The 144,179-nt window shown below is 39.8% G+C and overlaps 3 protein-coding genes across 5 annotated transcripts; 1 reads left to right on the plus strand and 2 right to left on the minus strand.

Annotated features, from left to right (window-relative positions):
• The first annotated feature begins 8,321 nt into the window (after positions 1-8,321).
• On the plus strand, positions 8,322-56,115 carry LOC124134421 (proton-coupled amino acid transporter 4-like). Its single transcript, XM_048381012.1, has 10 exons — positions 8,322-8,447; positions 33,706-33,974; positions 41,686-41,776; positions 43,619-43,707; positions 45,041-45,133; positions 46,317-46,401; positions 47,346-47,621; positions 50,036-50,214; positions 51,899-52,071; positions 54,250-56,115. Exons 2-10 carry the CDS (start codon positions 33,736-33,738, stop codon positions 54,486-54,488), a joined length of 1,464 nt encoding a protein of 487 aa, XP_048236969.1. The 5' UTR covers positions 8,322-8,447; positions 33,706-33,735; the 3' UTR covers positions 54,489-56,115.
• On the minus strand, positions 24,846-26,103 carry LOC125372082 (pescadillo homolog). Its single transcript, XM_048381035.1, has 4 exons — positions 26,037-26,103; positions 25,803-25,910; positions 25,430-25,576; positions 24,846-24,946 (listed from the first exon to the last, which is right to left on the minus strand). Exons 1-4 carry the CDS (start codon positions 26,101-26,103, stop codon positions 24,846-24,848), a joined length of 423 nt encoding a protein of 140 aa, XP_048236992.1.
• Positions 56,116-72,200: 16,085 nt separating the features above from the next.
• Positions 72,201-92,436, minus strand: LOC124134422. Of its 3 annotated transcripts, none has more exons than XM_048381103.1 (6): positions 92,320-92,436; positions 86,077-86,205; positions 84,341-84,992; positions 76,132-76,313; positions 75,162-75,382; positions 72,201-72,438 (listed from the first exon to the last, which is right to left on the minus strand). In XM_048381103.1, the coding sequence occupies exons 2-6, from the start codon at positions 86,161-86,163 to the stop codon at positions 72,276-72,278; spliced, it is 1,305 nt and encodes a 434-aa protein (XP_048237060.1). In that variant the 5' UTR covers positions 86,164-86,205; positions 92,320-92,436; the 3' UTR covers positions 72,201-72,275. The 3 variants fall into 3 exon arrangements, with proteins under 3 accessions (XP_048237060.1, XP_048237061.1, XP_048237059.1); XM_048381104.1 differs by having other exon boundaries at positions 92,276-92,436; XM_048381102.1 differs by having other exon boundaries at positions 92,116-92,436.
• Between the last annotated feature and the right edge of the window lie 51,743 nt (positions 92,437-144,179).

Below are 144,179 nucleotides of genomic sequence, written 5' to 3' on the forward strand. Positions count from 1 at the left end.
TCCATACATGTACTACAATATTGAAAAACAACCTTTACTTGTTTGAAAAATACACTAAAATACTGGTGTCACATGAACTTTTGTTGTTGAGTATAGTTGGAAAATGGTCACTTCCACAGAGGTCATTGTGGACCGACCATTCGAACTCATTCAGTAAAGCCGATTCTGAAATCGATAAATTTATAGAAGAGTAAGTACCTGTACCTGGATGTAAATATGTGTTCAAACCATCATTATATATGCATAAATCGTTATTAGAAATACAATCTTCTATGGTTTTTCCTTTGCTGTTTGCATGTGTACTGCCCCAAAGAGGATTGTGCCCTTTCAAATCGCCCATAACGACACAGGGCTTGGGGAGCTTGTCATATAAATCCTGAAGGTCAGCCTGTCGAGGAGAAGACGATGGATGAATATACACAGAACACAAAGTGAGAACAACGTGCATTGTAACTCGGACAGCAACAGCTTGGAGTGGGCTTTTAAGATGGACAGGGCTATGAAGAACACCCTGTCTCACCAAGACAGAAGAGCCTCCAGTTGCCTTCGCACCGGGAGGGGAAAAGAAATGATAGGAATCGTATTGTCTGATGTCAATTTGATCAGTATTTTTTAAGTAAGTTTCTTGTATGCATAATGCCGATGGTTTATAATCCTGAAGTAATAATTGTAAATCATTAAAAAAATTCTGTAGCCCTCTGCAATTCCATTGGACAATACTTATAGAATAGCTCACGGTGGCTCAACTGGTGATCTTGAACGGGAAGGGAGTCCACTCCCATGGACTGGCACAGAGGGAGTGACTTCCATCTCTAGAAGTTCGAATGGATTGTGAACCTCCACAGGGGTGGACAGAGAAGGCACCTCCAAATGTTGGAGGGCCCTTGCCCTTTTGAGTTTCTTTTTTTCTTTTTTGGTAAGTTGGGCATCGCCCTGAAGAAGACTTGATTCTGATGTATTGTCAGAAGTTGGAGATGATGGTATTGCATCTGTTTGTGAGGCTGAACTTGATAGTGTAGCAACTTTTTTTTAAACGGGTGTGGTGTCCTCACTAACGATTTGATCATCTTTCACCCAGGAGATTGATGTTTGACACCCTGTGGAAACAGTAGCAGCTTTGGTAACAGGCAGAGAAGACACTGCAGCTGAATATGATTTGGCAGATGGAGTTTGAGATTGAACTAATTTCTTTGCACCAAGGTAGGAGATATTGTTGGTGCATTTTATCTTTAGAATTTTGGTCTCAAACTGAAATACAGGGCAAGATTTAGATGAGGCCATGTGATCTCCATGACAGTTGAAACACAGAAGAGACTCAGTCGAGCACTGAGAACTCGCATGATTTTCACAGCAGCGGCAACACACCACCGATTTGCTATGGTAGGATTTGGCCCCAACTTTTGACATTTATAACATCGGAGAGGGTTTGGTGTATATACCTCCACTCCGATATTGAAATATCCTGCTTTAATTGACTTTGGGATGGTAGGTGTTGAAAATGTAAAAAGATAAGTTTAAGTGTAATAGTTCAATCATCTCTTTTCCTGGTGAAGCACTTTACACCAGTGTCACCTTGTTGCTGTAGTTCAGAAATTATCTCATCTTCAGTCATGTCAGAGAGACAGTGAGCAGGTCTCTTATAATACCTCGACTTGAATTGAGTGACCTGTGCACAGACACAACAACCTTAACATTGACAAACTGCTCTAAAACAAGCAGGTTGACTGATTGCTGCCTCCGCGCACATTCTACAAGTAGTGATCCGTTACGAAGACACGTAACATTTTTCACTTCCCCAAAAGCACTTTTGATGCCCATGGAGATACCGAAAGGATTTAGTTTCAATGGATTTCCATCATTTTAAGCAATAACAATAAATCTCGGCCAAGAGTCCGAAACTTCAGAAGTGTATCTTTCGGAGAAGGTTCTTCATCAGATGAAGCACAATCTACATGTCTGCGTTTGTTTGCTTTACTGGAACCAGGAGGGTTATTGTGAGACATGGTGGACGTAAAATAAATTCAGCATCCCTGGTCCCCACCCGCCATCGAGTGTCAACAAGGACGGTGCCACAGTGGAAGCCAGGCTGCAACACCAGGGCTACAGGGGTGTCATACTCCAGAAATAAAGACATGAATAGCTGCCGTTAATAAAAGGAGGAATGTCAGGCTGGTTCCGCCCATGGCATTATCCTATAAAAACACAGAATTCAGCGGTCCGTATCACCAGATTGGCCCTTGAACAACCGCCTTCTGGCATAGGACTCTAGGCAAAATTTTATTTGACATTATGAAGGTCATCATGTAGTCTGATCAAAACCTGTGTGATAGGATATGTCTAAATTATCATGACAAGTATTCCATGCACAGGGCATGGCGTGACCAGCCGATTCTACCACCCGTCTCGGTCTGGGTGAAGTAAGGGTCGAAGTGGTGTGTTGGGCAAAAGGAACACTGTTCCTGGTTCCAGTGCCTCAACCACCAGAATCCCGTCCTCCACCGACGCAGGGGGGCAACCCAGGGCAAACGGGTTGCCCAATTCGGTCGCCTTTAACGACCAGCAATGGGGTGCTGTGGACATATTCTGCCCCGGGTCCACATGGGAGAAGAGCTATTAGCGTAACCCAGCAATCACCACGTAGAGGTTGCTCTTCACGAGTGCCATTTCACCCGTGAAGATCCGGGGTAGAATAGGACTTCAGCAACCCATGCTTGCCGTAAAAGGGGACTGTGCTTGTCGTAAGAGGCGACTGACAGGATCGGGTGGTCAGGCTCGCTGACTTGCTAGACCATCATATGTTTCCGACCCCTTCCCCCACTCTTTTCTGTGACAGTTTTTCATGGCCCCTCAAATACATGTTACATTTTTCCAAGCCCCCTCCCCTCCCCTCCCTATAACCTATAATAAGTGTCATAAATAATGTTCAAATTTATAATGTTTCTATTTACAAGAAATGGAACAGTGTCATTTGTTCATGCACCACACCCACCTCCCTATGGTTGTGATAAATAATAGGCGACTTCTCTGTTTCCCTGTGTCATATCTTCATCCACCACCCACCCAACTCCCAACCTACCCCATCCTGTAAAGAACGACTAGTCCCTGAAGTGTATGGTGGCCGAGAGGGGACATCGCTTTATCGCTTTCTCACTTTCTTGCTAATTTAAAGATTTACAGTACATACTGTTCAAAAGAAGTTCAAGAACACCCGATTCTTTCATATGACTATGGTTAGTCATGCAAGAAAGTGATAAAGCAATAGTTCGCATAATGCTGTACATTAAAACGTATTTTTGCTGATATTCATTGATCCATTCCTATAACTCTCACTGCTGTTTTGCCTCTTATAATTAGATTTTTTCAACATCTTGTAGTAGATAAGTATGTTACATATACATACATAATGCTATCTCGTTTAGTTTATATACACGCATGTGTTTCTTTTCTTGTAGTGTTGTAAATAAGCAAGATTCACAGACTTCAGCAGAATAGTCGATATTCATATTTTCATTATGTTCATTATACCACCCCATTCTTCCTCCAATCTTAAAACTGAAACATTAAAAGATACATTGAACTAAAACAAATAATGATTTACATATGGATCATATATTGACAAATAAGTGTCAGTATTATCAGCCACTGTTTGTATTGTTTCAAATGCCCAAAGAATTATTTTGTCGGATTGTTATAAAATCACCTACGACTGTACAATTATGTTTTAAGTAAATAGTGAGAACAGTTCAATATTCCCTCCCAACTGAAACAGATAACACATGCGGTCCCTATTGTAGTCAAAAGAGGATGTGGCTTTACCGCGAGAAAGCGAGAAAACGATGTCCCCACTCGGCCACCATAGAAGTGTCAATGAATAGGTGAGGTGAGGGGAAATGGGGTTTAACGTCGCGTCCAAGATTATTGCACTTATATAGCGACGTGCATGTACGTGTGTGTGTGTGTGGCTGCTTGTACTAGACCGGACTGATGCCGATTTATAGTGCTAGCTCACTGAGATACCATGCCGCAGTTTAACATGAATACCCCACTCAGACACAGTATACTGACTCCGAGCCGACCAGGCCTTGTTTTAGCCCCTTAATGCCGAGCGCCAGACAGGGTAACAACAAGTACCATCTTTTAACGTCTTTTGGTATGACGCGGCCGGGGATCCAACTCCGGACCTTCCGCTCTCCGGGCGGACGCTCTACCACTAGACCACGGAGGCGGTCGTCAATGAATAGACGTCCGTGCTGCGTTAGAAATACATCAAGGTTATTGATGGAGATGTTGTGTAGCCAGTAGGTGACGTGCTCTCCAGTCACGCTCAGGTATGTGGTTGCTGCCAGTGTTTTGGTATGTTTGAGGATGTTGACTATTGCAGGAGCCAAACTTGAATCACAATCAGTATTTTACGGACACTTCAAAATGGAGAAAGTTTAAGAAGCACTCACTTGAGACGTTTAAGGTCGCTTCGAATTACAATGTAAACATTGATGAGTGCGTGGTACCTAAGATCGGTTCGGGGGCGGCAGCGTTATGGTATGGGGTGGGATTACAGCAAGACAGAGTACCCGTTTGATAGTGGTAGAGGGAAATCTCAATGGACAGCGCTACCGCGACGAGACCATCGGCCCTGTTGTTCTACCGTTTTTGCGTCGTCATGGCCCAGGCATTACCTTTCGACATGACAACGCCCAGCCTCATATTACTCGACTTGTTCAGGATTCTCTTCAACAAAACAACGTGAATGTCATCCCCTGGTCGGCTCGCTCCCCTGATCGCTCGCGTATCGAACACATGTGGGATGAGATGGAACGGCGCCTTCGACATCAACCACGTGTTCCACAGACACTCCAGGAACTTCGAAACATGCTCCAGCAGATATGGACAGATATCCCACAGGACTTTGCTCGACGCCTGGTCCATTCCATGAGACAAAGATGCATCGCAAACAGAGGAGGACACACACGCTATTGATTTGTAAATTGACATTTTGGCATGTCATGGTGGTTTTTTGTGTGTATGAAATTACGCATTTTCTGAAGTCAGTATGGCAAATTAAACCATTTGAACACTTACAGGAGACTTTTTTCTGTTGCAAACCGAAATTGTTTCAGATTTGGTAAAAAACATAACTTTGCATTAAATCTTATTCAATGTCACAGGAACTTTGGTTGTTCAGTATATTTGAACAGAAGAAAATGAATACACATATACATACACACATACACATACACATACATACACACACACACACACACACACACACACACACACACACACACATATATATATATATATATATATATATATATATATATATATACTCTTCAAATAAAGAAACGCTCAGGTAGATTTTTAGTAAATGTATTGTACCTAATACAGTCGAAATATTTAATTTGATATCATAGATAGAAATATGAAATTTTGGAGGTCGATAGTCACATGTTGTTGTATTGAAAACTGTTCATTTTCATGTCACATAAGGCCACATGGTGGCGCTGAACTCAGTATCTCGTGTGACCGCCCCGGGCAGCAATCACGGCTCTGCATCTCCTCGGCACTGACTGGTTAAGTGTACGAATTCTGTCCTGCGGAATTCTGCGGAATTCTACTTGTAACGCGTTGGCCAGTTGTGGGAGTGTCTGTGGCGTGTTCTGACGTTGACGTAAACGTCGATCGAATTCATTCCAGAGGTGTTCGATCTGGAGAAATGTGGAGATCTCGACGGCCATGGCAAGACGTTGATGTTGGCATTATGAAGGTAGTCTACCGTGACACGAGCTGTGTGCGGTGGGGTGTTGTCCTGTTGAAACAGCTCCCTCAGGCGGTCAATGATTGGAAGAAGGTGAGATTGAAGAATGTGATTCATGTAGCGATTTAGGTCAAGTTTCCTTGAACCACAGCCAAGTCAGATCTCGTGGTGTAGGATATGCCGTTGAACGACGAAAGATAAAAGAATTTTGACAAGCACGAATATCTGGACTCTGCCCTTTTGTATATTTAATACCTATACACCTGATTAAATACATACATATACACACAAACACAAATACATACATACATACACATATAATTAAATAAGTGGAGTAAGATTGAACACAGTTTTAATAGGCTAGCGCTTTCAACTCGTACCACATGATGATGATGAGACTTGTACTGTGTTCAATCTTACTCCACTTATTTAATTATAACTATATACGCACATTGCACGTATGTACACACTGACATACACACATATTTACACACATACCAACATATACATACCCGTATACATAATGCTTACAGACAGAGGCGGAGCAGAGATACCCATGTATTCATATACATTCTGATAAATACTTACTAAAATCTATTAGTCGACAGGTTATTGTGACTTTCAGCCAGATATATAATACATCGCCGTAGAGAATATTGTGTATTGTACATGTAGTTCCAGCCTTTATAATGTCAGTGAACATGATATTTCTGGGAATAGTGTAATTGGGACATTCAAAAAAGAAGAGTATGTTGTTTTCACACGGGCTTCCTCAAGAGCAGGACAAAGTATCAGATAAATTTACTTTGAAGAGATCTGCATTTAGGGGGTAGCTCATTCCATAGTTTGATTGAAGAAGGTATAAATGATTGTTGGTATGTAGCTGTTCGTGCATGCGGCAAATTCATATTGTTCTTATTTTGAAACTCATATCTACTAATAGTTGATACTTTGGGTGGTAACGTGTCATGTAAATACGATGGACATAGGTTATTAACAATATTGTAAATTGTTTTGTTTGTTTGTTTGTTTGTTTAACGCCGCACTCAGCAATATTCCAGCTATATGACGGCGGTCTGTAAAATAATCGAGTCTGGACCAGACAATCCAGTGATTGACATCATGTGCATCGATCCACGCAATTGGGATCGATGACATGTATCAACCAAGTCAGCGAGCCTGACCACCCGATCCCGTTAGTCGCCTTTTACGACAAGCATAGTCGCCTTTTACGGCAAGTATGGGTTGCTGAAGACCTATTCTACCCAGGAATCTTCACGGGTCTATTGTAAATTGTACAACGTTTTTTCTTTGCATGTAATCTTTTAGCTTGGAGTGGAATTTTTCACACATTTCATTAACGTCTGTAGAGTCTTTAAAAAACTCATTCCAATTTTTATTCTTAATTTGTATATTCATTTTAGCAAAGTTAGCTTGTTTGCAGAGACATACTTTTCTTTTATATGACATTTTTGTATTAGACATTTATAGACACGAAAACTCACCTGTGGTCAGATATATCGGAGCTAAAATCGAGTACACCGGATAAGAAACAATTTCAATCATTACTTACTAAAATAGGGTCAATAAATTTAGCCGAATGTTTTGTTATTCGCGTTGCTTCGTCTATAATACTGCGTAAGTTCATGTGTGTTATTATGTCAGGTGAGTGGTGGATATTCGTATTGAAAAGATCTTCTTTGAGGACATCAACAAGAACGATATTACGGGATATATCAAGTGCAGTTCTATCATGTGCTCAAGAACAGTCCAATATGCGGTAGGGGCGTTGGGTGCGCGATAGGTGACACAAAGCAGAAAACTGTGCTGTGGTGAATAAACCTGAAACCCCATTGATTCAGAAGAAATAACTTCCAAGTCTGTTCTATGCTTGACACTAAGTGAACTAGAAAAATATACAATTATACCACCTCCGAAACAATCCCTGTCCCCCCTGTGAGGTTCGTGGAAGGGATGAAGGAGCCGGTCGGCTGACTGAATGTTGGCGTCCAGGTGAGATTCAGCGAAGCATAACACATCGAAATCGCAGATATCCTCGTAGACTATAGTCAGTTTATGAGACTTGTTGAGAAATGAGTTTTGTGATTATATGTGAATCTACGAGTCTAACGTGAAAGAAACGTGTAATCACAATGGTGTTAGTATTTTTTTTTTTCCAGGACAGGTTGTTTGTGTAAGAGTAAGCCAGATATCTCCTTACTGACAACTCGTGTGTGTTGGACAGTGAATTTGTACGTGTGTGTCTCCTTGTGTGTGACCAGATGAAAGGTATAATATGTTATGTCCTTTCTAACGAGTTCAAGGTGTTCATTTTAGAGAGAAATAATATTTTCCTGATACCGTGAGATTCCCAATGATTCAAATATATATTTCTTATAATCATATTACAAATATTTACGTTTTAAAACAATCAAAATAAATATTGTTAATCAAGTCATTGAGCGAAGCCAGCGACATTTGCACGATTCGAACTTGCACGCCACATGTATCAACTTGAAACTGCTATCATCTAAATATGAGAGTGAGTTCCCCTTGTTGAGTAAGACGCACGTCACATGACTCGTAAATGGCAACTTTCAGAAGGCCTCCTCCGACGACACTTGCAGGGGATACTTTCCGATAGAAGATATATGAAAAGAGTTGGACATATCAGGCTTTGTCCTAATTGAAGGTAAAGAGAGAGCCCACAATCCATTATTTACCTGATTTGTTTTATGGTTTCGTTGGAATTAGCATCTCACTGTAATCATTCAACCCAAGTTTTTGTGTCACCTGGTGGGGTTTGTTTGTACTGTCAGACAATGTCCCCTTAACTATAACTTTCTAGTAACTGTCCCACTCGGTATGAATTGTTTTTGAGAACTTATATCAAGATCGATTATTGATTTAAGGATCAATGATCGATTAATTATCTAACCTTACCTTTCACACATATTGAAAATAACTCCATACAAAATAGCCCACCTCTAAGACAGAAGTGTCAAAACCCAAACATTGGGGCCCAGTTTCGTCTGATCGTTGTAGCTTTTGTCCTTTGCCAAAATGAGACATTACTGCAATGTTTATAGGAAAGGATATTCATCCCCACTTTAAGTGACTGATATACATGATAAATTTGATTTCACAAAGTGGTAATTTCCAACTTGAATTATCATGATTAGCCTATATTAGCGGGGACTGCCAGTTTTCCACATATTCCAGGTGAGTGTCTGCCTTTAATTATATGATCCTTTAACTACAGTAAACTACGGTTATAATGAACACGCTTATAACGAACTGACGGATATAACAAACTTACTTTTTTGGTCCCGACTATTTGCTGTAGGTATGATGTATATCATGTATATATGCTTATAACGAACTAAAATTAGTTGTCCCTTTGAGTTCGTTATAACCATAGTTTACTGTATCTCTAGTGGCTAGCGAGCACTTATTGCGGAGGACCAAGTGGCGCCAACTCCCCGTTACAGCGTGCACATGATCGCATCTTGTTTTACTTTTGCACGTTTTTTTTTAAGAGAGAAATATTTATCCAAAAATGATGAACCAAACTGACTCTTGTGAGGAAATATTACAATATGCACCATATAATCATCTTGCTCAAATACAACTTTAGAAAAGACGCGTGGGCGTTGTCACGCGACTAATTCACACATGAACAAACATCCAACAACTCGATGATGCACATTCAGTTCTGTCTTCCCCAAAATATGATTCTCAAAAACCTGATTGAGCTACTTTTCCAGGAATGCATTACCCTGTATATTTCGTGAAATCTGTAGTACATAGTGTTAAGGATAAGCACTCATACTTTACTGTAGTTTGCAGACAACAAATTGATAAAAGCAATTCTTATTAATTGTAATGAATATAAAAATGGAGTGCGACACCAGAGAAAATGTAATTTGTATACCTGAAACGGGGCGCATGATCACATGGCACATGCTGTTTAGATGATGTTTAGACGGTTACAGGCCGGCAAAGCCACATTTCGAAAATAGATAGCCCAAATTGATGTGGCTCTCGCGGCAATGGTTATGGTTGCGTGATTGTATAATGTGGCTCTCGCGGCTATGCTGTCAAAACATGCTTTGTGATTCTAACAGGTTACCGTATATAACAAAACAAGTCTAGTTTTCTCATTTTTTATTCAACAAGGATAACATATTCATCAAAACTTTACATGGATGAATGTGAATAGCATATGAATATCATAATGGATTTAATGTCATTACTGCAGATGAAGGAGGTCGCCCAAGTGGTCAGCATATTCCATCTCACTCAGGTGTTGGTTCAGGAGCTGGATCTTGAGGGACGCAATACGTCCATCGATTGCCTTGTACTTCTTTCTTCGTGAAGGTTCTGACCACTGGTGAGAGAGTCTCAGGACTGCAACCTCTGTGAGTGACTGCTCTCGCTGAAATAGCTTCACTACCTCCTAGATGTTCGGGTGGCACTTCTTGGCAAGTTTCTTTATCTTGTTGTGCCACCCTTCCAGGTGATTGTTGGTACGGTGGCCTTGGTTTTCGAAATGGTTCCAAATCTCTGGCATGAAGGCGCCTCCTTGAACCCAACTGGTTGTCACGTAGTCCATGAAGGCAGTCACTTTAGGGCCAGCAGGAGAGTCAGCAATGGCATCAAGCCACACATCATCCACTTTGTCACGAGGTAGTAGAGGGAGGGCAGCAGCTCTTCTCACCAGCTTCTTCACCTCCTCATCTTCCTCATAGTCCATCACCAGACCTTCTTTCTGCACCCTCCTCCAGATACATTGGGTGAAGTGAAAAAAACACCCTCTAACTAATGTCCCAGGAAATACATCAGTCACGGCATTGTGAGCTGCACGTTCAAAGTCCAGCTAATGTGGGACACTCATTTAAAGGTATCTCTAAAGAACACCACGCTTAGTAATTTAAAAGTGGGACACTCATTTAAAGGTATCTCTAAAGAACACCACGCTTAGTAACTTAAATGTGGGACACTCATATAAGGTATCGGTAATCGGATTAAGTAATTACCCGCTAGAATAGGTGAAATGAACTCAGCTGAAAATGTTGCTCTACCGGCAATAGCCATTTCTGAAATGTGGCTCTCCCGGCTAGACACCGTTTAGACATGCTGTTTAGATGATGGTCAATGTGGAACTTCTATTTTCCACTGTCTTCATTCCCTATCACCGCGTTAGGACAGAAATCTATTGAAACTTATTTTTACCACGGACAGAAATGCATGTATATGGTCATAGTTTAACAAAAATCAAAGTTATTGATACAGTCAACTTTATACACAGAATATTTCTGAAATAACATGAAAAAATGACAATAACTTGTAGATGACCAGTATCACAACACTTACCCATCTACCACACATTACATGCTTGGTTGTTTGGCTTTAAAATGAAACTAACCATTGATAAAATTAATTATTTGGAACAACACTAGTTAGTAGTAAATATAGTATGAGTGTGTCAGAAGATATCCTCTGACATGACCCCATGGCTAGGTCAATGTATGAAGTATTAGATGTGACACAGTGATAACACTAGATACACAGCAACAGTGTCTCTGTTGGATACAAGTCACTCTGATAACAGCGTGTAGACCAGGATGAAAATGATCCCAGACTTTGAAATGTAGACATCATTCCTTCAAGGATGACCAGATTTTCGAGCCCCGGTTCACCTGATCATGTTGATCAGTGTTTCAAACATAAACATGTGATAAAGGAATTGCCCTGCTGCCAACAGGACCCACAGACCTTAGATGCTTCAGTCCCTGACTGGGCGGTCGGGTAGCCTCATGGTTAACTAACTGGAATACTGTGAAGGGGCTTGGTACAATGTGTGAAGCCCATTTCTGGTGTCCCCCGCCGTGATATTGCTGGAATATTGCTAAAAGCGGCGTAAAACCATACTCACTCACTCACTCAGTCCCCGACTAATCACTTTGAGCCCTCATTTAAGAAACTGCAGCTTAATGTGACAAATAAATCAACACAAATATTTACTACAGGTCTAAAGGACCTATACAAATTTGCAACTACAGGCCGGAGTGAAGATCTACCTGCCTCAGACCATCAGGCAGGCACTTATTTCAAACACTGATGTATATAGATTTAGACTTTTTTAATAGAAGCCATGGTAACATATTGGAAAATTAATCAGGGATGGTGGGAGGGACCCCAGGGAAATGTTAAAATTGAAGTTTTCTCCCACAAGTGATGTAAAGTTGTGGATGCTCAGAGGCCGTTATGGATATAGAGTTCCCCAACTGAAGCAAATCTGCTATTGCTGAAATATTATGAAGCATTTATTTTTCAAATGATTAAGTACGAAAATTAATTTTCAGTGGTTCCGTAAAATATTGTTAATATTATTTTTTGAAAGTCCATATGGAATAATCGATTAACACATGGATCATCAAATCTTTGAAAGGCATTTAGAAGTGGTACACATACGGAAGAGAATTTATGGATGTCAACTTCTTTATTATGAGGAACACAATGTTTCTGAGTACATACTTATTCCTTCATCAGGTGACACTTTTGTTACTCAAAATAAAGAAGTTGACATCGATAAATTCATTCCTTACATTGATTGATACTATGAGCAGACATTTTGCATATTATATCATCGGTTATAAATTTGTGATATATAAAAGAAATGTGACACTACTATATTGAACATACAGCTCGTTGACTCCTGGTTCTATCTACTACATGAAACACATGATAGGTTGACACTGAGCACTATTGATGTTTGACGTTTTCTGGTTTTACGGTTTTCTACAAATATGTCCTCCAAAGGATGTTAACGCAACGTTGAATCCAACAATTCCACCTCACCTCACCTCGGTGGGAGGGGGGGGAGGTGGGTGGCCCAGTCGTCTAAGGCGTCGCGATTCACTGTGCACAGTTGCGTCCCTTGGGCAAGCCAGAAAGCTATGATTGTGGGTTCGAATCCCGATTATGTTTCTAGGTTTGTCAGGACCATACCTGTGCTCGTGGCTTTCACCAAAGTGGTAAACGTCAGAGACCTGCATCACTTTGGACTTTCCTCCCACATTAAGCTGACACGCCGTGATATAACTGGAATACTGTTAAGAGGCTTGGTACAATGTGTGAAGCCCATTTCTGGTGTCCCCGCAGTGATATTGCTCGAATATTACTAAAAACTGCGTAAAACCATACTCACTCACTGGAATAAAGTGGCATTCATAAAACTCACCTCACCTTCTCCAAAGTCTTTATGAACAAAATTCTACAAGTGTCTGGTCAGAAGTACTCAACTGATTTAGTATATTTACCACTAATGAATTCCACATGAATTGATTGAATTTTCAACAAAATTTAACATGTTTAAAGCATTGTCATCACAACATCAGAAGCAGTTTGCAAAAACATACAAAATGCATATTTTTATGGATTTTATTAGAATTGTTACACCTTGTTAAGAGTACTATAGATGTCATATTCATTTATGATGTGCATTAGTTACTATTAGCATGATGAGCTAAAAATTATTCAATCAATATTATGTATCTTTATCATGATGGCAAAATTAATTCCTCCACTATCTTCTATTTATTATGGGTGGGGTAGCCTAGTGGTTAAAGAATTCGCTCGTCAAGCTGAAGACCCAGGTTTTGATTCACCACATGTGTGAAGTCCATTTCTAGTGTCTTCCGCCGTGATATTGCTGGAATATTGCTAAAAGCGGTGTAAAACAATACTCACTCGCTCACACTTTATCAACATGATCAAAGCATAGTAAATGTTGAAAAGTGTAGATGTAGAATGTTACCACTATTACAAAGAAAGACCCGTGAAGATCCGAGGTAGAATAGGTCTTCAGCAACCCATGCTTGCCGTAAAAGGCCCTTATGCTTTTCATACAAGGCGACTAATGGGATCAGGTGGTCAGGCTCGCTGACTTGTTTGATGCATGTCATCGTTTCCCAATTGCGTGGACCGATGCTCATGTCAATCACTGGATTGTCTGGTCCAGACTCAATTATTTACAGACTGCCGTCATATAGCTGGAATATTGCTGAGTGCAGTGTTAAACAACAAACAAACAGAACAAAGAAATCAACATTAGTGATGATAATGTACAGAAAAAGACCCAAGAAACTAACCTACACTGTTCCTACATGTCTCAGCTGTCATTTTAGTATTTTTTGTAATGAGAGACTGAGCACATAAACAGTTTTTATTTACGTTTGTACTGTTTTCACAAGACTATATCCTTGAAATGATGTAATCACTGTGGACTACTTCCACATCCCTTGGGAAACCCCTGGGAAATCTTTAGCGCGAAAAAATACAGAAACATTGTTTCTGATCATTTAGACACATGAACACGTTTTTGCATTCACAGGAGAAAGTCAGTGTTTAACTAATAACTGCATGTCCGTTATTCAATACCCTCTGCAACCCATCCCAGTGAACAAATTGAAGCACACACAACCTATCCCTGCATGGACTACCGATGATGGCAGGATTCTACAGCTGTCTAATTTAATCCAGTTTCTATTCAACATCTCTTCATGGTCGGCCAATTAATCAGTGATGACTGGCACTTATCATGATAATCACCACTTTGGAAATCTCTCCCATCATCATGATCATATTGATTGTGTCAGCCATTTTGATGTCCTGTACATTAACACATGTTTAGGTAATTCTAATGTATTGGCAGTCACTGACCTACTGAGATGGTTGTTCATTCCTCATCTGATGATGATATCAGTTGTAAATATGGTAAATGTCTATTTGTTTTACCTCTTAGTGTCTCTGAGAAGAAACTGTTTGTTGTAACATTTTGGAATACAAAAGTTGTTACCATGGTTACTATAGAGCAGTTTGAGAATACATTCACTTGTGTCATCTTTTGTTTTGAGGAACTGTTTTTCTGCGGTACAGTTAGTACAAGTTAAAAGAATCAACATTCACTTTGAGTTCATTGGAGTATGAACTGTGATTGACTGAGGGATGGACATTGTATTTAATGGAGGTTCCTGTTCCAATGAACTTGCACAAAGTGAAAGTCATTTCTTAAAGAACATCGGTTTTTTGACAAGCATGGGTTGCTGAAAACCAATTCTAACCTGGATCTTTACAGGTCTCAGTTGTGAAAACTTTGTCAACAGGATGATAATGTGCATGATTTTTGAAAAACGCAATATTATATACCGGTCCTCTCCAAATGTATTATGATACATATTCATTAGCATGATGGGTGTTTCAAAGGTTTTACCAATATACCTCTGATGATGATGATGATGGTGGGTCAGTTCACTTTTGATCCCGTTAGTCGCCCCTTACAACAAGCGTAGTCGCCCCTTACAACAAGCATAGTTGCCTCTTACAACAAGCGTAGTCGCCCCTTATGACAAGCATTATGATTAAGTCGCCCCTTACAACAAGCATAGTGGCCCCTTACAACAAGCATAGCTGCCTCTTACAACAAGCGTAGTCGCCCCTTACGACAAGCATTATGATTAAGTCGCCCCTTACAACAAGCATAGTCGCCCCTTACAACAAGCATAGTCGCTCCTTACAACAAGTATAGGTGCCTCCTACACTAAGTATAGTCTCCCCTCACAACAAGCATAGTTGCCTCTTACAATGAGCATACGTCTAAGGCTGTGCAGAGTTGCGTCCCTTTCGGAAAGGAAACCTATGATTGTGGGTTGGAATCCAGATTTGCCCTGATTATGTTTCTAGGTTTGTCAGCACCATACCCGTGCTCGTTGGTTTTACGGAAGTGCTAAACGTCTGAGACCTGCATCACTTCGGGCTTTCCTCCCACATTAAGCTGACACGCCGTGATATAACTGGAATAATGTTAAAAGCGGTGGTAAACCCAACTCACTCACTCACTCACTACAACAAGCATGGTCGCCTCTTGCAACAAGCATGGTCGCCTCTTACAACAAGCATGGTCGCCTCTTACAACAAGCATGGTCGCAAGACCTGTTCTAACCCAGGTCTTCACGGGTCAGTACACTTATAGCCTTTATACCTGTCAACACATCGCCAGCTGTTTCCGATTACAGGTAAACAGAGGGTAGATGCATCATTAGCAATTCAGCAGGTTGAGATATTTATCAGAATGGTGGAATGTTATCTTTGGCATTACCATAATCTGTATTAAAACATTTTCATTTACCCCAGTGTAATCATGCTGATAACTTTCAGGTCGGCATGTTAGGCACACCTGTAGACACGACACAATAATAAACATTGAAAGTTATCATACATATGGTTGCATGCATTATGTAACCATGGTTACAGATAAAAATGGAGGTTGCAGAGTACACAGTTTATATTTACTGTTGATGTGGCCGAGGTGCTTCTGAGTCTTCACGAAAACAATTCAGTGTTTGAAATTATGCATGAAGGTCGCATGACCCTTTGACGTTGTAACGGTTATAAGCCTGATGGTAGAATCAAGGAAGAGACATAGGTGCTTCTACACAGACGCTTTCCTTGGTTAAACGTGGTTGCCATGGACTAGGTGATGTATGGACTGTATCTAGAAAACTATATTTGTCAACCAATTCACTGTGGAATTGTCAGAGTGCTGTCACACAAAGATTATTTATGATATTAAAGTGATATACAGTCAGGTTCGGGTAATCCGACATGGTTGGTTGCTTATGATTGTCGGATTAACGAGTATGTCGGATAAACAAAATTAAGTAGTATCAACTTTTGTCATCGAAAATCGGACAACTACATGATAGATCACGATACAAACACATAATTAAAAAAAGAAAAATGAAAAATGAAATATTCATATTGTTATGTTACATTAATTGCGAAAAATGTTTTCTAATCATGCAACCTCTAAAGCTTAACAAGGGGCGGTCGGGTAGCCTAGTGGTTAAAGCGTTCGCTCGTCACGCCGAAGACCCGGGTTCGATTCCCGACATGGGTACAATGTGTGAAGCCCATTTCTGGTGTCCCCCGCCGTGATATTGCTGGAATATTGCTAAAAGCGCCGTAAAACCATACTCACTCACTCACTCTAAAGCTTAACACAAAACAACTATTACGGACTGTATGACTGATTCAAAATACTTTAAAAAAGCATGGTCTGGAATGGAAGTCGCCAGTTTGAAACTGGTACCACAAAGCTCAAGAAAGCTGCTTTCTTAGTGGCTTATGTCTGTATCTACAATAGTTATTGTATTAGCAGCCTTTTGGTTTTAAAGACCTATAGAATTTGCAGAAATAAAAAAAACAGTTGGCATGGTGACAGCTGTTTGGTGAAGTAACGTGATAGCTGCCATGCACTTCACATCCTGACCAACACAATCCTATCTATGCAGGGGCATGGATGGATAACTTTGTCTTGTTTTTATCACGGCTATTGTGGAGGAGGAAGAGGCTTTTGCAGAGATGGCTGTCGGTCACTGGTCATAGACCGATAACATTTCAACTATTTGAGTAGTCAGACTTTTCACCTATAGAAGTGCTTTTTGTAGCAGGGTAATTTGTTACCTTTATTTTAATATTGTTATTTACATCATTATTCATACATCATCATAATCATCATCATCATCTATATGTTCATTGTTTGTCTTGTCTACAGTTGCATGTCAGTAAGTAACTCTTAAAAGTACTTAACGCCCTTATTTTCATTCTCTGGGGGAATCTCGCCAGATCTCCCCCTTCAACCTTCTGCCCATCTTAAGACATTTTTTCCTTCCCTAAGCCTATTTATTTCTTGCTGAGCACGTTCATATTAAATTTGAGCAAAATAAGTCTCTGTAGCCTACTCTGCGGCCCGGGACGTGCCTTCTGTTTACGGGGAAGTATGTAGCAGGATGTGGAGTCATGTGACATCCTTACCTTGTCAGCTTGCTGATGGTTTTAACCCTTTTTGGTCATGTGGACAAGGCATCCGACCTCTGATCAGAAGGTCCCCGGTTCGAATCCCATAACGGGACTCGGAAATTTTATGGCCGCTACATAAGCAAGGCGCCACGTTTCATAATTTCATAATTTCATAATTAACAAGTTAACAGTAAGGGTTAGTCCTACTTACAGTATCAACTTAATAAAACAATGCACAGCCATCAAAAATCATAATTGAAATTCTGAGCAGCACATGTCTTTGCATCATACTTTCAGTATCAAAGGGAAATACTGTCAGAGCTATAGTTACTTAGTCACTTTTCTTATCGCGACGTTCATTGGCCAGATTGTATATATATTCATCCAATCATGAATTGTATTGCATTGATTTGTCCTATTACTTTTCACACCAATGCGTCAGTAAGTTATGTGACCCAGGCACCAGATCGCCTTGGTTGGTTGGTTGGTTGGTTGGTTGGTTTGTTGTTTAACGCCGCACTCAGCAATATTCCAACTACCGTATTCGACATAATAAGCGCCCAGGGCGCTCTCAAAATTAGAAATAGGGGACTCTTATTGGAATACAATTTTGGTGAAAAAAAAAGAGTTAAAAGATCGTAAATTTCGTGGTTTATGCTGACAGCCTGAAATGATACCAAAAAAAAGTCTTTTAGACACGACAGATATTTTTTTCAAGAATTTAATTGCCCATGATATGGGATACATATAACACACGAGTGCGTATTATACACTGATAATTAAGTCTTGTGTACATTGATCACTTGGAAGAGGTGCTAATTGGGGTGGTTCACTGGCCAATATATTAGCAAAAATCGCCGTGGGCGCTTATTAGAGCGGGGCGCTTATTACGTCGAATACAGTATATGATGGCGGTCTGTAAATAATCGAGTCTGGACCAGACAATCCAGTGATTGACATCATGGGCATAAATCCACGCAATTGGAATCGATGACATGCTTCAACCAAGTCAGAGAGCCTGACCACCCGATCCCGTTAGTCGCCTTTTACGACAAGCATAGTCACCTTTTACGGCAAGCATGGGTTGCTGAAGACCTATTCTACCCCGGAATCTTCACGGGTCAGATCGGCCTTAGTTATAACTTGGATGAATTTATGAGACTGGGGTGCCACCTGGTGTTGTTTGGTGCAACTTGGTTTTCATGTCAACATGCACCTGGTGCAAGTTAAATCAAGTTCCTTAAATTGGGCCCTGTTCAGTCATTAGATAAATGTCATTGTTGCGCAGTGGAAGGCAATGATCACCTGTCCACCTTCTGTCCTTCTGACTCCACTTGAAATTATACAATTAATGGGGAACTAAATATGATTCTCTTACTATGACATCTTTGGGGAACTAAATGTGATTCTCTTACTATGACATCTTTGGGGAACTAAAAGTGATTCTTTTACTATGACATCTTTGGGGAACTTAACATGATTCTCTTATAGAATAAATGAAAATATAGAAGCTATGGTAGGTGCATAACCACGAATGTAGGAATGAATAACTAACTATAGGAGCAAGTACACACTTTATATTTATAAGGACCACGAATATTGGTCCAACTAGTATCGATAGAGACCACGAATATTGGTCTAAGACCACGAAAAGTTCAGTGTGTCTTGCTCCAATGCACGGAATGCCTACACTGATGATTGCAATGCATCACATGTCAGAATCCATTTTCAGCATATGAAACAATTACCTTGATCTTATTTCTGCGAAGCATGTGACGTTTGTACGAATTGTTTATGTCACTTCAACCGAAACAATGTATTTTATATTTGGTGTTTTTTTAATTATCTCTCCTCAATAATCATTTTGACAGAAGGCTCTTTTATTTTTTTTGAGAGACATTTATACACGTATAGCTGTTGTTCACTTGTATTTTCATTTCCTTATTTACTTATTATCTTAAGTCTCCAAGTTTCAACAGTGTTCTGGTGTTGGGAGATGATGAGCTTCCTGATAACCATAATTAAACCATGGCTATGAACATCAATATTCTTCTTCCCTGAAACCTGAAACAGCTTGGGACACCGACTTGTGTACGGTACCAATTGGTTAGTCTCTGTTTATGTTTCATTAACAACATTCCATCAGTTGCAAAGATGACATAAGATAAAATAACAAACAATTTCGATATTTTCAGTATTATTTGCATATGATTTTTGCATGGTGTCCTTTTGTGAAGGACCTCTCAGATGTTGGGCAGTCACATGCGTAACAGGGAATACATGTAGGTTGATATTGTGGGATATACCTGGATCATGGCAGAGCAGGGAATAACGGTAAGAGATGGATTGGTCAGAACTTTAGGTTAAATCCTCTTGTCCATCTATTACATATTCCAGGAGATTTGTGACGAGCTGGATGATTTCATATTCTGGAAGGATATTGACTGATAGTTGTGAAATTCTTTTTCAAGATCGGTAATTTTGTTGATATGATAGAGCAACGGCCTATCAAAATGGGATAAAATCATGAAAATGTATCTTGAATGTCCAAATGCCATCTTAAGGAAATATGAGGGTCCTGTAAAGTAATGAAATGATACAGCATACTGTACTGGAAGATTTAACAATTACTCTAATTACAGGAACTTTGTTTCTTGTCAAGAATTTGGTACAATGCAAATTATTGTGTGTCTCTCTGGACGCAATATATATTGTTTTCCATTCTATACAAATTACAATTTTGCGTACGGGATGCACTTTTCTACGCTATGTAAAACCCTGCCAATCTGTGTGTCACCAGGTTTATTTTCAATGTATGATATTTCTGCCCTGGCATCATGGATAGTTCCTGACATTGTTTGTAACCACAATATTTTCCTTGACTATGTTATATTTGGTCTTAATAATAAGATTTGGAACTGATTTTTAACCAAGGAAAACCATTTTTCAGCTGTCTTTATAGCTGGTTGATAGAGTCTCATGGTTCCTGAGGTGAAAATGATTCATCTCTGCTGGTTATTCAACCCAGTGATACAATATATGAGTCATTTTCAAAAGATGTCACATTTGAGATTCCAAAATTACTAAATCCAATGGTTGATATAATATATGTATTTTTTTTTTGAAATGGAGTAACACATATCTGAAGCTGTCAATAACATCAATTATAGCTAAATTGGATAGAATTATCATTAAAACGCCCGCATGTTATCAGAAATCGGCGGGCCACTGTAACTTGATACTGCCCTCCTATTGCTTGACAACGGGCCATTATCACACGAGTTGTTAGGTGATGTCATAGGGTAGGGATAGTGACATCACGTTTAATAGTGATGTCATCTGGTTTGTTCTATGACGTTTCCATATTTGTAAAAGTGGGTCAGCATGGTCAGTGACATTGTGTTGATTGTAGTAAATGTTTCGAAACCGATATTGTTCTTTCTTTTTATTTCATAACAAATTCCATCCATTTCAGCTATAATAACGGTAACGCTATTTTCAGGGCATTATCATTTGCAGAAGCCCTCGGTCATTTCAACTGCCCTCCTTCTTCGGGCAGTTAATGGAAGACCTCAGACTTCTGCACATAATAATGCCCTGACAAATAGCGTTACCCTTATCATGCTTATAATAACCAGTTACCATGGCAACTGAAAATTTTCAACTGCAAGTAAGAATCTAAAACTACAACCTGGAATGCAACACTTTAAACATCAACATCAAGCCATCGAAGAAGAAAGTTGAAAGATTATAGCTGCCTTCCCCAAGACATTATACCCCTTCATAGTGGCTTTTAACTGTAGACCAAATGTTATTGTCAGCCTCACAATGAGATGATCCTGGAGTCTTCTGTGGCTCTGGGATGATTGCCAGCACACTGGCATGGTCATATCAGTTTTTGTCCTTTATTGTTTTTGGCCAGAAAAAGTCATTCCTTCCTTTCTTCCCAACCAGATGCATGCATTTGACATAAACTTCAGATTCATCAACATCTTCAACAACCTTCAGCCTTCACCTTCTCTCCATCACAAGCCTCCTCATCTTCAGCCTTCACCATCTCTCCATCACTAGACTCATCTTCAGCTTTCACCTTCTCTTAATCACTAGCCTCCTCATCTTCAGCCTTCATCATCTCTCCATCACTAGCCTCCTCATCTTCAGTCTTCACCATCTCTCCATCACTAGCATCCTCATCTTCAGCCTTCACCTTCTCTTAATCACTAGCCTCCTCATCTTCAGCCTTCACCTTCTCTCCATCACTAGCCTCATCTTCAGCCTTCACCATCTCTCCATCACTAGCATCCTCATCTTCAGCCTTCACCTTCTCTTAATCACTAGCCTCCTCATCTTCAGCCTTGACCATCTCCCCATCACTAGCCTCCTCATCTTCAGCCTTGACCATCTCCCCATCACTAGCCTCCTCATCTTCAGCCTTGACCATCTCCCCATCACTCGCCTCCTCATCTTCAGCCTTGACCATCTCCCCATCACTAGCCTCCTCATCTTCAGCCTTCACCATCTCCCCATCACTAGCCTCCTCATCTTCAGCCTTCACCATCACCCCATCACTAGCCTCCTCATCTTCAGCCTTGACCATCTCCCCATCACTAGCCTCCTCATCTTCAGCCTTGACCATCTCCCCATCACTAGCCTCCTCATCTTCAGCCTTCACCATCTCCCCATCACTAGCCTCCTCATCTTCAGCCTTCACCATCTCTTAATCAATAGACTCATCTTCAGCCTTCATCACTAGCCTCATCTTCAGCCTTCACCATCTCTCCATCGCTAGCCTCCTCATCTTCAGCCTTGACCATCTCTCCATCACTAGCCTCCTCATCTTCAGCCTCCTCATCTTCAGCCTTGACCATCTCCCCATCACTAGCCTCCTCATCTTCAGCCTTCACCATCTCTCCATCGCTAGCCTCATCTTCAGCCTTCACCATCACCCCATCACTAGCTTCCTCATCTTCATTCTTCATCATCTCTCCATCACTAGCCTCCTCATCTTCAGCCTTCACCTTCTCTTAATCACTAGCCTCCTCATCTTCAGCCTTCACCATCTCTCCATCACTAGCATCCTCATCTTCAGCCTTCACCTTCTCTTAATCACTAGCCTCCTCATCTTCAGCCTTCACCATCTCCCTATCACTAGCCTCCTCATCTTCAGCCTTGACCATCTCCCCATCACTAGCCTCCTCATCTTCAGCCTTGACCATCTCCCCATCACTAGCCTCTTCATCTTCAGCCTTCACCATCTCCCTATCACTAGCCTCCTCATCTTCAGCCTTCACCATCTCTTAATCAATAGACTCATCTTCAGCCTTCATCACTAGCCTCATCTTCAGCCTTCACCATCTCTCCATTGCTAGCCTCCTCATCTTCAGCCTTGACCATCTCCCCATCACTAGCCTCCTCATCTTCAGCCTTCACCATCTCTCCATCGCTAGCCTCATCTTCAGCCTTGACCATCACCCCATCACTAGCCTCCTCATCTTCAGCCTTAACCATCTCTCCATCACTAGCCTCCTCATTTTCAGCCTTGACCATCTCCCCATCACTAGCCTCTTCATCTTCAGCCTTCACCATCTCCCCATCACTAGCCTCCTCATCTTCAGCCTTGACCATCTCCCCATCACTAGCCTCTTCATCTTCAGCCTTCACCATCTCCCTATCACTAGCCTCCTCATCTTCAGCCTTCACCATCTCTTAATCAATAGACTCATCTTCAGCCTTCATCACTAGCCTCATCTTCAGCCTTCACCATCTCTCCATTGCTAGCCTCCTCATCTTCAGCCTTGACCATCTCCCCATCACTAGCCTCCTCATCTTCAGCCTTCACCATCTCCCCATCACTAGCCTCCTCATCTTCAGCCTTCACCATCTCCCCATCACTAGCCTCCTCATCTTCAGCCTTAACCATCTCTCCATCACTAGCCTCCTCATTTTCAGCCTTGACCATCTCCCCATCACTAGCCTCTTCATCTTCAGCCTTCACCATCTCCCCATCACTAGCCTCCTCATCTTCAGCCTTGACCATCTCCCCATCACTAGCCTCTTCATCTTCAGCCTTCACCATCTCCCTATCACTAGCCTCCTCATCTTCAGCCTTCACCATCTCTTAATCAATAGACTCATCTTCAGCCTTCATCACTAGCCTCATCTTCAGCCTTCACCATCTCTCCATTGCTAGCCTCCTCATCTTCAGCCTTGACCATCTCCCCATCACTAGCCTCCTCATCTTCAGCCTTCACCATCTCTCCATCGCTAGCCTCATCTTCAGCCTTCACCATCACCCCATCACTAGCCTCCTCATCTTCAGCCTTGACCATCTCCCCATTACTAGCCTCCTCATCTTCAGCCTTCTCCTTCTCTTAATCACTAGCCTCCTCATCTTCAGCCTTCACCATCTCCCCATCACTAGCCTCCTCATCTTCAGCCTTAACCATCTCTCCATCACTAGCCTCCTCATTTTCAGCCTTCACCATCTCCCCATCACTAGCCTCTTCATCTTCAGCCTTCACCATCTCCCCATCACTAGCCTCCTCATCTTCAGCCTTGACCATCTCCCCATCACTAGCCTCTTCATCTTCAGCCTTCACCATCTCCCTATCACTAGCCTCCTCATCTTCAGCCTTCACCATCTCTTAATCAATAGACTCATCTTCAGCCTTCATCACTAGCCTCATCTTCAGCCTTCACCATCTCTCCATTGCTAGCCTCCTCATCTTCAGCCTTGACAATCTCCCCATCACTAGCCTCCTCATCTTCAGCCTTCACCATCTCTCCATCGCTAGCCTCATCTTCAGCCTTCACCATCTCCCCATCGCTAGCCTCATCTTCAGCCTTCACCATCTCCCCATCACTAGCCTCCTCATCTTCAGCCTTAACCATCTCTCCATCACTAGCCTCCTCATTTTCAGCCTTGACCATCTCCCCATCACTAGCCTCTTCATCTTCAGCCTTCACCATCTCCCCATCACTAGCCTCCTCATCTTCAGCCTTAACCATCTCTCCATCACTAGCCTCCTCATTTTCAGCCTTGACCATCTCCCCATCACTAGCCTCTTCATCTTCAGCCTTCACCATCTCCCCATCACTAGCCTCCTCATCTTCAGCCTTGACCATCTCCCCATCACTAGCCTCTTCATCTTCAGCCTTCACCAACTCCCTATCACTAGCCTCCTCATCTTCAGCCTTCACCATCTCTTAATCAATAGACTCATCTTCAGCCTTCATCACTAGCCTCATCTTCAGCCTTCATCATCTCTCCATTGCTAGCCTCCTCATCTTCAGCCTTGACAATCTCCCCATCACTAGCCTCCTCATCTTCAGCCTTCACCATCTCTCCATCGCTAGCCTCATCTTCAGCCTTCACCATCTCCCCATCGCTAGCCTCATCTTCAGCCTTCACCATCTCCCCATCACTAGCCTCCTCATCTTCAGCCTTAACCATCTCTCCATCACTAGCCTCCTCATTTTCAGCCTTGACCATCTCCCCATCACTAGCCTCTTCATCTTCAGCCTTCACCATCTCCCCATCACTAGCCTCCTCATCTTCAGCCTTGACCATCTCCCCATCACTAGCCTCTTCATCTTCAGCCTTCACCATCTCCCTATCACTAGCCTCCTCATCTTCAGCCTTCACCATCTCTTAATCAATAGACTCATCTTCAGCCTTCACCATCTCTCCATTGCTAGCCTCCTCATCTTCAGCCTTGACAATCTCCCCATCACTAGCCTCCTCATCTTCAGCCTTCACCATCTCTCCATCGCTAGCCTCATCTTCAGCCTTCACCATCACCCCATCACTAGCCTCCTCATCTTCAGCCTTGACCATCTCCCCTTTACTAGCCTCCTCATCTTCAGCCTTGACCATCTCCCCATCACTAGCCTCTTCATCTTCAGCCTTGACCATCTCCCCATCACTAGCCTCCTCATCTTCAGCCTTCACCATCTCTTTATCAATAGACTCATCTTCAGCCTTCATCACTAGCCTCATCTTCAGCCTTCACCATCTCTCCATCGCTAGCCTCCTCATCTTCAGCCTTGACCATCTCCCCATCACTAGCCTCCTCATCTTCAGCCTTCACCATCTCTCCATCGCTAGCCTCCTCATCTTCAGCCTTCACCATCACCCAATCACTGGCCTCCTCATCTTCAGCCTTCACCATCACCCCATCACTAGCCTCCTCATCTTCAGCCTTGACCATCTCCCCATTACTAGCCTCCTCATCTTCAGCCTTCACCATCTCCCCATCACTAGCCACCTCATCTTCAGCCTTCTCCTTCTCTTAATCACTAGCCTCCTCATCTTTAGCCTTCACCATCACCCCATCACTAGCCTCCTCATCTTCAGCCTTCACCATCTCTCCATCACTAGCCTCCTCATCTTCAGCCTTCACCATCTCTCCATCACTAGCGTCCTCATCTTCAGCCTTGACCATCTCCCCATCACTAGCCTCCTCATCTTCAGCCTTCAACATCTCCCCATCACTAGCCTCCTCATCTTCAGCCTTCACCATCTCTCCATCACTAGCGTCCTCATCTTCAGCCTTGACCATCTCCCCATCACTAGCCTCATCTTCAGCCTTGTATGCCTATCATGTATGCTTTGAATGTAGTCTTGGTGATCGACATCATCAAGGCTATGACTAACAGTGATAAGACTGAAATAACAGTGATAAAACTGTGAAATAACTGTGCAATGACTGAAATAACTGTGCAATGACTGAAATAACTGTGCAATGACTGAAATAACTGTGCAATGACTGAAATAACTGTGCAATGACTCTGATTGGCTGTGAAATGGCTTTATCATCCAAAACTGGATCCCACAGGAGATATGGCTTGGGTGAGGTCAAGCGATATCTACATTGTAGATATCGCTGCTATGAAATTGCCTCACAATGCCTTGCAGACGTCACAATCAAATGACATCACTAATGGCTCTGCTACTGACACTGCTTATTACAATATTACTGTCTACAAACTGAAAAAGTTGGTAGAATGATGTTGGATGATGTCTCACCCTCGTGTCTATTGATATTAAATATATCAACACTCGCTGACAGGATAACCAATAATGTATTACATGCTCAGGTGTGATTCATGTTAACTGTTGATGATCGTCCATGATTCAATTGCAGTTCGCCTGAGTTCTGCAAATTATCCAGCCTAATTGGTTGCACACTGAGTTATGACCAGTTATAAGCTAGGTTCTATGGATGAGATGACTGTCCAGCTGTCAGCATCCATGCTTGGCTCTGCTGCTTCAAGAGGGGTTTAACATGGTTGGGTGGTTAGGCTTGGTGACAGTTGATGGAATGCCATCACTCCGGCCAAGGATGATGCTCATGACATCAGCCACTGGTTTGACGGGCCAAGACTCTGTTGCTGGCATATTGCTGACTGGACGTGAAACAAGAACTCACTCACTCCAGTGATATGAGTAGAAACTGAAGCCAATCAAGTCTCATCCACGAAGTGGAAGGGGGATATAGGAATGGGTGCCGTCCGTCCGTCCTTCCATCCGACCGTACTTCCGTCCGTCCGTCCGTCACATTTCGTTTCCGGAGCAGATCTTGAAAACCGTACCATATTTCTTCACCAAACTTGGCACATAGATAGATCTAGTGGTGAACTGGTGCCTTTTGATAGTTTGGGATTTTAAAAAAAGTTATTTTGTTAGTTTCCATGGCACCGACTTTGATTTAGACTGAAAATTGCGTAGTCCTCGTTTCCGGAACAGATCTTGAAAACCGTACCATATTTTTTCACCAAACTTGGCACATAGATAGATCTAGTGGTGAACTGGTGCCTTTTGATAGTTTGGGATTTTAAAAAAAGTTATTTTTCGAGTTTCCATGGCAACGACTTTGATTTAGACTGAAAATGGCGGTAGTCCTCGTTTCCGGAGCAGACCTTGAAAACCAAACCATATTTCTTCACCATACTTGGCACATAGATAGGTCTAGTGGTGATCTGGTGCCTTTGGATAGTTTGGGATTTTAAAAAAAGTTATTTTTTTAGTTTCCATGGCACCGACTTTGATTTAGACTGAAAATGGCAGTAGTCCTCGTTTCTAGAGCAGATCTTGAAAACCGTACCATATTTCTTTAGTCATACTTGGCACATAGATAGGTCTAGTGGTGAACTTGTGCCTTTTGATAGTTTGGCATTTTTAAAAACAATATTTTTTTAGTTTCCATGGCACAGACTTTGATTTAGACTGAAAATGGCAGTAGTCCTCGTTTCCAGAGCAGATCTTGAAAACCGTACCATTTTTCTACACCATATTTTGCACATTGATAGGTCTAGTGGTGAACTGGTGCCTTTGGATAGTTTTGGATTTTTTTTAAAAGTTATTTTTCGAGTTTCCATGGCAACGACTTTGATTTAGACTGAAAATGGAGGTAGTCCTCGTTTACGGAACAGATCTTGAAAAACGTACTATATTTCTTTACAAAAAGGCCCAGCGAACATAGTTCACAGAAGCTAATGCATTGCACACACCCGACATGTCATATTGGCGGGGGATGTGAGTATTTCATGCTTGTTTAATCTAAGATTGGGTTATAAATCCAGGTGTGGTGAGTGTATTACATGTTATGTAATATGCACATGGCATTACAGCAAGAGAAGAATTGTCAGTTGAGTTGCAAAAAGCATTGATCAAAGGATTAACCGATAATATGTTTATTGAGTAATTACTGAAATCTTGCACAGGTTTACTAATATAGACAGAATACACCCATATCTGGGTGTTCAAAGGATTAGCCGATGATGCATTGATTGATTTCTCAATGTTTACTAACTCAGTGGATTTCATGAATATAGTTGTCATGTGTACCATCTTAGCTGACCAATGAGACTTGACACCAATGTGAAACACCCGAAACAATTTTACGTGATCAGTTGAGAGATGAACACGGGTTATAATATCCGGAAATGCTATGTATATTTCAAAATATTGGACAAAGACATGTGACATCGAACCAGTTTCTTTGTACAGCTTCAGATATATATTGGATATTATTCATTTATGTGGATTTTGACGGAAACTTTCCGCAACCAAGGAAATTGCTTGATATAAGCATATAACTTTTGTCGGTTGTAATTACGACATTTCATTTTGTTTTCATTCACTTGCTGTAGCAAGAATGTGGGAGGCCTCAATGGTGACTGATCAAATTGTTCCATACATAACACATATCAGGCAAAAGCAATCAGTTGTTCCATAGTGCCAAGCTTATGGTTCTTATTATTTCATGGTAAAGCTGCAACTAAAATATCTCGATATTGACATGATTGAAACATATTATTTCTGATAAAATAATAGTTTCAGATACAATTCATCGGATCTTTGCGCAAAGATTCTTTGAAGTTACATTATTGGGTATTTTTTTAACCGAAGCACCGGTAGATTGGTAAAAAATGTACGTACAGCTGATTGCTATTTCTGGCCTAGTTTACGAGAAAATATAACAGTAATCTGTATTTCTGCGTGTAAACCAATGCCTAGCAGAGCATATAATGCATAAATCATCTTGTCTAGTGGTTATTTATCTCAAATTTCACATATTATTGACCGAGTTTGTTATCACCTGTTCATTTACCTGAATTCTGTGAAGATCTACTGTGTAGTTTGCTATTGTGTATACTGTATTCGACGTAATAAGCGCCCAGGGCGCTCTCAAAATTAGAAATAGGGGGCTCTTATTAGAATATTATTTTGATGGAAAAAACAGAGTTGAAAGATAAATTTCGTGGTTTATGCTGACGGCCTGAACTGTTTATATACGACAGATATATTTTTCCAGAATTTAATTGCCCATAATTAAGGGTGCATATAACACACGAGTGCGTAATATACACGAATAAATAAGTCTTGTGTACTTTGATCAATCGGAAAGGGTGCTAATTGGGATTGTTCACTTGCCAATATATAAGCAAATATCGCCGTGGGGCTTATTAGAGCGGGGCGCTTATTACGTCGAATACGGTAATATGAGGTTGACCGATCAGCTTCCCCCCTTTCAAGTCGGGTGTGCATTAACCAACAACAAAAAGGTTCAGTTTGGCTTCAGCTCTCTATTGTATATCCTTTGTTATGATAATACGGCTTCTCATGCTTGATCCTCTGATAGATGTCATTTTGTGCAGCGCGGCGAGAATTGTGCCTCACACGTCAAACCAGTCCATAATAATTTTTGAATCTGCGAAGAAAAAGCCGATCCATATTTCAATACTTTCAAAGTTGGAGTGTTGTTTCCCTTTAAATATTAGAAATATGTTTGAAATGGAATACACTCTCTTTAACATTGTGAACTTATTTTATTGTATTGGTATCACTCAGCTTTCTCAAACTAACGTGAAGTATTTCGCCATAATTGATGTTTAGCCCAGTCAGTAGAGACGTTGGAAATTAGAAACACTCAATTCCCACTATCAGCGAATCATTTCCGATCTCTCCTGCAGCTGGCCATTATATCATGTATATATAACCACCCAATTGTTGGTTATCCAATAGTCCACACAGGAGATAACCACCATATGTTGGATTCAATTGATTCTACTGTGACAGAATGTCATTTATAGCATTTTGAATCTGATGCTCTGAATACATGTACAAGGCAGTTCCCTAGGTTTGCTACTATGGAACCAGTTCAGCAGGGCCTCGCAGATATCCTTGAATCAGACCTCGGGATAATCATGTGTATTTCACAACCTTTTTAAGGAAAAGTGATTCTTTGGTCTGACAAACTTGCAGATACATTGGATTTATTGGAACCTCTATCAAATCAAACTGTTTCACTGTCACCTATTTGCAAAGGATCGTCGTCTCAAGTAACGAGTCTATGCACTGTAGTATTGTCACTAGGAAACTCATGCAAAATGTAAGTTTTTAGTTGTGATTTTTTGCTGGTAGTTGGTAAGTACTGCTTTTAATATCTGTTGAAATATTAACATGACTTATGCCCCTTTTATTTCGTCAAGAGGGGGCAAATAGAGTATGACAGTATTTGGTTAACTGAAATACCTCCTAAGATGCCACAGAGGGGTCTAACTAGAGTATAAGTTTGAGAGATACCCATGTAGAGTTGTGTCTGACCTGTTTATTACCTGCAAACTCACCTTGCTCGCTGGCATATTTACAGGTAATTCCAGAGTTATGTTTTGGCTGGACAAACAAGTCCACGCATAATTCTTTCAAAATTGGGTAATGAACTGGACATCCGGTTCGTTATCAACATGGATTTCAACGTGTAGATTTTCGTCGACTGCAGTATTTGCATGTGAACCTCCAACTGGGTGTCGACAGATATTTTGCAAATCTTTCCATGTTTTTACTCAAGATGCTCAAGTGATTTGATGCACTTCGCTGGGTAAGACTCGTTTTAAGACATTCTTAAACCACATTATTCCGGACTAGTGCAAGCAGCCACACACACACATGCATGCACGTCGGTATATAAAAGCAAGAATGGGGAACGCGATGTTAAAATCTATTTAACCTCACCTCTACTAACTAAAACCCTGCAAATATGCAAATCATTTCATCGCATCTGTAAATTTGTCTGAGGTTCTGATTGCCATTTAGATCTACTTGAATATAGGAAACAATTAGCTCTCACAGCCCAGTATTGCCTCTCTACACACACATAGCATACTTATTATTATGAGAGAGGGGCGGTGGGTGGTAGCCTAGTGGTTAAAGCGTTTGCTCTCAACCCAAGACCCGGTTTTGATTCCCCACATGGGTACAATGCGTGAAACCCATTTCTGGTATCCCCCCACCATGATATTGCTGGAATATAGCTAAAAGTGTTGTAAAACCATTCTCACACACTCTTATTATGAGAACTAAACCTTTGTAGGATATATAACTCATTGTGTGTAAGCCTACGTGTACAGATCCATGTTTACAATGAACAAAGATGTGATGAAAACCATCAGTTGTTCATGCATGAATTTCCTCCTCATCATGCTCATGCTCATTGTGTTTTACATGCCATTTTAGTGGAATGAAAAGGGAAACTATTTATATTTTCCTTAATGTACATCATATGCCAATAATTGCCATAAAAGATGGAAACATTTCTGCATTTATCTATATATTTCAATATGGTGGCATTTTCATTAAACGTTGCTGGCTTGCTCGATAATATTATTATGATTATATCAGTATTGAATTCACGATAGGAGCAGTAATGCACGACCGCCATATAATGTACCATATTCTCCGTATTCACTGTGCTACAGGCTCGCTGACTTAGTTGATGCATATCATCATATATCAAATGTGTGGATCAATGCTCATGATGTCAATCACTGGATTGTCTGGTCCAGATTCGATTATTTACAGACCGCCCTCATATAGCTGGAATATTGCTGTGTGCGGCGTTAAACAACAATCAAACAAACTGAAACCCTGTGCTCCAATAAATACCCCAACTAATCTGGACCAATGTGTAAGTAATATTTACAAGAGCCCCCAACTAAGACTGGAAATTGACATGGCAGTCCTTATTGTTACAGTGCAGATGATGTACATGACAGCAGTTAAGATAATATCACCTGGTAACTGCTATCAAAACATTTAGTTAGATTGTCATTTTGAACTTTATTTGTTCACTATTGCTCAATCACTGACAGCATGTTTAACTTGTGAATGGCTGTAACCTGCGCCCTTTTGTAAATTTACTGAGCGCCTTGGGCTCTTATTACGGTGAATGTGGTATCTGTGAAACATTTGCCTTTAAGGAAAGTAATACATTTTCTTATTGATTCAATAGTTTAGTTATTTAGATAATCACAGCCTATGTGTCCCTGGCGCTATTCAGGTCCACTAATCACGGTGATATCAGCCACCTTTACCTGATTTAACCACCATGTTGACGCCTGAACTTGTTAGCAGAGGTAGAAGAGGTTAGCCATATTTACATCAGTTGTCATTTCTCTGTTATCATGGTTATTGTAGGGATATTTTGTTGTAGTATATAGTTAATATGAACCTTTATTTAATTTTTACACTTGAACCGTGGACTTAAATGCCAGGAAAATACATTCTGCGCCCTAGATGTTATGATCTCCTCCAAACTTCCAACACGGATGAAGCTGAAGGGTTTGTCGTACTTGTTCCTTCTGAGAGAGATATCATGTTTTGTTCGAGTCATTTGACTTTTTTGTTAGTCATGTTAGTAATTTTGTAACAAATATGAACAAATCCAATTTCATCCAAATTTTAACTATTTACATGTTAACGTTTTTGGCTCAAGATCAACAAGGCCTATAGGAAGCTGAAGTGATAGACTGGCATTCAACTACGCCATGTACAATGCTACAGACGATGTGGAGAAATATGCTTCTACTCTTTCTTCTCCTACTCGTCTGCAGCCAATGTACTCAATTTTGAAATTGATTTTTGTCCCCATAATCATCGTTAAAGTTACATTCATATTTTAATTATCTTTTAAAAAAAAATTAAAAATCCAAATAACAATTTCCTTTTAGGACTCATGTTTGGTAAGATATTGGTTAACTCACCTTTTCGTCAATTGCAAACCTGATCCACCATTCCTCCCATTATTTATACATGTACATACACAGGGTGCTAGAGCTCTATCAGCTCCCTGGTCCCAACACCTAATAGCTGTTGCTATGTTTCCTAGTCCACTTGGATTTTACCAGACAAAAACAGGTGAAATACAGTAGGAGTGTAACAATGTAGCCAACTATCAATTTTTTGCTATTGTTTGCCCTAGAGTAGTACGATACAATAGGAATGTAAAACCACTGGTGATATTGTTGAGAGTATGCATAACAATCAGTAGTTATGTGGTTACTGGAGCATGTTGATGAAATATTGCTCTTTGAAAAAGACAATGAAACAGAACAAGAAATGAATACTTTATTCAGTCAGTTACATTGATCATGTTAATAAAGATAATATCAAGCCTTTAACATGTTTAGGTTATGTTCAATAGTGTCTTAATGGTGAAAATAGCCCAAATAATCACCCTAAAATAGTAGCATGAAGAATTTGAGTCATTTCCACTTTTGCATGTTTTGTGCTTTGTTTTCAGAGTGAGGCGAGAGAGTTGTCCACCATTAAAATGGAGACAGGCGCGCCAGCGTGTCGGGAGACCACGCCCCTGCTGCTGGATGCTAAGAAGGAGAATGTGAAGCTGTCTGGCAATGCTTCTGCTGTTCCACCGCCCCCCATCATTGGCAGGACCCCGTCAAATGACCCAGCTCTACCTGTCATTCAAGTCGAAGTCGAGAGCCATTCCTACCAAGTGCAGTCTCAAATTCCAGTTGAGGACAGTCGAGCAATGATGGAAAACGCCACAAGGTAAGATCCGTTTCTGGCAGTGTTGAAAACAGTCAAGTGATGATGGAAAACGCCACAAGGTAAGATCCGTTTCCGCCAGTGTTGCAAACAACATCCTAAACCAATTGAGTGTCATAATATTGATAATAAAATACAGTTTATTTCAAGGTTGAAAGTAGTAATTGAGAAACCCACTGGTGCCTGATATTGTTTATTAAACTTGGTAGGCATTAGCACAGTCCACCATGTACCATGATGTACATGAGAGAGAGATGGTCAGTGATCATCATGGATGTCCTGTGGTCTGCATTAAGAGTATTGAAAGTATTTCTAAGATCGTTATTGTTTAATCCAACTTAATGAACACGAGGCATGATCATTCCATTGGTCCAGGTGCATCAGTTGTCCTGGTCAAGCTGCATAATTGACTGAGAGTTTGTTTGTGTTGGTCTCCAAGATTTCGGGGCAGGTGCCTGGATCCCTGTCATGAGGAGGGACTGGAAACGCATCAGTGTCAGTTTCCATAGGATACTTCTAGTTCTAGTAAGACCGCCTCCGTGGTTTAGTAGAGCCTCTGCCCGGGGAGCGGGATGTCTGGAGGTCGATCCCGGCCGTGTCATACCAAAAGATGTAGACTAACATTTAGTCTCTGAAATCTTATATTACACAATATCCTTCTTGACTCTATAAAAATGAAAAAGATTCCCTATGCTGATTTCAGATGTGGAATAGAGCTAGCTTGAGCTGGCTAGACTTGCTTTTGTATGCATTTCTAGATTATTATTTTTTCATAAAATAAATTTATTCCACGGTCATGGTGCAGGACTACAAAAGATGTTAAGAGATAGTTTATTCAAATAAACTTCATGCATATTTTTATGCCAGCAACTCAAACGTAATTGGATAATGGTTATATATTTTGCATATTTTACATGACCTATCTGGAGCTCTGTTGACAGTTTATGGCACTAGTAGTAACCTAGAGGGATAACTGTCCTGTTGTCTAGTTGTTTTACCTGACGCCCCTGTCTAAAATGAGTTGTGGACATGTTGGATAGGGTCAGTATTGTCAACCCTGGCTTCAATGTATTTATTTTGAGGTTTACTGGTAACTTGCTTGAAAACATCCTACATTTGAACAATATTTGTAACGTGTTTCCATTTTCGAAGAAAGAGGCATGTTATATGTTAGATATAATTAGCACCATTAGAGATTGTAACCAACTCACTGGATGAATGAGGCCCATAATGGGAAACATCTATCAAGTGAGATAAGTGAATTATGTGACCTAGACTGTTGGACCTGTATGTGCATCATTGACTGATTCACCAGTTTCCGTTTTGTAGACTGTTATGCTGCTTTCAAGTCAAAGGTTAAGAGCCAGATAGCTGACACCGATCTGTCCTGAGCTTAAGTGTAATGATGTAATCACAGACTTCCCTCATAAGTATAACACATAAAGGTCAGCAGAACCCCATGCTTGTCTCTCCGTGGAGATTCTGTGTCAGAATAGGTCTCCAGCATCACATGCTTGTCTCCCCGTGGAGATTCTGTGTCAGAATAGGTCCCCAGCACCCAATGCTTGTCTCCCCGTGGGGATTCTGTGTCAGAATAGGTCTCCAGCATCCCATGCTTGTCTCCCTGTAGGGATTCTGTGTCAGAATAGGTCTCCAGCATCCAATGCTTGTCTCCCTGTGGAGATTCTGTGTCAGAATAGGTCTCCAGCATCCCATGCTTGTCTCCCTGTGGGGATTCTGTGTCAGAATAGGTCTCCAGCACCCAATGCTTGTCTCCCTGTGGGGATTCTGTGTCAGAATAGGTCTCCAGCATCCCATGCTTGTCTCCCTGTGGAGATTCTGTGTCAGAATAGGTCTCCAGCACCCAGTGCTTGTCTCCCCGTGGGGATTCTGTGTCAGAATAGGTCTCCAGCATCACATGCTTGTCTCCCCGTGGAGATTCTGTGTCAGAATAGGTCTCCAGCATCCCATGCTTGTCTCCCCGTGGGGATTCTGTGTCAGAATAGGTCTCCAGCATCCCATGCTTGTCTCCCTGTGGAGATTCTGTGTCAGAATAGGTCTCCAGCATCCCATGTTTGTCTCCCTGTAGAGATTCTGTGTCAGAATAGGTCTCCAGCATCCCATGCTTGTCTCCCTGTGGGGATTCTGTGTCAGAATAGGTCTCCAGCACCCAATGCTTGTCTCCCTGCAGAGAATCTGTGTCAGAATAGGTCTCCAGCATCCCATGCTTGTCTCCCTGTGGGGATTCTGTGTCAGAATAGGTCTCCAGCATCACATGCTTGTCTCCCTGTGGGGATTCTGTGTCAGAATAGGTTTCCAGCATCCCATGCTTGTCTCCCTGTAAAGATTCTGTGTCAGAATAGGTCTCCAGCATCCCATGCTTGTCTCCCCGTGGAGATTCTGTGTCAGAATAGGTCTCCAGCATCCCATGCTTGTCTCCCTGTGGAGATTCTGTGTCAGAATAGGTCTCCAGCATCCCATGCTTGTCTCCCCGTGGGGATTCTGTGTCAGAATAGGTCTCCAGCATACCATGCTTGTCTCTCCGTGGAGATTCTGTGTCAGAATAGGTCTCCAGCATCCCATGCTTGTCTCCCCGTGGGGATTCTGTGTCAGAATAGGTCTCCAGCATCCCATGCTTGTCTCCCCGTGGAGATTTTGTGTCAGAATAGGTCTCCAGCATCCCATGCTTGTCTCCCCGTGGAGATTCTGTGTCAGAATAGGTCTCCAGCATCCCATGCTTGTCTCCCCGTGGAGATTCTGTGTCAGAATAGGTCTCCAGCACCCAATGCTTGTCTCCCTGTGGAGATTACCCAGCGGCCCATGTTTCCAATGGTAGAAACTAACATTTTTAGTCCACTAGTCCTTATAATGATATCATATAGCCGTTCAAAATGGCAAATGTCTTCTAGACCTTATGATGCCTTATCTATTGGGCAGTTCGGCAAGGACTACAGGAGTAGTGGCACTTTCTAATGCTGGCTTGTTGTAAGAGCTGAGTATTGGGTGTAACTGTAGCATCTTTTCTAAATCTCTGCTGGAGCCAGTACAAAGAATAACACAATGATGTATCTGACCAGAGAGACAAGATTGGAGACTTGAGTAGAACTAGCCACAGGATAATGAGTAACTGAGTGAATGTTGTTCAACTCCTCAGTCGACAATATTTTGCTTCTCTATCACAGCAGTCTGGAAATAATCAGGCCTGGGCCAGGCAAACCAGTGGTCGATGTTGTGAGCATACCCATGCTGTTTGGGTTCTGTGACTTGCCATCACTGAGCTTGATCGTCCAATCTATTTCAGTTGCCTTTAATGACAAGCATATGATTTTTGGGACCAACTCTACCTTGATCACTGTACCCAGGTCTACTGTAAGTTGATCACTGTACCCAGGTCTACTGTAAGTTGATCACTGTACCCAGGTCTACTGTAAGTTGATCACTGTACCAAGATCTATTGTAAGTTGATCACTGTACCCAGGTCTACTGTAAGTTGATCACTGTACCCAGGTCTACTGTAAGTTGATCACTGAACCCAGATCTACTGTAAGTTGATCACTGTACCCAGGTCTACTGTAAGTTGATCACTGTACCCAGGTCTACTGTAAGTTGATCACTGAACCCAGATCTACTGTAAGTTGATCACTGTACCCAGGTCTACTGTAAGTTGATCACTGTACCAGGGTCTACTGTAAGTTGATCACTGTACCCAGGTCTACTGTAAGTTGATCACTGTACCCAGGTCTACTGTAAGTTGATCACTGAACCCAGATCTACTGTAAGTTGATCACCGTACCCAGGTCTACTGTAAGTTGATCACTGTACCAGGGTCTACTGTAAGTTGATCACTGTACCCAGGTCTACTGTAAGTTGATCACTGTACCCAGGTCTACTGTAAGTTGATCACTGTACCCAGGTCTACTGTAAGTTGATCACTGTACCCAGGTCTACTGTAAGTTGATCACTGTACCCAGGTCTACTGTAAGTAGATTAGTTCCCATATCCATTCCCTACTGGGTATATAAATGCCGTGATATAACTGGAATAATGTTCAAAGCTGCGTTAAACCTTACTCACTCACTACTGGGTAATATACAAAGATATTTGGCACAAAACCACACAATACATTGAGAGTGAATCTGAGAGTGTTTTTTGAAGAGATACAATGTCTCCATGAGATATAGAATAAATCTTAAGGAAATTATTCACGTGATTATTCGGGGATTAAATTTATTGTGATACAAAGCAGTGGTTGACAGTAATCTTGCAACAGATGTGAAATGTGAATGACTACTTACAGTATGAAAGACAAAACAATAAACAAAAAACAAAATCGGATGAAAAATGATGTTTCACAATATTCATTGTTTCAATCTCCATGATCTCAGGATCAGTGACCAGTATGCTGTACCATACTGAAGCATTAGGTCCACTTCTTGTTCAGTACAGCAGATGCTAGGAGTGGCCCAGAACTAGGGCTGGGACGAGTCCAAATTTACTACCCGGGTACCCCACCCTCTATTACCCGACCCTACCCGGATACCCACTGCAAGTCTCAAGAGTAGGGAACAAAATGTCAGATTGGTAATTGTTTTACTGCAGCCTTGGCTAAAACTAATTAGATAATGCGTTCAATGAAGTTGACTAAAGATTTATCTTTACTCAAACATATACAAGTCAAAAGGAATGTGTGCCTCGTCAGAAAGAAATGCGAACATTAGCGGCTTGTAGTGTAACCACTGAGCTATTGTGAGTTTTTGTCATTAAACAATATATCACGTGACTAACCACGGGTCTGGGTAGTCCTGTGGGTACCCGGGTCCTACTCAGGACCCACCCGACCCGAGTACCCGACTTACCCATCCCAGCTTTACCCAGAACGCCTAGTTTTCTGACTGTAATTTGCTGTGCAGAGTTGCATCCCTTAACTGTGCCAGAATGCTATGATCATGGGTTAAAATTCCAGAATTCCCCTGATTATTATTCTGTTTTTGTGTCAGCACCGATACTGTTCTGTTTGGTTTCACCAGGGTGGTAAATGACTTTCCCTTCACATGGAGCAGACATGACATAATATAAGTGAATTATTGTTAGAAGAGTTGGGGAAAGTCATAACATGTGAAACTGTTGAAGAGGAAGTGGAAATATGTGTTTTATAAAACATCAAACAAATAATTCAGCTATTGCGTTCAACTGCTCTACTAATGTGGTTTTGTCAAGAGGAAACATTACAGTGCTGACAATTGCTAACTGTGGGATGACTACGTGTTGAATGTGATACTGAAATTTGTGGTTGATGGCATCCTGTGGGTGCAGTTCATATCACGGTGGTAACCACGTCTTATTTAATAATGATAATCTTAGCTCCCTGGGGAGTATACAACACAAGTTGCCTCTGAGGAGCTAGAAAGTTAACATTCACATTACCATCTCATCCTACCGGGTACCCATTCATTGCTGGGTGAACAGAGGCATTTTCTAACCGAGTCATTTGCCCATGGAGACACCACATGTTCAGTGTGGGCAGGACTGAAGCCATGGAAACTCTCAGGAGCCGTTGCCACACACAGGGACCCATCCAAGGACTCTCCACAACCAATGTTGATTTGTGACCTGTGCGCTGTACACAGGACCTTGTGCCACCACATGCCCTGCATTCTGTGCAGGAAAGGTCCCCAGTGCTTCGTTAGCCTACATGACCGCCTCCATGGTCTAGTGGGAGAGCGTCCGCCGGGAGAGCGGAATGTCCGGGGTTCGATCCCCGGCCGTGTCATACCAAAAGACGTTAAAAGATGGTACTTGTTGTTACCCTGTCTACCGCTCGGCATTAAGGGGCTAAAACAAGGACTGGTCGGCTCGGAGTCAGTATACTGTGTCTGAGTGGGGTATTCATGTTAAACTGCGGCATGGTATCTCAGTGAGCTAGCACTATAAATCGGCATCAGTCCGGACTAGTACAAGCAGCCACACAAACACACACACGTACATGCACGTCACTATATAAGTGCAATAATCTTGGACGCGACGTTAAACCACATTTCACCTCACCTCACCTCACCTCACCGTTAGCCTACATGCTTGTCATTAAAGCTGAACCCGTGAAGTTCCGGGGTAGAATAGGTCTTCAGCAACCCATGCCTGTCATAAAAGGCAACTATGCTTGTCGTAAGAGGCGACTAACTGGATCGGGTGGTCAGGCTCGCTGACTTGGTTGATGCATGTTATTGTATCCCAATTGCGTTGATCAATGCTCATGATGTCAATCACTGGATTGTCTGGTCCAGACTATTATTTACAGACCATCTTCATATAGCGGCTTTAGACAACAAACAAACAAACGAACAAACGTAAAAGCTGAAGAATGATTGGGTGTTTACAAATGTGTGGCCGGCTGACAGTGTGGAATGTTGCTCATGCAATTCCTGGAGTGCATGGTCCAGACTTGGTTCTAATCAGCAATCCCTCACTCACCATTCTCACTTGTGTAGTAAAACCTGTCTGTCTAAACTACAACTAAAGCTTTTATTGGCTCAGCTGGTGCTGATATATTTATAACATACCTAGGATTAAATGCAGACAGTTATGTATTTCAGATAATGCAGATAACTGTAGCTGTCAATACTGTATATTTAGTAAGCATTCCAAGCTATGAAATAAACGTTTCTGTTTAATAGTGGCTCATGTACAAAGGTGTATATTGAGTTATAAATATTACTGACAGTTAGGGGTGACTATTGGTCTGGAAATCACTATTGCTATAACTATTGATATTGAAAGAAACTATTGCGATAACTATTGATATTTTAAGCAACTATTGCGATAAATATCGATAGTTTTCAGTTTATCATTTTAGATGGATTTTAGAGTTGAATTAAACCTTGGAACTGAAGTTTCTTTTGAATGTGATAACCATAACAACAAATAAAAAGTAAAGTTTGAGATATGACTGATTTGTTTTTTCTTTAACCTAATAATTTAAGAAAAAGAAACTTCCACATTACCATGTGTCAATTACTACCACTCATGATCAGTAGAAAAACAAATGTGAACAGCATCGCTTGTATTTTATTGATATGGTAAATACAATCAAAACTATTGATCAAAAACTGATTTAACAATCGATTTATTGTCTTTAAGTGCTTACCAATAGCAATATATCGATATTTCGATTTATCGTGACACCCCTACTGGCAGTTTGGGCAGTGGCCCTACATCATGACTGCTAATGAAATGGTAAGGAGGTCTAGTCTAGTCACATGACTTCCTGTTAAGAGAAGCACATGTTGAAAAAGTGGCTGCACCTTCGAGTTCAAATCGTCGTGTCCTAAATCTGAATAATAAATCACAAAAGAACAGATATGTCTGAGTGTTAGTGTAACTAGTGTCAACTTGAGTCACATGTTTCCAATACACAAGTCAAGCAGGGTCTGAATGGATTGTTAATGAGAGGACTGGATGCTTTGACAAATGGTACCAACTAACTGTTGTGATAATGACACATATAATATAGTTCTTGATGCTGAACTTTTAGCTTTGACAGAAAACGTCATCCCAAAGTACCCATTTGATCAAATTAATGTAAGACTGGACAACATTTGATCAGCAGCTAGTTCCTTAATAAATATGGAAACAGTATAGGACTGATGACACATCCCTGTTTCACTCCAGTCGGACATTCAGTGTTGTGTGTGTGATGAATGTGTTTCTCTCTCTCCAGCAACTTGCAGAGCCTCATGCATCTCCTCAAGGGAAACATCGGGACAGGAATCCTGGCCATGCCGATCGCTGTGAAGAATGCAGGATTGTGGGTAGGTTGTCACACACATTGATGAATAGGATGAGATGCAATCAGGTTTATATAGTTTACACTTTCAGGTTTTTTTTTACTTACAGAAGGTGGGATCGATGGGACCCTATATAATTTCAAGGGTTCTTACAAGCAATATGAGGGTCCTGTAAAGTAATGAAATGGTGTAGTGTACTGTACCTTTGATAATTACTTCAGAACCTGGAATGAATCAATGATCATGTGGATAGTGGTTGTAATTGATGGGTGAAATGCTCCTGATGTCAGTACAATGAATATCATTGTGTGTCCCTCTGGACACAGTATTTTTTTTGCCTATGGAACAGAATTTATGGATGTCAACTTCTTTATTATGAGGAACACAATGTTTCTGAGTATATCATGTATATACAGTGATCGCTCGCTATTGCGCTACCAATGGGGTCCAAATAATTGGTGGGCGTTATAGACGATGAGCCGTTTAACCGAAGCCGAGGCGGGGGAGCGCGCTCGGCAAATCTCAAATCATCAATAGGCCTATGTGTTTATCTCACGTCACGTCAAAATAGTATATATTTTTATGGACCTAGATCTACCTGTAATATCATTCATTTATTAAATCTGTCATATTTCACAATGTCTGAAATACGTATTCCATTCTAATTTATCATTTTTTATCAATAAATTAAAAAATTATTCACTATTTCCCGCGATGTTATTGAAAATAAAATTCTCGGACACACATTTCGACAACGGGTCCGCATCGAACATGTCAAAGAGCAAAATATAGACTATTTTAAGCAAATCTTTAAATATATTATACAAAGTGATAAATAAAATCAACAAAAATATATCTAAAAGTAATCAAACTTACATCTAAGTTATTATTTCCATCGTTTTGTGCGATCGCGTGTAATGTAAGTCAAATGACATCTCGGCTTTCGTCGCCTTGAATTCCCGGCTCGGACACAACGTTTAATGCAAAAATATATGCATGAAAAATCTTTGTCACAGCTCGTAACCTAGCACGATACATTCGCGAAGTTCCATATTTTTAATATATATCGTGATTTCCTGCTTAAAACGTTCAGAATAACACGATTTAACAAAAAATCTTTCGCTAACTTCTGAAATTTATCAAACACGAGCTTTGTATCAAAGCTTGATTGGCTGCCTGAGGTCACGTGCTCAAAATTGACCAATCACGAAACTTGTAGCAGATTTCGGCAAGAAAGCGTCATTAGAAACAAATTTTAATCCAATGAAATCGCTTGTTATAACTACGGGGAAAAAACAGGCGATGTTACGAAAGCGCGATTACGAAATGAATGACCGCCGTGTTGTGACAGCAACTACATTTGTGTGACAGTTTAGCCTTAAATTGGATTGCCCACTAATTAAGAATATAAACTTCACTTGTGGTTCTCTTTTATTGCATGCATGCGCTTCTAAGATCAAAGGATGTATAGTGTGAAAAGTTAACTAGTTGAACAATCGTATTTCCGGGACTTGCCGCGGATATTTTCAAACAGATTATTAGAACTCCATTCAGCGATAAACCGTTGATTATGCAATGAGAAGCGTTATGTGCAAATAAACAACGAACAACAATACAATCATGTCTGTGTAAAACTCTCAGTATTAAAAGTGTACATAAATTTTGGGAGCCATGCGTTACCGCGCGTAATAACCGAAGTAGCGCTTTATCGAAGAGCGCAATAGCGAGCGATCACTGTAGTTACTCCTACTCCGAAATGTTGTGTTCCTCATAATAAAGAAGCTGACATCCACAAGTTCTCTTGACATTTTGATAAATATGATATTCCTCCTGTAATTTGAATGGCATCTCTTGATTGTGTTGTAGACGGGGACAATTGGCCTCCTGCTGATTGGGGTGGTGGCCATCCACTGTATGCATCTGCTGGTCAAGTGCAGCCATCTCCTCTGTCGCAGGTGAGGAGCCAACACAAGTGTTTAGAGATGCTGGCTTGTTGTATAAACAGGTGTATACTGCATCATGTTGTGTGATGTGTACAACAGTGTATTGTGTTGTGTTGGTATATACCACTGTGTTGTGGTGTTGATATATATCACAGTATATTGTGTTGTGTTGGTATATACCACTGTGTTGTGGTGTTGATATATACCACAGTATATTGTGTTGTGTTGGTATATACCACAGTATATTGTGTTGTATTGGTATATACCACAGTATATTGTGTTGTGTTGGTATATACCACAGTATATTGTGTTGTGTTGGTATAAACCACAGTATATTGTGTTGTGTTGGTATATACCACAGTATATTGTGTTGTGTTGATATATACCACAGTATATTGTGTTGTGTTGGTATATACCACAGTATATTGTGTTGTGTTGGTATATACCACAGTATATTGTGTTGTGTTGGTATATATACCACAGTATATTGTGATGTGTTGGTATATACCACAGTATATTGTGTCATGTCGGTATACCACAATAGTTATGTCTGTATATACCAGTGTATATAATGTAATATTGATATATATCACCCTCTATTGTTATACATTATTGATATGTTCAACAAACTATTGCGTTTTGTTGCTGTATACAAAAATCTATTGCATAAGTTGCCTTATTCAAAAAGCATTTTTATTTACGTTGCCATATACAAAAATATCTGTTGTGTTATGTTGCTATGTACCACACACTATGAGTAGCCTAGTCATCTACATGATCTAAGGGGCCTTAGTTAGCTGTGAAACGTTGTGTTGCTTAAGTGTGACAGAAACCTGTGATCATGGGTTCGCCCTGGTCATGTTTCTAGGTTTGTCAGCACCACACCCATGCTTTTCAGTTTCATCAAAGTGACAACACATGAGACCTGTATCACTTCAGGCTTTCCTCCCAGATTGAGCTCACATGTCATGAGGGGGCACGGGTGGCCCAGTCGTCTGAGGCGCCGCAATTTGCTGTACAGAGTTGCATCCCTTGGGCTCGCCACAAACCTATGATTGTGGGTTCGAATCCCTGTTCACCCCGATTATGTTGGTAGATTTGTCAGCACCGTACCCGTGCTCGTGGGTTTCACCAAAGTGGTAAACGTCTGAGACCTGCATCACTTTGGGCTTTCCTCCCACATTAAGCTGACACGCCGCGATACAACTGGAATACTGTTAAAAGCAGCGTTAAAACCCAATTCACATGTCATGATTTAACTGAAATAAAGTTCAAAGTGGCATTAAACCCAACTCACTCACACACTCAAGTTTATTCAGAGTTGACAGTTTTTGTTACTTTTCAGAACATCAAGTATAGCATTAGATTATGCAGATGTCGCCGAGATTTGCCTTAAAACTGGACCACAACGACTTCGTAGGTTTTCCACAGCCTCCAGGTGAGTGAGTCCAGTGGAAGAAAGGTGACTGAGCTTACACAGCTTTTATTATATACCTCAGTGTGGAAGACAGAGTTTAGAAAAGTGATACTTTCACTGCAGTGAACATCACACTTTGCTGGAACTATTGTCATTCAAGAGCTAGCTCCCCGCAAATTGTCTCCCTTTATCATAAATGTCTCTCCGGTACACAAACTGTTGACTTCTGTTTTACGTTAGTTCCACACTGACAAGGAAAAATAATTGATATTGCTTCTGGCTTATTTCTATTCTCTTGAAAATGTTTCGTTATTAACTGTAATTTTCTTATTTATCTCATCAATTGAGACTGTTTGTGTTGCAAAGCGCCATTTTTGTTACTTGATCAGCATTTTTTATTACTTAAATTTATTTTTTTTAAGATTTTGCAAACTTGGGACTACGGTACCATATGATAAATAGGATATTCCATGTGTCTTGTGAAATATCCTGTTTCTCTCCTCTGTTGATGGGGGAAAGGAGATATTTCACAGGAGACATGGAATATCCTCTATATAATGTAATGTGAAGCTCGTTACCATCCCAAATGGACTTCCCCAGGGGTGAGAGATACAGTGATGTCTCCTAGCAATGAATTTGCACCACATTGCTTTGCAGACGATTGTGACATCATTGGTTGCTTTGAGATCACACTGAAATGACATCAGTAATCTCTGTGCCCCTGAAGCTGGTCACCTTTACTGCTTACACTGAGGACACTGGGTATCACTGTTTACAAACTGAGAAAGTTTGAAGGATGATGTTGAATGATAAATAGAATCTCTTCATTGTCTTTTCATGTCAAAAATATCAACACAAGCTGATAAAAGTCTGAAACTCCTCAGCAAGCCTCAGAGATTATTTCAACTTTTGTGTTGATATATTGGATATGAAAAGACACAATGGTGAGAATCTCTATGTATTCAAGCCTTTTATGCTTGCCGTAAAAAGCGAGTAATGGGATTGGGTGGTCAGGCTTGCTGACTTGGTTCATGCATGTCATATTATCCAAATTGAATGCATCGATGCTCATGCTGTCAGTCACAGGATTGCCTAGTCCAGACTCGATTATTTACAGACCGCCATGATATAGCTGGAATATTGATGGGTGCGGTGTTAAACAACAAACAAGCAAACAAACAAACAGGACAGTGTTGTGTTTCAGATACCTTGTCAACACCATGCTCATGCTGACCCAGTTTGGCTTCTGTTCCGTCTATATTGTCTTCGTCGCCACCACAATACAACAGGTAGTGTAACATGTTACATCGCCCGCTGAAACAGATAAATGTACAGCATCAGGTTGAAAAAGGGAGAGTCCGTCTTCGTATTGTATATTGGAGCTAATTCCTATTTATTACAATGATGCATGGCATCAAACATTGGGACTCATTTCCCGCAAAGACTTGTTTTCAGAATAATAACTGTTTATGTAATGAATGCACCTATAATTTATAATGTCTGATTAATTGAAACTAGACATGTATGCTGAAATGTTTTGAAGTAATGTTTTTATTACATTACAAACTAAATAGAGAAAATACTATATTTTTGTGCAGTCAGAACAAATGGCGATTTCTATTGAAGTAAGTTGACGTCAAACGTTTTTCTTTGACGTCACAGCACAATTGTGTCCTAGCAGCCATCAGGTCCCTTTTGTCCTGGTGGGTCACAGATATTGTTCAAAGTGGCATTAAACTGAACTCTCATATTCCATACATGATTCAGAATGACATAATGTCACAAGAGAATGTTCAGCTGATAACTCCACGCTTTTAGTTTCAGAATTGTTGGTGCTTCGGCATCTCGGGATATATTTCTTTTATAGCCCGGGGATATACGTTTATGCAGTATATTGTAATGGCCGAAAAATGTTTATTTCAAGGGCAGTGTTGAAAAATAAGAATGAAAGTCGTATGTGAACAATGCATCCAGACAAGGTGATGCAGGACAGTTTTAAGATCCGGGGTCAAATAGGTCTTCAGCAACCCATGCTTACCATAAAAGGTGAATATGCTTGTCGTAAGAGGCGACTAATGGGATCGGGTGGTCAGACTCGTTGACTTGGTTGATGCATGTCATCGTATCCCAGTCTTGAAAATAAGAATGAAAGTCAAAGGTAGTAATGTTAAGTTTCTGTGTTAAGACACGAATGATGCGACACCTGGTTATAACTATTGTGTGTGTTGTACAGGTAATTCACCACTTCCACCCGGAGGACCCCAACATTCGAGTGTACGAGGTGATCGTCATGGTGCTACTCGTGCCGTACACATTCGTGAAGAATCTCCGAGCCCTCGCTCCCTTCTCCGCCTTCGCCAACCTCCTCACCATCACCGGCCTCACCATCATCTTCGTCTACATTGTTCAGGGTCTGCCTAGTGTGGAGTCCAGGCCAGCCTTCTCTTCCTTTGAGCAGCTCCCACTCTACTTTGGCACAGCAATATTTGCCTACGAGGGCATTAGTTTGGTAGGTAAAATAACAATCCTGTTGGGTTCCTCCAACCATTGCAGAGGCGATACTGTGGATCAGACGGTCAGGCTTGGTGAATTGCATGTCATTGTATCCCAATTACATGGGTGGGGGCACGGGTGGCCCAGTTGTCTAAGGCGCCGTGATTCGCTGTGCAGAGTTGCGTCCTTTCGGCACGCCAGATCGCCGCGAATAGCTGCAAATTGCTGATGCGGCGTTAAGCAATATTCACTCACTCACTCACTCGGCACGCCAGAAACCTATGATTGTGCGTTCGAATCCCGAAGTGGTAAACGTCTGAGACCTGCATCAAGTTGGCCTCTCCTCCCACATTGAGCTGATACGCCATGATATAACTGGAATAATATTGAAAGCAGTGTTAAACCCAACTCACTCACCTACTCACCCAATTACATTGGAAGTTGCTCATTATATCGATCACTGGTTTATTGACTGACTGTCATCCTTTGGATGATATGTATCTGGCTGAGTGCAGAGTTAAACTAACAAACAAACAAATCCAGTTTTTGGAAATGTTTTGTGCCATTTGAATCGACAAGAGAAATAACATATTTGTTATTTAAACATTTTACCTTAGAATGAACATTTTTCAAATTTTGAATGTATGAATATTGTCTCATCTTGAGTTTTGCTGACAGCTATGTGGCCTTAAAATTTGTTTGTATTTGGGTCACAATGCATCAAAGCCAATATTTTCTCTATCAGCAAGGACATTTTATTAATGATTCAAGTTTCAAGGCGATTGAGCACTTGATATTTCTGTGTGTTTGGAATTTTTCCCGCAACCATTAGTCAGATCGCATGAGTTGAAAATCTTTAGAGAGTTATGGCCCTTGCTCCAAGCTTTTCAACTTAGTGAAATCTATTGGTTATGGTGTCTTTAGTTGCCATATACGGAGCAATGTTAGGTTAGCAGGAAAATATTTTTGTGTTAACCTAATATGACACCTTATACGGCAACTAGACAACATAAAAAAATGTTTATGCCGAAAAGTTTACACTATCTGGTATCCATTTGCCACATGTCATGTCAAAATAAAAACTTGACACTTACAACCGTTGACTTTAGAGGTCAAAGGGAGACTACTCTTCAAACCTAAGATACTAAACCTTGTTGATAATTTTAACTAGAATCTAAATCTTTATCAATTTAACTCACAAATGGGGTCTAAAAATATATCAATGTCTTTGCACATCCAAATGATGATATCAAACACAAAACAGTGTCGAATAATGAATTTCTGTACCAGAATTTTCATGTGAAATATGTGAGGTGGGGGTTGGAAAATCCAAAATGGCTGTTACTGACGGAATATGGTCTCATATCAGGTCAGTATCAACCGTCTTGGATTTTTTTCTGACGGTATATGGGCTCATGTGGGGTCAGTAGTTCTGCTCTCTGATTGGTCAATCTCACTTTGAGGCTAATAATGGGGTAATGGGGTCAACTTTCCTTGAAACTTGTCAAACCTGAGTTCGAAAATTGGTCCGGTAAATTCTTTGTTTACGGAATATGACCCTTGATCCATGTTATTTTACTTGGTGCATAGTGTCTGCAACATGTGCAATGGGGACAAGTTTACACAGAAACTACTGAAGTGAGCATATCTAAGAGATACTTATCTTTTTTCCAGAGAAGGGTCCTTTTGTGTGTATAAGTTTTGTATTTAATCATTATTTTCTGATGACACAAAGTGGCCCAAGCGCCTATTTCTTCTCAAGGCTTTATAGGACTCTTTTTTTCATAGCTTATATTCACTACTATACGAACAAACAAAATTCTAATGTGCCCCATGGCGGGGAATAGTGATAACAGTTTTCTTGTTTTCTCATGACTTTTGTTTTGTTTGGCTGTCACGAACAGTTGGAGGAAAAAAATGTTTAATAAACATGTTGAAGGTTTGTGCTGTTAGTGTCTCGACAAAATTGGATATCTGCTATGAATAACAGTTCAAGGCGGACTATTGTTGTTGAGAAATAATGAAGGTAGTTGGCAAAAAGAAAATCAATATATGCAGGAGAAACTGTCCTTTATCTGATCGAGGTATCGAAGATCAATATCATTTTTTACTTGCATGTAATTGTTTTGATTCTATCTGAATTAATTATCTACCAAATATTTTTTACATCTTTCACAACCTGTGACCCCTAGTGGCACGCTCTGAAATATCACCTATTCACTCACTCACTCTTTCTCCTCTGCAGGAGGGCGGTCGGGTAGCCTAGTGGTTAAAGCGTTCGCTCGTCACGCCGAAGACCCGGGTTCGATTCCCGACATGGGTACAATGTGTGAAGCCCATTTCTGATGTCCCCCGCCGTGATATTGCTGGAATATTGCTAAAAGCGGCGTAAAACCATATTCACTCACTCACTCACTCACTCCTCGGCAGGTGCTTCCTCTAGAGAACAAGATGCGGAACCCTCAGGACTTCGCCGGGTGGACGGGCGTATTGAACCTGGGCATGGTGATCGTTACAAGTCTCTACACAGCCGTCGGCTTCTATGGCTACCTCAAATACGGAGACGAAGCTAAGGGCAGCATAACACTGAACCTGCCAACCGATGACTGGTAGGTCGAGTTTTACACTCATTCCGATCTTTACCATTTTGGAAATTCAGTTCGATATTTTGAAACAAATTTTGACAATACGATTATGTTTTATTTCTTTTCTTTCAGAATGTAACGAGATTTGGTATATGTGCATTTGGTAGTTGGGCTTAACACAATATGTTTATTTGATAATTCAACTTTCCACACAACTGTTCCCACGACTGGTGGATGCTGATTGTGTTCAAAAGATTTGAATCTGGTTTTTAATATGGCCACCATGGCGTCCATATTGAAAAGCTGCATTTCGAGACTTCTATCTCACTCTATGTATTTCTCACTTCTTCTTTTGATCCTTCTGTGGAAATGTGCTTTAACAAAGTTTCCAGCTTCTAAAAACATTTCACCTGAACATCCCCATCATCACAATGGTCACGAATGAAAACAAACTGGACTGTAATCCCTTGTGTGTGACCTTGCACGGCTTGATCACCTGACGACCCTTCCACATCATTCTCTTTTTCATCGCCACCCTGTGGAGATGTTTTGAGTTTTAGAGAAAACATTTTTTTGTATTTTGCGTGTGCTACCTCATCATTTGTATCAACTTTTACAATACTACTACAAGAAGAGGATGTGTATGAAACATGAAAAATGCTGGCCTGTCTAAAGTACAGACATACTTACTCAACTGCTGAACCTCATGGTCATTGTTGGGATTGTCGTGGCTGTTGGTAACACAGATGTTACCAGTGTTCTCACTATCGGAGGAACCATTCAGTTTCTAAGTCTACAGATGTGGAACACAGGCCTTCCTCTGCCAAGAAGCCCAAAGTGTCACCAAGCCGGCTGTCCCATCCGTCGTTTCAGTTGCCAAATCGAACCAGCCCTCTGTCCCCAGTGCTCCCGTGTCCTCGCCCACGTTGGAGCAACCAGCAGACCCTTGGTATGTGTCAGTAGAGAAGGAACAAAGCACACATCAGGAACACCAGACCAGAACACTGGTGATGACCGAGTGCCATGTTTCCTGACCAGCGTCAAGGGGTCTGCTCGGGCTATGTTGGGCAGTACCACTTCGGCAACCCTGACCTTGAGCCACGACAGGTGGCCTTGACCTCGGGATGCCTATTCCCACTGTTTGTGACGAATATGTACATGACGTAGCAGCATCTCAGTGTTAGAAAGCAACAGGGTTCAGCATCCTGAAGGATCTTGACCATAGGATTGGACCTAAAGGCCACTAAACATGCTAAAATTAAACTTGTAGTATACTCACTGCCAAAAGAAACACAACTACCATACATGTTGGTTAAGATATGGAGACTCGTATTCAAGAGATATTAGATTGGTTTGATGCACAAACGGACATACTGGTGTGATGTGTAAGCTGATGCTCAAGAACGAATCACGTATGACGTCATAGATCCATGACTCTAGATGCACCATTTGTTTTGTGCAGGATTATTGAGTAAAGTTTGGAAATCACATGCAGCATATCGTGATGAGAATAAAGACACTGTGGTAACACTTGACTGATTGTCTTTAGTTGGTACACATTGATAACATATATCAACGTACATATTTCTCCATATGTTTCTATGGTTCATGTTTCTTTTGGTGGTGAGTATATTACACTTCTGAGAAAGAACCCTTTCTAACACTCCATGGAGTATGTGACGCTGATTCTGTTCTGTTTCACTTTCAGGCTGTACTTGTCAGTGAAGCTCATGTTTGCAATATCCATCTTCATATCGTATGGTGTGCAGTTCTATGTGCCCATGAAGATCATCTGGCCGGTCATTGAGTCCCACCTTGTGTCGCGGAGACTCATCGTCTACGGCGAGTATCTGCTGAGGATAGTTCTTGTGCTCATCACATGTGAGTAGATTCTTCAGTGCAGAATAAGACCAAGAACATTAAGTCATTCCACTGCACATTATGTCAACACACAGCACATTAAGTCAGTAAACTGCACATTATGTCAACACATCGCACATTAAGTCAGTCCACTGCACATTATGTCAACACACAGCACATTAAGTCAGTCCACTGCACATTATGTCAACACACAGCACATTAAGTCAGTCCACTGCACATTATGTCAACACACAGCACATTAAGTCAGTCCACTGCACATTATGTCAACACACAGCACATTAAGTCAGTCCACTGCACATTATGTCAACACACAGCACATTAAGTCAGTCCACTGCACATTATGTCAACACACAGCGCATTAAGTCAGTCCACTGCACATTATGTCAACACACAGCACATTAAGTCAGTCCACTGCACATTATGTCAACACACAGCACATTAAGTCAGTCCACTGCACATTATGTCAACACACAGCACATTAAGTCAGTCCACTGCACATTATGTCAACACACAGCACATTAAGTCAGTCCACCGCACATTATGTCAACACACAGCACATTAAGTCAGTCCACTGCACATTATGTCAACACACAGCACATTAAGTTAGTCCACTGCACATTATGTCAACACACAGCACATTAAGTCAGTCCACTGCACATTATGTCAACACATCGCACATTAAGTCAGTCCACTGCACATTATGTCAACACACAGCACATTAAGTCAGTCCACTGCACATTATGTCAACACACAGCACATTAAGTTAGTCCACTGCACATTATGTCAACACACAGCACATTAAGTCAGTCCACTGCACATTATGTCAACACACAGCACATTAAGTTAGTCCACTGCACATTATGTCAACACACAGCACATTAAGTTAGTCCACTGCACATTATGTCAACACACAGCACATTAAGTCAGTCCACTGCACATTATGTCAACACACAGCACATTAAGTTAGTCCACTGCACATTATGTCAACAAACAGAACATTAAGTCAGTCCACTGCACATTATGTCAACACACAGCACATTAAGTTAGTCCACTGCACATTATGTCAACACACAGCACATTAAGTCAGTCCACTGCACATTATGTCAACAAACAGAACATTAAGTCAGTCCACTGCACATTGATGTCAACACACAGCACATGTCCACACACAGCACATTATGTGAACACACAGCACATGTCCACACACAGCACATTATGTGAACACACAGCACATGTCCACACACAGCACATGTCCACATACAGCACATGTCCACACGCAGCACATGATGTCAATACACAGCACATGTCCACATACAGCACATTATGTCAACACACAGCATATTATGCCAACACGCAGCACATAATGTCAACACACAGCACATTATGTCAACACACAGCACATGAATCCAACACACAGCACATGAATCCAACACACAGCACATGAATCCAACACACAGCACATGAATCCAACACACAGCACATGATGTCAGCACACAGCACAGCGACTAACAGGATGGGTGGTCAGTCTTGCTGACTTAGTTGATGCATGTCATCGATCCAAATTGCATGGATCGATGCTCATGTTGTCAATCACTGGATTGTCTGGTCCAGACTTGATTATTTACAGACAGCCGTCATATAGCTGGAATATTGCTGAGTGCGGCGTTAAACAATAGACAAACAAACACACAGCAACATATAGTATTATGAATAAGTGCTCTACAATTATCTCACATCATATATTTCAGTTGAAAAAACAGGTAAATGATTGCCAATCAAATGCATTTATGCGTATCCCCACCAGACACCAAACAGTGTTCGAAATATTTGTTAATATTATAAATTATCAGTATCATAAGGGAGAGAATTTATGGATGTCAACTTCATTATTATGAGGAACACAACGTTTGGTAGTTTAGGCTTCCTTCTCTCCCGTCTGTGTATCACTTCTAAATGCCATTGAAAGACTTACCAGTATCATGTTCTCTGAGGGGCGGTCGGGTAGCAAAGTGGTTAAAGCGTTTGCTTCATGCCGAATACCCGGGTTCGATTCCCGACATGGGTACAATGTGTGAAGCCCATTTCTGGTGTCCCCCGCCGTGATATTGCTGGAATATTGCTAAAAGCGGCGCAAAACCATACTCACTCACTCACTCACTTCTCTGTTGTTTCTTACAGTTGGATTTGCCATCCTCATCCCTCATCTTGACCTCCTCATCTCGCTGATCGGGGCCTTTGCCAGCTGCTCGCTTGCTTTGATTTTCCCAGCATTCATTGAGATCATCACATACTCAGGCGAGGATGAATCAATATCCAAGCTGATGTTTGTCAAGAACATGCTCATTATGATGTTTGGTGTTATAGGTTTCGCTACAGGAACGTACAGTTCTCTAAAGGAAATCATTGCAACATTTTGATGTTGGTGGCTGCGTATGTCTTATTGTTAGTTTATGTTTGTGACTCAGAGGACCATGTTTTGTATCAAATGATGTGAATAGTTGTACTGATGTAATATTCTGTCTGGCCTCCTTGCAAAATATTTGTATAAATGGCTCCCTCCTGTCTTAAGAGACAATGACTTGTGGGAAATGCTTTTGGATGAATTGATGTTCTCAATAACTTTGTGATATAAGGTTAAACCAAGTCCGTTGAATGAATGGCTCTTCGTCACAGTGTGGAGTTTATTCACAAATCGTGGTATATGTTCAGTTAGTAATGCATCTCAACATATATTTTCCCATTTTTCTGTTTTATGTGAGATTTTAAATTTTTACCTGTATTTCGTCTTTGCACGAAAGCTGAAAGCTGGGTCATCTTAAGGTCATTACTCAGTCATTTTGTTTCAAAACTTTAAAGGATATTTGGTCTACATGTATGTGTTGTTTGTTGCAAAAAGAAAACTTTTGAACTCATTTTAAAATGATCTCAAAATGCATTATTATGAGAGATGTGATGATGCCATCATATTTTGTTCACATCATGTTTTAGAGTGTTTCTCGCCCAATTTTATGCAGTAAATACTACTTGAATGTCAATGCTGACAGCAATTTTTGAGGAGTGGCTGTTTTGCCGACATTTTAAACTACATATCCAGGTGAGCTGTTGTGCCATGGCTTTGTGTTGTTGCTCAATTTACCATTATGGAGGTTATAAGTTGTCTAACAAAGACATTTCAGTGTGCCAAAATGATGCATAATGTACTGGGTTGCTGCTACAGGACTGTCATCCGTGAATGTTCGTAAATCTCTGGCCATTTATCCAAGACATTACCCAAAATAATTTTTTTATATTTCTTCATTAATTCCCACACAACACTCTTAGTTCTTAGTTGTACAATTTTCATTGTCAGATTAAAACCTTTTGCATGAAAACAAGTAAGATTACTTCGCAAGACATTTTTTAATCTTTGGTAGAGGTAAAACAGTTGAACAAGCTACCCGGTCCCTACAGGTACTCCTACCCTAGTTGGTAGAGACATATGACTAGGAGAGTTAACTTTCTTCTTCATCGTCTCGGCCTCAGGTTGGTTACTTCCAAAGAAACAGGAAGTATCAACATTTATTTCTGTACTTGCCACTACCTCCTTTATTGTGTGGGTTTTGGTCAAGGTTGAAACTACCAATAGTGTCATTCATCCAGATTCACTCATTCACCCTCATGTCTTTTTTATAACTGTATTTTGTAGTTCTCAGTCATGGTAAGTTGAAGTGATATGATGTCATGCAGGTGTATTGTTGGGAACAATCTGTTATGACATCATTGTTCATGGAAACTCATGACATCATCGGAACAATACGATGACATCAGTGATATTGTGTGTGTAATGTCGACATTCAGTCACCACCTTAGGACTCATCATTTGTCATTCCTTGCAGCTCAGTACCTCTGAGTATTCATTCATTTGTCTTAACTCATTCATTCACCAAGGGGGCGGTCGGGTAACCTGGTGGTTAAAGCGGTCGCTAGTCACATCGAAGACCCGGGTTCGATTCCCAACATGGGTACCCCCGCTGTGATATTGCTGGAATATTGCTTAAAGCGGCGTAAAACCATACTCACTCACTCCCTCACTCATTCACCAAGTATTTAGTTTCATGTTTCATGATTTTGTTTGAAATATGCAGTCTTTTAAAATACAAAAATCATGTACTTTTTTTGTACGTTTTTGTGAATATATATTTAAAACTGTAATATGTTCCAGTTAGGTTGCAAAGTGTGTTTTAAACATTATTTCCTCTGGTTTTGTCTGACTGAATCTGTTAATTTTGTGTTCATTTTAGAGTATTGTTAGTGTACAGGTTTTGAGGTTTTTCATAAAATGTATACTGGACAAATTAAGAACTGGTAATGCAATGAATTGTGATTTCGAAATCAAACTACTCTCAGGTTTTTAATGTAAGAAGTAATGTCAAAATATTTGCCATTATTTGTAGAAGTCAACAGTTACAAAGAGAGTTTGTTGTTCTATAGTGAAGAGAAAATTCATTGTTCCATAGTTAAGGGAGCATTCATGATGGAAAGGTAAAGAGAGCATTCATTGTGTAGTGAAGGTAGCACTCATTGTTCTGTAGTGGAGGGGGCATTCATTGTTGTGTAATGAAGGGAGCATTCATTGTCCTTTTGTCAAAGATGCATTCATTGTCCCAGCGTATGTCATAAGAATTTGAAGAAAAGGTGAACCTACTCTTGATGGTTACTGGCTACTACTGGCTACTATTGCAAGTGTTGTGCCATTTGGGTGTATTGATATCACTCGAAGGGATTGACAGTTTGTATGGCAAGGGGACGCAGATTGATATGAAAGTGATTAATGTTGAGATTGACATATTCCCATTGTAATGAACTGAAACACTATTGCAAATGTGTATATATGTATATATACATGAAATAGTCATGAGATTCATTTACAGCCAAAGATATAAAGATCAAAAGCATATACATGTAATTATAAAACTATTATTTTTTTGCCTGAAATCAGTCATATTATGATCCAAATCATATCAGAAGAATAAGATCAAATTTTAATTGAAGATGTTTGTAATTGAATTTTCTTGTGATGTTGAGAAATCCCGCCTATGTAGACAGGTATAATACTCTCTTTATATTCATCGGGCATATTTTCATGATCATATTTATTGCACATAAAAATCAAATTCACAGACTCCACAGTTTGAAGGTATTTAGACATCATGTTCTGTAGTCAGCTGTGTTAGAATATCTGATTTACAATACAGTGTTAGAAAGGGCACTAGTCCTTTTGTCCTTGCCAAACTGCCCAATAGTTCGGTATGAGGACTGGTTGAGATTTGCCATTTTTAAGGGGTTTTAATATGTTATCATTTTAAGGACTAGTGGACTAAACCTGTTAGTTGTCTCCCTGTTGAATAGGTGTAGCTCTACAATATTTCTTTTGGCTATGTTACATATGTAATGTGTGCATATCTGATGGTAAAGGTCTTCAGGATGTGATTTACATAATATTAATTCCAATGTACATATTGGCCTCATGCATTGATGTACATATTTTTGTGTATAGTCCACATATTGCCCTTGTCTTTCACTGCCATGCATAATGAAAACTGTCTGGCTAACTAAAGCGACCTTTATGTTCTTTCTGCTTGTTTTAATTCCTGTTCTTGATATTTCAGTTGATTAAATTTCAGTGTTTAGCTTTTGCACGAATTACACTGAGTTTATAAACAAATTAGGGGGCACAGGTGGCACAGGTGGCCCAGTGGTCTAAGGCGTGGCAATTCGCTCACTAATTAACAAATTAAATAATTCTTTGCCATAGAAAGAAGGATTTTATTTACGAAAAGGTGTTCAACACCATAGAGAATGTGGCAATTGACAGTCAACACAAACCATCCTTAATTAATGAAGTTTGCCCACCACTTACTGCTTCTCGTGTTTTCTGGGCAGAAATTAATCCAAGCTCTGCAGTGTCCACGCTGTTCCATTCCAAGTTCAGTTTAGATGTTGCTTGGCATGATTGTTTTGAAATTTATTTGATATTTGAAAAAATCAACCTTCCAACTCTGATATGGTGCCAAAAATGATTCCTTCCACCATGAAACTGATCTGGAAATGTGTAATTTTAAATCTGCCATAGAATTCTGTATTAGTGCCGCATGTTGGTTTTCAAAGCAGCAGTATTGGCAACTTATGTTTCACTGGGTGTGTGCTTGTTACTGCTGACCATGGTGACATTAAACAACTGCAGCAATGTTACCAACAAGGAGTTCATTTGACCAGTGTTACTACTCTGCTACCAGGGCTTCAAAAATGTCTTTTAATTTGATTAGTTGTTTATGTTTTAGAAATTTAGTATACGTAGCATCTAAGGTAATTCTTGTAGTGTATACTACATTGTTGTTTTCAATATGTCTTCATGTTGTGTTACTGAATCTTCTTTGCTTATTTCATGGTGCAGCTATGAAATGTTGCAGACTTGTTTGTTTCCTCCATTGTGTGTACTGACCTGCTGTTGTCATTGTCCTGTGACAGACAAACTTCCATGGCTGATGATAGTGGTACTTCGCCATTGACACTTGCAACTCACTGTAAACACAAGATTCAAATTTTAAGGCTTTTTTCTTATGCATGTCAGATACGGGAGCCATCGCACGTCATACAACATCTATAGTTACTCACAAACATCCTAGACTCCGTAAACACCATTGTTCCTTCGTATTTGCATCGAAACATCAAACTCTCCCCCCTTCTCCGACGTGTCTCCATCACAACAAATTGTCAGCAAAGCGTTTTTTTAGTAAGGGAGATAATTCTTTAAACCCATGTACTATGCATATCACTTTCGCTTTCTATTACCGCTACATAGATCCTGCTGATATGTAAATATTGATATGCCTTTGAAAGAGCCTCCGACTTGTGTGTAATTGATATATAGATGTGATTAGCTTTTGGAAGTAATCCGTGTTTATATGCTTCCATGGTATTGCTGCCACAATCAATTGGTCATGGTTTGACTCCCAGATTCTTGAGTAGGGGCCTTGGTCTGTCAGCACCAGATGTATGATGTAGGGTCATGAAAGTTGTGAACATGTACTACCGACACTGACCCTTTTTCATATGACTAAATACTGCTTCTCTGCACTCATTCGCTCACTCACTCACGCAGGCATACACACACCACAGTCACACACACATTGACACTCGTGCACACACACACACACACACACACACACACACACACACACACACACACACACACACACACACACACACACACACACACACACACACACACACACACACACACACACACTCAGGGTTAAACAGAATCACATCGTTGCCTCCCTATGTGATGACACTAAAACCATGTAAAGCCTCACTCACTAAATTCCTCCACATCCAGTAGCAACTTGATTAATGATATTAATTTTAATCCCACAGGAATTTGTGTCATCATATTGTTGTCAAGGCTGGATTGTGAACCATCTTGAATTAAGATCTTATGTATGAGGTGGTGGACATGTCTGTCATGGGGAATACATGATGGCAGTTACTCCAAAACACCATGTTTCCAATGCCTTGTAGCCATAGAAACAGTATTGTAAATAAAGAGACTTCCATATGTTTGGTTTGAACATGTTTGTCCCTAAGTGTGTCTTTATTATGATGTATGTGTAATCTTGAATAAGAATTTATACTATTAATTTACATGTAATTTTGAACTGAAATGTGTGCTGGCGGTATGGCAGTATGGGTTCGAATCCCCGATGGGACTCAACCCAAAGAAGTATGAGAATCTGCAGAAATTGTTATCCCAAATAGAACATTTGTTATATTTGACCACTTTCTAAATGGCACTGTGTGTTCATGAAATGTTTTATATTCCCCAAATGTATCTTTCCAGATTAAAATATGACAATTAAGAAACTAGTCATATATGAAAAGATGCAAAAATTGTATTTTCAGAATATTATTTGTCATATTAGCTGTACTATTAAATCAAATGTCTTTAAATAATTAAACAATTGCATTTTATAACCACACATTGACTAACAGCTGTTGCAATACATTTTATCAAAATAGGATACATATCTGATGGTATTGGGTCATTAAAGATGTTGCGTCCCTTGACGTGATTTAATATATTATCCCCTGACACCTGGCTGGGACGAGTCCAAAGTTACTACCCGGGTACCCTACCCCCTATTACCCGACCCTACCCGGATACTTTGAAGGTATCAAAGATGGGTACATAATGTCCGATTAGGAATTGTTTTGCCGTACCCCTAGTAAAAAGTATTGAGATACACCTATAAAACGATCTGGTCATCTGCAGCTGTATCATTGCTCAAAACGTATAAAAGTCAGAAGGAATGTGTTTAAAGTCAGGAAGATATCCGAACATTAACGAGTTGTAGGTAACCCTGTAGTTGTAGTAGTGATTTTGTTATCATTCAACAATATATGACGCGACTAACCACGGGTCCAGGTAGTCCTGTGGGTACCCGGGACCTACTCAGTAACCACCAGCCCCGTCCCAGCCCTACAAGATAAGTATTCCATCAGACATGTACATGTGAGTCAGTTGAGGTAACAGAGGTTTGAGAACTCTTGTAACGATATTGGAGATAAGTAGTTTGAATTCATTATCATAACCTTTCGCATGCTTTGTGGGTTTCAACTTGGGTTGCTTTGTATGGCGACTCGCATCATGACAGAAAGTATCAGCATTCACCGCATCATCAGCCAATTGTAGCATATCTACAGCTATAGAAATTATAGTCTTGGTTCTCAGGGACAGCCCGCATCATCATAAAGTCTGGCGCACGTTTCTTTTTTGTTACATTTGAAAAAAAGAAAATTATCCTGAGACTTAAAAACAATGCGATCCAATATAATACACAGTTACTTCCCTTTACATGCCCACTGCTTTACTGTGTATTTATTTATTGTGTATCTCGTGTTATGGTCATTGTGGCAATAGGGGTTGTACGCTTTCCCAGGTTGATGGTACACAACTGTTTATTTGGTTACATACCACATGTAGTTTGAACAAGCAATAAAAAAAGAAACACCACCCGTCCGCACTATATTTTCTGAAGCCATTGCCTGAGAACCAATTCTTTTATTTCTTAAGCCTGACATTGACTACTGGGTATGATGTAGTGAATCAGTTGTGAGACTAAGTTAGTATGTAATCCACACTGCATGCATGTTGTCTGTATATATCTGTGTGCAATGCTGCTACGCCATGTTATTCTTACACATATAACACTAATGTGAAACCACATGTGATACGTCTTGTACCGTGATATTGCTTGGATATTTGCAAATATGTTCTTGCACTGATTTACGTCTTTCGTTGACGAAGGGCTGTCCCACCATCAAAAGAAGACTCGTGCCTAAAACTGAACATGAGATACCATTAAATTCCTCAAACAAAATGGAGTTACAGTTAGCTTCACTAAAGAATCCTAAGATGTTTCAGTTTGTTTTACCTTATCTTTCAACTTGAGCTTACCGAGTATCGGAATACCATGAGCCCGCCCTCCACCATCACTCTGCTTGATCTACTTGCTTCCCGCATTCAAGTCGTGGTACTCCTGGAGAACAGGGAAGCTGAGCTCACTTTCTGAGATATGTTATTTTGTCTTATTTCTGGATGGTCTATTGTATGATATAATCACCTTGATCTCGCGAGAATTGTATAATATTCCCTATTATGATCCAGAACTTGGAGACATTGCGCCAGGTTATTGAGAAATTTAACAATAAAGTGATTTGTAATATATTATGAATGTCCGTCTTGTTTTTTTTTAGTTCACCTATAAATTGTTTGTTTGTTTGTTGTTTAATGAGCTATGTGATGGCGGTCAGTAAATAATCGAGTCTGGACCAGACAATCCAGTGATTGACATCATGAGCATCGATCCATGCAATTGGGATACGATGACATGCATCAACCAAGTCAGCGAGCCTGACCACCTGATCCCCTCTCTCGTCTCTTACCACAAGCAAAGTCGCCTTTAATGGTAAGCATGGGTTGCTGAAGACCTATTCTACCTCGGATCTTCACGGGTCTGTGCTCATAGAGTAGCGTTCAATTTACAACATTAATAGTCAGCAAAATCTTGGGGTAACTCCTCCCTACAGTTGAACAAAGCACAGCCACAAGTTCCTGTGACATTGAATAAGATTTAATGCAAAGTTATGTTTTTTACCAAATCTGAAACAATTTGGTTTGCAACAGATAAAAGGCTCCTGTGAGTGTTCAAACGGTTTAATTTGCTATACTGACTTCAGAAAATGCGTGATTTCATAAAAAAACCATGAACATGCCAAAATGTCAATTTACAAATCAATAGCTTGTGTGTCCACTTTGGTTGCGATTGAAGCAACACATCTTCGTCTGATGGAATTCACCAGGCGTCGCACAAGGTCCTGTGGGATATCTGTCCATATCTGCTGGAGCATGTTTCGAAGTTCCTGGAGTGTCTGACCGCCTCCGTGGTGTAGTGGTAGAGCGTCCGCCCGGAGAGCAGAAGGTCCGGGGTTCGATCCCCGACCGCGTCATACCAAAAGACGTTAAAAGATTGTACTTGTTGTTACCCTGACTGGCGCTCGGCATTAAGGGGCTAAAACAAGGACTGGTCGGCTGGGAGTCAGTATACTGTGTCTGAGTGGGGTATCCATGTTAAACTGCGGCATGGTATCTCAGTGTGCTAGCACTATAAATCGGCATCAGTCCGGACTAGTACAAGCAGCCACACACACACACACGTACATGCACGTCGCTATATAAGTGCAATAATCTTGGACGCGACGTTAAACTCCATTTCACCTCACCTCACCTCCTGGAGTGTCTGTGGAACACGTGGTTGACGTCGAAGGCGCCGATCCATCTAATCCCACATGTGAGAGATCAGGGGAGCGAGCCGGCCAGGGGATGACATTCACGTTGTTTTGTTGAACTACAAGGACGATGATCTCGTCTCGTTGCTGTAATCCCACCCCATACCATAACGCTGCCGCCCCCGAACCGATCCTCTTCCAAGACACAATGATTGACGTAACGTTCACCTCAACGTCGGTACACTCGAATCCGTCCAGTGAATAGAACTTGTCCCCACTGCATGGCCGTCCATTGTAGACGCTGTCTGCACCACTGTAGACGTGCTTGGCGGTGGTTTCCTGTCAAAATGGGACGTCTGGCGGGTCTTTTGTTGTTGAGTATATTATTTCAAGGCTGAATAATAAACAACATGACACAGAGATTTTCAAAATTTCAAGAGTGTTTCATGTTTCAAACAGTAGAGTGGCGACAGGCGTCCATTTTTATACTGTTTAAACTATCACCAACGCATTATAAAAGAGGACTCAATGCACACACTACCTTCTTTGTGTGTCAATATCCCAATTTGCCCGAACGTTTGGCTGATTAAAACGTGTACCGTCGAACGGGTGGGGTTGCAACGCGACCTAGGCCCGGCATGCCAATGAAAAGACACCTATACAAGATCGTCTCTTTATATTAATTGCACAACATAATAGCTTCAAATTTCGCACAATAACAGCAAGGTGAATTTCCACATCCACCGTTCAATTTACAACATTAATAGTCAGCAAAATCTTGGGGTAACTCCTCCCTACAGTTGAACAAAGCACAGCCACAAGTTCCTGTGACATTGAATAAGATTTAATGCAAAGTTATGTTTTTTACCAAATCTGAAACAATTTGGTTTGCAACAGATAAAAGGCTCCTGTGAGTGTTCAAACGGTTTAATTTGCTATACTGACTTCAGAAAATGCGTGATTTCATAAAAAAACCATGAACATGCCAAAATGTCAATTTACAAATCAATAGCTTGTGTGTCCACTTTGGTTGCGATTGAAGCAACACATCTTCGTCTGATGGAATTCACCAGGCGTCGCACAAGGCAAAAGACACCTATACAAGATCGTCTCTTTATATTAATTGCACAACATAATAGCTTCAAATTTCGCACAATAACAGCAAGGTGAATTTCCACATCCACCGTTCAATTTACAACATTAATAGTCAGCAAAATCTTGGGGTAACTCCTCCCTACAGTTGAACAAAGCACAGCCACAAGTTCCTGTGACATTGAATAAGATTTAATGCAAAGTTATGTTTTTTACCAAATCTGAAACAATTTGGTTTGCAACAGATAAAAGGCTCCTGTGAGTGTTCAAACGGTTTAATTTGCTATACTGACTTCAGAAAATGCGTGATTTCATAAAAAAACCATGAACATGCCAAAATGTCAATTTACAAATCAATAGCTTGTGTGTCCACTTTGGTTGCGATTGAAGCAACACATCTTCGTCTGATGGAATTCACCAGGCGTCGCACAAGGTCCTGTGGGATATCTGTCCATATCTGCTGGAGCATGTTTCGAAGTTCCTGGAGTGTCTGACCGCCTCCGTGGTGTAGTGGTAGAGCGTCCGCCCGGAGAGCGGAAGGTCCGGGGTTCGATCCCCGACCGCGTCATACCAAAAGACGTTAAAAGATTGTACTTGTTGTTACCCTGACTGGCGCTCGGCATTAAGGGGCTAAAACAAGGACTGGTCGGCTGGGAGTCAGTATACTGTGTCTGAGTGGGGTATCCATGTTAAACTGCGGCATGGTATCTCAGTGTGCTAGCACTATAAATCGGCATCAGTCCGGACTAGTACAAGCAGCCACACACACACACACGTACATGCACGTCGCTATATAAGTGCAATAATCTTGGACGCGACGTTAAACTCCATTTCACCTCACCTCACCTCCTGGAGTGTCTGTGGAACACGTGGTTGACGTCGAAGGCGCCGATCCATCTAATCCCACATGTGAGAGATCAGGGGAGCGAGCCGGCCAGGGGATGACATTCACGTTGTTTTGTTGAACTACAAGGACGATGATCTCGTCTCGTTGCTGTAATCCCACCCCATACCATAACGCTGCCGCCCCCGAACCGATCCTCTTCCAAGACACAATGATTGACGTAACGTTCACCTCAACGTCGGTACACTCGAATCCGTCCAGTGAATAGAACTTGTCCCCACTGCATGGCCGTCCATTGTAGACGCTGTCTGCACCACTGTAGACGTGCTTGGCGGTGGTTTCCTGTCAAAATGGGACGTCTGGCGGGTCTTTTGTTGTTGAGTATATTATTTCAAGGCTGAATAATAAACAACATGACACAGAGATTTTCAAAATTTCAAGAGTGTTTCATGTTTCAAACAGTAGAGTGGCGACAGGCGTCCATTTTTATACTGTTTAAACTATCACCAACGCATTATAAAAGAGGACTCAATGCACACACTACCTTCTTTGTGTGTCAATATCCCAATTTGCCCGAACGTTTGGCTGATTAAAACGTGTACCGTCGAACGGGTGGGGTTGCAACGCGACCTAGGCCCGGCATGCCAATGAAAAGACACCTATACAAGATCGTCTCTTTATATTAATTGCACAACATAATAGCTTCAAATTTCGCACAATAACAGCAAGGTGAATTTCCACATCCACCGTTCAATTTACAACATTAATAGTCAGCAAAATCCTGGGGTAACTCCTCCCTACAGTTGAACAAAGCACAGCCACAAGTTCCTGTGACATTGAATAAGATTTAATGCAAAGTTATGTTTTTTACCAAATCTGAAACAATTTGGTTTGCAACAGATAAAAGGCTCCTGTGAGTGTTCAAACGGTTTAATTTGCTATACTGACTTCAGAAAATGCGTGATTTCATAAAAAAACCATGAACATGCCAAAATGTCAATTTACAAATCAATAGCTTGTGTGTCCACTTTGGTTGCGATTGAAGCAACACATCTTCGTCTGATGGAATTCACCAGGCGTCGCACAAGGCAAAAGACACCTATACAAGATCGTCTCTTTATATTAATTGCACAACATAATAGCTTCAAATTTCGCACAATAACAGCAAGGTGAATTTCCACATCCACCGTTCAATTTACAACATTAATAGTCAGCAAAATCTTGGGGTAACTCCTCCCTACAGTTGAACAAAGCACAGCCACAAGTTCCTGTGACATTGAATAAGATTTAATGCAAAGTTATGTTTTTTACCAAATCTGAAACAATTTGGTTTGCAACAGATAAAAGGCTCCTGTGAGTGTTCAAACGGTTTAATTTGCTATACTGACTTCAGAAAATGCGTGATTTCATAAAAAAACCATGAACATGCCAAAATGTCAATTTACAAATCAATAGCTTGTGTGTCCACTTTGGTTGCGATTGAAGCAACACATCTTCGTCTGATGGAATTCACCAGGCGTCGCACAAGGTCCTGTGGGATATCTGTCCATATCTGCTGGAGCATGTTTCGAAGTTCCTGGAGTGTCTGACCGCCTCCGTGGTGTAGTGGTAGAGCGTCCGCCCGGAGAGCGGAAGGTCCGGGGTTCGATCCCCGACCGCGTCATACCAAAAGACGTTAAAAGATTGTACTTGTTGTTACCCTGACTGGCGCTCGGCATTAAGGGGCTAAAACAAGGACTGGTCGGCTGGGAGTCAGTATACTGTGTCTGAGTGGGGTATCCATGTTAAACTGCGGCATGGTATCTCAGTGTGCTAGCACTATAAATCGGCATCAGTCCGGACTAGTACAAGCAGCCACACACACACACACGTACATGCACGTCGCTATATAAGTGCAATAATCTTGGACGCGACGTTAAACTCCATTTCACCTCACCTCACCTCCTGGAGTGTCTGTGGAACACGTGGTTGACGTCGAAGGCGCCGATCCATCTAATCCCACATGTGAGAGATCAGGGGAGCGAGCCGGCCAGGGGATGACATTCACGTTGTTTTGTTGAACTACAAGGACGATGATCTCGTCTCGTTGCTGTAATCCCACCCCATACCATAACGCTGCCGCCCCCGAACCGATCCTCTTCCAAGACACAATGATTGACGTAACGTTCACCTCAACGTCGGTACACTCGAATCCGTCCAGTGAATAGAACTTGTCCCCACTGCATGGCCGTCCATTGTAGACGCTGTCTGCACCACTGTAGACGTGCTTGGCGGTGGTTTCCTGTCAAAATGGGACGTCTGGCGGGTCTTTTGTTGTTGAGTATATTATTTCAAGGCTGAATAATAAACAACATGACACAGAGATTTTCAAAATTTCAAGAGTGTTTCATGTTTCAAACAGTAGAGTGGCGACAGGCGTCCATTTTTATACTGTTTAAACTATCACCAACGCATTATAAAAGAGGACTCAATGCACACACTACCTTCTTTGTGTGTCAATATCCCAATTTGCCCGAACGTTTGGCTGATTAAAACGTGTACCGTCGAACGGGTGGGGTTGCAACGCGACCTAGGCCCGGCATGCCAATGAAAAGACACCTATACAAGATCGTCTCTTTATATTAATTGCACAACATAATAGCTTCAAATTTCGCACAATAACAGCAAGGTGAATTTCCACATCCACCGTTAAAAACCGTCAGCAAACTTGAAAGCAAGGCGTCCTGTAAAGGGTTTGACCCAAATTTCTTACCATCGGCTGCGGAGATTGGGATGGGGGAGGCGACACCAGGGACGGGTCGTGCGCCAATGGCGTCAGATCATGTATACAGACGAATAGGTGAGGTGAGGTGAAATTGGGTTTAACGTCGCGTCCAAGATTATTGCACTTATATAGCGACGTGCATGCACGTGTATGTGTGTGTGTGGCTGCTTGTACTAGTCCGGACTGATGCCGATTTATAGTGCTAGCTCACTGAGATACCATGCCGCAGTTTAACATGAATACCTCACTCAGACACAGTATACTGACTCCGAGCCGACCAGTCCTTGTTTTAGCCCCTTAATGCCGAGCGCCAGACAGGGTAACAACAAGTACAATCTTTTAACGTCTTTTTGTATGACGCGGCCCGGGATCGAACCCCGGACCTTCCGCTCTCCGGGCGGACGCTCTACCACAAGACCACGGAGGCGGTCTACAGACGAATAAAAGCTTTGCCTCCGATTCACAGATACACGTATACATTGCACATGAACATTAATGACAGGGAAAAGAAAAGATAGAGGAACGACCGTGCTTCATGATATGGAATAAAACCTGAAGCTGACTCTTTCAATAAGAAACATGAAACACTCTTTCAATAAGAAACACGAAACACTCTTCCAATAAGAAACATGAAACACTCTTTCAATAAGAAACATGAAACACTCTTTCAATAAGAAACATGAAACACTCTTCCAATAAGAAACATGAAACGCTCTTTCAATAAGAAACACGAAACACTCTTCCAATAAGAAACATGAAACACTTTTTCAATAAGAAACACGAAACGCTCTATCAATAAGAAACATGAAACACTCTTTCAATAAGAAACACGAAACACTCTTCCAATAAGAAACATGAAACACTCTTTCAATAAGAAACACGAAACACTCTTCCAATAAGAAACATGAAACACTCTTTCAATAAGAAACATGAAACACTCTTCCAATAAGAAACATGAAACACTCTTTCAATAAGAAACACGAAACACTCTTCCAATAAGAAACATGAAACACTCTTTCAATAAGAAACACGAAACGCTCTATCAATAAGAAACATGAAACACTCTTTCAATAAGAAACATGAAACGCTCTTTCAATAAGAAACATGAAACACTTTTTCAGTAAGAAACATGAAACACTCTTCCAATAAGAAACATGAAACGCTCTTTCAATAAGAAACATGAAACTCTCTTTCAGTAAGAAACATGAAACACTCTTTCAATAAGAAACACGAAACGCTCTATCAATAAGAAACATGAAACACTCTTTCAGTAAGAAACATGAAACACTCTTTCAATAAGAAACATGAAACACTCTTTCAATAAGAAACATGAAACACTCTTTCAATAAGAAACATGAAACACTCTTTTAATAAGAAACATTAAACGCTCTTTCAATAAGAAACATGAAACACTCTTTCAATAAAAAACATGAAACGCTCTTTCAATAAGAAACATGAAACACTCTTTCAATCAGAAACATGAAACGCTCTTTCAGTAAGAAACATGAAACACTCTTTCAGTAAGAAACATGAAACACTCTTTCAATAAGAAACATGAAACGCTCTTTCAATAAGAAACATGAAACACTCTTTCAATAAGAAAAATGAAACACTCTTTCAGTAAGAAACATGAAACACTCTTTCAGTAAGAAACATGAAACACTCTTTCAGTAAGAAACATGAAACACTCTTTCAGTCAGAAACATGAAACACTCTTTCAATAAGAAACACGAAACACTCTTTCAGTAAGAAACATGAAACGCTCTGTCAAAAAGGAGGGGCGGTCGGGTAGCTTAGTGGTTAAAGCGTTCGCTCGTCATGCCAAAGACCCGGGTTCGATTCCCGAAATGAGTACAATGTTTGAAGCCCATTTCTGGTGTCCCCCGCCGTGATATATATTCCATACTCACTCACTTTCAATAAGGAACATGCAATACTCCGTCAGTAAGAAAGCAGAAGATGAGCATGATAGAATGTTAATATTATTTAAAATCATAGAACTAAATCTGTGTAAACCATTTGATAATCTATCTAATTTACTGAAATAAATTTCGACAAAACAGTTTCAAAACCTTTAGGGCTTGGTCAAAAATCTAAAACTTAAAATTCAGGGTTTTGTAATCCAGATTTGGCCAAATGATCAACGACGCCATTCCCGTGTCTTCCAACATGTGCTGGCACCCAAATACTATCGCATCCATTAAGCTTGAGTAGCTGCAGAGTACTGGAGTCATCCGACTGATTATTTGATTGATTGCCGCGAGATGATCCTTGACACTATGTGTAGGCAACAGTCTTTATGAACCGGGTAGAGAATAGACCTTCAGCAACTTGGTTGATAAATAAATATATAATTACTCATGATATCGATTGTCTGGTCCAGACTCGATTATTTACAGACCGCCTTGATATAGATCTTTGGAAGGCATATAGAATTTAAACACATAAGGAAGAGAATATATGGATGTCAACTTCTTTATTATAAGGAACACAACGTTTTGGAGTATATGCTTGCTCCTTCATCAGGTGAATGAATGCCATGAGCCAGAGAGTATATATATGTACATGTAAGGACAACAAAAGTAATAAAATAACAAATGGTGGAAAATAACACCTTTTATAACTCAATATAGCTGGAGTACGGCGTTAAATAACAAAGAAACAAACAAAGCCTACCCTGAGAAAATGGTCTAGTGAATTCTACTAACTTAATTAGTCACAGCGGCCTTAAGGTTAGTAAACAACGAATTACTATGCTGCCTGGTAGATTATACGAACATGCTCAAGATTAGTAAATATCAATGTTTAAATTAGAATATTTCAGTACTTAAACCACACTGTAAAAAGCGTGTTGAGAATGTAAACACATACAAGACATGTTTAAGCGTGTGTTTTAATCCTAAACGGTATGCACATTTGTTGTACTCTAACAACGCGCTTGCGTGACGTTGATTAATGTTATTTGCATACAGTACACTACGTTTATAACGAACACGCTTATAACGAACCGGCGGATATAACGAACTGTTTTTTGAGTCCCGTACATTTGCTGTTTCTATGCTGTATATATGCTTATATCGAACTACGGTTATAACGAACTAAAATTTGTGGTCCCTTTGAGTTCGTTATAACCGTAGTTTACTGTATTCGTATAAGCAAGGGGTCGGCGTATGGTTCTCGGTAGGAAGTGACAACTTGGAGAAAACAATTTACAGGTAGATATATACATAAAAAACACTATTTGCCAGGTCAGCACATAGTGGTAGTGGTTGTTGGAGCCTCTAGCTTAGCCGTAGCTAGGCTCAGGGTAAGACCTTGCTCTCTCTCTTTCATCTCTGGACCAAAGCTTATATAGCCAAGGTCATTTGACATTTAGTAGGTCATAAACATAAACAACACTAATTCACCATACTTGCACATCTCGTTCAGGATGGCAGACAGTTGATATACAGTACATTGACGATTAACATTTGGGATTAGAATCTTATAAATAACGACAATTAAGTGTTTCAAGGCATATAGATGTCATGGCTACGGTGTAATTAGCCCTTGTTTAGGGTCTAAACGCATGAAATGAGCTACCGCCTCACAGGCTAAATACCACCATAACGCAACTTCCTCATAATACAAACATATTCAGAATTTAAACACCTTTAATAATTTAGAATAAAACATGTTTAAACAAATGCTGTCATCAGGCTATAAGTCAAATATGGATGAGATGTGTAATATATATATGTTAAATTACATGTGCAAATCAGATTCACAGGCACTTGCATAACACATATATCACAAGGACTTACAACTTGGTACAAGGTTAACATAAAAACACCAATAAACCAAGCTAGTGGTAAGAAAGATAATGTATGGATATCAACTTCTTAATTATTGGGAACACAACGTTTCGGAGTATATACTTACTCCTTCATCAGGTGAATACATGCTATGGGGAGTAAATATATTCTCTGAAATGTTCTGTTTCCCATAATAAAGAAGTTGACATCCATAAATTATCTTTCTTATGTGTATCACTTCTAGGAACTAGGAAAACTAGGTGACAAGGAAAACTGATCTAGTGACGTCAACAGTCTCCGTAGCGCAGGTGGTCGCATGACGAGTGAGTGAGTGAGTATGGTTTCACGCCGCTTTTAGCAATATTCCAGCTATAATCATGGCGGGGGACACCAGAAATGGGCTTCACACATTGTACCCATGTGGGGAATCGAAACCGGGTTTTCGGCGTGACGAGCGAACGCTTTAACAACTAGGCTACCCCACGGCACATCGCATGACATTTTCAAAGTGTCTGACACGGAAAGGCCTAAACCTTTCATTTAGATCACGGATGTTGGTACCTCTTTGTGTCAACATTGTTCTACATTGTATTTATAAAGATTATTTGTACGGAATAAAAATGTTATTTCTCCTGACTACGTTTGAGGTTGTTCTAGTGTAGTGGGTGAGGGTGACCCAGTTATCGGCCAACTCCGCCTTCATTTGGTGAGTAGCCAGGGTCTGTTTTCAAGTAATTATGGAAATTATGCCCGCTATTGTTTAATGAGTGATTGTATTCACATATCGGCTAAAGAGACGACGTTTGCATCAGTAATCATTTATCTCTTTTATTACTAGCTTCTACAACTCAGTGAATTCAGGTAAAGAAAATACATGCACCAATTACACCATTTCTTTCATCGCCTGTTTAACTCTCTGTGGCAATTCGGCCTCAAATCTCAGAAGAGAATCATCAATAACCGAGCCTGGAGGGAAGCAGACGCTCTCATTAAGATGGCATGGACGCACGTGATGAATAACGCCATCACTTGGTGACACACGAGGTCTGAAAGAACAAATTGAAACATCAATGGCAGAGATAAAAGATAAGGTGACATCTCTTTTGTAAAAAAATATATTCTTGAAAACAAGGTCACTATCAATCAATAAGCAATCGGTATGGCGTCTCTTTGCGAAACCAAGCCAGTAGCAATTCTGTCGTTGAACATATGACATGCCAACCTTCTTTATCAGACACAAAACGATAATTATCGTAAAGTAAATTTTCAAAGAATAATAATCATCATAATCATAATAATAATATTACGCCCCCGGAATATGTAAAGGGCGTCATGGAAAATGATAAATACAAAATCCTCTGGAATAGGCCCGTATACAGCCTCAGACATTGTCCAAGGGCGTACGTTTCGGCCCTCGGATGGTATAGCTCAGGGTGATGACGGATGACAAAACTCAGGGGTGAAGTTTAGACGACAGCAGCCATGTTTATTGATGCAGGTTGAAATGAGTCGAAAAGGTACATGTTGATAGTAACGTGACAGAACGCACACCGGGACCGAGTGGCCAATGTTCCCGGGTGGAGACTCGCTCTGTCACTTACCTTCTGGCTGTCTCCCTGACTGACCATGTCAGTCGGGTTTTGTAGAGCGAGGTATTACGGAACGTGTGACAAGGTCATTGTCTCACGTGTATTTATATACGTAAGATCCGGCGACGTAAGGAGGTGTTAATTGAAATTTATAGATAGCGCTGGAGATCCTGCCCGGAGGGGCTTATGATAAGAAGGGATACGCCGAATGTTTGCTGAATATATTAAACAGACAAAGGGCGTAGAATTTCGGTGCACTTGGAACATATTAAACCAGTTAGGTATTTAGATATATGAAATGTTAAATAAGTTTTGAAATGGATTGCACTCTTTTAAATAAAAGTTTTGAAATGGTTTGCACTGTAACAGTATCCAGGCCAACAAACCTGATCTTGTCCTCTTTGATAAATCCAATGAAATCATTTATATCATTGAATTTTCTGTTCCTCTTGACACTAATGTGACTGACAAGATTGAGGAAAAACAGGGCAAATGTGCGGACCTCGCTTTCGAAATGTCACGCTTGCATCCCCAGTATCAAGTTGTCCGACCCATTGTTCTCGATGCCTTAGGCTTGGTACCTCCCAATCTGTTGACTGACAATAGGAGTGTACCCGAGTTTGCTACCAGGAATACAGCCCTTCTGACAATCTGGGTAATGCAGAAGGTTGCAGTGTTGGGGAATCTTCACATTCCTGCCTGACAATGCCTTGACAACCCACACCCTGTTTGCTGCATTTTTTATTTTAATCTGTACTGATAATAAAACTCTTTGGAATAGGCACATATACAGGGGCCAAGGTTGTCAAGTATCAAGTTCAAGTATCAAGGGCTCCAGCATATTTTATGATAAACTCATAGCTACAGCTAACTTTCCTCTGATGTGTGATAAATGGGAAAATGAACTTAATCAAAGCATTTTATGGAACATTGTTTTCTCTGATTGTAGAATGTGTACAAATGATGTTAAACTAATATATGTCCAGTACAGATTCATAATTATATAGATCTCTACATACCAAAAAGGAATTATTGAAAATTAAGTTAATGGATATTGATAAATGCTCATTTTGTGTCTCTGAATCTGAAAACTTATACCATGTGAATGTAGAATGCATGATGGTAAAGGAATTTTGGTTAGAAATTGAAATGTACCTTAACACGAAATTTTCATATGATATTCATATTACCCTTCTGGATAAGTTATTTTGCTACAACAAAAACAACTACCTTTTCAACCACAAACATTAAGAAAACTCCATTATGCTTTTCTTTTTCATACAAATATTGAGAGATGTATGTAAAAAAGAAAAATGTATCGCAATGAAAAATAGTAGTATTAATAGATTCGACAGAAAATGGAAGGCATTATCAGCCTACTTATTATAATTTTTCAATAAATCAGCATATACATGTTACCAATGTTACATTTATGTCTACTGAATTGAAATAAAAATATTAAAAATAAAAAAACGTCGCCAATACCTTGAATCTATCAACAACATCGCCTGTATACTGAATCTATCAACAACATCGCCTGTATACTGAATCTATCAACAACATCGCCTGTATACTGAATCTATCAACAACATCGCCTGTATACTGAATCTATCAACAACATCGCCTGTATACTGTTGCCTTTATACCGAACCTATCAATAACATCGCCTGTATACTGAATCTAACACCTACACCGCCAATATACTGAATCTATCAACTACATCGCATGTATAAAAAAAGAGAGAAATTTTTGTTTGTTCGCAATCCCATTGTTCTTGGTGCCTTAGGTTTGATGAGTGTCATGCGCCAAACAAAGAAGCAAACATCATTGACACGCACGTGCAAATTGTGAATCGCGACCGTAAAGTCGTGGTGATGTCTTCACGAATATGTACAAAAGATTCATATTTTTACTTTAGAAAAAAATATCATTGAACATTATGTGAAGCACATTTACTTTTCCCATAAGGTTACAAAAAAACATTTATATTTCAAATATTATCTTATTAGCAAACACGAGTCTCCTTGATAATACATATATCATGTCAAGACCGAACAGTGATAATTCATGTATCATGTGAACGACCTGTCATGGCCGAACAGAGCTAGTCCATGTATCTGTATTACAATTCACTGACTTTTTTAACATCAAACACTTTCTTTCAGACTCTGACTACTTACACTGTGTAAGGGGCTTTGGCGTTGACCCTATGAGTCGATGGAATCACCACTCTGTCGGGAATATAAAAGTACTTGTAAGCCTTCCATTGAGGTGGGGTCGACCTGGAGTATTCTAAGTGTTCCATGCCAGAAGAATGGTTCCTTGTTTTGCCGTGGCTGGTGTAGTGGAACATGATGTAGAAGTGGAACCCTGCTGCTTGTGGGTGCTTGGCAGTTAGTTCCTGAGATTTGAATATCAGCAATGTTAAGTTATGTACGCTGTTTTATCTTAATGGTGTAGGGGTGGTCGAGTAGCCTAGTGGTTAAAGCGTTCGCTCGTCACACCGAAGACCCGGGTTGATTCCCGACGTGGGTACAATGTGTGAAGCCCATTTCTGGTGTCCCCCGCCGTGATATTGCTGGAATATTGCTAAAAGCGGCGTAAAAGCATACTCACCATGGGGGCACGGGTGGCCCAGTCGTCTAAATCGCCGCGTCCCTTGGGAACGCGAGAGACCTATGATTGTGGGTTCGAATCCCGGTTCATCCCGATTATGTTTCTAGGTTTGTCCGCACCATACCCGTGCTCAAGTTTTCACCGAAGTGGTCAACGTCTGAGACCTGCGTCACTTCGGGTGTTCCTCACACATTAAGCTGACACGCCGCGACATAACTGGAATACTGTTAAAAGCGGCGTTAAACCCAACTCACTCACTCATACTCACTCACTCACTAATGGAGTAAATATCACTTTGGAGATGGCAATTATCGTTGTTCCCCATCTATTAAACTCAGACAGAGTACATTACGTCATGGTGTTATTTATAATGTAGCATCACTGTAAGTGAATAGACAGTTAAATATTCAGATGTTTTGTAATGTTTGTTTGTTTGTTGTTTAACGCAGCACTCAGCAATATTCCAGCTATATGACGGCTGTTTTGTTATGACAGAAAATAAGGAAACTAAAGGATCATAAGGTTTTGTCTTACCTTTATGAAAGGTTTCAAAGTGACATTTTTCCTGGGAAGAATGATCTCATCAGCATCAATACCCATCACCCAGCTGTATCCCGATAGTCTCTCTCTGCAGTCTAACAGGACAAAACTCTCATCTTGAAAAAACTGCCCATCATGTCTATGGCGGTGTTTATACAGATCCCGATAGGCGACACCTTGAAATAGGAAAAGAATCAGCTGTATACTTGTAATGCTTATAACCAGCTTTGAAGAAGCCGTCCTAACATCCTCCCTCTTCCACATGCTGGTATACACGCACAGATGATACGGTTACGACCAGAACCCTGATATCCTACTGGGCGGTCTTAACATTCAACACCAAAGAGTCAAGTTTACCATGGAGACAGGAAACACCCTCGATACAATCACACATTACCCTTCCTCAACACAATCACACATTCAACACCAAAGAGTCAAGTTTACCATGGAGACAGGAAACATCCTCGATACAATCACACATTACCCTTCCTCAACACAATCACACATGAAACCTCCTAGATACAATCAAACCTTACCCTTCCTCGATGCAATCACACAATACCCCTCCTAGTCCAATCACACATTACCCTTCCTCGATACAATTACACATTCCCTTTTCCTCGATACAATCACACATAACCCTTCCTCTATACAATCACACATTACCCTTCCTCGATACAATCACACAATACCCTCCTCGATGCAAACAAACATTTCACATTCCTCAGCACAATCACACATTACCCTTCCTCGATAAAAGCACACATGATCCTTCCTCGATTTAATCACACATCACCCTTTCTCGATGAAATCACACATAGCCCTTCCTCGATACAACCACACCTTATCCTTCCTTAACACAATCCCAGATTACCCCTCCTAGTCCAATCACGCAATACCCTTCCTCGATACAATAACACATTCCCCTTTCTCGATACAATCACACATTACAATTCCTCGATACAATCACACATTATCCTTCCTCGATGCAATCACACAATACCCTTTCTCGATACAATCACACATTACCCCGCATAGTCCAATCACACATTACCCTTCCTCGATAAAATCACACATTACCCATCCTCGATACAATCACACATTACACTTCCTCAATACAATCACACACTTCCCTTCCTCAACACAATCACAAATTACCCTTCCTTGATACAATCACACATTATCCTTCCTCGATGCAATCACACAATAGCCCTCCTCGATACAATCACACATTACCCTCCCTCGATACAATCACACATTCCCCTACCTCGATACAATCACACATTATCCTTCTTCGATACAATCACATATTACCCTTCCTCAATACAATCACATACTACCAATCCCCGATACAATCACATTTTATCCTTCCTCGATACAATAGCACAAAACCGTTCAACGATACAATCACTCATTACCCTTCCTTGATGAAATCACACAATATCCCTCCTAGATGCAATCACACATTACCCTTACACGATAAAATCCAATATTATCCTTCCTCAATACCATCGCACATTACCCTCAAAGTCCAATCACACATTACCCTTCCTCGATACAATCACATATTATCCTTCCTCGAATCCATCACACACTACCCCTCCTAGTCCAATCACATATTAACCCTTCCTCGATTCAATTACACATTCCTTTCTCGATAAAATCACACAATACCCTGCCTCGATAAAATCACACATTATCCTTCCTCGATACCATCACACATTACCTCTCCTAGTCCAATCACACATTACCCTTCCTCGATACAAAAAACCTTTTCCTTCCTTGATACAATCACACATTACCCTTCCTCAATACAATCCAAGATTACCCCTCCTAGTCCAATCACACATTACCCTTCCTCGATACAATTATACATTCCCCTTCCTCGATACAATCAAACATTATGCTTCCTCGAAAAACACACACCTTATCCTTCTCGATACAATTGCACAATACCCTTCCTCAATAGTATCCCAGATTACCCTTCCCCAATACCATCGCATATTACCCTTCCTTGATGCAAACACACATTAACCTTCCTTAACAAAATCACACAATACCCTTTCTCGATACATAGAAACATTCCCCTTCCTCGGAACAATCACACAATTTTCCTTCCTCGATACCTTCACACATTACCATTCCTAGTCCAATCACACATTACCCTTCCTCGATACAATCACACATTGTCCTTCCTCGATACAATCACACAATAATAATCCTCGATACAATCACACATTTCCCTTCCTAAACACAATCACAAATTACCCTTCCTCGATACAATCACACATTTCATTCCTCGATACAATCGAACAATACCCTGCCTCGAAACAATCACATATTATCCTTCCTCGATTTAATCACAGATTACCCTCCTCAACACAATCACACATTACCCTTCCTCGATACAATCACACCTGATCCTTCCTTGATACAATCACATATTACAATTCCTCAATACAATCCAAGATTATCCCTCCTCGTCCAATCTTACATTACCCCTACTCGATACAATCACTCATTACCCTTCCTTGATACAATCACACATTATCCTTCCTCGATATAATTACACATTCCTTTATTAATACAATCACACAATACCCTGCCTCGATACAATCAGAGATTACCTTTCCTCGATACAATCACGCATTTTCCTTCTTTAACAAAATCAAACATTTCCCTTTCTCGATACAACGACACATTCCCCTTCCTCGGTATAATCACACATTATCCTTCCTCGATTTAATCGCATATTATCCTTTCTCGATACAATCAAACATTACCCTTCCTCAATACAATCCAAGATTACCCCTCCTCGATAAAATCACACATTTCCCTTCCTTAACAAAATCACACATTACCCTTTCTCGATACAATCACACATAACCTTTTCTCAAAACGATCACACATTACCCTTCCACGATACAATCACACCTTACCCTTCCTCGATACAATAACACAATACCCTTCCTGAATACAATCCAAGATTACCCTTCCTCAATACCATTACATATTACCCTTCTTCGTTACAATCACACCATATCCTTCCTCAATACAATCACACATTACCCTTCCTCGAGATAATCACACCTTATCCTTCCTCGAAACAATCACACATTACCCTTCCTCAATACAATCCCAGATTAACCCTCCAAGTGCAACCACATATTACTCTTTCTCGATACAATTACACATTTCACTTCCTCCATAGAATCACACATTACCCTTCCTCGATGCAGTCAAACATTACCCTTCCTCAATACAATCACACATTATCCTTCCTCGATACCATCACACATTACCCTTCCTAGATCAATAACACAATACCCTTCCTCGATGCAATCACACATTACCCTTCCTTAACACAATCACACATTACCCTTTCTCGATACAATGACACTTTCCCCTTCCTCGACACAATCACACATTCCCCTTTCTCAGTACAATCACATAATACCCCCCACCCCACCTAAATGGAATCACACATTACCCTTCCTTAACAGAATCACACATTCCCCTTTCTCGATGCAATCACACATTACCCTCCCTCGACACAATCACAAATTACCCTTTCTCGATACAATGACACATTCCCTTTCCTCGACACAATCACACATTCCCCTTTCTCGGTACAATCACATAATACCATACCCCCCACCCCCCCTCAATGGAATCACACATTACCCTTCCTTAACAGAATCACACATTATCCTTCCTCGATACAATCACACATTACCCTTCCTCGAAACAATGACACATTCCCCTTCCTGGACACAATCACACATTATCCTTCCTCAAAACATTTAAACATTCCCCTTCCTCGATACAATCACACAATACTCCTCCTCGATACAATCACACAATACCCTTCTTCAATACCATCACACATTACACACAATTACCCTTCCTCAGTACCATCACACATTACCCTTCCTCAGCCTAATCACACATTACACTTTCTGGATACAATGACACATTACCTTTCCTTAACACAATCACACATTACCCTTTCAGAATACAATCACACATTACCCTTCCTCGATACAATCACACATTACCTTTCCTCGATACTATCACACATTACCCTTCCTAGATACAATCACACATTGCCCTTTTAGAATACAATCACACATTACCCTTTCTCGATACAATCACACATTACCCCTCCTCGAAACAATCACACATTACCCTTCCTCGATACAATCACACATTACCCTTCCTCGATACAACCACACATTTTCCTTCCGCGATACAATCACACATTTCCCCTCATTGTCGAATCACACATTTTCCTTCCTCGATAGAATTACACAATCCATTTCTTCGATGCAATCACAAATTCGCTTTCTTGATACCATCGCATATTACCCTTCAACGATACAATCACACATTATCCTTCCTCGATACAATAACACTTTACCTTTCCTCGATACAATAACACATTACCCTTCCTCGATACAATCACACATTACCCTTCCTCGATACAATCACACATTATCCACGGGGGACCTAAGTAGCCCATGGCCTAAAATATAAGATTCGTAGAGGACGATATTTGCTTGACAGTGACCATAGCCTTATTGTTTCCTCGGAGTCAAATGATCAACACCAAAGTAATGATAGACTCGATATGTGCTTCTGAAATATACATGGACGTAAATCTCAACTTTTTGGCGTCGAATTTCTGACATTTTTTAGAACAATTTAATGTGTTTTGCTTGATTGAAACTAGATGTTTAAATGCAAACTAATCGTTGACAAATGTATTTCAGCAGTATGACTTATTTCATAGTGACGCCAAACGAATTGGTTATCACGGCCGATGGTCTGGCGGGGTGACAGTTGGTATTAATAACATGTATTCAGCCTACACTGAAGAGTATATGAAAACTGGGAAAATTGCATTTTCTTTTCAGATAAAAGATATAACATTGCCATATCATCTGTTATTGGTTTATCTATGTCCATCCAGAATAGAAGGTTCGTCTATGTATAACCATTTAGAAGGAAATGGATTTGAACTTTTAGAAGATAAACTCATGCAGATACTGTTTGATTTTGTGGAAACCTGTCAGTTTATTTTGTGGCGGAGGTTTAACGCAACAACGTCTAATGAGCCAGATTATGTAATGGATGAGGATGTTCCGTATTTACCAGTTGGACAAGATTATAATTCAAATTAATTTGACCATCCAAGACATACAAGCGGTAGTGTTGTAAACACAAATGGAAGATGTCTTTTACAGTTGTGCAAACCTTTCAATATCCATATTCTAAATGGGCGCACAAAAGGTAATGCACCCGCAAATTATACATGCATATCCCATCAAGGATATAGTATTACTTCATTTCAAGTGACATTTTTCACAATCACTCTGATTTTTTGGTTTACTTTGTACGGAATGTAACCATATGCCACTTAAATGTACCATAAAGGTATATTACAGCCGTTTCAATCAGCAACAGCAACAAATAATTTACAACTGATTCCCACCATATATATATATAATATATATATTTTTTAAATTGAATTGAACTTCCGAGAATTAGTACGATGTACTCTTACTGAACAGGTTTTTGCGGAATACAGAGGATTAGTTGAAAGTGACATAAATGCAGCTACGTGGAGATTAACGGATATCTTTTCATATTGTGGCAGTGAAATGTTTCTTCAAAACTAAGAGGAGGCGTATTTTTCGACAACAACCTGATTGGTTTGATAAACAGTGCGCAATGGTAAAAGGAGCAAAATACAGGTACTTAAATCAATGCAGGAAATACAAAGGTATTGAAAATTTACCGAGATACTTAAATGCAATATCAAACTTCAAGGAGTGTTGTAAACATAAAAGATCTAAGCACGAAGAGAAGTAAAGTGGAGATATTAATGATGCTGTGAAAAGTAATCGCAGCAAAAACATTTGGCACACTGTGAAACAGTTTTTTACGAAATACATGTACCAATCATTCTTCTACTGTGGATCCGTCTGTGTTTTATCACTATTTCAAGTGTCTATTACATCAAGGGTCTACAGTCAAAGTTTCAGATTTTGAGCGTCAAGTAAATGACTTTGTTGATAACCACAAATGTGATGCATGCATTTATAACCCACTGAATACAGATTTGTTGTCATCGTTAACTGGGGAAGAGATAACTTAGGGAATTGAAGATCTAAGGAACGGGAAAGCACCAGGAGTGGATGGCATTCCTGCAGGATTCTTAAAGGTGGGCATTTATTGCATACTTCCACATCTAAAACTTGTATTTAATCAGATTCTGGATAGTTTAGTTTTCCCTGGGGTATGGAATAATGGCATGATTTTACGTTTGTTAAAATCAGGTTACAAAGCTGTTCCTAATAATTATAGTGGAATATCCCTTCTAAATGTGACTGGAAAGTTTTTAATGCTATTATTGGAAGAGGACTAAGAACATGGATTGAATTAAATGACCTATTATCAGAATCACAAGCTGATTTCCGAGAACATTATTCTAGAATAGACAACCTATTCTCTTCACAAGCCTTATACAGTAAGTATCTGTGCAGACCAAAAGGACGTTTCTTTTGTGCGTTTATAGATTATAAAAAGGCATTTGACCTTTTACCAAGAAAAAAACTTTCAAACTTATTGTTACAGAAAGGATGTCATGGAAAAATACACAGAAGTCTCAAAAACATGTACGGCTCCATTAAATCTTGCTTTAAAATTAATAGTGAGATACCCCCATCATTTCAAACATCGTCTTAAGTTCGTCAAGGATGCATCTTAAGTCCGCTTTTGTTTATCTTCTTCATAAATGAATTAGTGACAGAAATGTAACATCTTGTAGCCATTGCATTTTTATTTCACAAAGTATTAAAGATTTAATGCTCCTTCTATTTGCGGACGATGTTGTGACATTTTCATATACTGTGATTGGCCTACAGCGATAACTTGATTGTGTGACATCATTTTGTAAAAAGTGGGGACTTAAAGTAAAATTTTGAAAGAAAATGCAATTGTTTTTCGGAATGGGGGTATCATCGCTCGTAATGAAGCATGGACTGTTCATGATAAACCGGTGATAAATACAACCTACAACAATTATCTTGGAGTTATATTTTCATCAACGTTGAAGTGGACGAAGACTTATCAAAATCTGTCCACTCGAAATGTCATTATTCCAATATATAATATATTTCAACAATACAAACATTTTTCTTGTGCGTGCAAAATATTTGACTCTAACGTTTCACCAATCTTATTATATGCACCTGGGGAACTAAATATCCAGAAAGTATTGAACAAGTCCACGCAGCCTACTTCAAGCGAGTTGGAAAGTTTGCTGTTGACAAAGCTATCCTTGGTGAGACAGGACGGCATTGTCTGTATGTATCTACTCAGATGAGAATTGTTAAATATTGGATTAGATTATTAAGAATGAATATAGATATCCCCATCAATGTTACATTATGCTAAGAAAATTGGATGAAACTGAAAAACAAGGGACATCAGAAATACGCTATCTTCTGTCCTTTTGCAGATTTTCTCATGTATGGATTGCACAGGACGGCAGTGATGATAAACAATAGATCAAGACAATGTAAAAATGTAGATAAGTCCGACTCTATGTACACATTGTAATGTAGCTTTTGTTACTGATGAGTATCATATTATGTTATATGCCCCAAGTACTCAAGTATTAGAAATACCGCACTATAGCCCTACCAGCACTCAGTCAATATTAAAGTTGCCGAATACTAGAAACGTATATCTCCTTAAATCTGTCGCTTAAAACATGTGTTTCAATTACGAACTCTCACGTGACCACTTATCTTGCCACGTAAAACTGTACTACTGAATAAACTACTACTATATGTGCTTGACGTCAACTGAAAAACGTAGGTCATATAAATCTCTACGCGTCAAGTGATTTTTTACTTTATTTGACAAACGTGTAGATCAATATAAGAGATATCTGAATAATGTTCTTAAAGTCAATTGTTTTCTTTGTTGAAGCAAAACAGAGTATTTACAGAAAAACTATATGCCAGAGTGTATCCAAAAGTATTGATCAAGCCGTTAACTTCTTGTGAGTGGAATACATTGGACTTATGTTATTTCACGGTGCGATGACACCACATACGTTGTGCACAGTGACAGAACCTTAGCACCTAGAGTAACAAAAAAACGTTACAAGAAAATTGTTTAACAATATTACCGTCTATTCTTCCTGGTAATTCGAAGGGCTGAACGTCCAGTATTCCTTGTTTGGAGTAATACCGAAATATCTTCCGTATACTTTCTGGATTGTCCAAATCAAATATCAGAATCTTGTCAACTCCCAGTAGCTTTTGGATTTCTATCCATTCCACTAATCGCTGAGGCCTCAGGTCTTTTCCAAATAAGGTCTTCCCACACAGAGCTAAACCTCCTGGTCGTTGGACTGGTCTTTTCACTGGAATATAATCCTGTACGTCATGGCTGCACGAGGACGACGTCAGGGACATCTGTACCACATCTGTCCCAAGCGGTAATGAACAAGTGTATTGTGTAGCGTGGAAATGACCCGCACGTGGCATCTTGTATGGTTCCGATGCATTGGTTATCAACAACGTGTGGTTGCTGAGTATGATGCAGCACTTCAAGGTCACATGGGCGCCATCAAAGGTGTTTATGTTGATGTTCAAACGACCCTTTATTGGTCGGTCATTTACTGCAAAAGCAGTTAAGAAAAAGGTTGACATTCTTCCAATCTTTCTGAAGTACTGAAATGGTTTTCCGCTGTTTTCAGATTGAGTAGCTGGTCGAGGTATCTTGTTAAACGAGAATGGCTTTCCATCACTAGACATGTACACTTCCCCAATGACCAGCTGAAACATTGAGTTGAGGAAAGACACACTTAATGCAACTTAACAATGTTCCTGTTATATGAATGTATGTCAGATCATGATCAGGTTAATTGGGAGGAACGCCAAAAGGGATACTAGGTCTTTAGTTTTATCTGGGAGTTTTATCCTTTTTATGAAAGTTCGGGTATGGTCCTGGCAAACCATAAATCACAAACAGGACGAATCTTGCATTTCGGGTCATGACAGGATACTGTCGCGCAGGCCCGAACAGCGATTTGCGGATCATTAGACGCCTTGGCGACCAGTGACTGCTTAAGAAAAGGCATATGTACAATTCAAAATATGTCAATTAATTCTTATCACTTATGCGTCAAATTTGTCAACTGAGGAGAAAAACAAGTCAAACTTTCTGTTGATTTTATCATATGTTTGATTTTCAAATGAAGATATCTCAAGTTAGGTATATTATTTCCATAAAGTCAACTGCATTGGTGCTTAGTCAGCAGTCATCGAATACTTCTACGTGATTCTATTTTATAAAATACCATTTGATTTAAAACATTAAAAATGAAGAGATACATTCGCATAATACCCAACTGCTGGTGGGTATCTTTGAAAATAAATAAATTTGCCTTTTGCGGCACACATTTACAACTCATCAAACATGGTAGGGGGAATGTAGTTGCAAATTCATTTCTTACCCCAGTCGTCATTGAACCAATATATTTTTACACAAAATCACCTAGCCACAGATTACTTTTTACAAAATGTAGCCGGAATATGTGGTGGTTAAATAGACATACTCAAATTTAACATTTCTTTCAAATTTCAATTACATGAAAAAACAAAATCAGTATACCATCTCTTGCCCCACAGTTTACATGTATGCCATAAAACGAGCATTTCAGTCCAAAGGCTTGACCGGCTGGAATAGTGGTCGATATAAAGGGAAGGTTGACTAAAAGAAAGTTTTCAATCATAAGAAATGTGCACATACACACTGTGTGTTCTTGAAAGAGGAAGATCGTTATGTAGATACAAAGAGGTTATCGTATAAAACATAAATAAGTACTCAATATGAATGTTCGTGTAAATATTTACTCACATATTGATCACTTCTCCACCATACAAATCCAGGTATTGAAACAAGAAAAATGATTGCACACAATGCTGCAGATCTGTGGAGGTTCATCCCGCTATGCCAAATCAGTTAGGTATCACTTGAATATGTTCGCTGAAAGAAAATTAAATTGACACTTTTCAAAAGACTCTAAATTACACAAAACGTCAACGCCAGAGAACAATCAGGCAAAAGATTAGAGCCATAAATGCAATGCTCAAGAACAAGTTTGTCTTCTGCTAAATATAGGGAGAAGTGGGATATATCTAATCAACTGTAATTTAGGAAAGCATTCTGTTTAATGTATTGAGTCTGTTTCCAGCATCCCAAAGACGTCGACGTAGCCATGGTCACAAGACAAATGATACCATTCATTTGTTGCCTCTCCTTCGGGATCATTGGGACTGCACAAAGTAAGACAATACTATAATCTGTGTCAAAGAAAGGAATTAAACGACTCCAGCATTTGTTGCTGATGGGCTGGTCTACAGTATCGACTAGAGCCTACAGAGAGTACAGTTCTTGATGTCGGTTTGAAACGCTTGGCCAAAACAGAAACAAATCTCCACTAAATCAGCTGCATGTTGACTGCATGTCCTTGAATTTAATTTGAGATTTGCAAAAAGGGAATTGTTGCCTTAAATTCAAGTAACATTCTCAGACAAAAATAAGTTTACCAAAATGTCCCACAATATTCTAAATTTCAGGAACCACCAACAATTTCATTTTCGTATATGAACACCATTTCATCCAGTTTGTTCAATTATAGGAAGGTGTTCCAGAAAGTGAACTTGGCAGCTAAAGATGTAAATTCCACTACTTGTGGCTGCCAAGACTCATCATACTTCTTTAAGCCTGTAGGTCATATAATCACGGGTGACTTCACTGTTGCTGATAATAACAAACTTCGTCAGATATTAAAATATGGACCAGAATATCGTGAGGAACCTGCTACACTTTGGGAGCAAAACTTTAAAATCATTATGGATGCTATCGAATAATTGGCCAAAAGAGTAGAGGAATCTGTTGAATGTCTTTCAGAGTCGTTTTTGCGTTATGTTGTCATTGGTAGAGAGCATAAACGTATTGACAGGAAACGGAAAATCCACAAGTAATCTCGATTGTACAATTCCGACTGTTGAGAATCACTATCAAATAGTGATGGTATCAGGTGTTCGCGAATAGGTGATCACAACCTGCCCAACTGGTGGCATCCATCACAAACACATGCAAAGGCTAGTTAATTGTTCACCTTACAAATACACGGGAACATGTGGTCAACTTCACAAGAGGGAATAGCAGAGGGCATAATTTTGGTCAATGATGCTCAAATTTGGAAATGTCCACCACATGTCTACCATTAAACTCTTTGAAAGTTTTACTGGGGCCTTGAATGTTGTAACCTTGATGAAACAACTTTTGAGCAAGAGTGGGATGACGCTCTTTGAATTTTTTTAGGAAAGAGCATGCTCGATTGTACCTAAAAAGTTAGAAATGTAGACACCAACGGCTAGAGCTGCAGGAATATTGCTCGACATTAAGGGGAAGTCATCCCTCTTGCCATACAGTCTTGTGGAGAGTTTTTGTGTCACTCTGAATCTTCATGCACAGTTCTAAATATGAGACAGACGAGGCGGTTTCACTGATCACTGATCACCTTTATTTCTAGTTCAGGAGGGTAAATCAGTGGAAGGGAATTGGCTGTTTGATGGTTATTGAACGATATCAGATCATCGATATAACTTATAGCTTTAGTTAAACCTCATGGCCATATTAACTTGTTTTAACTTCGTCAATCCAAGCAGAAAGAAACAGACCAGCAAGAAGGTGATCCCTACTTCTTGCCTAGATGTCTACCCCTCAATTCTACATGGATGTTATCAATGAGGATGTCCAGCATTTCACATACATTGTATTGTTTTCTCGGTACATTTCAGATGGCTTTTGCTTTCCCTTGATTGTCCTGAACCTCTGCATATAACCAGACAATCAAGTGATGGACAAGAAATCCAGTCACATGATAACGAATTCACTGATTTTGTTCATACTGAAAACGATACAATAAAATTGAATTGAATCTGTCGTGTACAGAGATTCTGCTACTTATAAGTAAAGAAATAAGACGTTTGAAAACTATGTTCGTTTTGCAACACAGCAGGGGGGCGGGGGCGGGGGTGGGGGCGGAGGCAGTTTCTATGTCTCAGCCCAAACACTTTTTTGTAGTTGTCTCAGCATATTTGATAAATGTTATTGAGCTCATAATGCAATTCGGGGACTTCAGAACACCGGCAGAAATATCGACCCATTTAAAATAAATATAAAACGTCAATCCCAGAGAAAAACCTGTCTTTATTATCCAACGAAACAGATTCCATTGACTGTAAATAGCCAGATACCGGTGAAAATTATTTGAATGGGTCACTGTAAATCGGTGATAACACCAGGTGTTTAACATGAATAAAGTAGGAGTTTATACATAAAATATAGGGAAACGCCATTAAAATATAGTTATGACAGACAATGCAAAACATATACAGATAACATAATTACATGTATCAAATTTCTGCGTTTTAATACTAATAAGCGGGGTTTGGGATTGAAATACACCTTATATTAAAAAAAGGACTAAAAATTCTTTGACAGATTTATAAAGCGATTTTAGCCGTTATGCTCGTAAATATGGTAAATCTAAGATCATAGTATAATGGACATTGAAATAAAACAAGTTCTTCAATTTCAATATGATGACTAAAAAGTATGTTTTCAACATTCAAGTTTCATATCTGTCTGTTTCAATTTTTAAAGGTAAAATACCACATCTTAACTTTTGCAAAGGCAGAACGGTAACTCCGAGGCATACAACTCCTGACATATCTTTCACATCACTATTTAAACATCGAGTTTTCTTTTGTGTACCAGTATTAACTCTATGTTTCCATAAATGTTCCTGCCAGCTTACCCGATAAGTCATTTGAATTATGTTTCCTTCCGTTAAAGATACAGTAATTGGAAACTATATCAGTTAAGTGTGAGTCAAAAGTTAGAGATGCGCCGAATAATCTGCATCCTTGCCCCAGAATAGTTTGCAAACACAACAGTTACTGTATATTCAAGTAGGCGTGTTTATTTAAGACTTGACCTTCACTTTGTGTGGGTTCATTGGAGTAGAGCGAGGGCCAAACTGTATGAACGTAGGAGCTTTCTTATAATATTTTTATCACAATGTCTTACCTCAAAGGATGCAGGCCAAGATCTAACCACAATTTTATTTAGTACGTGTGACTTCATGTTTACACTGACAGTCATACAACAACTAGCTATATCGCGGATTAAAATAGTTCCTCAAAAAGAGAGGTGACATGGCCGTATCGATGCACAACATGCTCTTCAGAAACATCTTGCGCAGCACTTGTATACAAATCATATCCTCATTAGATGAAAACGCTGTGTAAAGAACTACCTCAGTAAGTCAGTCACACGATAAACGTGACGGGAGAGATTTCCGAAGTTGTTAACGAACCTGTGGCGGTTACATGTGTTAGTCATCATTGATCAACTGGCCGATCATTGAAAGGTGAATAAAGATGCGTCAAACAGACACTGAGGTAAATTTATAGATTGCTGGAGACGGTCAATGTCTGCCAAGGCACGGATTGAGTCGATACTACGATAGTTTAGATGTGCATTTCTTCGTTTGTTCATTAGGATAGGCCGCAGCGAGGATATTCGTGAACAATCATGCAGTCACGCTCTCTGACATTTCTCAACGTATATTGAAACGCTGAGACCAAGAATAAAGGTTATAAATGATCAGAAGGAACGCTTATGTATGTTTCTGTGCTAGGGAATTCCCAGGGGTTTCCCTGGGAATGTGGAAGTAGTCCGTCAGTGTTTACGTCATTTCAAGAACACGGTCTCGTGAAAAAAGTATGAACGTCAAATTGTGTCGTTCATACACTTATGAACGTCAATTTCGCGGTCATGTGACCGACCTCTCGTCCAATGGAAAAGACGTATATCGTGTAAACTTCAATTAAAAAATTATAACTGTATAATCAACTGAAACATCACTTTACAAAAGAAGCCTTAATGCATATTTAAACGGAAACGTCATCTTACAAAACAATAGTTAGTTAGTTACTGTATATCCAAGAAAGGCTATAACCTCACAAAACAACAGTTACTGTATAGTCAAACTGAAATATCACCTTACAAAACAACAGTTACTGTATATCCAAGAAAGGCTATCACTTTACAGAACAACAGTTACTCTAAATCCAAGAAGGGCTATCACTTTACAGTTACTGCGTAGCCAAACTGAAACATCACCTCACAAAACAACAGTTACTATATATCCAAGAAGGGCCATCACTTTACAGAACAACAGTTACGGTATATTCAAACTGGAATATCACTTTACAAAAGAACAGCTACTGTTTATCCAAGAAAGGCTATCACTTTACAGAACAACAGTTACTGTATATCCAAGAAAGGCTATCACTTTACAGAACAACAGTTACTGTATATCTAAGAAGGGCTATCACTTTGCAGTTACTGTATAGTAAAACGGAAACATCACCCGAAAACAGTTACTGCGTAGTCAAACTGAAACATCACCTAAAAAAATAACAGTTACTGTATATCCAGGACGGGCTATCACTTTACAGAACAACAGTTACTGTATAGTCAAACAGAATTATCACCTCACAAAACAACAGTTACTGCACAGTCAAACTGAAACATCACCTAAAAAAATAACAGTTACTGTATATCCAGGACGGGCTATCACTTTACAGAACAACAGTTACTGTATAGTCAAACAGAATTATCACCTCACAAAACAACAGTTACTGCACAGTCAAACTGAAACATCACCTTACAAAACAACAGTTACTGTATATCCAAGAAGGGCTAGCACATGGCAGAACAACAGTTGCTGTGTAGTCAAACAGAAATATCACCTCACAAAACAACGGTTACTGCGCAGTCAAACTGAAACATCACCTCACAATACAACAGTTACTGTATATCCAAAAAGGGCTAGCACATGACAGAACAACAGTTGCTGTATAGTCAAACAAGAATATCACCTCACAAAACAACAGTTACTGCGTAATCAAACTGAAACATCACCTCACAAAACAACAGTTACTGTATATCCAAGAAGGGCTATCACTTTACAGAACAACAGTTACTGTAAATCCAAGCAGAACTATCACCTCACAAAGCAACAATTACTGTATATTTAAACAGAAATATCACCTTACAAAACAACAGTTACTGCATGAACGACTATATATGTGTGTACATATGTATTTATCATCAAAAACTGGCTGGATCGCTAATGGCTCTGCTACTGAAGCTGTCAGCAGTACTTTACACTTAAGACACTGTTTATTACCATCTACAAACTGAAAAAAGGTGGAAGAATGATGTTGGATGATAAATAAAATATCACCTTCATCTCTTTTGATATCAAATATATCAACACTCGTTGATATACGTGATATCAAAAGATACTCGGGTGAGATTCTCTATATATACACTAATTTTCATCACTATTGCACAGATATATTGCACAGATTGTAAAAATGTTAAATGTTGACACTTCCATCGTTTTGTTTAGATTTTGTACTGTTAAATTTATTTGTATTCATATTGTTTGTTTGGTTTGTGACAACGTTACATGATTAGAAGCCCGTAGAAGAAGTTGTTCTTAAACCTACTCAACTGTATAAACACTGCCTCCAACCCTGTATATATGCTTGTCAACCACACTCTGAACATCACTTGTTTGATGGCGGTGTTAGAACCTACACCGAAACGTCGCTCCTAATTGTAATAAAGAAGTTGTTCATCCATATATCTCATCCTTACTTAGTACTCCAACTTCTAAATGCCTCTCAAAGAAGTTAATTAAACGTGTCCTGAAAAGTTGCCCAGTGAACAAATTGCAAATCATCACACATGAACCAGTCAATCCTATGAGTATGATTTACAATGTCTAACACTTGCATCACTTACCCGTAGACAGGGAGTCGTTTATATAAACATGATGGTCCACTTCATCAGACATAATGATCCAACTCAACAGACAGTCACCCTGAAGATGTGGATTAGAATTTCCACTTTACGGTACACACTGATTGTACTCGATATATGTTTACAACAGCAAAATGCTCACCGGACATGATGGGTGTTCTAAAACAATATGTCTTAAAAATATACCTCTTCGACTGTGTATGTCTTGAAGCAATGGACGAAAAGCTATCCTGTCGCTCAGCTTCTACCCATCAGTCGAACAAACGCCGACAGTGTACAGTACAACAATTCTGTGTGCGACAGTGTGTGATGTGGAGGTTTGTGCAGCGATTTGTGCAGCTATTCCTATCCGTATGCGTCGGTTTCAAATATACACGCTCTGTTGAACATAAGGATAGGTTCTGTTGTGTGAAAAGCATACATAGAACACATATCGTTAAATAGTTGGAAAGGGAGTTCACTTCTATGGTCTTTGTCCGTTTCACCAAATTGCAACTGCTTGGGTGAAGAGAATGTTTGCTTGTTGTTTTACGCCGCACTCAGCAATATATTCCGGTCTGTAAATAATCGAGTCTGAACCAGACAATGCAGTGATTGACATCATGAGCATCAATCCACGCAATTGGGATCGATGACATGCATCAACCAATTCAGAGAGCCTGATCAACCGATCCCATTAGTCGCCTCTTGCGGCAAGCATGAACGCCTTTTGCGGCAAGCATGGTCTGCTGAAGACCTATTCTACCCCGGATCTTTACGAGTCCAGTATCAATGTACTCCAGTAGACACACATTGAATGTGTGCAGGCATATTCATGTCACAGATGTACAGATGTTCATACAATACATTTTTCTCCCGTTCTGCCAACGCCTAAAAATACTACGTATTTTTATAATAACTAGGTTATACAGTTGTTCATGTGAAAAAACTATGAATGTTTATTCAGCGTCCGAAAACCCAGGGATATATGTTGTATTAATGTCTTATGTTTTACAAAAGGTAAGTAAGTACAAAGGTAAACTTTTCTCAATATGCTTCAACATGGGAAAGGGGACATTGCACGTTTGTGGCAGCATTGCTCCCAGGTGGCGGCGGCGTCCACTAATGCCTACATCCACAAATGCCTACAGTCTACAATAAACAAAGTCATGCACCAGTGATTTTCAGCGACACCTGCTATCAGTGCTACCCAACCTCTATCTGGACAAGTCCACTTTAGTGGAATAATGCCTATAGGCGACAAAAGACAGAAAATTGTATGAAGTCACTTTTTATTTCCCATTGCCATAACACTAACAGTAATTATTTATGATTTCTGCATCATTGCATTAGTTCTTATAATATACACCAGCAGATATTTCCTGATTTCAAAGAAATCTAATATTGAAGAGTTCATTCCTAGCATGGGTATGTTGTTTTCATTGTGTAGGCATTATTCCACACTGCTTTATGTTTTTTTAGGCAATAGTAACTGTAGGCAAAAGTGGACGTTGGCATTAGTGGCTGCGCGGAAGCTATTCCCGACATTTTAAAAGTACTGATTTAACTCCGAAATTTTAATGCATCTGCCATCTTTGTTTATTTGACTTTTGCCATTGTTACATATGTTGGTATGAATATTGTCTAAACAGTACGAAATTGCTTAAAATGCATTCAAATGTTTAAAACATTTCTGTTGGCTCAGCCTAATATCGTTAGTGAAGTCAACAAACTACGACCGTAAATATAATGTACAACAGACGCAAGACATTTTTTTACATTCTTACAAATACAAATGATAAGAAGTCGAATATGAATACTTATACTTGTACTTTTTAGAACAAGAAATTGACACATTGACGTATTCAGATTAAATTGATATTTTCTTTACTTATGTTAATGCAAATGATAAAAAAATATTCAACAGTGAGATACTCTGGCTATTGCGCAATGAAAGTGAACAGCATGCCGATGTTATACAAAGCAATCATATAATATATCGCAACTGATAGTTCTTAAAAATCAGGCCATTAATATAATGACGTATCAGTGGGCACATCGTGGTATTTGAAGATAAAAAATGATAACACATGTCAGCAGTCTAGGAAGTTATACACGGCATCTTGACAATAAACAAAAAGAAGAAGGAGTGGAATAGTTTATTAAAGTGTCACTATTTAAACAACCAACCATTTTGGCTTACGAGACAAAATACACATCACACCCCCATAGAAGTACCACGAACACACACATCCGCAAATTCAGTCACTAACCCACCCACATATAGTACGTTACACGCCACGCCACGCCACGCCACGCCTAAGGGATTCCATACTCGGTATTGACCCATGACAGATCCTTCTTCATGTCAGGGAATGGGTTTTTGGATGGTGGTCAACGGACACGTCTTGCCTTAGGGAAAGCTGCTGTACTGTCCAGCTTCTTCATGTATGTCTCATCTGCGAGCCTCTTCGCCATCTGCAGTTCCGTCGACTCGCAGTTCTTTGGTCGTACTGTAAAAAATCTGTATGCCGTCTTCGTCATAGTTACTTTCCTCGGAGGACATCAACTGAGCTATCTTTAATGCGTCTTCGTACCTTTGTTTCTTATGGACGGGAAGGACTCGGTTACGACTCTTCCGAAGAAAAACAACTTTATTTACAATTGCATTTCAAATTTATAATGCATATGCATGTATATGAGCAAAGGAGGAAAATATGTGAAAATCAGATTCAAATTTATTCCGATAGCCCTTAAGCAACGTGTCAGTATTATAGCTTGATGTATTAGAAAAACACTAATTGTGAATGGCAGGTGCTACCGGTAGTGTTGGGTATGCTTACCCTTTTTGAAGATTCACTCTTTGTAATTCAACATCAAACGGATTACATCACACTCTAAGTAAACAATCTCATTTAATCCTTAATTAGTTAATTAGTCTAGTTAACCTGCAGTATACTGTATCACGTAGCACTGCCTTAACGAGGAGTAATCCCTTGTCAGTTGTTGGTGAGTGATCAATTAATGTCTGGAGAAAGGGATTAGCCTTACTCACAATAAATTAACATTCCACACTGCAACACAAGAGATTATCGATCATTATGCCTTTATAAGAAAGTGAGAAAGATAAAGATTGAATGATACATAACGGACCGTGCCTGCATTATATAGCCTGCAAGAATCGTCACTGTAAACTAATAGAGGATTAATTTCAATTTTACAGAATATTCAACTGCTAAGTATATGATAAAGTGTTGAAGTAGCATTAGATATGTTTGAGATTACAGTTTTCAATTAACTGTATAATGTACCTTGCTGTCTTTGAGAGAGTCCTTGCTGTAGAGCTGGCTTGGTATTCACTCCCTGGGACACAAATATTGGTTACTAGCATTGTATTGTGAGCAGCCGGATGCGTAAATAATATGTAATATATTTCCGTATTATATTTTATAGTTGATGATGAATACTAACTGACAGAACCACATCACTTCACCGGTGGTGCACGATGACGTCACAGGAAACGACCCGAATGAGATTGCCAGGTGTGGAGGGGAATCCCCGCGCTATAGACAGATCAACGGTTACACATTCAAACATGGACTAATAAGTATCAAAGTCTGTAAAATAGTATGTATGAAATTCCTTTGAAATAGTGAGGAAGCAATGTTGTCAGTTCTTTCATGTTTACATTACAGAACAGAAGTTTATTCAATATTTTAGGCCATATGACCTATAGTACAGTAGTGTTTGTTTTTTGTATCAACATTGTACAGTCACGTGTAGGTAATAACAAGTTTACATAAAATATTAACGTCTAATTTCAAAAATCTTCTTCAGGAATATTGACAGAGATGATATTGTATTTGCATTGCAGGAGTTCAACAAATTTCTCATCAGTTGTTCATCTTTGTACATAGTTGAAATCATAGGGAGGTATCTATTTCTAAGAAACTGATAATATTTACAAATGAGAAGTACATGAAACTCATCCTCAACATAGCCTTCATTGCAATAACGGCATAAACTACTTTCTTTATCTTGTACATTTTTCTTTCTGAGATTGTTAACATTAAAATTATGTAATGATATACGTAGTTTACACAAAGATCTTCTCAAAGTTCTATCCTGAAGTACAGATACATATTTTTCAGGAACAAGTAAAGATTTTATATTCGTATAATGGCATAAAAACCTTGAGGATGATATTTGACAGTGCCAATCTTGTGAAAATATATCAACTAATCTTTCCTTAAGCATGAAGATAAATAGGTTATCATTTCCAACATCTTGAGATATCCATGCAAGAGAAAAACCAGACATACAAAGAATATTTCTGATATCAGACACCCATAAACAATATTTACCCTTTTCATCCAAGGCTTTTAACATATTATAACAATGAAGAGGAAATCTATTTGAATTCATACGAAGTAGCTTTATCCAATATTTAACTGCCCGTAGCTGGGATGAAACAAAAAGACTGGTACGACCAGTTTCTCCTAGAATGGCTTTGTTAGAGGCATATTTACCGACACCTAAAAAACGTTTAAAGTACATGGCATGAATTTTTTCTATGGAATCATTATAATGACATCCCCATATTTCTGAACCATACAGCAGAATTGGTGCTATTTTTCTGTCAAAAATGTCCGAAACAACTCGGAAAGATATAAATTTGTTTTCTTTGAAAACTCGATAGACAGGAATCAAGGCTTTAGATGCTTGCAGAGCCAACTGCTTACAAGCTGTTGACCATGCTAATCGAGAAGATACAGTCAATCCTAAATATTTATAATATGGAACAATATTGACTGTCTTATTACAATACGTCCATTTTTCAAATTTATTTAGAATACCACCTTTTCTGAAAACAATAACATTTGTCTTTTTCAAATTTACTTCAAGGCCCCATTTCTCACAATATAGCTGGAGAACATTTAACTGTTTCTGGAGGCCACTAACTGAAAATGATAATAAAGCAATATCATCAGCAAATAGTAACAGCATTATATCAGTTATATCTTGTGACACAAAAACTCCGTAATCACATTCATGATACATTTCAGTTACAAGTTCATTTATGAAAAATATAAATAGGACAGGGCTGAGTACACAGCCCTGTCTTACACCAGCTGAAGTTCTGAAACATTCAGTGATTCCTTTATCTGTCTTGATACATGCCTTAACTGAGAATGAGATTGCCAGGTGTGGAGGGGAATCCCCGCGCTATAGACAGATCAACGGTTACACATTCAAACATGGACTAATAAGTTTCAAAGTCTGTAAAATAGTATGTATGAAATTCCTTTGAAATAGTGAGGAAGCAATGTTGTCAGTTCTTTCATGTTTACATTAGTTGCATAGGTAAAGGAGAATTGTTTTGTTACTGTAAACAGAGTGATGAACTAGGTGGAGTATTCTCAGGACGACGACCCCTCGAATTTTTCCATTCGCAGGACGACGACCGCCGGGACGCCTTTGATGTGTGGTGTTGTTTTAGGAGGGGATTAACTCCTTGGTTAGTGTCAAAAACTGAAATGTGTTCACTGAATTGGTGAACTCTGATTTTGATAATCTAGTGAGTACCATTTACTCAACTGATTGACTCAACAGTTACTCTGTTATAAATCTCCGAAAAATGGTAGTCTGTCACCCTAAACAACTCTCTATCTAAAAAACTTGACTCAATACAAAATCAGGCCCTCAAACTAATTACACGCACCCAACATGGCACCTCCTACACCTCACTTCAGGCCTTAACAGGAGAAATGCCACTAAGTCTACGCAGGGAACAGCTAAGCTTAAATTTCTGGGCCGCGTCCCAATCAAACCCTCTCATCCTCTCATGTTTGTCGTTCCACAGTATCGACAGTCAATGACATCATGACGAAAGAGTCAAGTCCTCATAACCATGAACCAGTGAATCAGGACTTTAAGGTATGCATTACGGCCTCATAAGAATATCAATATTGATACTGTAGGTAAAAAAGACTAGATTACTGTATGAGATAAACGTATTTATGCAAATGTAATTACGTATAACACGTATTAAAATATTGCATTTCTTATGGCAATATATATTATTATTATTATCCAATTATGATAATAATATATATCTACAATATTCTTTCTGTAATTACAGGTTGATGATGTATGGCTCCAGACAATTGCTAACATGCCGAACGACCAACGCTGTGTCCAGCTCGGCGACTACGTCACCACAACCTGGGTTGAGACAGAGCAGGAGCCTTGGAACCATTTCAACAACGACGGCCCTCGCCTGGAGGGATGGAATGGACGCTTAAAGAAAGTCATCGGCAAAGCCCATCCCAACATCTTTGAGCTGATAAGATTTCTAGGAGCTGAACAGCAGAAGACAGAGTGTAATCTCCTACAGTACCAGGCCGGCCAGCGTCTCCCACCAAAAAAAGAAGAAGTTCTGTGATATACAACGCAGAATCGATCAACTGAAGACCAGACTGATCCAGAATGAAGTCAGCGTAATTTTCTTTGCTGACTCAGTGTCTCATCTTCTCAAACTGTCCTAATTGCCCATGACTTTTACGTCATCTTGTACATATACATTCTAATTATTTGTAAATAAATCAATATTCCACCCTTATTGTCTTTCTTTCCTTCGTTTCAAATCCATTTCAACTTTTTTACTTGCTCGAGTTGTTAAAATAACACTTGCTGCCCATTGTTTAACTAGATTGGCGGATTAAAATATTCACAGGACGACGACCTCACTTTTTGCTAGTTTGTTTTCATACGACACAGGGGGTGGTCGTCCTGAGAATGAACCAACTAGGTCACGTCGCCAGACGGTATACAATGAAGGCAGTCAGCTGTATCCACGGGTTAACATAAACACACAAGCACGTTTGTTATTGAAGGTAACCCAGGCCCGCCTCTGTAGTTTTGATAGGCTATGTAGTGGATAAACATGTAAGCTCTATTTACATCGTGTAGGCTTCATTTCACGTGTAACCATACCTGCTGACGGATGGAAAGCATATTTGTCTAGTATTTATTTGAATCCCAAACACCAGCCTCCTTTTCTGGCCCTGCTAAGTTGTATCACATTGTGAAAAGGGAGGGGAAATTTGATATTAGTTTGCATCACATAAAGAAGTGGTTGACATCCTAAGAGCCTCAATGCTCGATGGGATTTTGACTTGGCTGATGTATCTAATATAGCCTCGGAAAAAATGACGGTGTGAAATACTTACTCATAGCTATAAATGTATATACACGTTTTCTGTGGGTCGAGCCCCTTAAAAAGAAAACACCGGATGCGGTCATTAAGGCCTTGAAGAAGATATTTTCCCGCGCTACCCTGCCACAAATAATACGATGAGATAAAGGGCGAGAATTTGATAGTAAGAAAATGAGGTCTTATTTAAGAAACAAGGGCATCACTTACTATGTCACACAGAAAGAAACCAAGGCTTCTTATGCCGAGAGAGTGATACGGATCCTCCAGACCACGATGTACAGATATTTCACCTACAAACAAACGTACCATTACCTGAACATTTTGCAAGATCTCGTCCGGGATTATAACCACAGACCTCACAGATCATTGAATGAAAGATCACCCTCAGATATTAATCTGACTAATGAAGCTTTAGTATGGAAGGAACAATACATTGACACTTTGATAAAGCCAGTCAAATCGAAAGCTGAAATCAAACAGAAGTCAATGAAGAAACCCTTTAAATTTAAAGTGGGCGATCAAGTAAGACTCTCTCATTTGAGACATACATTTCAAAGAGACTATCAAGAAAAATGGACTGAAGAAATCTTTATTATCAGAAGAAGGTTCTATCGTGATGGTATGCCTATCTATCTGTTGAAAGATATAGCTGATGATCTAGTTCAAGGTAGTTTCTATGCAAATGAACTACAGAGAGTAGACAAGCCCGCAGACACAGTGTGGAGAGTGGAGAAGGTTTTGAAGAAAAGGAAGCGAGCTGGCGTAAAAGAGGTGTTTGTTAAATGGATGGGTTATCCCAAAAAGTTTAACAGTTGGATCCCAGAAACTGATCTTCAGAGTATATAAGGGTCTTCCTCTTGTTCCAGTGTCAGTTGCATTTCTATCGTCATGGAGTCCACATCGTGTCCTGATTGTGGGAGACAGTTCTCTAGAAATGATAATATGCATAGACATAGGAGACAGATGCATTCATATCCTCCTCCTCCTCCTCCCACGTTTCCTCCTCCTTCAGCACTAAAAGAACAGTTCTACTTTACCATTCCATCCAATACTGTGGTGGTGGGTCCAAGTGGAAGTGGCAAGACTATGTTTGTGTACAACATTTTACTACAGAATCGCATCCAACCTGCACCCAATAACATTATCTGGTGTTATACGGAGTGGCAGCCTCTGTATCAGATAATCAGTGGACAGTTACCCAATGTGACGTTTGTGAAGGGGATTCCTTACAACCTGCACGAGGATAACTATCTAGATGCACAGAATAACAACATGATTGTACTGGATGACCTCATGTCAGAGGCTAAAGATGATAAACGCATCTCCCAACTGTTCACCCGAACCTCTCACCATAAGAATGTCATTATTTTCTTACTGTTACAAAATCTGTTTCCCAGAGGTAAGGAGTCACGTGACATTGCTTTGAATTCTCATTACGTGACACTGTTTAATTCCCCTGTGGACAGACATCAAGTCAACTTGTTTGCCAGGCGCATCTATCCCAACAATACCGGCTGGTTTATGTCTGTGTATAAAGAAGCTGTTGAAAAACCCTATGGCAATCTGACAATCGACTTGCGTCCTACTACCTTGGAATCAATAAGACTACAACCTAATGTACTTGAAACAGTCAACACCCCACAGCCTATAAAAGAGGAGCAGGCTGTCAATCAGTATCATTTGAAGCAAGACACCAGAAGAGATCACATCTCAGAAGTAGCCACTCCAGTTGACAGTGCATCAGAGGACGACACTACTGATACAACTATGCCTTCCTGTGATGAGTGTGGTATTGTGTTTGAAAATAATCATGACCTTCAGCGTCATGTCAGATCGTGGTGCCCTGAGAATGGAGGGGGGCCCCTAAGGAAACGACTTATAATTCAGACAGATGATGAGAGTGATGTTAGACAGCCTACAATGACCTCTAAATTCAGTGAAGCTGATAAAGAGTGGGAGGTGAAAGGCTAAGAATACACGTGGGAACAAACACTAAAAACGTGCAGGGAAGAAATCGGGAAGAAAAAAGAAGAGTATGAAGATGAAGGGAAGAGTGAGAGATGGATTGAAAAGAAATTGACGAAGTGCTGGAAAACTACTTTTCTTGAAAGACTCGTGACAGCCATTAGATATATAGGCTACTTTGGAAACGGGCCTCTCTTGAAACCTATTCTAGAGAATATGAAACAGTTAGACCCTGACATGGATCACAATGAAATGGATCATAAAATCACTCGGTGGATGAAACCAGTGGTCAAAGATATCCTCTCTTATGTGGACATGTCACTGGCCGAAGATTTAGAACTGGTCAACCAATCTGATGATGACCAAGACAATGATAATGAGGATGAGGATATTTAATAATAATTGAACTATTGTACATTAAAACACTATTCTGTAATTATGTGACTGTACATATCATATTGTTATATGTATTGTATTTATGTAATAAAAATATGTATATAGAATATACTAGTTCTTTTTGTTTTGTTTGTTTGCAACCTTTCAGCATTTTATTTGAATTTTACCTGTAGTTTAAACAAAAAGTGTATGTATGTGAGTGAGTGAGTGAGTATGGTTTTACGTCGCTTTTAGCAATATTCCAGCAATATCACGGCGGAAGACACCAGAAATGGGCTTCACACATTACGTTGTATGTCTGGAATTGAACCCGGGTCTTCGGCGTGTTGAGCGAACGGTTTAACCACTAGGCTACCCGACCACCCCTGTATGTATGTGAATCAGTCTGTATCATTACTTTGTTACCATGTGGGTCTATTCACATCAATCACACTATTATCAATTGTGTACTGTCTTGTAAATATAACTATTTGAGTTAAAGTTTCATAAAACAATCACAAACGCAATCGATATATTTAACATATTTATTCAACAATAAGTATTCATAACAACATATAATTATACAATTAACACAATATATATCATTTTCATTCAACACATCTGTACAATGGACATATATAAGTGTCTATAAGAATATACATAATCAATAAAGATTGACATTGAACCCTTAGTAATGTAGCATGAATATTCAAACAATATAAAATCGGTATTTACAATATAACATTGCTGGGTAAATCTAACACTGTTGAGTCATACTACATCATACACAAAGTGTAGATATGAAATGGTTTTTCTTAAGAATCAATTTTATAATGACCATGGGCCAGTGTGTGTATTCCATCAATGAGGACATATCTCTTATCATCAAAAGGGGAGAGGCTGATTTTATTGATAGAAGCTGTGTACAGTTGATGATCTCGACTTTTTTGAATTTGTTTCACCTGGTGCCGATATTGCTTCTCTTTAAAGAGACACTGTTTGTACAAAGCATGTCGAAGTTGTCTATCATGGACAGTTTCAGAAATACCCTTGGCTCTTGCGTGTTGTATTTCATTTGATTTTTCTACTTCTTTTCCATCCTTCACTTCTACTTCCTTTTCCAAAGCAAACATTGAGTACATTTTAGGTCTTAGGCCTACAAACTCCAACATTTTCACCCCAGCAAGTTCATCTTTAAATTTTCCCAGAACGTTTTCATTAGTTTTGGAATGTAGGGGATGGTTAGATTTATACTTGCTGGTGTCAAACAGATCAATATTTTCTGTATGTCAGCAGTCAGGTCACGGGTTTCTATTTCATAACACAGCGAGTCAGTGTCAGTAAAACAGAGCTGGGCTTTCTCTCCATAGTTATGTTTAATATAATGAAAGTCGTACATATGGATCTTTGAGAGATCCAAAATGGAAAAGCCAGCATAGAGGGGTTGATTAAAAAAACAGTGTTGTCTTTTTCAAGTGAACAACAGCCAAATCTGGATTGAAAATTTTGAAAGCATCAAATGTTGGTTTAGCACAGAGTTTCTTTAGACGTTTGGCTGAATTCACCAGTTCAACATTGACTTGTTTTCGGACATTCATCATGGAACGACCAAAACAAGAATTGTTCATCAATTTGAAAAACGCTGTGTCTGTTTTATTTGTAGATTGTTTACGTTTCTCTGTGTTGAAATAAATGAAAGGTTCTGGCCATGTTGACTGCTTAAAGTGAATGACTCTATGAATTTTGCTCAGAACCATGCCTTGATTCAGATAAAACTGTAAATTTCTGTAATGAATAACATATTTCTGTTTGTTTAACAAGTTTGGTACAAGCTTTCTACATGGTGTTCCCTTAATGTTTAAGCCATCTTTCAAATCCTGAGAATATTTAGAAAGCATGTCATGTTTCACTGTCACAGACTGGGGTGCTAAAGGGGAGTTACTGTGACTGTCATGTAAACCAGATGGGTAGTCAATGTCAATCTGAAGAATGTAACCTATATCTGCGTCAGCGGGAATACTCATTATATCTAAATGCTCAAAGTTATCTACCCACTGGAAATCTCGCTCAGGGAGGGCTTGGCACATAGCCCACCCATAAAGATTATTCGCGTCGAGGTAAATAAGGTGTCTATTCGGTTCATCAGTTTTGTAACTTTTCTGACCTGGTAGGTTTGATTCAGAATACTTTTTGGATATCATGCTGATACCACCCCTGAGTCCTGACTCTATCATGAGCAGCATTTCCACATCTGTCAGCCGCTCTAGCTCTACATTTTCCATTTTCAACATTGCATCCCATCCAAACCCAGGTAGCGTGTAATAGTGTCCTGGATCTAATTGGTAGTTTTCTAAAGCTGTTCTTCTAAAGTTTTCAAACAAATCAGCCAAAAGTAAAACGTCAGTTAGCATGTACAAGTCATGATACTGCCCCATGTCCTGAATGTGGAATGTAGACCACACATTTTGTGCATGGTCATAATCTTTATCAGAGATGGAACTATCTGATAAGCTATTGTAAAAATCCTCTTTTTCGGGAAGTTCTTTCATTTCAAATTTTGTTTCATCGTCCATGAAATCATAAGGATATACTCCCTTTCTCAATAATAGCTCTACTTGAGTTGGATCTGCAAATTCATGCCTTAAATGGATACATTTGGAAGGGTCTTTTTTCTTTAGATTTTCAACAAGTTTTCCCAGAGAGGATTGAAGAAACTGACATGAATCAATGAACCTCAAATGACCGATGGAAAATGAAATGTATATCTCCATGTTGTTTGCCAAACAACTCAGCTTCTGTTTTACAGACTTGTCTGACTGTTTCATGATCAGATGACTGTCATAACCACGGAGGTTGTCAAATATCACAGGGATAAAGAATTCTTCCCTTGGAAAACTATGTTTACCTTTCACCTTTCTAAACAGAAATTGCATATTACATTTTTGATGGGCAGCCCCTCGATAGTTATACCCCTGTTCTAAATGGTCGTGGTCACGAACCTTGAGAGACTCTTCATCAAAGGGTTTCTTACAAATATGACATGTATCTGCCATTTGAAATGCCAACTCATCGGTTTCAGTCATTTTTAAAGTTTCAGGATCTTTAAGCTTTTCATAGATAAGATGTGCTTCATCCAACAAGCATTCAATAAAATGCGAAATGACTACAGGGCCTCTATAGGTCACTGCAGGTTTTGTACCAGTAGGTTTTGAACAGACCACTTTGTAACAGAACCCGGAAGGCTCATGTTTCTGATAAACAGTCGTGTTTGATGTGTTATTTTCAGTTTGTTTAACTTTCCTGGTGATTGCCTCAAAATCTGCAAAAATAACATAGGGGACTTTTAGCTGTTTCTGAACAGATAAAAATCTAATCCATTTGTTGTGTTCAACAGGTAATCTGATTTTCTGGGCATTATGATCTGAACAATAGAAGGCATGATCATCTAACAAACCCTGCCGGATAAAACCATGCAGACAGCATCTACAATAGAATGTTTTTCCATCATGTTTGGTTCTATCTGCCATAAGATGGCTGAAATTTCGAATGAGACAAAACTGTCTCTTTTCTCCTTCAGTTAGGAGCAATAGGTCAACAGTTCTATCAAATGGTAGCCTACTGATATGGAGAGGAAACACACCGTCTTTCTCCTCGTAGCCAAATACATTGACAGAAATGTGGTTTTGTTGTTCAAATTTGGAAACTTGAGAGAGAGGTATTGGTATGTCAATGGTATGTCAATACCATTCAGGTCTAGCTCGGATTCATACCCTACATACTTTGTCACTCGATTTGCATTATCTTTATAGGAAACAGGATGTAGGGCAGCAAGAATAGACAAAACAAAGCATTTCTGATGATTATGTTTTACATTTAAGATTGCTGTCTTATTTTGTAAGTACTTTGGCAGTGGAATGTAAGAGCTGGCTGACAGGGGTACATATTCTGCTGTATTTACTTCCAAATGCACTATATGATCTAAAATCCAACCACTTCCCTTGGCCTGAAATTCCTGTGTTGATGTATATAATTTTTGAAACGCCTGAGCTATTTGATCATCAATTTCCGAAAAATTATGAGTCCAAAAGTTTGTAGATCTCACGACCGGATCAGCTAAACGACTCTCGTTATTTTCGTCATATTTGACATACTTTAACTTAAGGGTAAGAAACCATTTCATACCTTTCTGATCTTCTAAAAAGTCATGTAATATCTCAATGATATTGGTTCGTTCATCAGCAAAGAATTGCAGAATATCTACATGGTTGACATCACTCGGAGTCAGTGTTGTTGTCCACAGTGATCCCGCGAGAGCCGACCTTCCCCCAACCTGATTACCTCTCGACAGGTATCTCTCTCGTCTGTTAACACATCTATTGCATTCATCAACTCGTTGACTGTATAGCCGCTCAGGGACAGGGCGATGGGGGATTGCCTAAAAGTCGGGCCAAGAAAAGTCGGGCCGGGCCGGGCCAGCGGGTAATACTAAAAATGGATTGCAGAATAATAAAACGAAACGTGCATATCTAGGCAGATCTCAAATGTTCAGAAACGGATAGTTTTGCTCATTTAATTGAGTTTGAATCAAAATGTATCTTTAGCAATGTAATAAACTGATAATTATAGCTACATACCGAGTGTTCATACCGAAAAGTCAGTGTCTTGACTGTGTCTTTACTTTGATGAGAAGGTTTCTCACCGACCTTAGCGTGCAGGGGTGTGATGTCCTGGGCAGGAATTCGAAATGACAGTGTTTTGACTACTCTTCTTTCATTAATTAACGTGTTTGGCATACCTAATAAACCTTTACTAATTCATGTTAAACCAACACAGGATGTTTTCTGCAAGTGGATATTCGCGAATGTCATAGGACTGACACGACACGTGTTAATAACTGTCAAAGCGCTTCTAAAACTACAACACATACTTTACATGTATAGACTAATTATGATATCATATCTACCTATATAACACTTTAGTGACTCATATTGCAGTAGCAAACACGGTGCTCAAAAGTGAAGCCCTTTTCCCTTTACATTCTCTCTATGAGAAGTGTTTGTCTTGTGTTGGGTCCGACTTGGCCCGGGCGATCAAAATCAACCTTAAACACACAGACGTATCTTCAAATGTGTTTTCATCTATAGATTAGTGTTATATCTACCTATATACCACTTTATAATGTCACGGTACATCGTATTTAAAGAAAACAAGGTGCTCAAAGTCAAGCATTTTGTACTGTATTCGCTTAAGAAAATCTATGTCAGAAGTGTTCGGTCCGACTTGGCCCGGGCTGTCAAATTCAACTTTAACCTCACAGATGTATCATCAATTGGATTCACAGTTTAGATAAGTGTTATATCTACCTAAATACCACTTTATTATGTCACGGTACATCGTATTTAAAGAAAACAAGGTTCTCAAAGTGAAGCATTTTTACTGTTTTTTCTTAAGAAAATCTCTGTCAGAAGTGTTCGGTCCGACTTGGCCCGGGCTGTCAAAATCAACTTTAAACACACAGATCTATCTTCAAATGTGTTAACATCTATAGATTAGTGTTATATCTACCTACATGTATGTACCAATTTATAAATTTATAATGTCACAGTTTATCGCATTTAAAGAAAACCATGAGTTCAAAGTGAAGCCCTTTTTTCTCTACATTCTCAACATGACTAGTATTATATCTACCTATATAACACTTAATAATGTTGCACGATAACTCAGAGGAAACTGGCCTGTTAAAGTCGAGCACTTTCACTGTATCTTCTCAAGAAAATTTCACCAAATGTGTTGGAGTGAAGTATACTCTTTAAAGTGAAGCCTTTTTTCATTGTATGTGTCTGGTCGGAAAATCCCTTGCTTTTATCTAATCCGTCGTGTGTTTTTTCAAGGATCATACTCACAGGGTAACACTTGGAGAAGGTAAGGTGAGACACTTTGCATTTCAGGATAAACCTCTCCCTCAACCCTGCTTAATGCTTCTATTATCTATGAGTGTGTTAAGGAAAACAGGATTATCTGAGACAGTTGTAATCTGCCATACCGCGAGAATACGTGCTGCATCTCCGAGCAGCTCGTCCTGTGGAAACACACCTCTCCTGAACCTGACTTGGACCACTCAGTATTATTGTCGTGATGGTTAAAAGACGCCAAGTCGGACCGAACACTTCTGACAGAGATTTTCTTAAGAAAATACAGTGAAAATGCTTGACTTTGAGCACCTTGTTTTCTTTAAATACGATGTACCGTGACATAATAAAGTGGTATTTAGGTAGATATAACACTAATCTAAACTGTGAATCCATTTGATGATACATCTGTGTGTTTAAAGTTGATTTTGACAGCCCGGGCCAAGTCGGACCGAACACTTCTGACATAGAATTTCTTAAGAAAATACAGTAAAAATGCTTGACTTTGAGCACCTTGTTTTCTTTAAATACGATGTACCGTGACATAATAAAGTGGTATTTAGGTAGATATAATACTAATCTAAACATATGAATCCATTTGATGATACATCTGTGACGTTTAAGTTGATTTTGACAGCCCAGGCCAAGACGGACGAACACTTCTGACATAGATTTTCTTAAGAAAATACAGTAAAAATGCTTGACTTTGAGCACCTAGTTTTCTTTAAGTACGGCGATCTGAGACACTATAAAGTGGTATTTAGGTAGATATGACACAATTTTTTAGATGTGAATCCATTTGATGATACATATGTGAGTTTAAAGTTGATTTTGACAGCCCGGGCCAAGTCGGACCGAACACCTGTGTGACTGTTGAGAGTATAAGGAGAAGAGGTCTACTTCAACCAACGTGTCTGCTTTAAATACGACGATCAGTGACATTATAAAGTGGTATTTACTTATATATAGAACGTTCCTATAAATAAAAACACTATGCGCACAGATGGAACGTTGTATCACGATAGCTAGAAGTATTTGATACGTTTCAAATCTTATTTCGTTTAACGATTGCTCTTTTACATGTTATCAAGATCAGCGACGCTTACACACTGCTCCACTTTCTGGTTTTCAAGCGATTTACTCCGAATTACTTATTTATGGTGCACTTTTTTGTTTGGTGATTGTTCATTAATGGCATGTGTGTATGTTGCATCAATTATATGTAGGTATGATCGCCGATAATGAAGTAATTAGCCAGTAACACTTTGGCCCGTCTTGGCCCGGCCCGGCCCGACCTTTAGGCAATGCCGGGCGATTGCATGAGATGCACTCACGACCTTTCTTATCACAGCTCTCACAGAAGAGTTTTCCAGGTAAAATACACTTGAAATGACCACACTAATTGCATGTATCGTATCTTGCAGGGGAAGGGAGGTTTTCAGGGGGAGAGGAAAACCGAGACTGATTATCTTCTCGGGCTGGCCTTTTCCGGTTACATTGATGTCTTTTAACCTATCACGTCTGCTAAACATGACCAAACAATTCTCACACTTAAAGTTGTCCTTGGAGTGCAGTGTACGCTTATGTCTCATTAAAGTGAAATTATTTTTGAAGACTTGGTTACAAAGATCGCATTTGTGAGAAGTGCTGCGTTGTGCCTGGTCATTGTTGTTAGGAAGTTGTTTGGACATCAGATCGATTCTCTTCAAGTTTACATCGGGATCATTGGTAAAGTTGTTAGCAGTGGCCCAAAACTCAAGGTCATAGAGGGACTTTACATTTGCAAGGAAGTCTTTTTTGGTGGCCATTCTGTTTGTAAAGATATAAAAGAAATGATTCTTATTTCTATAAATATGTTTGTGGCAGGCTCAACTTATGTACATAACTTTTAATTAAGATTTATTAGTAAGTAGTAAGGTTATATGGCCTTGTTACCATTTTAACTAATTAGTTTGTTACGATATTTACATTATAAGAATATATTATTAGTTATAATATTAGTTATGTTTTATACCTTAGTATTTTATACCTTAAACATTCATTCCATAGCTCTGTAACATTAAGTAAGCTTACCCTCAGTCTAACTTCCACTAATTGTCACACTGCATGCTTTTGACTTACAGCACTCTTTGCCCCAGCGCGCCCCGGCCCAGTCTATTGTCTTGTTGATAGGCCAAGCTGGCCACAGCTACAACAATGTTTGTTGTTGAATTTTAGAAAATCAGTTGCTATTTGTCACCTCAAGGAAAGACTCTGCGAGATTTATTGCTGCTTTCATTTCTATGTGAGGATTTGGATTTGTAGAAGGATTTATTCATATTTAAGGTTAGTTGGTTATTTATTTTATGATGTTGTATATATGGATGTTTTCTAATTATTGCGATTTGAAATAATATATATTGTAGAATGCATTCTTAATTTGATTTATTAGAAACATAATGCATCTTGTATATATTCATAGTGCTTGATGAACTTACAGTTCAGTGAGTAATTATTATCTGTATAAAACAGTATTAAACACAAAACCTAAATATATATATATAAACTAAGTAATATAAACCCCTCTGGACAGTAATGGAAAGTAAATGTATGTCTGTATGCTTGATGTATGTTTGAAATGAGTGGCTGTTGTACTATATATTTTATACACTATTTTACCATAGGATATCACTTGTATATAGTATTCTGCATTTGTATTTCTTTATTATGCAGATTTCTCAGTAGCAACGTTCACCGTTCGATCATTGTCACGGTATTACCAGTTCAGGTATCACCTGTCTGGTATGTAATGTTAGTTATCACTCTATATCATATTAATATATTTTGTATCTGTGTATTGATGTATTGTACGGATACGTCTGATGTATTGTGTAATGTAAAGTAAATGCTATTCATTTTAATGGAAGTGATAGATATATATATATATTTTAGCAATTTAAAGAGTAACTATAACGGATTGTATATATTTATTTCTATGTTATATTTGCTTATGTTGTACTTTTATTGTTTCAGACTGAAATTAAGTACGTACATTCGAACTGATTATAAAATAAACGTCATCAGCCTCACCCCCGACAGCTGTTTGTGTTTTATTTGGCCAGTAGAGCGCCTACTCCATTATCGGCCAACACAAGCACGGTTACATGTTTTTCTTGCTTGTATTTCTTTTTTCATATCTTACACTCAACGTCAAGCGTGGGAAGGCACGGCGTCGGCTGGCAAGCTGGTGTGGCGAAGGAAGTTACTGCTTCTTCCCAGCCAGGAGTCTCCTGGCTAGGTCGAGCTCTCCTGAAGGAAGAGCCCGGAACAGTGCGGTGGTGAGGCGGGCGGCGGCGTTGATGACGAAGAGCGGACTGACTGGGAGATCACAGTCGACCAGGAAGTCCGAGAGATCCTGGTAGCTGTGAATCTCATGTTCGAAACGATCTTCACCCCAGTACTGCACCAGCACCAGGGGTGGGCGTGGGCGGTTGCTGGGGTATATCTTGCCGCTCTCATTCTGGTAGCAAGGGTTAGGGTGGACCTTGTGTTGCTCCAGAATGAAGTCTGCCTGCTGTGCAAGGTTGATACGGTCATCAACCTCAACATCTTGATCCGGGACCGGGTCGGTATGGACTTGGCTTGTGTTGAGGGAGGGGCCTGGTGGTGTGGCGGTCTGGGTTTCCGTAGTCTTGCAGGCTGGTGGTGATGGAGGGGTGGAGAGTCGGGGGAGAAGATACTTCTCCTCTTCCTCTTTTTTCTTCCGTGGCCAGTCCCTTCCGGCGTGCGAAAGGGCTCCTCCCCTCTGGATTCGAGGGGAGCGAGTTCCAGTGCAGCTGTCGGGTGTGGAGGAGTGGTGGGAAGGCTCTCCTGGGTCTCCATGGGGGCGACTGGTGGAGCCTTTTTCGTTGTGGGCGGCCTGGCCTTCTGTACCAGGCGTGGTGCAGCAGGGGTAGGGGCCGGGGTCTTCTTCACCTTTGGCTTGGTCTTGGCCGGAGCTTTGACCAGAGGCCTTTTCCCTTTGACCTAGGTCAAAGTAGATGGAGAGGGTAGACGAGTTGGACTTGTACGAAGTCCGGAGGTAGTAGTCTCCAACCCTGTAAGCCAGCAAGGGCTCCAGGATGGCGACTAACTCCCTCGGTAAAGATAAAGCGATATCTCTCATGGCTGAGCGTGGGTTGCGAGCAAGGAAGGACACGTCTGCGCGGGGCGAGGGTCCAAGCCGTTTGTGTTGTTGTTGTTGTTGTTGTTGAATTAGGTGTTTAAGAGGTCGCCTTCTGCCTAGGCAATTCTGGCTGACCTGTCCCTCTTTGGGACTCCTGTGTGTGCGAAGGGTTCACATATCTATTGTGAGTTCGGTGTTCACATAATTTCTGTTTTTGCATTGATATGATTTCTATTTTCATATATTGATATGATTTCATTTTTATCCTTGGCTGCTCTGTTTATATACGTTCGAGCAGCTGTCCATCTCTCAGAAATAGAGTTAGTTTGGCCTTCGCTATTGCATCTCTTGGCTTTAGGAGATCTATTACAGATAGCGGATCTAACTGCAATTCTTGTTTTAACCTAGCCCGGGTGGGGGCATGGTCTTGACATAAATGTTACGTGATTCGTATTCCAAAAATTTACTGAAAAAGTATAACATGAATATAATTGCCCTTTTGGGGATAATATAATATTGAGAAAATATACTTAAAAGTACATGAACACAAAATAATCTATACTTGTTCTTGTTAATCTGATATCTATGTATACAAATTACCATATGCAAGTATATTTCATTTATGTAGATTCGAGTTGGATGTTAAACCGTCATCTGTAGTTCCAGGGCATGTATCAGAAGGCCATGCTATAAAATGACATTAATTATTATCTACTCCCATAATCGTATACAGAACACCCAAACATGTCAGTTAGTTTACCTAACTCCTAACAGTGAGTGAGTGAGTTGGGTTTAGCGCCGCTTTTAACAGTATTCCAGTTATATCGCGGCGTGTCAGCTTAATGTGGGAGGAAAGCCCGAAGTGATGCAGTGATGCAGGACGTTTACCACTTCGGTGAAACCCACGAGCACGGGTGTGGTGCTGACAAACCTAGAAACTATTTAAGGCATCTGTGTACAATTGCTGTCGAAGGGTGCGATTCACATGCATAATGCGTGTTCAGTGGGGCTACGTGTTTGGAGTATTTCATCAGGTAAAGAAAGTAGGAACACTCATACATGTATTAGCGATATTTCTATTTCTAGGAACTTGGGGCAATAATATAAAGGTAACGCTTGGCATTATCATTTGACGAAGGAGGACAGTTGGAGAGACCAAGGGCTTCTGCAAATGATAAAGCCCTGAAAAATAGCGTTACTGTGATTATAGCTAAAATGGATAGTATTTGTTATCAAATAAAATTAACAACAATATCGGTTTTGAAACATTTACTGCAATCAACACACAACGAATGTAACTGACCCACGTTTTCAAATATGGAAACGTCAAAGAACAAACCAGATGACGTCACTATTGAACGTCATATGACGCCAACTAACAACGGGCGTGATAATGGCCCGTCGTCAAGCAATATGAGGTCCGTTCCGTTGTTTCTGTTGTATTGTTTCATTGTTTCTGTAGTTGCATTGTTTCTATTGCTGCATTGTTTCGGTGTTGCTGTTGTTTCCTTGTTTCTTTTGTTTACTTGTTTTATTGTTTCGTTTTTTCTGTTGCATTGTTTTGATGTTTCTGTTGCATTGTTTCGTTGCTTCGTTGTTTCTATTGCATTGTTTCGTTGTTTCTGTTGTATTGTTTCATTGTTTCTGTTGTTGCATTGTTTCGTTGTTTCTATTGTTGCATTGTTTCGTCGTTTCTGTTGTTTCGTTCTTTCAGTTGTTTCTGTTGTTTCGTTTCAGTTGTTTCTGCAAGGCTGTCAACAACCACAACTACGGACAAGTCTTTAAAGACTTTGGCTCCATCCAACACTGCCGGCGTCTTGTCCACTGTCCGTGCAGAGCCCGGGAACTCATCACATGTGGCACCGAGTGTGACCGGGAGGTCAAGGAGTGGGCGTGTGACCACGGGTGTGGTGGACTTCCGGCCGGTACAAAGGTCCGGGCATCCTACAAAGCCAGCGTGTGTAACACCGGCACTGCATCAGACGTCTACGTATGTGGCCAACAAAACAACTGTCATCGTGGCTGACTGAACGCGATGATAATGCGTCTGTTATCGCAAAAAACGGCTGATGACGTCTAAAGACTAAGAAATAAAATCCTAACCTTTAAATGTATCCCTTTTCCATTTTTTAAACAGAATGCATTTTAGAAGGGTTGAGATGAAATCACATCGGACAATGGTGATGTCGAGGAAACTATCTTTATTTAACGGGACGTCGGTTCACGTGTGATATTTCAAAAGGGTGTCGAACCTACTGATCACTCCAACCATCCACAACCTCATCTGCCTCTCAAATCTAAAACACAAGACCGCCTCCGTGGTCTAGTGGTAGAGCGTCCCCGGCCGCGTAATACCAAAAGACGTTAAAAGATGGTACTTTTTGTTACCCTGTCTGGCCCTCGGCATTAAGGGGCTTAAACAATGACTGAAGGGCTCGGAGTCAGTGTACTGTGTCTGAGTGGGATATTTATGTTAAACCCACGAGCACGGGCATGGTTTCTCAGTGTGCTAGCACTATAAATCGGCATCAGTCCGGATTAGTACAAGCAGCCACACACACACACACACACACACACACACACCCATACACACACACCCACCCACACACACACACACACACACACACACACACACACACACACACACACACACACACACACACACACACACACACACACACACACACACACACACACAACACACATGCATCTGGTGTGTTTCCGGTATTGAACACAGCATTAAAGTAATCAAGATATACGGGTGCTAATAATTCTATGGAGTTTGCTATATACTCATTTGCAATGCGACCTATACTAGAAGCTCTGATATTTTTCAGGCTTTTTACAGCTTTGCGTATTCACTCTATCACTATTGAGCATTTCATCATCGTGCATAGTTGTATTTGGATATTCTTCGTCAATAATTGTGTCTGTATTCATGTCTTTATTTATATCTTTATAGAATTCATAAAAATGTTTCGATATCAGGCTCATTGTTATTTACCTTTGTCAAGGTCACAACAACAACTCTCGCTCCATCAATCGCCTCCTTACCTCGCCACCTCACTTTAGCGATTATAGACTTAGGCTAGGCTCTTGTTCCCTTTTTCTTTCTTTATAAGGCCCCTATATCTAATTACAGCTTATCAATAATATATTTATTACCCATTATGCTATACTTTACATATATTATACGAAAATAGTATATTAGGATAGTAGTAGTGGTATATGTGGACATAATAATGTCATATTAGATTATCGCGTCTTAATTATTAACATCTTTCCAAAAGAATACTATTCCTTGTAATAATAAATCTAGATATAATACATATATATGAATACATTATATGCATATATTATAGGTATAGGTTTTGTAAGGTAGTTTTTTCCCTACAATAACAGTTTTTTTGGGAATGGTGATTTATTCATATTTCTAACATTATTCTAATTTATCATTCCCCACCTACCCCGTCTACGAAATACATTAACTGTCATGTGTACGTTAAGCCATTAAGTACATTGGTGTAGAACAATATAGTTCATTAAAATATTACATAGACTATCCACTACAACACTCATAGTCTAGCACTAAGTGTAACACAGGTAATAATAAACCCATGTTCAAATGTCATCAACCACCGTCGTGTCCTCCGGTAAGAAAGCCCGTCGCTTCACAAGCCACACGGTTATTCAACATAATTTAAGTGGGATGATTAGTCTTGCCAAGGTCTGCGTGGATTGATAATATTTCTCTCGTTTGAAGAATGAATAAGATAGAAATTATTTTCTCCTAGCGGTATGTCAATCAAGGTGATTATGTGCCCCTAGGTGGCGTGATTAAGGGGGTATATAAGGGGTAGTACAATTTTGAATTGTTCTCTCTCGCTCACTGTGCATGCACGGCCTCACACTTGTTTCGTCAATATGGATACAGAAGCTAAACTGGACGCCATTTTGCAACAGCTCAATTCAAATAAAACAGAGTTTCAAGCCTCTCTTAATGAGAAGATTGGTTCATTGAGGGAAGAGTTTATACAGACTTCAAGAGATTTAAAGAAGTTGAAAGCAGAAAAAGATTTTACATGGTCAAGAGAGGGGAATAAAATTCAATTCAACTTTAATCAGGAAAGTATAGACTGCCTCCAGAAAATTCTGGGAGATATCCAGTCATCTCGTCTGGACGAAGCAGAAGCTTCCGTAACGTCAGAGCTCGACAGGATCAATAGAAGGAACAAGCTTATCAAAATAGCAGATACATCTGAAGGTGGGTGGGAAACGGTTAAGAACTATGTTTCTCGTGAGCTGGCGGATGATTCCGATGACGACAAACGTATCAACAGAGCTGAAAGCAAAGCTGTCCGAAAAATCAAACAGAAACGTGCCAGGCAAGCGCCGTACTCTACAAATAGGTCAAGACGTTCGGCGACTGTCACCCACCCCGTGCAAGTTGCTGTTCAACCTGGTTCTACTTTACATCATATGCAGCCAATCACAAACCAGCTTTTTCGTGGTAAAGGGCAAAGATCAGGGGCCTGTTTCGCATGTGGCGAATTCTCTCACTTCAGGAAAGACTGTCCTTACTTCGGAACAGGTCAAGGGGCGACAGCCGGCGGACAAGTTGCCTCAAGTCAGCAACGCCAGTAGTTCTGGTCAAGATTTATCAGTTAAGTATTCAATGATAACTTTGTCACCAAGGATAGCAAGTTCACTGATAACTATTTTGAGTATGAACAAGGTACAGCTGAAATCTTAGTCAGGGGCCGTCTCAAAAGTAATATACAGTATTGGCGTGAGATAGGTGCATCTCAATGTGTTATTGATTGGATTGCTAATGGATATATAATTCCGTTTATTACGACCCCGCCTAAATTGCATGATAAGAATAACAAGTCTGCTATTAAACACAGAGATTTTGTCTCGCAGGCTATTGGTGAGTTGTTGAGGAAGGACCTGGTGTGCCAATGTGTTGCTCCCCCTAGTGTTGTTAGTCCTTTGTCTGTTTCGGTACAGTCGTCAGGAAAAAGACGTTTAATTCTTGATCTTAGCAGAGTTAATAAATATATCTTCAAGCAGAGTATTAAATATGAAGATTGGAAGACTGCATCGGCATATATTAATATGAATGACTGGTTGATAAAATTTGATATCCACTCAGCATACCATTATATAGATATAATTCCATCTCATACTGATTTTCTTGGTTTTGCATGGTTTAACGAAGCAGGTAGAATATGCTACTACAAATTCTTGGTTTTGCCTTTTGTTTTGACGTCTGCTCCATATGTATTTACAAAAGTCATGAGACAACTAGTCAAAAAGTGGAGGTTTGATGGCCATAAGATAGTTACCTTCCTAGACGACGGCATTCTATCTGTATCTACGGATACTGGAGCGCAGACAGCTGGGTGTGATATAAAGAGAGATCTGCTTTCTTCAGGCTTTGTTCCTAAAGTTGAGAAATCACTTTGGCTACCGTCCCAATCTCTTGAATGGCTTGGTTTTGGTATCGATACTACTTCCATGACTATGACTGTACCTCTCAGGAAGGTTGACAAGGTCAAACAAGCTATAACTAAACTGTTACAATACAAGACTAAACGTGTATCGGTTAGATCTGTAGCATCAATTGTTGGTCAATTAATTTCTATGAAATTAGTGATAGGACCAGTTGTACAACTCATGACAAGAGCTATGAGTATTGATGTTGTTGCTGCTTCATCATGGAACAGTCTTATATACTTGTCAGATACTAGCATCAGGCAGCTGATATTTTGGCATCGCAATATACATAGGTATATTTCTAGAACGATTGTGCAAACAGCATTGACAAAAAGATTGGTGTATTCGGATGCAAGCCAAAGTGGTTATGGTGGATACTGCGTGGATGTAGACTCTGTAGTATCCCATGGACAGTGGTCCAGTGATGAAATTACTCGCAGCTCTACATGGAGAGAGCTGAAAGCTGTGTGTATGGTTCTCCAAAGCTTTGTTGCAACCCTAGGTCATCAGAGAGTCAAATGGTTTACTGACAATCAAAATGTTGTATCTATTATTAAAAAAGGCAGTATGAAGCTCCATTTGCAATCGCTTGCTTTGCAGATCTTTGATCTATGTTTACAGTACAGTGTTGAGCTCCATCTCCAGTGGATTCCTTGCCATGAGAACATGCAAGCTGACTATCTTAGCAAGCTAATTGATTACGATGATTGGGGCATTTCCAAAAATATTTTTCAGGAAATAGATGTGAAATGGGTACCTCATCAAGTTGATAGGCTGGCTTCATATTATAATACAAAAGTTGTCCAATTTAACTCTCGTTTCAGTAATCCTGGATGTCAGGCAGTGGACTGTTTCACTGTTAACTGGAGAGGTACAATTAGTTGGGTTGTTCCCCCTATTTGTTTGATACCGCGAGTAATCAAACACATGGCAGAGTGTCATGCAGTTGGAACGTTGGTCGTCCCAGAGTGGCATTCAGCGTGCTTTTGGCCACTGTTATATGTGAATTCTGAGCGTATTTTGCAAATCAAAGATCAAATATATTTGCCTAGGGCCAAAGAAGCGTTTGTTGCAAGCAGAATCAAAGGTGGTTTGTTCGGTGAACACGATTTACATTTTGATATGATTGCACTTTATGTGGATTTTAGGTAATATTTTGCTGTGTATTTACAGATAGCCTTCTGAATGCCTATAGTGATGAACTTGATGAACTCCCTTTGAATGTGCGCCAGTTAGCTGGACAACTACCAGGTTTGTTGGCACGGTCCAGGGCAGAGTCTACTTATAAAAAAATATAGCAATGGATTTGCTGCTTGGAAAAGGTGGGCAAACGCTAATAATATGTGTGATCAGTTGCCCGTTTCACATTTGCATTGTGCTATTTATCTGTTGTCTATTGTGCAACAGAGTGAAACAATATCACCAGTGTTAACAGCATTTTATAGTTTAAGGCATGCTCATTGTAACATTGGACTAGAGAGTCCCACTGAAAATAGCCTTGTCAAGAATGTTTTGGAAGGAGCAAAGCGCAAACTGTCTAAGCCAGTTGTTAAAAAGGAGCCAATCACAGTTGATATACTTGAACGGTTGTATGATTCAAAAATGATCAATGCATCTTTAATGGATCTGCGAATAGTATCTATGTGTTTATTAGCTTTCGCCGGATTTTTAAGATCTGCAGAATTAATTTATATATCTCGTTCTGATATTTTATTTTATAAGTCACACATGGTCATTTTTATTGAAAAGTCAAAGACGGATATATACAGGGATGGCGCATGGCTTGTTATTAGTAGGACAGATTCCAAGCTGTGTCCAGTAGCCTGTGTGGAGAGATATTTACAAGCTGCATCTATTCATCCAGATTGTGATCAATACATATTCAGGAATGTAAGCAAATGTCGTTCAGGCTATGTTCTTAGAAAGGACAATGCTCCACTGTCTTATACCAGGTTAAGGGAACTATTTATTGATGCTTTAACTCCCTTTGTTGACAACATCAAGAAGTATGGTCTGCATAGCTTACGCAGTGGTGGTGCTACTGCAGCTGCAATACCAGATCGTATGTTCAAACGACATGGTCGTTGGAGAAGCGAGAACGCTAAAGATGGTTACATCAAAGATAGTATTGATAACAGAATGAAAGTATCACTTTCCTTAGGCCTATAACTTTCTTTGTACATCTCGGCCGTGTATCACACAGCGTATTCCCATGTTAATGGTGTTGTGTCTTGATTAAGTATGTAGGGGATAAGGAGAAATAATATTTCTCTCGTTTGAAGAATGAATAAGATAGAAATTATTTTCTCCTAGCGGTATGTCAATCAAGGTGATTATGTGCCCCTAGGTGGCGTGATTAAGGGGGTATATAAGGGGTAGTACAATTTTGAATTGTTCTCTCTCGCTCACTGTGCATGCACGGCCTCACACTTGTTTCTTATATTTATTTGATGAACATGTATATTAAATTTGGTTCTTCATTTTATGATTTAATGATTTCATGTGTTGCAGATAGTCGTTGAAATGGAATACACATTTGATGGTAATGTGTACTGTTGTAAGTGATGCCATTGCTTGGCTTGCGAGTCTTTACAATACAGCGCTGCTTCATTGAGAAAGTCCATTGTTGGATGCAGTGATGTTGCTTGGCCGGCGGGCCTTTATAATACAGCGTTACTTTATTGTGAAAGTGTGCATTGTTGGATGCAATGATATCGCTTGGCTGGCGAGCCTTTATAATACAGCATTGCTTTATTGTGAAAGTGTGCATTGTTGGATGCAATGATATTGCTTGGCCGGCGGGCCTTTATAATACAGCGTTACTTTATTGTGAAAGTGTGTATTGTTGGATGCAATGATATCGCTTGGCTGGCGAGCCTTTATAATACAGCATTGCTTTATTGTGAAAGTGTGCATTGTTGGATGCAATGATATTGCTTGGCCGGCGGGCCTTTATAATACAGCGTTACTTTATTGTGAAAGTGTGTATTGTTGGATGCAATGATATCGCTTGGCTGGCGAGCCTTTATAATACAGCATTGCTTTATTGTGAAAGTGTGCATTGTTGGATGCAATGATATTGCTTGGCCGGCGGGCCTTTATAATACAGTGTTGCTTTTGATAATACCGCATATACTATGCGAGTAGCACTGTATGTAAAAATTATGAAATTCATTTGTAACATATGTTCATGAATTGTTAGTATTTCTGTTTGGACTTGCATATACATGTCATGAGTATGCTGCATACCCTCCAGTATTTGCTGCTGCATCCGTTGAGGGAACACGGTTCCAGATGTTTTCTTATAAAAGTTTTTATATCTGGTTTTACGTGTCGGGCTTCAGCAAAACATAAATATTCATAGCAGATTGCTGACCATGTATATACAAATGTGTATAAATGAATATCTTTGTTTTATACTATACGCAAATAAATCGGCCGTGTATCACACAGCGTATTCCCATGTTAATGGTGTTGTGTCTTGATTAAGTATGTAGGGGATAAGGAGAACATTCATCCCAGTTTGTCACAGTCAGCTGGTCCTGGCTTTCACGGGGAGGTCGACCGGTCCGACATCGGATAAAAGCGTCAGATGGCTGGGGATGGCCTACTTTTTCGTCTCCCAGTCTGTGGACCAGTGCAGAGGGTACTCTTCCCCTGGAGGGCGGGATCTTTGCCCTCGGTTTCAACCATCTCGAACCCAAGTGCGACCAAGGCACTTCTCCCACCACGTTCTCTTTTGGCTAGCCAGAGTTTTACTTTCTTTACATACAACAGTACACTAACGACTATTAATAACACTAATCCGGGATTGCCTAAAAGTCGGGCCGGGCCGGGCCAAGACGGGCCAAAGTGTTATTGGCTAAATACTTCATTATCGGCGATCATAGCTACATATTATTGATGCAACATACACACATGACACTACTGAACAATCACCAATCCAAAACGTGCAGCATGATTAAGTAATTCGGAGTAAATCACTTAAAAACTAGAAAGTGGAGCTATGTGTTAACGTCGCTGACCTAGGTAACATGTAAAAGAGCAATCGTTAAACGAAATAAGATTTGACACGTATCAAATACTTCTAGCTATCGTGACACGAATTTCCAACTGTCGACATAGCGTTTATTTTATAGGAACGTACTATATCTAAGTAAATACCACTTTATAACGTCACTGTTCATCGTATTTGAAGCAGACGCGATGGTTAAAGTAGACCTCTTCTCCCTATACTCTCAACAGTCACGCAGTTCGCTCCGACTTGGCCCGGGCTGTCAAAATGAACTTTAAACAGAAAGAAGTATCTTCAAATGTGATTACCTCTATAGATTAGTGTTATATCTACATATACACCACTTTATAATGTCACAGTATATCGCATTCAAAGAAAACTGGGCCGTTAAAGTCAAGCTCTTTTACTGTATTTTCATGAGAGAATCCCTGTTAGAAGTATTCGGTCCGACTTGGCCCGGGCGGTCAAAATCAACTTTAAACACACAGATGTATCTTCAACTGTCATTACATCTATAGATTAGTGTTATATCTACCTATACACCAATTTATAATGTCACAGATCGCAGTATTTATAATACTAATCTATAGATGTGAATCCATTTGATGATACATCTGTGAGGTTTAAGTTGATTTTAACAGCCCGGGCCAGGTCGGATCGAACATTTCTGACTTGGATTTTTTAAAGAAAATACAGTAACAATGCTTCACTTTAACGGCGCAGATTTCTTTAAATGCGATACACCTGGACATTATAAAGTGGTGTATAGGTAGATATGATACTAATCTATAGATGTAAACACATTTGAAGATACAAAGTGTGTTTAAAGTTGATTTTGACCGCCCGGGCCAAGTCGGACCCGACACAAGCCAAACACTTCTGATAGAGACTATGTTGAGAATATAGAGGGGAAAAGGGCTTCACTTTGAGCACCTTGTTTTCTTTAAGTACAGCCATCTGTGAAATTATAAAGTGGTATTTAGGTAGATATAATACTAATCTATAGATGTGAATCCATTTGATGATACATCTGTGAGGTTAAAGTTGATTTTAACAGCCCGGGCCAAGTCGGACCGAACACTTCTGACATAGATTTTCTTAAGAAAATACAGTAACAATGCTTCACTTTGAGCACCTTGTATTCTTTAAATACGATGTACCGTGACATTATAAAGTGGTGTATAGGTAGATATAACACTAATCTATAGATGTAAACACATTTGAAGATACATCTGTGTGTTTAAAGTTGATTTTGACCGCCCGGGCCAAGTCGGACCCAACACAAGCCAAACACTTCTGATAGAGACTATGTTGAGAATATAGGGGGGAAAAGGGCTTCAATTTTAGCACCTTGTTTTCTATAAATACTGCAATCTGTGACATTATAAAGTGGTGTATAGGTTGATATAGTACTAATCTATAGATGTGAATCCATTTGATGATACATCTGTGAGGTTTAAGTTGATTTTGACAGCCCCGGGCCAGGTCGGATCGAACATTTCTGACTTGGATTTTTTAAAGAAAATACAGTAAAAATGCTTCACTTTAACGGCGCAGATTTCTTTAAATGCGATACACCTGGACATTATAAAGTGGTTTATAGGTAGATATAACACTAATCTATAGATGTAAACACATTTGAAGATACATCTGAGTGTTTAAAGTAGATGTTGACAGCAAGGGCCAAGTCAGACCCAACACAAGCCAAACACTTCTGACAGAGACTATGTTGAGAATATAGAGGGGAAAAGGGCTTCACTTTGAGCACCTTGTTTTCTTTAAGTACAGCCATCTGTGAAATTATAAAGTGGTATTTAGGTAGATATAATACTAATCTATAGATGTGCATCCATTTGATGATACGTCTGGGAGGTTTAAGTTGATTTTAACAGCCCGGGCCAGGTCGGATCGAACATTTCTGACTTGGATTTTTTAAAGAAAATACAGTAAATATGCTTCACTTTAACGGCGCAGATTTCTTTAAATACGATGTACCGTGACATTATAAAGTGGTGTATAGGTAGATATAACACTAATCTATAGATGTAAACACATTTGAAGATACATCTGTGTGTTTAAAGTTGATTTTGACCGCCCGGGCCAAGTTGGACCCAACACAAGCCAAACACTTCTGATAGAGACTATGTTGAGAATGTAGAGGGAAAAGGGCTTCACTTTGAGCACCTTGTTTTCTTCAAGTACAGCCATCTGTGACATTATAAAGTGATATTTAGGTAGATATAGTACTAATCTATAGATGTGAATCCATTTGATGATACATCTGTGAGGTTTAAGTTGATTTTGACAGCCCGGGCCAAGTCGGACCGAACACTTCTGACATAGATTTTTTTAAAGAAAATACAGTAAAAATGCTTCACTTTGAGCACCTTGTATTCTTTAAATACGATGTACCGTGACATTGTAAAGTGGTGTATAGGTAGATATAACACTAATCTATAGATGTAAACACATTTGAAGATACATCTGTGTGTTTAAAGTTGATTTTGACCGCCCGGGCCAAGTCGGACCCAACACAAGCCAAACACTTTTTATAGAGACTATGTTGAGAATGTAGAGGGGAAAAGGGCTTCACTTTGAGCACCTTGTTTTCATTAAATGCAGTGAACTGAGACACTATAAAGCTGTATATAGGTAGATATAATGCTAGTCTATAGATTTAAAGACATTTGATGATACAATTGTGTGTTTAAAGTGCATTTTGACCGCCCGGGCCAAGTCGGACCCAACACAAGCCAAACACCTTTGATAGAGACTATGTTGAGAATGTAGAGTGAAAAAGGCTTCACTTTGAGCTCTGTGTTTTCTTTAACTACTGAAATATGAGACAATAAAGTGGTAAATAATTAGATGTAATACTAGTCTTTAGATATGAACAATGTTAGGAACTTTAGAAGTGCTTGGACAGTTATTAACACGTGTCGTGTCAGTCCTTTGACATTCGCGAATATCCACTTCCAGAAAACATCCTGTGTTGGTTTAACACGAATTAGTAAAGGTTAATTACCTTAACACGTTAATTAATGAAAGAAGAGTAGTCAAAACACTGTCGTTTCCTGCCCAGGACATCACACCCCTGCACGCTAAGGTCGGTGAGAAGCATTCTAATCAAAGAATACACACAGTCAAGACACTGACTTTTCTACGAGACTCACGGTATGTAGTCATAATCATCAGTTAATTACATTGTTGAAGGTGCATTTTTATTCAAACGCAATTAAATGAGCAAAACTATACGTTTGTGGACATTTGAGATCTGCCTAGATATGCGCGTTTCGTTTTATTATTCTGCAATCCATTTTAAGTATTACCCGCTGTCCCGGCCCGGCCCCACTTTTCTTGGCCCGACTTTTAGGCAATCCCGTATTTTACCGCCCCCCATACGCATCAATGTATTTTACCGCTCCTCATACGCATCAATGTATATTACCGCTTCTCATACGTATCAATGTATATTACCGCCCCTTATACATATCAATGTATATTACCGCTCCTCATACGCATCAATGTATATTACCGCCCTTCATACTTATCAACGTATTTTACCGCCCTCATACGTATCAGTGTATTTTTCCGCCTCTCATACGTATCAATGTATTTACCAACCTTCATACGTATCAGTGTATTTTACCGCCCCTCATACGTATCAGTGTATTTTGCCGCCTCTCATACGTATCAATGTATTTTACCATCCCTCATACGTATCAATGTATTTTACCGCCTCTCATACGTATCAATGTATTTTACCGCCCCTCATACGTATCAATGTAATTTACCGCCCCTCATACGTTTCAATGTATTTTACCGCCGCTCATACGCATCAATGTATATTACCGCTCCTCATACGTATCAATGTATTTTACCGCCGCTAATACGTATCAATGTATATTACCGCCCCTCATACGTATCAATGTATATTACTGCCCCTCATACGCATCAATGTATATTACTGCCGCTCATACGTATCAATTTTTATTACCGCCCCTCATACATATCAATGTATATTACCGCCGCTCATACGTATCAATGTATTTTACCGCCCCTCATACGTTTCAATGTATTTTACCGCCCCCCATACGTTTCAATGTATATTACCGCCGCTCATACGTATCAATTTTTATTACCGCCCCTCATACGAATCAATGTATATTGCCGCTCCTCATACATATCAATGTATATTACCGCCGCTCATACGTATCAATGTATTTTACCGCCCCTCATACTTATCAGTGTATTTTACTACCCCTCATAGGTATTAGTGCATTTTTCCGCCTCTCACACGTTTCAATGTATTTTACCATCTCTCATACGTATTAATGTCTTTTACAATTTCTCATACGTATCAATGTATTTTACTATCTCTCATACGTATCAATCTATTTTACCGCCCCTCATACGTATCAGTGCATGTTACTGCCCCTCATACGCATCAGTGTATTATACCGCCCCTCATATGTATCAATGTATTTAACCACCCTTCATCCGTATCAGTGCATTTTACCGCCCCTCATACATATCAATGTATATTACCGCCCCTCATACGTATCAATGTATATTTCCGCCGCTCATACGTATCAATGTATATTGTCGCCCCTCATACGCATCAATGTCTATTACCGCTCCTCATACGTATCAATATATTTTCCCGCTCCTCATACGCATCAATGTATATAAACGCCGCTCATACGCATCAATGTATTTTACCGCCCCTCATACGAATCAGTGTATATTACCGCTCCTCATACGCATCAGTTTATATTACCGCTCCTCATACGCATCAATGTATATTACCGCCGCTCATACGCATCAATGTATTTTACCGCTCCTCATACGCATCAGTGTATATTACCGCCCCTCATACGTATGAATGTATATTACCGCCCCTCATACGTATCAATGTCATTTACCGCCCCTCATACGTTTCAATGTATTTTACCGCCGCTCATACGCATCAGTTTATATTACCGCTCCTCATACGTATCAATGTATTTTACCGCCGCTAATAAGTATCAATGTATATTACCGCCCCTCATACGCATCAATGTATATTACCGCCACTCATGCGTATCAATGTATTTTACCGCCCCTCATGCGTATCAATGTATATTGCCGCCCCTCATATATATCAATGCATATTACCGCCGCTAATACGTATCAATGTATTTTACCGCCCCTCATACGTTTCAATGTATATTACCGCCCCTCATACGTATCAATGTACATCATTGCCCCTCATACGCATCAATGTATATTACCGCCGCTCATACGTATCAATGTATTTTACCGCCCCCCATACGTTTCAATGTATTTTACCGCCGCTCATACGCATCAGTGTATATTACCGCTCCTCATATATATCAATGCATATTACCGCCGCTCATACGTATCAATGTATTTTACCGCCCCCCATACGTTTCAATGTATTTTTACCGCCGCTCATACGCATCAGTATATATTACCGCTCCTCATACGTTTCAATGTATTTTACCGCCCCCCATACGCATCAACGTATTTTATCGCCCCTCATACAAATCAACTTATATTACCGCCCCTCAAACGTATCAATGTATATTTCCGCTGCTCATACGCATCAATGTATATTACCGCCCTTCATACTTATCAATGTATTTTACCGCCTCTCATACGTATCAATGTATTTTACCATCTCTCATACGCATCAATGTATTTACCAACCCTCATATGTATCAGTGCATTTTACCGCCCCTCATACGTATCAATGTATTTTACCATCTCTCATACGTATCAATGTATTTTACCGTCCCTCATACGTATCAGTGCATTATACCGCCTCTCATACGTATCAATGTATTTTACCATCAATGTATTTTACCGCCCCTCATACGTATCAGTGTATTTTACCGCCTCTCATACGTATCAATGTATTTTACCATCTCTCATACGTATCAATGTATTTTACCGTCCCTCATACGTATCAGTGCATTATACCGCCTCTCATACGTATCAATGTATTTTACCATCAATGTATTTTACCATCTCTCATACGTATCAATGTATTTTACTACCTCTCATACGTATCAATGTATTTTACCGTCCCTCATACGTATCAGTGCATTATACCGCCGCTTATACGTGTCAGTGTATTTTACCGCCCCTCATACGTATCAATGTATTTAACCACCCTTCATCCGTATAAGTGCATTTTACCGCCCCTCATACGTATCAATGTATTTTACTACACCTCATACGCATCAATGTATTTACCAACCCTCATACGTATCAGTGCATTTTACCGCCCTCATTCGTTCAATGTATATTACCGCCCGTTATACGTGTCAGTGCATTGTACCGCCCCTCATACGTATCAATGCATTTTACCGCCCCTCATACGTATCAATGTATTTACTAACCCTCATACGTTTTAGTGCATTTTACCGCTTCTCATACGTATCAATGTATTTTACCGCCCCTGATACGTATCAGTGCATTTTTCCGCCTCTCATACGTATCAATGTATTTTACCATTTCTCATACGTATTAATGTATTTAACCACCCTCATACGTATTTCGTTTACCATGTCTAGTATGTATCAACTATCAGGGATGGTGGGGTAACATAGTTGTTAATGAGTTCGCTCGTCACGCTTAAGACCTGGGTTCGAATGCCATTTCTAGCGTAAAATACAAGGACAAGGCTCCCTCGAGCTCTTGACTTTGAGATAAGCCTACTCTCAACACTGCAACAACATGAGTGTGCTAACTGAGAAATGAAATAATCTAGATGACAAATTGGCATCATAATTAAGTTGTTATCGTAACCACCTGTGGTTCTGTTTACACAACACATTTTGGCGCAGATTCAATAGCCTAGTCTAAGTTAAATTGTATAATGTTTTCTTGAGTCGTATACTGTCTAGTGGAGCTGTTGCCAGTCTAGTTGGGTTGTATACTGACTAGTTGAGTTTCTGCCAGTCTAGTTAAGTTGTATACTGTCTAGTTGAGTTTCTGCCAGTCTACCTGAGTCGTATACTGTCTAGTTGAGTTTCTGCCAGTCTAGTTGAGTCGTATACTGTCTAGTTGAGTTTCCGCCAGTCTAGTTAAGTTGTATACTGTCTAGTTGAATCGTATACTGTCTAGTAGAGCTGTTGCCAGTCTAGTTAAGTTGTATACTGTCTAGTTGAGTTTCTGCCAGTCTAGTTAAGTTATATATTGTCTAGTTAAGTTTCTGCCAGTCTAGTTAAGTTGTATACTGTCTAGTTGAGTTTCTGTCAGTCTAGTTGAGTTGTATACTGTCTAGTTAAACCGTATACTGTCTAGTAGAGCTGTTGCCAGTCTAGTTGGGTTGTATGCTGTCGGGTTGAGATTTTGCCAGTCTATTTGGATTGTATCCGTGTGTAGTGGAGCTGTTGCCAGTCTCCTTTGGTTGTATACTGTCTGGTTGTGTTTCTGCCAGTCTAGTTGGGTTGAACTGTTTAGTTTGGCTCTATACTGTCCAGTTGAGTTGTATACTGTCTGGTTTAGTTTCTGCCAGTCAAGTTGGGCTATATGTTGTCTAGTTGAGTTTCTGTCAGTCTAGTTGTGTTGTATACTGTCTAGTTGATTGTATACGGTCTAGTAGAGCTGTTGCCAGTCAAGTTGGGTTGTATACTGTCTAGTTGATTTTCTGCCAGTCTAGTTGAGCTGTATACTGTCTAGTGAAGCTGTTGCCAGTCTAGTTGGGTTGTATGTTGTCTAGTTGAGTTTCTGCCAGTCTAGTTGGGTTGTATACTGTCAAGTTGAGTTTCTGCCAGTCTAGTTTGGTTGTATACTGTCCAGTGAAGCTGTTGCCAGTCTAGTTGGGTTGTATGTTGTCTAGTTGAGTTTCTGCCAGTCGAGTTAAGTTGTATACTGTCTAGTTGGGTTGTATACTGTCTAGTGGAGCTGTTGCCAGTCTAGTTGGGTTCCTCAGGGTTACCCCCAAGTGGTCGCTAGGCGTCGCGGATGTTACAGAACCCTACAGAGAAACATTCTTTTGTCGACAGATTTTTTAAATTTTGAATTGCCTGTACAGGTTGCAGGTACCTCGTTGCAGAGTGGCTTACTGCGCTATGTCCCACTTAGGTCACAGTGACCTAGGTGCATATTCAACACAATGACGACAATACTCTATAGATAGGATGATAACAAAGTATGTCAATGGACTACACACAGTGTTCGGTTGAACAGAGTTCGGTTTTCCTTCTTCTATGCACGTAACGGCACTTGCCACTAACCCTGCAAGCATTGAGGTCGTGTCAAGAATGCATGAAGCGATGGTCTCGAAGTGATAATAAGAATTTAACATGGACAGAGTGTTTTCATTTACCTACAGTGTATGAAATAATATATAGAAAGATACTATTACTGTATATTTATATTTTTTAATAAGCCAATTAACATTTACAAACCAGCATGCTTTGACACAGTGTCATGACAGTGCTGGATGGATGTCTGGTCACTCAGGATCTGGTGTCAAGTCAACCTACAGGGCGTTATCAAGCGGTCTGCTGGGCGTTATCAAGCAGTCTGCAAGGCGTTATCAAATAGTCCGCAGGGCATTATCAAGCGGTCTGCGGGGCGTTATCAAGCAGTCTGCAGGGCATTATCAAGCGGTCTGCAGGGCGTCATCAAGCGGACTGCTGGGGGTAATCAAGCAGTCTGCAGGGCATTATCAAGCGGTCGGCTGGGCGTTATCAAGCAGTCTGCAAGGCGTTATCAAATAGTCCGCAGGGCATTATCAAGCGGTCTGCGGGGCGTTATCAAGCAGCCTGCAGGGCATTATCAAGCGGTCTGCAGGGCGTCATCAAGCGGACTGCTGGGGGTTATCAAGCAGTCTGCAGGGCATTATCAAGCGGTCTGCTGGGCGTTATCAAGCAGTCTGCAAGGCGTTATCAAATAGTCCGCAGGGCATTATCAAGCGGTCTGCGGGGCGTTATCAAGCAGCCTGCAGGGCATTATCAAGCGGTCTGCAGGGCGTCATCAAGCGGACTGCTGGGGGTTATCAAGCAGTCTGCAGGGCATTATCAAGCGGTCTGCTGGGCGTTATCAAGCAGTCTGCAAGGCATTATCAAATAGTCCGCAGGGCATTATCAAGTGGTCTGCGGGGCGTTATCAAGCAGTCTGCAGGGCATTATCAAGCGGTCTGCAGGGCGTCATCAAGCGGTCTGTAGGGCATTATCAAGCGGTCTGCAGGGCATAATCAAGCGGTCTGTAGGGCGTTATCAAGCGGTATGCAGGGCGTCATCAAGCGGTCTGAACTTTTTCTTTCCAGGCGGCAGTCGTCATCCGGCATTCGGCAATAAATCTGAACAGGTTTGGATAGCTGGACCCCGCTTATTAAAACTAGAAGGGAAGCTTTTGCGTGGTCGGAAGTTCGGATCTTATGGTGTTTCCACGTGGGCTGGTCGCCTGCCTCCATCCAATAGTCTGTGAAGGCGCTGATCTTTGGATTGACTGTATCAGCTTCTTCCTCACCACACTGTCCCAACAGAGGACAGCAGCACGTCGAACGAAGAGGTTAACACTTGTATTGTTTTTAAAGTTAATACCTCGGATCAACTCATTGTTGAATCATAGGTACCGTGTATTGATAACGCGAAACTATCTGAACAACTTTCTCATTTGACTTGATGTAGAAATTATTACATAACATTAATAAACAGAACAAAAACATTTTCTTCTTTAAATCTTTAAATTCAATAAGATGAATTTACTTCATCCAACTTGTTTTCCCGATATCCTGTAATACCGGTGTGGTGTTATCGTCGACCATTTACTTAATTTCGGACGGGGAATTGCCATGCACAACAATGATCTTGCATCCATCAGCAGGACGATTGCGGAACCGTGTCTGGTGACAAGGTCATCTTTGGTCTTGATAGATTCGGCACAACCTGATGTAGAGCAAGTCCAATGGATACTGCTTGTGGGCCTACCTTGATACAAAACTTGTATCGTTCAAAGACCATTGTTAAGATGAACATTAACCATAAAGACACGAAGACGGATTCTGAACGTCAAGCTAATATACTAGTACCGCAACTGAGTGAATGTCATTAATGAAATTTGAGTGAATTCTCTCGGACTCGTCACTTTCTACGTGAATGGTGCCTTCTTTTGTTCGTTGTTTAATGCCGCACTCAGCAATTGTCCAGCTTTATTACAGTAGTCTGTAAATAATCGAGTCTGGACCAGACAATTCAGTGATTGACATCATGAGCACCGATCCACGCAGTTGGGATACGATGACATGCATCAACCAAGTCAGCAATCCTGACCACCCGATCCTGTTAGTCGCCTCTTATGACAAGCATGGTCGCATTTTACGGCAAGCGTGGGTTGCTGAAGACCTATTCTACCCCTGTTCTTCAAGGGTCTGGTACCTTCTATACATATCCAGGTGTATGGCTTCAGGTTTGTGTGGTCCACTGCTTAGTGCATGACCACATGTATCCCGTTGTCTGAAGCCTGCATCCACACAAGTCCATGTGACAGACCATTCCAGCTACTTACAGATGCTGCAGTTGGAACTGAACCATCTACAGAGCTAATCCAGACTGACTTTGAATCTGCTGCCATGCGAGCTGCAGAAGAAGCCTTCTCTGACGTCGACATGCATGGGTGTTTTTTTCCCATTTTCATAGATGATACAGCGCCGTGCAGCGCAAGAATGTCTAGCAGAATACAAAATAGTCCAGGCTATTCTTTACAAAGGGTAGACTTGTGACTATCAGAGCGTATCTACACGGCCACTAGACCAAAACCTGCTGTTATAAAACTGTAGGAAAAGTGGAGTGTTTGCGATATGGCACCAAATCCCATGTGTCAGGTTGCCCTTACCTCGCAGCCACATCTTTACACAAAGCAAGTGCATATTTTAAACTAGGCTACATTTGCATTTCTTTAGCCGTTTACATGTACAGATGCCTCGACAACATTTTTCACACATGAAAGACTTCAACCTTGGCTCTCAACTTGTACAGGTAAACACGGCTATTGATGCTCATGTGTGTCAGGTTGCCCCAACCTCGCCGTCGTATCTGTACCCAAAACAAGTGCTTAGTCTAAACTAGGCTACATATGCATTTCTTCAGCCGTTTCAATAATGCAGTGCGCTGTCACAGCATGCTGCGTAGGTCTGTACAGCACAATGTATTTTATTAGTAATTGGTCGATCCTTCATAAATCATATTTTTGCCATTCGTTTCACATATGCCTTGGTAGGATTGCGGTAGGGGAATGACTTCTGGTCAGATAACAAGGTATTCAGATATCCAGAAAATCGTTTATCCGGACAACATTTTAGAAAGCAATTGTCCGGATAAGCGAGGTTCGACTGTATAGCGCGTGATACATGACAAAACAGATGTGTTAGGACCTGATTCGCACTTGCTGAAGGGATACCAATGGACCCTGATCATAATACATTGCTCATTATTATTATTACTTACTTACTTACTTACTTACTTACTTACTTACTTACTTACTTACTTACTTACTTACTTACTTACTTACTTACTTACTTACTTACTTACTTACTTACTTTGGAGATTTAACGTGCGCTTTCCGACTGATGCGTATTTCGCACACGGGCCCGGCCAGGCCATTTAATGTGTTTCCAAAAGGTGCGAAAGTGGTGTGTGCAACCCAAGAGGGGGCTTTAGGGGTTGCTTATATGAAAAAGTTGCTAGATATATAGAGAACTTTAATTTATGGCGTCTTTTAACTATCACGACAATAATACTGAGTGGTCCAAGTCAGGTTCAGGAGAAGTGTGTTTTCACAGAACGAGCTGCTCGGAGATGCAGCAGGTATTCTCGCGGTATGGCAGATTACAACTGTCTCAGATAATCCTGTTTTCCTAAACACACTCATAAATAATAGAAGCATTAAGCAGGGTTGAGGGAGAGGTTTATCCTGAAATGCAAAGTGTCTCACCTTACCTTCTCCAAGTGTTACCCTGTGAGTATGATCCTTGAAAAAAAACCCGACGGATTAGGTAAAAGCAAGGGATTTTCCGACCAGACACATACCATGAAAAAAAGGCTTCACTTTAAAGAGTATACTTCACTCCAACACATTTGGTGAAATTTTCTTAAGAAGATACAGTGAAAGTGCTCGACTTTAACAGACCAGTTTTCTTTGAGTTATCGTGCGACATTATTAAGTGTTATATAGGTACATATAATACTAGTCATGTTGAGAATGTAGAGGAAAAAGGGCTTCACTTTGAGCACCTTGTTTTCTTTAAGTACAGCGATCTGAGACACTATAAAGTGGTAGTTTGGTGGATATAATACTTATCTATAGATGTGAATCCATTTGATGATACATCTGTGAGGTTTAAGTTGCTTAAGACAGCCCGGGCCAAGTCGGACCGAACACTTCTGACATAGATTTTCTTAAGAAATTACAGTAAAAATACTTCACTTTGAACCCCTTGTTTTCTTTAAATACGATGTACCGTGACATTATAAAGTGGTATATAGGTAGATATAACACTAATCTATAGATGTAAACACATTTGAAGATACATATGTGTGTTTAAAGTTGATATTGACCGCCCGGGCCAAGTCGGACCCAACACAAGCAAAACACTTTTTATAGAGACTATGTTGAGAATGTAGAGGGAAAAGGGCTTCACTTTGAGCACCTTGTTTTCTTTAATTACAGCGATCTGAGACACTATAAAGTGGTATTTAGGTGGATAATATACTAATCTATAGATGTGAATCTATTTGATGATACATCTGTGAGGTTTAAGTTGATTAAGACAGCCCGGGCCAAGTCGGACCGAACACTTCTGACATAGATTTTCTTAAGAAATTACAGTAAAAATACTTCACTTTGAGCCCCTTGTTTTCTTTAAATACGATGTACCGTGACATTATAAAGTGGTATATAGGTAGATATAACACTAATCTATAGATGTAAACACATTTGAAGATACATATGTGTGTTTAAAGTTGATATTGACCGCCCGGGCTAAGTCGGACCCAACACAAGCAAAACACTTCTGATAGAGACTATGTTGAGAATGTAGAGGGAAAAGGGCTTCATTTTGAGCACCTTGTTTGCTACTGCAATATGAGACACTAAAATGTTATATAGGTAGATATGATATTATAATTAGTCTATAGATGTAAAGTATGTGGTGTATTTTTAGAAGCGGTTTGACAGTTATTAACACGTGTCGTGTCAGTCCTATGACATTCGCGAATATCCACTTGCAAAAAACATCCTGTGTTGGTTTAACATCAATTAGTAAAGGTTAATTAGGGATGCAAAACACGTTAATTAATGAAAGAAGAGTAGTCAAAACACTGTCATTTCGAATCCCTGCCCAGGACATCACACCCCTGCACGCTAAGGTCGGTGAGAAACCTTCTCATCAAAGTAAAGACACAGTCAAGACACTGACTTTTTGGTATGAACTCTCGGTATGTAGCTATAATTATCAGTTTATTACATTGCTGAAGATACATTTTTATTCAAACTCAATTAAATGAGCAAAACTATCCGTTTCTGGACATTTGAGATCTGCCTAGATATGCACGTTTCGTTTTATTATTCTGCAATCCATTTTTAGTATTACCCGCTGGCCCGGCCCGGCCCGACTTTTCTTGGCCCGACTTTTAGGCAATCCCCACTAATCCCACAACCAACAACAGATATTGCAAGTTAGAGTTAGTTTCTGGCTCTTCTATTTCATCTAACTCCAACAACTGATTAATCAAATTATCCATAGAAATGTTTTCAATATGTTTTTAAGTTCTTAGGTAAAGCTATAAATGTAATAATATATTGTACAGTATTTTAGTACACTAAGTATTGTATGAGTTAGTTGATGATTATGTACATGTGTTCTTTGAAAGTGTTAGTAAGTATGTACTGATGTAGTGCATATGTATATCAGGTTTATATTACTGTGTGTGAATGTGTGTGTGTGAATTTGTGTGTGTGTGCGTGCGTGCGTGCGTGCGTGCGTGCGTGCGTGCGTGTGTGTGATAAAGCATGTATATGTGCGTATTATATACACTTTACTTAATTGTGTCATTTCATTATTAGGCATGCTACTATACTAGTACAGTAGTAGTAGTAGTAGTAGTCTTAAATAAATATCTCCCACATGCACAGTTTGACACAAACTCAAACACTAATACTATACATACACTCTTACACACTAAGGCAGTACCATACCAGTGCATGATGTGAAGGCTGGGTCGCGCATGGCGACGTCAACAAGGCGCGCCAGCGGGACAAATTGTGACAATGTGGCCTTCCCGATACGAGCACAGCAATAATTATCTTGAGTATACAACAGCGCACATTTTTACCATTGACAAAATATTCTGCTCTCTCCTTTAATCGATATTATTTAGCAATGAGTCAGGCCGTTCTGTTGTAATTTCAAATTCAAGTGTCCATGACGACCTCGGAACTCCCAGTGAAGTCGTTGCGGATCGCCGACTTAATTCACTGTTTACATACCATTCACCAAATTAATTTTTTTAGTTGTTTTAGTCAAGTGTGAGTGAAAGAGTTGGGTTTCGCGCCGCTTTTAACAGTATTCCAGTTATATCGCGGCGTGTCAGCTTAATGTGGGAGGAAAGCCCGAAGTGATGCAGGTCTCAGACGTTTACCACTTCGGTGAAACCCCATGAGCACGGGTATGGTGCTGACAAACCTAGAAACATAATCGTGGCGATCCGGGATTCGAACCAACAACCATAGGTTTCTAGCGTGCCCAAGGGACGCAACTCCCTTAAATTAGAAAGGCACGTATTGATCAATTTTGTACACAGCAAACAACTTGTTATATCAGATTAGCGTAGCTTGGTGTTCCTTTTATGCGCCTACAGGTCAAACTGACATAAAATAACACAATGTTTTATCATTTTTCCATGTATTGACAAAGGACATCAACGTATGATAATGTGTACATTGTGATTATTTGCATAACAATATGATGATAGTATTATTACAAGACATGAATTAGGAAGTACTACATAGCGACAGAGTGTATCCGGAAAATATAACTTTCAGAACATATATTGTCCAAACTCAACGATACCACAGGGCACACGGGTGGCCAAGTCGCTTCTGAATTCAGCGTGTAGAGTTGCATTTCCTTAGTCGTGCATGGGTTCGCTGATCGTGGGTTCGAATCCCAGTTTCGAAGACCTGTTTACTCTGTTAGCTATGGAATACTGAAAGGGACATTCTCACGACCCCGTATTCTCGTGTTTTTGGTACATAGCACTTTTTGTCAAAAGTCGTCATCGCGTGAATGCGACATTTAGACATGATGCAAAATCTCGCAATCTCGACTTTTTGGTCAAGTGTCACGACCTCGCTTTCATGCGTTCTTGAACATAGTCACATATAACTGTATAGGCAATTAGCACTAAAGCACGAGAACGCGAGGCACTTGACGAATGTCGCGATCTCGCGTTCTCGTGCTTTTGTGTCAATTGCCCATACCGTTATATGTAAATATTTTCAAAAACACGACAACGCGAGATCGCGACACCTGAATAATGTCGCGATCTCGCGATCTAGCGTTTTCCTGCCAATTACCTACACTGTCATTGTGTGGCTCAATCGTCTGAAGCGTCGTAATTCGCTGTGTAGAGCTGCGTCCCTTGGACGTGCCAGAAACCTATGATGGTGGGTTTCGTTCCATTTTAAACGGACAAGCCGGGATATAACTGAAATATAAATACTGTTCAAAGTGGTGTTTAGCCAAACTCACTCACTTATTCAGAGCCATGCCGGTCCCTCAGGCTGTGTGTTGGGGTACATTTCCAGTATAAGCTTGCCTAGCATGTAGATGCTAAGGCCGCAGTAAATTAATATAAATAATTAAAATAAAAATAAATTAAATTTAAAAAATCAGTTTCACTTTATTATTTCACGATAAGACATATTTCTATCATGACGTCATTTCTGAGGATTCGAACATGCGCTCGCAACTTGATGGGCTGTATGTGAGAGGACCAGTTTTACTATTAAATGTCTCCTTTGATAGCAAATATAATTAAAAAGAAAATGAACTAGATTCATTTACGATAGTACGGAAATCCCAAGGTTGTAATTAGTGGATTGGGATTTCATTCAAGAAGCGTAGACGTTTTTAACTTTGGACCTTAAGTTATGCCCTGGATAACAACCTTCTATCACGCTATAAAATCTAGTGTTTTAGTAAAAGGTGTTGCTTCAGATCTTTTTAAAAGTAACATGAGGATGTAGACAAGGTGATCCTTTATCTATTTATATATTCCTGTTATTCTTGAATTTTGGCTGTAATCTACGCGCTAATAAAGCAATTAACGGAATAAGTATTGATGAGATAGAATATCTAATTTCCCATTTCGCAGACGATACATCTCTCATATTTGATCGAATTGAAGAACGTCTCGAAAATACGTGTGTTATCAGTACGTCTAGTTGTTCAGCAATCAGCGATGTTTCCTATATTGTGTTATGAATACGTCTAGTTGTTCAGCAATCAGCGATGTTTCCTTTATTCTTTTATAAGTACATCTACTTGTTCAGCAATCATCGATGTTTCCTATATTGTGTTTTCAGTACGTCTAGTTGTTCAGCAATCAGCGATGTTTCCTTTATTCTTTTATAAGTACATCTAGTTGTTCAGCAATCAGCGATGTTTCCTATATTGTGTTTTCAGTACGTCTAGTTGTTCAGCACTCAGCGATGTTTCCTATATTGTGTTATAAATACGTCTAGTTGTCCAGCAATCAGCGATGTTTCCTTAATTCTTTTATAATTACGTCTAGTTGTTCAGCAATCAGCGATGTTTCCTACATAGTGTTATAAATACGTCTAGTTGTCCAGCAATCAGCATGTTTCTTATATTTTGTAATGATCACATCTAGTTGGTCAGCATTCAGCAATGTTTCCTACATAGTGTTATAAATACGTTCAGCAATCAGCGACGTTTCCTTTATTCTGTTATAAGTACGTCTAGATGTTCAGCAATCAGCATATTTCCTATATTGTGCAATACTCACGTCTAGTTGTTCAGCAAAAAGCAATGTTTCCTTTATAGTGTTTTAAATGCGTCTAGTTGTTCAGCATTCTGCAATGTTTCCTACATAGTGTTATAAATGCGTCTCGTTGTTCAGCAATCAGCAACGTTTCCTTAATTCTGTTATAAGTAAGTCTAGATGTTCAGCAATCAGCATATTTCCTATATTGTGCAATACCCACGTCTAGTTGTTCAGCAAAAGGCAATGTTTCCTTTATAGTGTTTTAAATGCGTCTAGTTGTTCAGCATTCTGCAATGTTTCCTACATAGTGTTATAAATGCGTCTCGTTGTTCAGCAATCAGCGACGTTTCCTTTATTCTGTTATAAGTACGTCTAGATGATCAGCATTTTTCCTATATTGAGAAATACTCATGTCCATTTATTCAGCAATCAGCATGTTTCTTATATTGTGCAATACCCACGTCTAGTTGTTCAGCAATCGGCGACGTTTCCTTTATTCTTTTATAAGTACGTCTAGTTGTTCAGCACTCAGCGATGTTTCCTATAATGTGTTATGAATACGTCTAGTTGTTCAGCAATCAGCGATGTTTCCTTTATTCTTTTATAAGTACGTCTCGTTGTTCAGCAATCAGCGATGTTTCCTATATTATGTTATCAGTACGTCTAGTTGTTCAGCGCTCAGCGATGTTTCCTATATTGTGTTATGAATACGTCTAGTTGTCCAGCAATCAGCGATGTTTCCTTTATTCTTTTATAAGTACATCTAGTTGTTCAGCACTCAGCGCTGTCCTATATTGTGTTTTCAGTACGTCTAGTTGTTCAGCACTCAGCGATGTTTCCTATAATGTGTTATGAATACGTCTAGTTGTTCAGCAATCAGCGATGTTTCCTTTATTCTTTTATAAGTACGTCTCGTTGTTCAGCACTCAGCCATGTTTCCTATATTGTGTTATCAGTACGTCTAGTTGTTCAGCCCTCAGCGATGTTTCCTATATTGTGTTATGAATACGTCTAGTTGTTCAGCAATCAGCGATGTTTCCTTTATTCTTTTATAAGTACATCTACTTGTTCAGCATTTAGCGATGTTTCCTACATTGTGTTTTCAGTACGTCTAGTTGTTCAGCAATCAGCGATGTTTCCTTTATTCTTTTATAAGTACATCTAGTTGTTCAGCAATCAGCGATGTTTCCTATATTGTGTTTTCAGTACGTCTAGTTGTTCAGCACTCAGCGATGTTTCCTATATTGTGTTATCAGTACGTCTAGTTGTTCAGCAATCAGCGATGTTTCCTTTATTCTTTTATAAGTACATCTAGTTGTTCAGCACTCAGCGATGTTTCCTATATTGTGTTTTCAGTACGTCTAGTTGTTCAGCACTCAGCGATGTTTCCTATATTGTGTTATCCGTACGTCTCGTTGTCCAGCAATCAGCGATGTTTCCTTTATTCTTTTATAAGTACGTTTCTTTGTTCAGCGCTCAGCGATGTTTCCTATATTGTGTTATCAGTACGTCTAGTTGTCCAGCAATCAGCGATGTTTCCTTTGTTCTTCTATAAGTACATCTAGTTGTTCAGCAATCAGCATGTTTCCTATATTGTGTTTTCAGTACGTCTAGTTGTTAAGCACTCAGCGATGTTTCCTATATTGTGTTATAAATACGTCTAGTTGTTCAGCAATCAGCATGTTTCCTATATTGTGTTATCAGTACGTCTAGTTGTTCAGCAATCAGCATGTTTCCTATATTGTGTTATAAATGCGTCTCGTTGTTCAGCAATCAGCAACGTTTCCTTAATTCTGTTATAAGTACGTCTAGATGTTCAGCAATCAGCATATTTCCTTTATTGTGCAATACTCACGTCTAGTTGTTCAGCAAAAAGCAATGTTTCCTTTATAGTGTTTTAAATGCGTCTAGTTGTTCAGCATTCTGCAATGTTTCCTACATAGTGTTATAAATGCGTCTCGTTGTTCAGCAATCAGCGACGTTTCCTTTATTCTGTTATAAGTACGTCTAGATGATCAGCATTTTTCCTATATTGAGAAATACTCACGTCCATTTATTCAGCAATCAGCATGTTTCTTACATTGTGCAATACCCACGTCTAGTTGTTCAGCAATCGGCGATGTTTCCTTTATTCTTTTATAAGTACGTCTAGTTGTTCAGCACTCAGCGATGTTTCCTATAATGTGTTATGAATACGTCTAGTTGTTCAGCAATCAGCGATGTTTCCTTTATTCTTTTATAAGTACATCTACTTGTTCAGCAATCATCGATGTTTCCTATATTGTGTTTTCAGTACGTCTAGTTGTTCAGCAATCAGCGATGTTTCCTTTATTCTTTTATAAGTACATCTAGTTGTTCAGCAATCAGCGATGTTTCCTATATTGTGTTTTCAGTACGTCTAGTTGTTCAGCACTCAGCGATGTTTCCTATATTGTGTTATAAATACGTCTAGTTGTCCAGCAATCAGCGATGTTTCCTTTATTCTTTTATAAGTATGTCTAGTTGTTCAGCACTCAGCGATGTTTCCTATATTGTGTTATCCGTACGTCTCGTTGTCCAGCAATCAGCGATGTTTCCTTTATTCCTTTATAAGTACATCTAGTTGTTCAGCAATCAGCGATGTTTCCTATATTGTGTTTTCAGTACGTCTAGTTGTTCAGCACTCAGCGATGTTTCCTATATTGTGTTATAAATACGTCTAGTTGTCCAGCAATCAGCGATGTTTCCTTTATTCTTTTATAAGTATGTCTAGTTGTTCAGCACTCAGCGATGTTTCCTATATTGTGTTATCCGTACGTCTCGTTGTCCAGCAATCAGCGATGTTTCCTTTATTCCTTTATAAGTACGTTTCGTTGTTCAGCGCTCAGCGATGTTTCCTATATTGTGTTATCAGTACGTCTAGTTGTCCAGCAATCAGCGATGTTTCCTTTATTCTTTTATAAGTACATCTAGTTGTTCAGCAATCAGCATGTTTCCTATATTGTGTTTTCAGTACGTCTAGTTGTTAAGCACTCAGCGATGTTTCCTATATTGTGTTATAAATACGTCTAGTTGTTCAGCAATCAGCATGTTTCCTATATTGTGTTATCAGTACGTCTAGTTGTTCAGCAATCAGCATGTTTCCTATATTGTGTTTTCAGTACGTCTAGTTGTTCAGCACTCAGCGATGTTTCCTATATTGTGTTATATATACGTCTAGTTGTTCAGCAATCAGCGATGTTTCCTATATTGTGTTATCAGTACGTCTAGTTGTTCAGCAATCAGCATGTTTCCTATATTGTGTTATCAGTACGTCTAGTTGTTCAGCACTCAGCGATGTTTCCTATATTGTGTTATCAGTACGTCTAGTTGTTCAGCAATCAGCATGTTTCCTATATTGTGTTATCAGTACGTCTAGTTGTTCAGCACTCAGCGATGTTTCCTATATTGTGTTATCAGTACGTCTAGTTGTTCAGCAATCAGCATGTTTCCTATATTGTGTTATCAGTACGTCTAGTTGTTCAGCACTCAGCGATGTTTCCTATATTGTGTTATCAGTACGTCTAGTTGTTCAGCAATCAGCATGTTTCCTATATTGTGTTATCAGTACGTCTAGTTGTTCAGCAATCAGCATGTTTCCTATATTGTGTTTTCAGTACGTCTAGTTGTTCAGCACTCAGCGATGTTTCCTATATTGTGTTATATATACGTCTAGTTGTTCAGCAATCAGCGATGTTTCCTATATTGTGTTATATATACGTCTAGTTGTTCAGCACTCAGCGATGTTTCCTATATTGTGTTATCAGTACGTCTAGTTGTTCAGCAATCAGCATGTTTCCTATATTGTGTTATCAGTACGTCTAGTTGTTCAGCAATCAGCATGTTTCCTATATTGTGTTTTCAGTACGTCTAGTTGTTCAGCACTCAGCGATGTTTCCTAAATTGTGTTATAAATACGTCTAGTTGTTCAGCAATCAGCGATGTTTCCTATATTGTGTTATCAGTACGTCTAGTTGTTCAGCACTCAGCGATGTTTCCTATATTGTGTTATCAGTACGTCTAGTTGTTCAGCAATCAGCATGTTTCCTATATTGTGTTATCAGTACGTCTAGTTGTTCAGCACTCAGCATGTTTCCTATATTGTGTTATCAGTACGTCTAGTTGTTCAGCAATCAGCATGTTTCCTATATTGTGTTATCAGTACGTCTAGTTGTTCAGCAATCAGCATGTTTCCTATATTGTGAAATGATGCATATTTATCGTTTGTCAATCGGCAATTACATACATACAATGATAAATAGAACCAATAAACAACCACATCCTTGTCAGGCGTCAAACCCATGTCGCCGCTAGTATGTATTCTCGCCTACCCAGTTCATGGCTTTCAGCAACGGCGACAAACCAAATAATCACAACTGATTAGGCCTGTATATCTGTGAAACCCATTTACCCTTGCCAATATGTATGAAGTCCATGTCAGCAATATTGGACAGGTTAGGAAATGAAATATGGGCTGTGTCAAACCCAAGCATTCGGATCATACTAAAACCCATTTGTGTTCGGAGCATGACATAGCGAGCGCTCGGCACTGGACATCATGGCAGCCGCGCGCTAGGAACCCTGGTCCTTTTTGTGACTGTTCTCTCTTCAACCCACAGCTGGTTCATCAGAAGCGTCCACGATACAAAGAAGTAAGTTTCTTCAGGGGCATCACTCGGTACAACTTGTTGACGATGTATAATTAGTTGTATCGTGCGAATTCACCTTACAGCCTTATGAGATATGTTGTAATATATATTTATAAGAGATAATAGTTTCTAGTTATAGTTGTATGATAATAATGAACAAAGTAGGAACACATTACAACCAGAAGTGAAGCATGACAGTAGATGTCATGACTGCCAACGATCTTGAAGGACGATAGGGGTAAGATGGGAGATTTTAAAGTTGATGTTTTTGGGATCAGTAGTGTGTAATCCGGCTACGATTTGTCAAACATTAACTTTTATATGATATATACTAAATATATATATATTTAGTATATATACAGAATTTCCAGATGTGTCGGGCATTACCGAACATCTGCCACTGTATTCAGCCTAATTTGTGCTATGTTTCATAACATGAAACAATAATTAGTACATACAAGGAACCTTTCAATAGTGAATCATATTCACACGCAAGGAAGAGTAAATGTCGTCCAGCAAACCTGTTGGAGATCGTCAACTTTATATATATTTTGCTCTTGTCAGCTTCGCCGACGACCCGTGTCGGGCTATTCCGAACACCGAGGATTCAAGTGTTAAATTTAGGGCATCCCACTTTTGGATCGTTCCATCATTTCACCAGACACTTCCCTCTCAAAATTAACTTCGACCAATTTACGACGTCATCAAGTTGCGAGCGTTCAAATCTCTAGAAATGACGTCATGATAGAACAATGGTATAAAAAATAACAACCACGCTTCGTTCTTCATTGTCCTTTGCGATTTATCGCGTTGCTATCTTTTATGAATTGGCCGTGAAGAGATAACCATTTTAACACATTGTGTAATATCACAGCGCGTGCTTATCACCCGTGAAGATCTGGGGTAGAATAAGTCTATAGGTTGCTAGGCTGACGTCATATAGCATTGTTTCGCCGGTGGGTCTTTCTAAAAAATTCCCCCAAAATACGTCATAGTGTCGGATACCAGAACTATTCACTAGTTTCATAAAATTGGTATTACACGGGAGCTCGTTTAGTATTCTCTATATATCTGTTGTTCATTGACGTGCATTCTGTCTCTTAAACACTCCGTGTGTCCAACGTATTCTTCAGAGCTGTCAAGCTGAGAGCTTACATGTGTATTTGAATTTTATACTTGAATTTTCATCTATATGTTTCCAAGTTCCACACCTTCTTCGTTTACAGTTGTAGACACTGTATTCTGTA

This window comes from Haliotis rufescens, unplaced genomic scaffold, assembly GCF_023055435.1.
Source record: "Haliotis rufescens isolate VD_foot unplaced genomic scaffold, xgHalRufe1.0.p SCAF_35, whole genome shotgun sequence".
Taxonomy (NCBI): Eukaryota; Metazoa; Mollusca; class Gastropoda; order Lepetellida; family Haliotidae; genus Haliotis; species Haliotis rufescens.

Bases quoted from the DNA above. Each gene is read 5' to 3' on its own strand.
- LOC125372082 (XM_048381035.1), bottom strand. From the start codon at position 26,103: ATGTTGAAGGCTGAAGATGAGGAGGCTAGTGATGGGGAGATGGTCAAG. The intron at 25,577-25,802 runs GTGATGGGGTGA...CTATTGATAAAG, and splicing joins GGCTGAAGATGAGGAGGCTA to AGATGGTGAAGGCTGAAGAT. The intron at 24,947-25,429 runs GTGATGGGGTGA...TGAAGGCTGAAG, and splicing joins GGCTGAAGATGAGGAGGCTA to ATGAGGAGGCTAGTGATGGG.
- LOC124134421 (XM_048381012.1), top strand. From the start codon at position 33,736: ATGGAGACAGGCGCGCCAGCGTGTCGGGAGACCACGCCCCTGCTGCTG. The intron at 45,134-46,316 runs GTGAGTGAGTCC...GTTGTGTTTCAG, and splicing joins AGGTTTTCCACAGCCTCCAG to ATACCTTGTCAACACCATGC. The intron at 46,402-47,345 runs GTAGTGTAACAT...TGTGTTGTACAG, and splicing joins TCGCCACCACAATACAACAG to GTAATTCACCACTTCCACCC.
- LOC124134422 (XM_048381103.1), bottom strand. From the start codon at position 86,163: ATGAACCTCCACAGATCTGCAGCATTGTGTGCAATCATTTTTCTTGTT. The intron at 84,993-86,076 runs GTGAGTAAATAT...TCAATGTTTCAG, and splicing joins GGTGGAGAAGTGATCAATAT to CTGGTCATTGGGGAAGTGTA. The intron at 75,383-76,131 runs GTAAGACAAAAC...TTCAAATCTCAG, and splicing joins CTTTGAAACCTTTCATAAAG to GAACTAACTGCCAAGCACCC.